Below are 144179 nucleotides of genomic sequence, written 5' to 3' on the forward strand. Positions count from 1 at the left end.
GAACTATGGCAGAGTCAACTTTTGGAGATTTGTCCCCAAAATGCTTATTCTCATCAGAAATAGGGTACTTTGTGTGAAATTTTTGTGGAACAATGTTACGCTTATCAGGCTCAGACCATTCGTCTGATATAATCTGTGTGACAGATCTGCTCGTGGGAAATACTCTGGTCTTTTTATGAGTGTTACCCAATACTTTGTCCACCTTAGAAACTGGTAATGGGGCCTCCTTAATCTCTAGAGTATCGCAAAGATACTTGAGGAGTAACTTGATCTCATCAGGTTGTTTAGGAGAGACCGCTGCATCTGATGCTGCAGAATCCGAATCGGAAAAATCACAATTACTGAGTTCCGAATCTGAGCCATTATTAGATTCTGAGTCTGACGATTCAGAAAGAATAGGTATTGGAATCTTGGATTTGATCTTAGGTCGAGTTTGAGTTTGCACGTGGCTAGTAACTGCCTGCTGGACAGAAGAATGGATCTGAGCTTGTAACCAATCTAATAAGTGTGACATCTGCTGAGTATTAGGATTGGCGGATGAGTGATCCTGGGGCACAGACTGTGAATGAGAAGTGTGGGCAGGGCTGGCTGGGCCCGGTGAAAAATGTGGAGAGTTGGGAGGATCCTGACAAGCATGTACCATAGCAATAGTAGAAATAGGTACTGGTTGTTCCAGTTCATTTTCTGAATCAGCATATTGAGTAGCCTTAGTTATCTTGTGTAAAATAGGGGGAGAAGGTGAAGTTGAGATCACTTCTCTCTTTCCCCTTTTTTTGGTATGTCTGATGGGTCTCTTAGGATTTTCAGACAATTCTTCAATGAGATCAAATAACTCTTTTGATTGTGCCATTATTTGCTTTCCTTTGTAAGGTAACTCCCAATGCTTCTGCAGAATATTGCTTAACTACACCAAAATAGCAGTATATACTTAGCTGCTTCACAGGATTCGAGTAGCGTGAATCCGCCTGTGCTGCGACTCCCCAATGACGTCACTTCCGTGCGCGGTCAATTTGGCGCGATTCTGTAGGAACAGCGTGAGCGGAAGTGACGTAGCCGATGGCGCGTCTAGGAAGCGCTCGCTAAAGTAACGGAGGAGCCGTGAGTAACATGGTGTAAACAGAGATGCCAGGGGAAAAAAACCGCCGGTCATCCTGCAAAGGTTCCCAGCCATTGGAACCGCTGGTAAATGTGAAGTGGAGCGCACAATCTAATTAATGGTAGAAGGGGCTCACACAAACCAGCAAACGCTTTCTGAAATAAGCGGAGCACACAATTCAATAGAAGGGCTCAAAGGTACTAATAGGTTAGTAATAACAAAAGGAGCACTCTAAGGAAGGGCTCACCTTGTGTAGAACAGTAGATTAGGGCTCATTCATCTGGGAGAGCACACAACCATGGCAGGGGGCTCAATAACAGATAAGAGCACACATAATGAAGTACAGGAAAAAAATAAAATAAAAAAATAATAAAAAATGCGAAGAGGATATATGAAGGTGTCCACCTCCGAGCAGGACAAACAAAAAACTGAGGGTGGAAGGAGACACAGGAAGAGGAGGAGTTTAAGAATTCATTAATGTTTGTCCTGCCTCCAGAGAGGAGAACTTAACCCCCAGACGTCCTGCACTGACAGGTAGGGCCGTATGCATAAAACAAAATTTCATATTGTTCAAAATTCCAAATTGTTTCTGAAATAACATATTACTATATGGGGGTTATTTATCAAAGTCCGATTTTATCTCAAAATTTTCTGCTACAAACGCCGATCAAATTCGCTTGGGTTTCGTTTATTTAGGGGCCGATTCATCAATAGTCGAATATCGAGGGTTAATTAACCCTCGATATTCGACTGGGAACTAAAATCGTTCGACTTCGAATAATTTTAATCCAACGATCGAAGGAAAATCCTTCGATCAAAAAATCACAGGCAAGCCTATGGGGACCTTCCCCATAGGCTAACATTGACTTCGGTAGGTTTTATCTACCGAAGTAGGTGGTCGAAGTATTTTTTAAAGAGACAGTACTTCGATTATCGAATGGTCGAATAGTCGAACGATTTTTACTTCGAATCGTTCGAATCGTTCGAATTCGATCGAATTCGATCGAATTTAACCAATTCGATGGTCGAAGTACCCAAAAAATACTTCGAAATTCGAATTTTTTTACATTCGAATTCTTCACTCGAATTTTGTAAATCTGCCCCTTAATATTATATTTTCCCAAACTTTGCGGTAAAATAATCAGATTTTCACGATTTTTTCTGATTTTTCACCCAAAAACTCTGATTTCTTATGTGTTTTTACGTGAAAACTTCGGGGTATGGCACGAAAACCAGTACACATCAAAAAATCATTGGGATTTCTCCCTTTGACTTATATGCGACCTCGACAGGTCTGAGATGACAGATTTTCTGATTCAGATTTTTTAATCATTGGGGTTTAATAAATTCCAAAAAATTTGTGATATTTAAAAGTCAGATTTTATAAAAAAAAATTCATGATTTTTGCATTCGGAGTTTAGTAAATAACCCCCTTAAAGGGCATGTAAAGTCTAAAATAGAATAAGGCTAGAAATGCTGTATTTTGTATACTAAATATAAACATGAACTTACTGCACCACAAGCCTAATCAAACAAACAATTTATGCTTTTAAATTTGGCTACAGGGGGTCACTATCTTGTAACTTTGTTAAAGATCTTTGCAAGACTAAGACTGTGCACATGCTCAGTGTGGTCTGGGCTGCTTAGGGATCGTCATAAACAAAGCTGCTTGAGTTCTGCATGGCTGGGAAGTAAGGCGGGGGTTAAGGTTAAATTGTCACTGAGCTGACAAAAACTTGTTTATACATTCAGCTTAAATCAAGAAACACGGGGATATTCCATAAAACATTCTTTTCCTCAAAAACAAACTTTTCCACCAAATGTATTTCAAAAGCAATTACAATCACTGATATTTTGTGCTCTGAACTGAATTTGAAGCTTTTTACCATGTTTAATAACAGTTTCCTGCAGGAAGACAAAAACAAATAAAAACATTGGCATTACAAAAGAAAAGATGATGAAGACTATGATCTCTGCAGGGGATACAACCTCATCCTGCAAAACCTGGATTCTATAACACCTGACAAATGTTTACTTGGGTTTTATACCCAGAAGCAACATTACATCCATCGGTGAAATGTGCAAATAAAGTCAGGGTTATGTTTGGCAATAGGAATTTCATAGAAACCACATGTTTTGCTGTAGCAAGGTATTACATGGTAACCTAATAGGTAATTTATCCTAGTTACAAACCTTTTGGCACAACAAGGATCTTGTTTGTTAAAAATGTATAAAAATTGGATGTGTGGCCTGAGGTGGTGTACAGGTATGGGATCCATTTTCTGGAAACCCAGTATCCAGAAAGCTCTGAATTATGGAAAAGCCATCTCCCGTAAGGGTAAATTTATCAAAGAGTGAAGTTCCGCCACTAGAGTGAAATTCCGCAGCTCTCCATTCATTTCTATGGGATTTTGAAAGGCGTATTTATCAATGGGTGAAAGTGAAATTTCACCCTTTGATAAATACGCCTTTAAAAACCCCATATCAATGAATGGGAAGTGGCGGAATTTCACTCTAGTGGCGGAACTTCACTATTAACTTCACTCTTTGATAAATATACCCCTTAGGCTCCATTTTCAAAATAATCCAAATTTTAAAAAACTATTTACCTCTTCTCTATAGTTTCAAAATAGTTCCTTGTACTTGATCACAACTAAGATATAAAGAATCCTTATTGGAAGCAAAATCAGCTTATTGGGTTTATTTAATGTTTACATGATTTTCTAGTAGAATTAAGGTATGAAGATCTGTGCACTGATAGGATACTGTAGGATTTGGGCCAGAGAAACAAGATGAAGAAACTGACACAAAAATAGCCCTGCGATTGAATAAAGTTAAACTGCCCATCGTCCTTTTTCAAACTGACCCTTTGTGTTTTGGCACTAGTTATTTTAGCTATTTAATCTTTTTTATGGATATTGGCACTATGGAGTTGGTTACAAATGATTAACCTATCCTGGCACTCCCTTTGAAATGATGGCAACGTGACCTGAAAGCTGTGGCCAATTTCCCCTAGGTAAGGTGTGTGGTCTCCTATTTACACATATTTTGCCTAATTATGTCAATTTGTTTGAGGTAGTGCCTTCCTGGAATCCTGTCAAGTATCCTGGAGAGCCTTCCATGCCCTGGAATCTCTGGTATGAATGCTTTTCTTTTGCCAGAAGCACTATATGAGGCACCCTCAAATTGGAAAAATTATTTTCTCTTTATCTTCGGTTTCTGAAGGATTTAAAAAAATGTCCATGCCGGTAACAGTTCAATCAGATACAACATCATATGGAACTCTCCACAACAACACTGGTGATCAAAATGACTTGAATGTTCTTACAGGTATTGTGTAAAAATACAATGTAGCAATTCTGGCTAAATGAACTACTTTGCACAATGATATGATCATCTAACTAAACCAAAAAAAGATTGTGCACCTTAGTTATTAAAAAATTATTAACTTTTCTGCTCTGTTCTCCCTTCATTCTCTAATGCACCTTGCTATTCAAATTGATAGAAGGCACAGGGAGTCGTGCCAGGAGAGAATGCTTTTTTCTACCCCTCATGATATCCCCTTAGAATTAGCACCTAAACCTGAAGTCTTAGCCCCTAGGCCTTCAGAGGAACATATGCAATTGGGCTCTACCCATTTGTCCTCTGCAGAAAAGGATCATAGATGGGCTAATGGGTTGTGTTATATTGTGGGGCATTTTGGTAATACCTGTCCCTAGAGACCAGGAACACGGCGAAACCTAACCAGCTCTGGGGAGTTCTGTTTAGGTCCGGCTGTTTCTACTCCCCAAACACTTTCCTCTAAAGCACTTTTTCCGATCATCTTAGAGTGGGATAGGTGTTACATGGGTTCCAATCACTTAGAATTAATATTCCTGTGATCTTAGTACTTCCCTCGTTACAGAAACACAATCCCCAAGTGGACTGGGTTAATAATAAGATACTTCAATGGGGAGGTGGCTGTGATGCTTCTTGTCTAAGACGTCCATCTGTAGAAGGGTTATCTTCATGCTATTCGGGCTCCCCCAAGCGGATTGTGTTATTAACCTATACGCCAGGGAAAAGGAATCTTAAGGCAGATACCCTTCCCAGGAGCTTTGTCTCTAGTCCTCAGGAGAAAATTGTGTCTGATCCCGTTGTCTCGGGTGGAGTAATGGTGCAGCACTGAGCCCAGAGTTGTCTGAAGCCCAGGTTAATTTACAATCTAATGTGCCTCCAGGCAAACTCTTTGTTCCAGGCCACAGTCATTTTTTTAAGATTTTTCAGAAGGTTCAAAGCTCCTTTCCTTCTGCAGTAGCTGCCCAAAAGAGAGCTGCTGGTAAGCATCGTAAAGTATTTCCCAAGTACCAGCCAACCAGAGCTGCTCTACAGAATTCTCCTCCTCCAATTTCTGTTGAAGGTCAGCATGTACAATGTGTTTGGTACAAAAGGTAGTGGATTCTCGCCTTTTTCAGAGGTACAGTAAATTACAATATCTGGTACAATGGAAAGGCTTTGGTTCTGTGGAGAGATCCTGGGTCCCAGCCTCTGTTATCCATGCTGACATTTCAAAACAATTTCAGGTGGGGTTTCCTGGCAAGTTTAGGGTGTACAGTGGCCCTCCTTAGAGAGGGGGGTAATGTGATAACTAGTGATGGGCAAATAAATTCTCCAGGCATGGATTCATGGTGAATTTCTGCATTTCGCCCCCGCGAATAAATTCACGAAACTGTTGTGAAAATTTACACCTCGTAAAAAAAATTGGTGCGCATAAAATTGCCGTGTGTCAAAATTATTCAGACGCCCATTGACTTTAATGAATTTGGACAAAATAGTCATGCGTAAGAAAATTGTCGATCGCATCAAAATTGTCGCGCATCAAAATCTTTGACTTCAATGCATTTCACAAATTTTTCGGTAAACTCATGAATTTTTAGTAGAAGCGAAACACCACAGATTCACCCATCAGTAGTGATAACCTACCTGGAATTGAACCAGGGACCTCATGCTCCTGTGCTGTCTGTTATAACAATGCTCTATGCAAGCAGACAACCATGGTCCTGGTTCACTCCTATGGCTATGCTTATAATTGCAAGTAGGCTTGGCTTGTTTCACAGATGACTTGTGTAAGCCATTTGACTGGCTATAAAACCCCTTACTCTGCTGTAACTCATACCCAGTATAGGTCTGTGTTCCAAAGTTCTCATCTGATCCTGTTATTGACCACTGCCTGACCTTGACCTTGCCAAGCTGTTGCCTAAACTGACCCCTGCCTGTGTTTGACTATACTTTGGATCCTGAATTGGTGCTGCACTTTTGATCTGTGTTAGACCTTGGCCTGTCTCATGACCTCGCTCCTTGCTCTCCATTCCAGTTATGTGTTACAGTTCCCTTGCCTGTTTGTAGGAGAAGAGTAGTCAGCACATCGATTCTATGTTTTCTTTGGGGATGGTCCACGTTCTACAATGGCCACTTACCATTGGCAAACTGTGTAGTAGAAGATTTGAACAGCACCACCAACTCTTCAAATGGTTAAAAAGCCTTTATTTATGCTTTTGTGGGCATCACCGCAACGTTTTAGGCCATGCGGCCTTTTATCAAGCTTACTGACCAATTCTGAGTACAACACTTTGTACTCTTTAACACCATCTAGTGGTCAATATTGTGTGTAAATTATTTTTACAAAAAACAAACAAGACCAACTGCAATAAATCATATTATAGTGTTGATTAACAATACATCAAACAAGTGATACTTATATACAGGTGAGTGCTTGGCACGATGTAAATCACATAGTGCATCTGTAAAAGATAAAGACATGGATCATAATTAAAAACACTGTACAATTAATTTAATATTAAAAAGACTATTCAAATCATCTAAAAATGGGACTTAAATCATACTCTTTATTTTTTTTTTTAAATTTGAAATTTTTATTGATTTTCTTCAACACAGTACAGACTGCAGAACGTATTGCAACAAAAAGACATCGGCTAAAGTAACGGCAAGGAAAGTAGCTACACAGCAGATCAATAAACGTGGTGTCCACATATCAACTATTAACTGAAAAAAGCTAAAGTGACTGTATCTCCAATTAAAAAGGGGGGATAGGGGGAAGAGAGAGTAAAGAAAAGAATAAGGGGATAAGAAAATAGAGAAATAAGAGAAAAGTATCAGAAACAGTATTGCGTTCAACCATATATGTAGAACTAAGTGAAGGCAACGTGTCCTACACCGCCTATGTGCAGTGCCTCACATTGCAATGTTGGTCCCCACCTGAAGCGCTTCCAAGTAACGGGTCCAGGGATGCCACTCCAGCTCCTCCTCGTAACTCCTGTCCAAAAGTCTGGCTCGAATGGACTCCATCACTCTGATCCAATTTACCTTTGTGATAAGGGTTTGTACTCCCGGGATGAGCGACTTTTTCCAATTAGCTGCCAGTAAAGATCTTGCTGCTGTAAGAATATGCGTGGCCAACTTATGTGAACTTTTCGCGTGTATTACTGGGATTCTCATGCCTAAAAGGAAAGTGTGTGGGGAGGCGTGTATGGTGAGATGGAGGACCTCGGAGAGCAGAGTGGCAACCTTCCCCCAAAATTCCTGGGCAATCGGGCACGTCCACCAAGTATGTAAAATGATCCCCGTTCTCCGCAGCCTCTGAAACAGTTAGCATGGTCGGGATTCCCGCTAAGTTTACTAATGCGTAACGGGGTATAGTACCACCGGAATATAATCTTATACGCTCTCTCAGCAGAGACAGCGCAAATGGATGTCTTTTTGGCCATGTCCCATATGCATGACCAAGTTTTGTCCGAAATCGGAAAACCAAGGTCATCTTCCCACTTTGTCATATAGGGTTGGCGAGAAGTAGTGGTGTCTGACGCAATGTTGCTATAGAGGCTGGTGATCAGGTGAGTCGGATATGACCGGTTGTGACAGATGGTTTCAAAATATGTTAGCGCGTTGTTCGTAGTGGACTTGAGGGCAGTTTCCACGTAATGTCTGATTTGTAGATACCTGAAAAATTGTGAGTGTGGTATGTCATATGTTTCTCTACATTGTTGAAATGAGAGCACTGTCTGGTCAACCAGAAGGGCAGTAAGGGTAGTCAAATTTGCCGCTATCCAGGGAGTAAAGTCAAGTGGAGTGCAACCAGGCATAAAATCCGTATTGTAAAAGATAGACCTAAATCTGGAAGTAGAGGTACTCAGACCTGCCTTTATGTATATCGCATCCCAAAGATCCAAAGCCTGTTGTGACGTGGGTAGAATATGCAGGGAGGCACTTCTGGAAGCCTTAGGTATCCAGAAAAGGTGAGCTAGCTGGAGAGGGTAGGTATAGTCATTTTCGATTTCTTTCCAGGGTTCGCTGGTTGGGGCGTGCACATGTATCATAGCCTCCAACCTGCTAGCGATATAGTAACGGTGTATGTTAGGGAAAATCATACTCTTTATTTAACCCCCACGGCTCTAGAGTTTCCAATTTTCTAATCCAAAATGCTTCTCGGTATAGTAGATCCTTCTGTCTATTACCTCCCCATTGTTTCGTTTCAACTGTCTCTAATACTTGGAATTTTAATTGGTTCACTCTATGTGAATGCTCAATAAAATGGCCTGCTACTGCTTGGTCTCTTTTTCCTGTATTAATTGCTGATTTATGCTCTCTCATGCATTCACAAACTGTTCTCTTGGTTTGGCCCACATACGCAAGCCCGCAAGGGCATTTAATTATATACAGTATATATGGCACAAGCTGAACTGCAGGAATATCGATCTTTGATCCTTATGGGATATCCTTTCCTGGGGTGAAAAACACATTATCCCTGTTGAACATGTAACGCTTTCTTGGCCTAATCTGCCAATTAGAAGTTAAGGGTGTCCAGCTAGGTAGTGAGCATGGGTTACATTGCGAATCTTCACCCAGGGCAGAGCCTTCGCCAAATGGAAGCTTCCCCTTTAAACTGTAGTTGAACTACAACTCACAGGCATATAAGTGTAAAATAGAATAATGGACGCCAGGAGGTTCTTTAAAAAGGTAAAACAGGAGCACAGATTTATTATGCCAGAGGCAAATGACCACAGGTTTACTTACAAATATACTGAGGACACAGCAGGTGGAATCACTTTGGACAGTACAAGGTTCACAGTCAAACAGGTGCGACTCCCAAAAGATATTGCAGATAGGTGTACATCAATTCCCAGTTCAACAGACGTTGCACAGTGAGGAGATCGGGATCTATCAGGTAGGGTACAGGTAGTCCTTTGCTCACCTAGATGCCTATCAACTGAGTTCCCTGCTCTAAAGGCAAACAGGCCTTTTGGGAAACTACTCCCTACTACAATCCTCGTTGGAGCGACAACTGCTCTTTCTGCTACACCTCTCTGTCTTTCACTCCTAGAGAGACTATAACAAGATCTTTCAATTTTAGCTGGTCCTCGTTCACGGGGTTACCTGGTCCCCGACTTAGCACCAAAGGTGTCAGGTCCCTCTGGGGTAAATGCTTACTGGGGCCTATGGTGATCCCAGGCTCAATGGGGATTCACCTAGCAGCAGCACCAGGAGCCAAAGAGGAAGAGGACACTCCCTGCACAGCACTATATAGCAGTGTGGCAGGGGAGTGTCATTACACTCTTTGTCCAATAGGTGTGGGTGTTACACTTTACCAGTTACAAGGGCTTGGCCCAATAACAAGGGAAAAGAGAACTACATACAAAAGGTAGGGGATTAACTCTATAGGGATAGGATATCCTATAGGTCCCTACAAACATTAGAGCAACAATTGCAATTGTAACAGGGAAAGGTCCCCACTTTTCCTTTCCTGCATCCATTGGGGATCTCGCTTTGCCTCATATCCGTATGTAATAACATGGAGCCCAAGGACCTCCCTTTCTGATAGGCTATGACTGGTGGTCTAGTGAACGCATTCATTTGGGGTAAGTTATCTTTTAAAAGCAGCCAAAGATGACGTAGAATATTAGCAACCTGTTTGCTCAATGTATTGTATTGAGTAACAAAAGTAACATTATTTTCCCTGTTTTTTGGTTTGCCCTTCTATTGTGTCCTAAGGAGGTTGTCTGGATATTCTCTTTCACGAAATTTATTGCACATCTCCTCCAACCTTTTATCCGCTATATCCTCAGAAGAAACGCTTAACGCTTAACTCTGCTTAATTGAGAGCTCTCTTTAATTGTGGCAGATGGAAGGATTTGAAATGTAACAGCAAATTTTGATCAGTCAGTTTTACGTAATCTAGTATCCAAGAAAGAAATTTCTTCAAAATGTGTATTCAAAGTGAACCTTATACAGCGTAAAACATTATTGATTTCCTGAACAAACAATTCAAGGGTCCACTGTGGCCCCGCCCATAACGCAAACACGTCATCGATATAACGCATCCATTTCTTACAATGTATTTTGAATAATTCATGTGCATAGACAAAGCACTCACCTGTATTGAAGTATCACTTGTTTGATGTATTGTTAATCAACACTATATTATGATTTATTGCAGTTGGTCTTGTGTGTTTTTTGTAAAAATAATTTATACACAATATTGACCACTAGATGGTGTTAATGAGTATAAAGTGTTGTACTCAGAATTGGTCAGTAAGCTTGATAAAAGGCCACATGGCCTGAAACGTTGCGGTGATGCCCACAAAAGCATAAATAAAGGCTTTTTAACCATTTTTAGAGTTGGTGGTGCTGTTCAAATCTTCTACTACACAGTTCCCTTGCCTACCCAGAGTTCCCCCCTTGGTCCTTTCACATTAAGTCCTGGTGGTTTCTGAGTAGCAGAGGGCTCCTCCCGAAGCCATAGGCGGCTGCTATAGGCATAAGTGCGAGCCGAGACCTGGACCTTGGAGTTTACTCTGGGTTTTAGGATACCAGATGTTACAGGTCCTCAGCGTCAGTGCATCTGTCTCACCCCTGCAAGTGCGCATATTGACAAGGGGGAACCCTGACATTATGGCCACCTTCATGATGGTGTTATTATTATTATTATACCATTTTGGGTAAAAAAAAAAAAACATGGCAAATTCCTTTAGCAATTGTAATTGAACACTTTGCATTTGTGTGTCAAGGTCTACCAAAGGGGGATAGTTTTTCTGATTGCCTTATTAAAAGGGCCCCCAAACAAGACCCCACATTTTAGAAACCCAAATGTTTGAGATAATGAACTGATTAACTAGTACAGTAGATGGGACTTTATTAGAAACATCCATAATTAGGGGATGTTGGGCAATGTCTATTCTTACCTATTACTTTACCTCCAGTTATGTAGAACAGCCCCATAACAAAGACATGTTATTGGGTCATTAATATGAAAAGAGGGGAGTACATTCAATTAAAAAGGTAGGTAAAATCTGTAGTAATATAGGGATGAAATAATAAAATAGAACAATTATTTTAAAGGAATTATAGTCAGTTGAAACCAAGCAGAGAGATTGACACAGTAAATTTGGATTATCTAATTTTCAATGTCAAATGTCTCTCAGGCAGAACGTTGTCAAATTTTTTCTCGCTACCCATTCCCTCAGTCACCCTGAGTTGACTTCTCCATTCCTTAATCCCAGTGCTTTCATCTGAAGGTATACATTTATTATGTCATATTTCTAATCCCAGTTGGTAACAGGCTTTTTAGTGCAATCATGTTTCTATTACATGGTGTTTCATTATTGATTCAGACGCACTTATATTTTACTGTAATGAGCTGGATTTCCAATAACATATTGGTAGAGGAGTATTTTATACCATGGTAATCTGCTCATGCACTGTGTGTGCCAGGATATGGTCCATCATCAGATGAGTAGGTCAAGAGAAGCCACAGCTCTTTATTACTTCCTACAGTTCTGATTGTTTGAGTCAATGGTAGAAAGCCAGAAAGGTGGTCATTGTTATGGCCCACAGACAGATCAGTTAGATATAAAACAGTACCGGACAATGAATGACCAAACTGGCAAATGTCATATTTTGCAGTAATGTTTTTTTTTCTTCATAGGGAAAATAAAGACTGTAATTGACCTCTCTCTCAAATAACTTTTGATTAACGGGAATTTTTCTGCTTATGGCACACAGATGTCACCTGAAATCATACCTGTATTTCCCAGTGAGCTTAGTTGTGCAACATAATGGAAAGTGATACAAACTCATTCCTGGACTACCACTTATGCCACCGCACTAAGAAACAAATGAATATGTGAAATATTAAATTTTAATACTAGAAGTATATCAAAGTCAAATCAAAGGATCAAAAGACAATGGAAATGGAGCATAAAAGTGGTACAGTTCTGAAGTATACATACTTTCCATTATTTTTGACTTGCTCTGTTTAATAAATGCCATATTGTCGGTCCCTACACAGACCAACGCAGATCAGCCTTGATAAACATATTCCAAATAAGCAGGATAATATGATCAAGAAAAGTTTATTATTCCAAGATATAAAGATTTTTGCATGTGCTCTGCATATTAACTCTTTGGTAGGTTGGACATAGCCTGTGCACACAGAAAGTAAAAGGGTGAAATGTATGTCAATTAGAAGTTGTTGCATACTGACCATATCCAGAATGTTATAGTACTATAATACTCTTTTGGATTTATTACAAGAGAGAGAGTAAATTAGCATTATCTATCCATGGGCATTAGGTGGTAATATAAAGATAGTACAATTTCTCTACAACAGTGGTCCCTAACCAATGGCTCACAAGCAACATGTTACTCACCAAACCTTTGGATTTTGCTCTCAGTGGCCCCAAAGTAGGTGTTTACTTTTGAATTCTTGTCTTGGAGGCAAGTTTTGGGTGCATAAAAACCAGGTCTATGGCCAAAGAGAGCCTCCTGTAGGCTGCCAAGCCATATAGGCAAAGGAATAGCCAATCATATGATTAATTTGGCACCCCCAGGTGCTTGTGTTGCTTCCCAACACTTTTTACATTTGAATGTGGCTCACAGGTAAAAAAAAGTTTCGGACCCCTGCTCTACAAATTTAAGCAGAAGGTAAGCTTATTAACATGTGGTAGGTACAGGAAAGTATAAAATGACATATGCATTTGTTGCGTTCTTTTTTTTTTTGCGCAAAGCAAAAGTGAAGCAGTTTTGCAAAAATTGTTCTTTTTGTGTGTGTAGGGACCACAGTCACTTTGTCAGACAACCTCCAAAAACACAATTTAAGCCACAGTACAGTGTAAAGACAGTGAAACATGGTGGAGCAAGCATCGAGATATAGGGATGTTTCTCATACCATGGTGTTGGGTCTATTTATCACATACAAGGGAAATATACCGAAGAGGAAATGCTCTTGAAACAAGACAACAACTCCAAACACAACAGTAAACCAGCAACATCATGATTCCAGACCAACAAGATTGAGGTTATGGAGTGGCCAGCCCAATCTCTGACCTTAATCCAATAGAAAACGTGTGGATTGTGGGGATCAAAAATGCTGTTTATGAGGCCAAACTAAGAAATGCGGAAGAATTGTGGAATGTTACAAGTGACAGAAGTTGGTGGACTCCATGTAACACAGATGTGCAGCAGTTCTCAGAAACACTGCTTATACAACTAAATATTAGTTCAGTGATTCAAAGGAAAGCGTTTTTCAGTTTGTTCAGTGAATGTTTGAGTTTGTAAAGAAGAATACAGACACTGCTATTTTTGGAACAGCCTAATATTCCATTTTCTTCACTTTCTGTAAAGGAATAACACAAATTTGAGAAAAGTTTCTTTATATCTTGATTTGGAATAGAATGTGCAGAGTTCCCAATGTATTTGTGTGTATGGAAATAAAAGCTATTATAAGGATTTTGAGCTTTATTCAATTTTTTTAAACACACTGCTATTATTCTGAACACAAGTAATATCACAGTAACACAGTTTGCACTTGAAATGTCTTCTGCGTCTACTTTGGCAAGGGATGCACTGACCCCTGAACTAAATCCAGGATTAGTTTTGTCTGAGCCTAATCCAAACCCTATTTAGCTAATTTGAATATTGCACAAACTATTCAGGGTTTGGGTATGACCAAAGCAAAGCCTTTTTTGCAGCATTGTGATTTGACCAAATCCTTAGCCCCAACCAAGCTGAATCCAAACCCCTAGATATTAAATGACAATAAATTATGTTACAACTGTAGGCAACGTTAGGGAGTTTGGTTTTAGCCAAACCTTGTGTAAAATTTTGTGTTCAACTGAATCCTAAAATTCTAGATTCAGGGGCAGATTTATTAAGGGTCGACTAGTAAATTAGAACTTTAAATTTTTTTGGTGTCAAAATTCACACAATGGAATTATAATCTCCGTATTCAAATGTAAATCCAAATGTGACACTTTAACCATGGACACAGTCCTAATTTGAATATTCGCCACCTAAAACCTACTGAGTTCATGTACAAGTCAATGGCAGAGGTCCATTGAGCCATTTGGAGATGTTAATAGTAGTGATGGGCTAATCTGTCCCTTTTAATTTGGCCATAAAATTCGCAAAACTCCTAAAAATTTGCGAAACACCGAAAAATTTGTGAAACGCATTAAAGTCAATGTGCGTCAAAATAATTTTGACGTGTGACAATTTTTACACGTGCAACTTTTTTGTCCAAATGCATTAAAGTCAATGGGTGTCAAAATTATTTAGACGCGCAACAATTTTTTCACGGGGGGACTTTTTTGTAACAGCAAATTTTTTTGTTTCGTGAAACAATTCTCAGGTGGCGAAATGCCGAAATTAGCCGCAAATCCATGCCTGGCGAATAAATTCGCCCATCACTAGTTAATAGCCTTCCTGACATTGATTATTTCTTGTTTGGTGAAAAAGTAGATTCATACGAATCAAATACGATTCGAATATGATTCGAATTTTCAGATTGGAACCATTAGATCAAATATTAGACATTAGAATTTTTTCACTTAAATATCCTCCCTGTCGAATTGTTTGAGTATTTCCGAATTTAAAAAAAATTCACATGACTTCGAACTTTAATAAATTGGCTTTCCGGTGTATCCCTAGTTACTTTGAAGACTGAATATGAGGCTAATGTAATTATGGTTGCAAAGTTTGCACCATGTGTAGTCACCCATTAACTACCTTGTTATCCTCTCACAAAAACCAAGGAGGTTTTTTTTTTTTTTTTTTTTTTTTACTAAACTGTATTTGCATTTACCACACAAGTCCTATGATTTGGACTAGGGTTGCCACCTGTCCAGATTTGACCCTGGACAACCTGGTTTTCAAAAGGACTTTTCTGGTCAAGACAATCTGCCCGGTTTTCCAAATAAAAAAAAACGGGCAGGATCTCCCCTTATTGACATGGTCATCATCCAATCACTGGCCGCCACATCATAACTCCACCCATGTGATGTTGCACGCCCCCACCACAACATCACTGACCCGCCCATGTGATGTCATGATCCCTAATTTGGACTCAGATTAAATATACAGTAGGTGTATATTTTATAATGCAAACCTGAGAATTTAGGAACATAAAAAAAAACTTTTTACACAGTAAATAAGTTTATTATGTGTAGCTTCTCAGCACTATGTACAAATAACTGATAGGCTACATGGGACAAAATACAATTACCTCTGTAGTACAGTATATTAGCTTAAACAGTTATTATACAACTGTTATAATAGGCGCTGGGAACACACATCATCTAAACAAATATTTCATGTACAATCGTGAAATGTACAGTATGTAAAACAAGAAAAATATATATATTGGATCGCTCCCTCCAACGGGTTTCTTTATTCTATTTTTTTTCCTTTCACAGAAATATACAGAGAAGTCGTGGAGTGCTTCTGCAATTCTACAACAGTTCATTTTCCAAAACATTTCTGGAAGTGCCCATCACAGGCATTACATTAAAAACCAAAGAAATAATAATTAAAAAAAAAAAAATTCTTTGTCCCAACTACAACACTGATTCAACTCAGCGTTCACTCCTTCTTGGAAGTTCCGGATTGAGAAAAAAAAAATTTAAAAAATGTATAAATAACACAAACAACTTTGTGAATCAGTTCACATGTTATTTGCAACCAATACTGTTAAAGCAGCGGTTCCGCAGTTCATTAGTGTGCAAGAGCATGTAGCAGCCATTGTGCACTTAGCAAAAAAAAAGAAAATGGAATTGTCTCTTTATTGGCTGGACTGGTCTGTAGCAAGGACAACACTGTGCTGCTCTTGGGCCCTCTCCAGTAACTTCTTTTTCTTCTTCTTGTTCCTCTTGTCCTTCTTCTTCGTAGTTCTCTTTCCTAAATAAGTAAGCAAAGAATGTGTTATTAGTGCTGTTAATATTACGACTTCTGCTTTCAGTGTATGAAAGAAAGTGATTGCACACAAAAAGTGGAGGCGATAAGAAAACAAACAGAATATTTCTTAAAATTATCAGTACAATCACTGGGTGCCTCCCCTGCTCACTTCTAGAGCATCCCCTTCCCACCCCTAGCCATCCCTCCCAATGTTGAGGAGCTACACTATTCACATCTGACTAGTGATGGGCGAATTTATTCGCCAGGCGCAAATTCGCGGCGAATTTGTGCGATACGCCACCGGCGTATGAATTTGCAAAACGCCGTTTTGCGAATTTCGCTCGAAATTCACGAATTTTTCGGCAAAGCAAAATGGCGCAAATTCACCCATCACTACATCTGACATGTATACAAAGGTTTACCGAGTTGTGCATGTGGCCCTAACCTAAAAGTACATGAAAACATAATGAAGTAAATAGATTCTAGGGCCGACATAATTTTTTATCTGAGCTAGAATGCTTTGTCCGAGCAGAAAAAATAATGGCTCAAATGTAATCCTTCATGCAGAAGGATTTGTGCAGGTGTTAATGCTATATATATTATATGCTAACATATATTAATATAGGTTTAATAATTCAGGTCTACTAAATGCTGCATTTGTTTGTTTGTAAAATGTCAATGTTGGGGGTTACAAATAATACAATGCTTTCCACCTGGATAGACTTTCTTGCATTGGTCCTCACATTATCACTTATTTTATTTCACGTATTAATGTAATACAAAAATGATATTACCAAAGAAATTAGCCCCATAATGTAAATAACCTGCTCCCAGTGGGGAAAGTCACAGATACTGGTATTCTTGGTTACATCTTCTGAACCAACATTCACATGTTGATTTAAAGGAAATACATGTTTTTTTTTCAGTCATATGGACTTTAATTAGAATTGTCCCTTCACCAGGGTAGCTGCTAAATGAGCAACTGATTGCAATCAAACTATTTTCTACTTCCAGCCTATCCACAGTCCTCACTGATAGCAAGGGAAAGTGTCTGCTTGAGAGTCAAAAGGGAAATAAGTCCAATATTTTCCCTCCAACAATATTGTAGGCAGATCATGTCCTGTGAGATTGTCCTAATTTTAATTTCTCTTGTCTTGAATACAATGACATCCATTGTTCCCAGGACACTTGGTAGCAAGAACATACCATCCCGTTAACTTCTAAATTGATATTCTTTGCAAAATAAGCACACAAACCATATAACATGACTAATGATCTAGTTGGGCACATGTTTGAGATCTTCAGTAAGTCTAGCATACCCACCAAGATATCAGAAAAATGGCATACATAAAATGAATACACCTTTCCCACCTACAAGGGGTTAGGGAGATTTCCATTCAGATCCCCCAGTGTGTGGCGCCATTGTTACACTGACACAACAAGTACTACCTAATGAAGCAAGACATGTCCATCTTGCAGCCTCACATATCTTTTTGTATGGATATTCCAGAAGCTTCAAGTAACAATTAGGAAATCCTGGGATTTAATTTAAAATAGAGAACAATAGACCATACTGCTGACAGACAGATAGACTGAGACATGACAAGAAAGACAGATGGTCAAAGATAAAAGCAGATGAATCTATACATATGTATAATAGCAAGAAGAGAGACAGGGTGGCTAATTTCATGAAGATTGAGAAACACAGGAGTAATTATGGCCTTAATTATGCAGATGATATTGATTTCACTGTGCCATGGGACATGATATTTGCACGATTGTTGCTTGGCTAAATATGGTCAGATTAGTTATTTTTAGGACTTTAATCCTACTATTTCAATTTGAATATTGGTTTTTAATTTGCATTAAAACATACGATCCAAATCTGGGCTTCGTTGTATGACGAATAAAGTCTGAACGTCAATGGCCACCTCTAGGTCAGTTATGGTGGGATCTGGTGTGAACATTTACTGACTGTCCTAGACATCTTGGTCAATGATCGTAGAAGGACAAATACAGCATTTTCAGATATCGGTACCCTTGTTATAAGGCAAAAGGGTGGAGGGCTGAACAAATGGTGAACCGCAAATGAGGGCTTAAACCCATAAGTCTGAAAGCTGCTGCCACTTATTATGAAATCATCAATATCAACAATTTTTGATTGCTATGAATTTACCTGAAACTCCACCTAGCACTATCTGCATTAAAACTCTATACACAATATTTATATAAATGAATATAGACTCTGTATATGATAGTAAAGAATTGTAGTTTAATGCATATGCATTTTTAAGTTCACTTGTTAGCAAATCATCTTTTTTGTTTAGTATGAAGCTATATGTGGGGGATTTTCCTTTCCCATCAAACCAGATATCTGGTTCTACTTATTGGTCTAATGAAAGCATGTTCTATTGCATCACCTACTAAAAAACAATAGGTAGAATGAAAAGCATCTGGAAGTCATTTGTTGTCAATAAGACTTGGATTGGTCTTCTAACCTTATCAATGTCTAACGATCATAATTAAAAACAGCACAAGGATTGATGCCACCGACCTTTAAAAAGACTTGAATGTAAGAAGTTATAGATCATCTGCACCACAGAGATTAGCGATTTGACTAAGTTTTGCTCATGTTTGTTCATCTGTAGCACACTGGTCACAGGTTTAAGGGGGCAGTTCAACTTGAATTGATCTTTGATGCAGTCTGTGGTACTCTAGTTTCATTTTGAAACTTGGTGTAGTGTAATAAGTCTACAGTTTGCCCACATCTAGTAACACATAACAACCAATAAGGAGAGCTTTCATACCAGACCGGTAAATGTTACTTGCTGATTGGTTTATACGAGTTACTGACAAGTGGCTATAGGCTGTTAATTATATGTAATATGGCTCAGAATATAACTGTCTACAAGACACGAGGGGCCTTATTTATCAAAGTCCAAATTTATCCATTTATTAAGTCTGATCAAACTAGAATCCACGATTGGACCTTATTTATTATTTAAAAAAATCCAGATTTTATCGGATCAGGGACAAACACAAAAAGTCAAGCAAAAATCCGAATTGTAAGGCTTTTTTTGGATTTTTTTCCAGAACTGAAAAGTCTGAATCTTTTGGATTGTTGTCCAAAAAGCCCAAAGTAGTCGGATTTTAGTTTTAGGACTAATTTCAGCGCAGACCACAGAAACTTCCAAATAATATAGGGACCCATTGACTTATACAAAACCTCAGGTGGTCTGAGATGCTGGATTCTCAGATTCCAACTTTTACCATCCTCGGGGTATAGTAAATCTCGAAAAATTTGAGGTTTTTTTCAACTAAAAATTTGGATCTTATAGTTAGAAAAACTCGACGTTTTTGAGTATTTTCCATTCGGACTTATAACCTAAAAAGAGAAATCTTCAGCCTCATATTTTTGTAAGAGCATTACCAGACTGACAGGAAGGTTTTGGTAGGAAATGAGGAGGTTAAACAAAAGATCTTTTGCCCTTGGTATAGTCCTTAGCAGCATATATGTTTGAAATTTTAATTTCCAAAAAAGTAAAAGAAAGTTGGAGAGTTGCAATAAAATGCAAAATTGCTACCTTTCACGCAATATTTTTTTCCATTATTGCTGCAATTGGCTCAACCTTGGGCAAAAACAAAGTCAAATTGACATTTTAATAAATTTGACTGCTGTATGTAGAGATTTATCCCAGAGTGACATCACAATTCTCTTCAAGCTTCTCTTTCAAATATTGTAGATCCTTGAACAGGCCTTGAAATATTTTAAGGAGCGGTTACAACAACTACAAGCCTTGGGTAAGGAATAGAAATAGTTAAATCGATTTTCCCCTGCAATTCAAGGGTGAGAAATATCCACTAACAAGCCCACAATACTAACACTGTTACTTGTGAATGTAACTTATTGAATGCAAACAAGACTTTTCCCCATAGTTCAGCAGCTGGGAAATGCAGCTATGAAAGAAATAGGATATGTGTATATGGAATCGCATTTTATGGATTGTTTTTCTTTTTAAAGCTATAAACATGTTCCACAAGGGGCAGTCCATTTTTAACGTAGCAATTAATAAACTATTTTTATAAAAAATTTACTTTCCTAGCAGTATATGCCATTAGGTTATCCTAAATAAAAAAAAATGCCATTTTAAATACTAAAGGCTGCCCCCTGGGATCCTATAATTCACAGTGCACACAAACAAACCAAGGGCGCACATACATGTTATGTCCCATGAGCAAATTACTGGACAAAGTTTTTTCTTTTCCTCCCACACTTATTTCTCTTACAGTTAGAGCTGCAGTATTTCTGGTCAGGTGATCTCTGAGGCAGCACACAGACCATCACGAAATAGTGGTTCAAGGCAAGAGATGTAAAAGGCCAATATTTACTGATATCTATGGGTAAGATTTTTAATAGGTCACTTTATACAATATAAACGATCAGTTGGTTAAGTATTAATTCTGGGGGTATAGGTTTCCTTTTAAGGGTCCCCATAAGGGTAAGAAATCTATGGTCTAGAAACAGAAATGTTTATTTACGGAGGAGAAGCACTATATAAGCGTCTCCAAACAAGACAAAAATGGGATATTCTTTGTCAATAACATAAAAGTTTTGAATCTTATCCCTCCATCATACCGCACAATTGCTATAGAACCATAATGCTTTAATGAACCTGATAATGAGAAAAGAGTTCACAGCATGTTACACAATTCACTTTCATAATTGAAAAGGGAGGCAGTCCATCAACTGCCGATTAACCTAAAAGAATTGTCACAAGGCAATACACAGGCACTCAAAGCTACAGCTTGTCCTATTTCATACTCTCACTCAATGCAATTTTCCAGTGCTATCACTGTCACATCACTGAGCACTTCTGGGATAATCTTCCACATCTGCACAGTCCACGTAACTAGAACTTCAGGCTGTGTTGCTCTACAAAACATAGGACTTCTACCAGTCCCAAAAGATCAAGTAATTGGCTTAGGTTAACCACTCACATATGAACAACATTGTCATCTTAATTTTCCTATAATATGCTTTCATCAATTGCACCTTAGGCTTATGTGTCAGCCTAATACCTTTGTCATTTAGAATTAATGGCAGAAAAAGTTTTTCAAGACCCTTTCTATGAGGTTTTTCTCTATACTGAGCAACTACATGCAACCAGCCACTAGTCAGCAAAAATTACCAAAGCTTATGTTCGTATATCATTGAAGAAGATCCTTGCACTCTTTAGTATTGAGGCAATAAGAGTGTATATTTCCCAAGTATCTTGATAGCACCCTCTTATGTTCTTCCATAATATTTTCCTGCTGAATTGGAAGGAGTTTATATATTAACATCATATAATGTTCTCCTATGTAAAAGGTCATGAGAAAAAGTAACGTCTTGGCTTTGCTATGGAAAGTTCTATTTCTGACTTTGTTTGATTGACTATACCCGCAGTTTATAACTTTTCGTCCCCTGGGCAATGTTAACATAATAAGAGGACTAAGGGGCAAATTTACTAAAGTGCGAAGTGGCTAATGCTAACGAAAATTCGCCAGCGTGGCGTGATTTTGCCAATTTACTCACGGGTGCTGGTGTAAATTCGCTAGCGAAGTGGACCTACTCTAGTGCTACTTCGCACCCTTACGCCAGGCGAAGTTGCGCTCTGGTGAAGGGACGTAACTACGCTAATTCACTAAGTTGCGGATTTTCGTGAACGATACCTCTTGCCCCAGACTTTACTTCACCACCTCAGACCAGGCGGAGTGCAATAGAGTAAATAGGGATGGTACAAAAAAAAAGTTGAAATTTTTTCTAAGTCCCAAAAAAACGCTGTCGTTTTTTACTTTTTATAGGGTGATGGGCTGAAAAAGATCGAAATTTTTGTTTGGGTTCCCCCGGATATTTGATAACATATGGCACCTAAACTATACTGTGGGCACATGTGTAGGGCATTAGTACACATTTATTAAAGGGATACTGTCATGGGAAAAAAACATTTTTTCAAAATGAATCAGTTAATAGTGCTACTCCAGCAGAATTCTGCACAGAAATCTGTTTCTCAAGAGCAAACTGATTTTGTTATATTCAATTTTGAAATCTGATATGGGGCTAGACATGTTGTCAATTTCCCAGCTGCCCCAAGTCATGTGACGTGCTCTGATAAACTTCAATCACTCTTTACTGCTGCACTGCAAGTTGGAGTGATATCACCCCTCCCTTCCCCCCCAGCAGCCGAACAAACGAACAATGGGAAGGTAACCAGATAACAGCTCCCTAACACAAGATAACAGCTGCCTGGTAGATATAAGAACAACACTCAATAGTAAAAACCAATGTTCCTTTTGAGACTCCTTCTGTTACATTGAGAAGGAAAAACAGCAGCCTACCAGAAAGCATTTCTCTCCTAAAGTGCAGGCACAAGTCACATGACTGGGGGCAGCTGGGAAATTGACAAAATGTCTAGCCCCATGTCAGATTTCAAAATTGAATATAAAAAAATCTGTTTGCTCTTTTGAGAAATGGATTTCAGTGCAGAATTCTGCTGGGGTAGCACTATTAACTGATGCGTTTTGGAAAAAACATGTTTTCCGATAACAGAATCCCTTTAAGTTTCCCTGGCCTTGTGCAGTGTAATGTGTTTGCTGCTGCATATAAGTCCAATGTACTTGTACTGCACGCCGTATGCAAACTTGCCTTCACTAGTGAAACTTCAAACCACTGATCCTAACATTGCTAGCGCAACTTCGCAAATGATCAGTAACTTGTGCGCAACTTCGGATCTTCTTGCGAATCTACACCTGGCGAAGTGCGGAGAAGGTGCGGTGAAGAATTTGACCATCACAATTATCATACATCTACTCTTGTATCATTGGGAATTGTTCATGAATATACACTGGGGACCTCTGTTATACATTACAGAACTAAAGGGAGCCTCATTGATGGGACACATTCCCTAAAAATGCGGTAGCTGCTCTGCTTATATTCAGTAATAGTATTTCAGTGTTATCCAAGCAAAACAATGACCATCACTCTGTTATGTGGCCCCAGAATCCTGCCAATGGGTATTGCCCAGATTAGTTTGAGCAAGAGCAGGTTTCTTGCAAGCAATTTGTGAAACTAATACGTGTACAAATGTAATGCCAGGGGATCAACCACAGTGAAAGCAAATAAAGTCCAAACATAGTTTGTGAAAGTAAGTAATGTTATATTACATTAAGACATTATACACTGCCGTGAATACAAGGCATGTGCTGTTGTTGCAGGGAGCAAGTTCCACTTGTGTTTAGAGTAGCCGAGCCACTTAAGGTAATTATAGTATTTTGTCTGAATTTGTTTTCTGTTTATTTTTAAACCTATCTGAGTCATTGAATTAAGCCCAACATATTTCGTTTCATCAAGCTGTGACCACTTAATCAGCTAGCCTTAGCCAAGTATCTAATTGTCGGCTAAAATATATCTTAAGTCTCAGACCTGTATTTTACAACAGCGGATAGAAAGAAAAAAAAAAAAACCTTTGAAATAATCATAGTAAAAATAACAGGTCATATGTAGCTCTAGGGTGCTGAACGCTTTAAGAAAAATCCCAAGAGGTGTTTAAAGGGAGTCAAATATATGTTAAATAATTACAGGCTACAAATAACTGGCTTTTACACATGCTTATCTAATGAGGCTGTGCTTTACGAAACATTTGTCTGTACGAGTGCTCTCCTGCTGTGGTGAGAATATTTTGCTATTTTGGAACTCTTTTATGGAACTTCCCACCATGAAACTTGTTGCATTACGCAGTTTATTAAAGTTTGATTCTAGAGAGGACATTGATTTTATTTTTTATTTTCAATTACTGGGGTTAAATCAGTAAAAATAAACTTTATTTGGAGGTGCTTTTAGAGCTTAACTATGCCCCTTGCAGTTGCTGGGGGGGACTCACTAATGTAGAGAGGTCTCCTATGTCTTCTCCTTTACTAAAAATATCAGAATTCCAGCAATTCAAATTCTGCATTTCATGTTACCCTGATTTGTTTCTTCTCATGGTAGAAGGACTCGACCCCCATTGTGTATGGGGCCAGAAAATGAAGTGGAAAATTCAAGAGCAAAAACAACGTTGGCTTGATTTTAAACATGGCCTAAAATTTTTAGAACTATGTTGAGTTGATATATCTTCTTGTAGGATTAGGCTTTGATGGATGGTTTTAAAGTGCAATTACAACACAAGGGGTAAACAACGATTACAAAAAAATGTTTTAAATAGTTTGGAAAATCCATAACTGTTAAAGTTTCCAAATACAAAATCAATGGCATTTGTAACCCAATATCTGAATTTAGGGTATTTATATAATTAACAACTGATTTATGGCATTATATAGAGAAAAAAAATCTTACAAGTGAAAACCTGTAGCTTTTATAAGAAATTTATACAAACACCCCTATAAGTCTTTCTAGAATAGGGAAAAGAATATGTAACAAAAACTCCCCAAATAATTCCCATCCTTCCAATATTTTCCCCCGTTTATCTACAAGCCAACTTATATATTAAAATTTATTTAAGAAAATACAAGTCCGAATGTGTTTGAATGCAGCATGTGGGGTGTTAGAGTTCAGCAAATGTACTGGGCTCTAACATCGTCCTTAAAATGCAACAAGGTATTGTACATTCCAACAGTTTTATGTATGTATGTATGTATACTTTTATTTATATATCACTGCTATTCTGTACTACTGCATTCATTGTGCCCAAATAAAAATACTAAATCCTACATGGTATTAGCAGGGCAATATGACCGGACTGTCTCTAGTCATAGGAATTAATATGACTTGCAATTAAAGAAGGCTCTGGCCCTTATATGCCTTGACCACACGTGTTGACTTTATTTACCGGAAAATAAAATGAATATAAATTTGACTTGGGACTGAAAAAAAGTACATTTCCTTGTAAGTTGTAAGCTGAAGTTACTGCTTTAATTTTCAGAAAGATTTAATATATACATTTAAGTAATGTTTACTAGCTTAACCCAATTACTGGAAAACATGCCCTTGAGTACTCTCATAGAATAAGTAATTTATGTTTCAAGATCTTGAAATTATAATCTATAGTTATACAGTATGCCAAATTAATATTTACTCCTTGGGATATGATATATAATACTGTTGTGTTCCTACAATTCCCCCAATCAGAAAAATCTTTGGCAGATCCATTTACCCATCATTGTGCTAATGGCGCGTGTTTGTAGTTTCGGATATAATAAATCATATAGCAAAATAAAACACATTTTTCATGAAGTATAAATAAGTTTTGTTCATGTTTATAGTTCTAGATGAACCAGATGAATATAGTTTTAAAATAACCTTTTGTTAGACGCGCCAGGAGATTGTTGAAATCCCCTACCTCCCGGTGCGTCTCTCCTAGACTGGTGGTGTGCAGGCATGAACTTCCTGATTGATGATGTCATTTGACGCTGAGCGTCCTGACTACTAGCGACATGACGTCACCAAGGGGCGCCAGATTTGAATTTTGGCAACAAATCCTCCTTAAAAGGCTACTCCTCCATTTTGGAAATGCCCAAGCTGGTTTCGTTTATCTGTTCCTGCTCAAGCATTTATCCTGTTTATTATTATCCTGGTTTTGACTTCTGCCTGATCTTTGACTACGATTATTGCCGCCTGCCTTGAACTCTTCGCCTGACCCTGACTACACCTTCTCTTTATCCCTGCCAGTACCTTGATTACGCTCTTGTTATGCACTTCCTTGTTGGCTTCCTCAGCAGAAAGCCCGGGGCCCCAAAAGGGAGTTAGTGAACACCGGAACCCACACAGTTCACTTGTGCATCCAAAGGTACCATTCACCACAAAAGGTTCCTATTAATGAGATTGTTACACAGTTATACAAAAATATCTCTTACTAAAAACATCACTCAATGGTTAAAAGACCAGATCTATACCATTGGCTCATTACGAAATAGAACAAAAAAATTTAAAACTATCTGAATTACTTTTCGAAAATTACTATTAGAAAATAAAGTAAATAGAGAGATAAAGATCTGTGGCGCCAACTAGATTTGATTTCAGTGCACAGAATTCGATTATGTTCCATTAGGAGCTCGTATTCATTTACGAGGTTGTAATGAAGATTATTTGTGATATTCCTGCATAATGTAGTTCAAAGAAGTAAAAATTAGAGAAAAAAAACAAAAAAAGATCTGACGGGCGGGGATAAGAGGATCTAGATTTCCTATTTCCCTAACTTCATGAATTGCACAGTGTTAATTGCCTAACATATTGGTTTAAAACTAAAAATGAGAAACAATAATACAGAAAGCAAATCCTACTAATACAGGTAGATAGTCTTGTTTTTAAATATAATTTACATGCATATTTGGTATGCACTGTCTGATCCCTCTGCTATTTTTTGAGCAGCATTGCGTTTTACAATGTATTTCATATGAAATATTTATATATTTAGTATGTTTTTGTCATGTGAAAGAAACCTAGAGTACACAGAGGAAACCTACTCAAAAAAAGGGAGAACATACAGTAGAAACTCCTTGCAGTTAGTGCCCCAGCTAGAATTGAAGCTAGAACCCTTGATCTGCTAAACACTGGGCTGACCTATTCCATTCATGTCTGACGTTATGGGTAGTGATGGGCGAATTTGTCCCGTTTCCCCGAAAAAATTTGCGAATTTCCTGGGAAAATTGTGAAACAGCACAAAATTCTCAAAACTCAAAATTTGACACCTGCGTCATTTCGCAGGCATCAAAATTGGCGCCGGCGACAATTTTATGCACACCTATTTTGTCGAATTGCATTAAATTCTATGGCCGCGCATAAATTGTCTTTGGCATCAAAATTTTTTGTGGCGGTTTTGCGAATTTATTAGCCAGCAGAATAATTTGCCCTTCACTAGTTATGGGAACTCATCTAATGGAACACAAAAATGCTAAAGCATCTGCGTCTAAAGAAAGATATACTGACTTAAACATTAAAGACTTGGGGGCAAATTGACGCCGAAGCGTCTAACGCTAGCGTGAATTCGCTAGCGTTTTCATTACTTCGCCGATTCACTAACGGACGCTGGCATAACTTCGCTAGCGTTACTTTGCACCCTTACGCCTGGCTAATTTGCGCAACGGACGTAACTACGCAAATTCACTAACGCGCGCATTGTTCTGAACGCTACCTTTTACGCCAGACTTCCTTCGCCACCTCAGACCAGGCGAAGCGCAATAGAGTAGATAGGGATTGCTTCCAAAAATGTGAAAACGCTGGCGTTTTTTCTTTATTATGGGTGATAGGCTGAAAAAGATCAAAATTTTTTTTGGGGCTCCCCTCCTTCCCTCCTACATTTCCTAACTCATGGCACCTTAACTATACAGTGGGCACATGTGTAGGGCAAAATAAATTTTTTATTTGATGTTTTGAAGGTTTCCCAGGCTTGTGTAGTGCTGCTACGAATACTTCCATTGAAATTTAAATTTGGCGCCGTATGCAAATTAACGCTAGCGTAACTTCGCTTTGCTTGGTGAATCAACGCTAGTGCAACTTCGCAACCTTACGCTACCCCTGAGCACAACTTCGGATTTTAGTGAATTTGCGTAGCGCTGGCGTAAATACGCCTGGCGAAGTGCGGCGAAGCGCAACTACGAATCTTAGTGAATGTCCCACAAGGTAACATCTGACTTAATAATCGACATTGCAACATGCTGAGAGTTGTTATTCAACAGATGGAGAGCCACAAGTTGGACATTGGTGATTACAATGCTTAAAACTAACCAGCTGACCATCTACTATTTTCCACCTGTAGGTCCCTACTTATGCTGGAGGCCAAAGATCCCTTTTTCCACAGCCTGTAATCAGCCTTGCAGTGATAAAAGCTCCATGATTTGCATATATTTGGAAAGAGTACAGAATCTAAATCTTATCATATACACCCACACACCAAAATACCATAAAAACAAATAAAACTTGGTTAAACCTTCACTTTATATCTATAACAAGAGAAAAAGAAAACTACTGGCTTGTGTGAAACGATATCTCTATGTTTTCTCGAATGCTCCAAATTCCATAATTTTAGCAATAAGTGCTTAACTTTGATTCTTTTAGCCAAGACCAGCAATTATAGTCATTGCATGAAAATTCCACTACAATACAGCTTGGGGCAAATTCATCAGAAAACATGTTTTTTTCAAAACGCATTAATAAGTTAATAGTGCTACTCCAGCAGAATTCTGCACTGAAATCCATTTCTCAAAAGAGCAAACAGATTTTTTTATATTCAATTTTGAAATCTGACATGGGGCTAGACATTTTGTCAATTTCCCAGCTACCCCTGGTCAAGTGACTTGTGCCTTCACTTTAGGAGAGAAATGCTTTCTGGCAGGCTGCTGTTTTTCCTTCTCAATGTAACTGAATGTGTCTCAGTGAGACATGGGTTTTTACTATTGAGTGTTGTTCTTACATCTACCAGGCAGCTGTTATCTTGTGTTAGGGAGCTGTTATCTGGTTACCTTCCCATTGTTCTTTTGTTAGGCTGATGGGGGAGAAAATGGAATGGGGAGATATCGCTCCAACTTGCAGTGCAGCAGTAAAGAGTGATTGAAGTTTATCAGAGCACAAGTCACATGACTTGGGGCAGCTGGGAAATTGACAATATGTCTAGCCCCATGTCAGATTTCAAAATTGAATATAAAAAAATCTGTTTGCTCTTTTGAGAAATGGATTTCAGTGCAGAATTCTGCTGGAGCAGCACTATTAACTGATTCATTTTGAAAAAAAATGTTTCTCCCATGACAGTATCCCTTTAAGGTCGAATATCGAGGGTTAATTAACCCTCGATATTTGACTGTCGAAGTTAAATCGTTCGACTTCGAATATCGAAGTCGAAGGATTAAGCGATATTCGTTCGATCGAACGATTAAATCCTAATTTTAATCCATCGATTAGCTAAAATAGCTAAGCCTATGGGGACCTTCCCCATAGGATAACATTGACTTCGGTTGCTTTTAGGTGGCAAACTAGGGGGTCAAAGTTTTTTTTTTTTTAAAGAGACAGTACTTCGACTATCGAATGGTCGAATAGTCGAACGATTTTTAGTTTGAATCGTTCGAAGTCGTAGTCGAACGTCGACGTAGCCCATTCGATGGTCGAAGTAGCCAAAAAAAAAATTCGAAGTTTTTTTCCTCTATTCCTTCACTCGAGCTAAGTAAATGGGCCCCCTTATGTGTTTGAATAGCAATAACATTGAAGGCAATGTAATAAGAAGTATAAAAGTGCTACCAGAAGCAGTCAGCAGCTTTCCTGGTTACTTGTCCTGGTTCCTGGTTTTTTGATGCTCCATCTAAATCACCCCAAATTCACCTCCAAAAAGCACAAGACAATTAACGTTCCCCCCAACCACCATTTTTCCATGACCTGTTTATCAAAGGTAAAGATTCTTTATTTAAGAGACAACTCCAGCCCAAAGCAAGACTTCTCTAGTTGCCAGAACATCCTCCAGCATTTTGAGAAGGCCTAACAAGCCTTTTTTCTCATTTGTCTAAAAATCATCCAGTACATAACCTTTTGCTCCAAAATTCACATATTTACTAAAGAACCCTACCATCCATGTTCTCCTCCTTTCTACATAAATATATCATAGAAACCAGCCCAAATCTCTTTGTCAGCTGCAAATTTATGGATAGTTTTGTAGGCCTCAAACCATGAATATTGGCATTTCTTTAGTTGCTGAATTATTTTGCTCATCACTTTATCTAGATCTAAAGCCCCTGTTTTTCTATAGCGATCCAGTGGAAGGTAGTATGTGTGATATCCCCTCATCAGGAGGACCTACATATCTAATATCCATTATGAAGGGAAAGAGAAAAGATGCACCATAGGAGTCCAACCATTCCATTCCCCTGCTGGCTTTGCTTTACAAACTGCTGAAACAGGTAACAAATCTTAAGCGCTGTGCTTAGAAACTGCTGGAAAGTAAGGGAAAGAAAACTATTTAAAAAGAATGGATGGTCTGCACGAACCCTTTCTCTGAAATCCTCATGACACATGTGAACGCCACGAGCACTAGTTAATACTTCAAGCCAGTATAAATATACATTTAGCAGAAAGGTTCCTTTCAACTAATCTTTGCTTTACTGGCTACGCTTTGAGTGATTGGTAGCTTATATTTTTTAATCCTACACCAGAGGTCTTTATACCCCCATTTTCAGTCAAGCAGTTATTTGGGGCCCCCTCAAAACATTATTGATCTATGAAGTGAAAAGTCACTTGTCTATAGCTGCAGGTATATCCAACATATTAAATAATTTACCCTCAAAGTTTGCCTATTTTGCTCAGGCTGCCCCCTTTTTTTTTACTGTTTATTGGAAGCAATCTATAAGTTTACATTCTCAAATGACATGTTCATAGATACCCAGTAACAGATAAGCATTGCCTACTGGCCTGCCCCTTCCTTCTTGTTATTATATGCCCCTGCCTAACTAGTGTCATGATTCCTGATATTGCTGCTGTAGTTCTATATACCATTACCCAATGCCCTTTAAATAGTTAAATGTGCTACAAACAGGAGAGAGTGAGTATACTTGGGAAATTTCATTGGCACCCTGACCCCAGCTTGATTGACTGGCAACAAGAAGTGAAACTGATTAAACCATACTTGGTATGCCAAGTCAGAAGATGGATAGGCCAACTTTCTAGACAACCCCAAACACCTGTTTTAAGGCTACTCTATCCATTCATATTCCACACCCACTTCACGTGGAATTGTAATCTGTTCCCTGTTAAACTGCTTTTTCTTTTTTATTTTGAGTTCAAAGTTCTAATGGTCCAGGCCCTACACCCCCATGCCGGTGCCCCTTTAAATGAGCAAGTTTGCATTTGCACAAAGCATATCCCATAGCCAAGGTTTCTTGCTGATACAACTGGTTAACAGATGTGAATACTTTTTTTCCAGACTACCGCACTAATTCAGGTATTCTGTACCTACTGGAACTTCCGCTCATGTTAATCCATCACCTCAGAAGGCTACACATGACCCTTCATGTTTCTTTATATTGTACTAATGTTTCTTCTCATGGATAGATCATATACAGACAAGACAATTTATATGGTGGAAACAATTATGTCAGAATTCTGTTTTGGTGATCTATTCTATATGCACAGCAATGCACTGTTTGATTTATGGTATGAAAAGGGAACTAGAATTTAAAAGTGAAACAATGGAATGTTCCCTACATATCTGTAACCTATCAGTGTATCACTGTTCATGAACAGCTGCTGTTAAATGCCATACAGTTCATGCAAATGCAATACAACTTGGTGACTTCTACATGTATCAGTGATGTTACACAATTACACAAACTTTTTTCCAACTAATGTTCTGTTCAAAAAGTACTTTTGCTTTCAGTAGCCCTTAGAATCTTCACTTGGAAGAGGACTTCCCTGCAAGCAAACATATTTTCTATCCTGGTTTTATTTGGGTACTTGGCTGCATACCTCCATGTACAGTTTTATTGCCATGTGAGACCTCTTGCATTAGCAGTGTTACCATATTTATAATTTGGAACTCACAAACTATTTGCCACTATGGAGTAGTGACGACCAACTCTTTTCATGTGGTGGACCAGATATTTAACATACAGTACTACATGTTCTTGGGCCAGATTTTATCAACTATATTATAAAAAGAAGATAGGCAGCCATAAAAATACCATGGATGGATATCCAGCCCGTGGGCCTCCAGTTGGACAGCCCTATTAAGAAGAACAATATAAGAACTCAGATTTACACAGTGGTGTTGAAGACCAAGCTATCCTGCACAGCTCCAATCAGCAGGCACATGGCACTTGATTATTATAGGTTATTAGACCTAGGCAAACTTTGCTCTATCCTTGATGCCTTGGCTGCTACAGTATGATCATGTTTTAGTTCTTTGCCATTGCTCTGGTTTTCAAGTTGTTAATGCTTTATTGTCCATTTACTCACTTTAATGGGCAGATTTATCCCATTTGAAGTAATGGGAGTTTTTTTTGAACTCCTATAACTTCGAAATTTGAATAAAAAAAGACCAATAAAAATGTTTTAAAAAATTCAAAGTTTTTAACTACAGGTGAATAGGCTGTATTCGAATTGTTCGAAATTGAAGTTTTAGCGCATTCGATCGAATTCGAATCGAAAAACTTTGATTTTTTAAAGTCCACCATGTGACTCCAGATAGGTTCCAGGAGGTCCCCCATAGGCTAAAACAACAATTCGGCAGGTGTTCGATTTGTGAATGGTCGAAGTTTTAAAGAGACAGCACATGATAAATTTTGATATTTCAATAGTCAAATTTTTTTCATTTTTTTGGACTGTTCGATAGTCTAAGTACACTAAAAATAGCTCGAAAATCGAATTTTTAAATTCAAATTTTCACTTCGGCCCTTGATAAATCTGCACCTAAGGTCTGTTCTGTCCCTGTATAATCATGAAAAAGGTCAGTCATGGTTGGGATCCTGAGGATTCCAAACAGCTTTCAACTAAAGCCAGCAACCCAGTTATTTTTATGCAACTGACCAGTACTCATCACAAAACCCTGTTATAATACTTTAACTACTGTGAGATTACACAAATTGCCCATTTCAGTCATAGTTTATTGGCCTGGCCAACTTGATCTATATGGCTTGTTGGGTTAAGATATTTCCAAGCTATGGAAATCCAATTAGAATTGTTCAATTAGAAACTGGTAAGGATCAAGTCATAATGCATTTATATATATGCACACAAAAGAGTTGGAGAGATCAATAAACTACATGGTTTGCATACTACCACTGGTTCCCTGTGACTATATCTTCAGCCCAAAGGCTGAGCAATTATCAGTACACTTTAGCATATACTAACTTAGACTAACTGAACAGAATATGACTGGTTGACCCTGGGGCCCAATGATCAGATTGCAGAGGGATCAGCCCAGCTTTAGAGAGCGAGAGAGAGAGAGAGAGAGAGAGAGAGAGAGAGAGAGAGAGACATTTGAGAAACCTTGCCAAGATAGATTATAATCACATAATTTTAATACAACTCAGTCTTTTTCAACGTTAAACACAGTAATTAGTAAATTTGTTCCTTGCCATCAAACTAGTTAAAGAGGCTAAATGCTTAAAACGCTGTCAGTTACGCTTCAGTTTCACTTGGATACTTTAGGAAAACTGCATACTGATATTTTTGCCACATGTCTGGTGTTTGAAACCCAAAAGGTCCTGCAAGGTCACAACCTTTTCTTGAACTTCTCAAGCCAAGTTCTCAATATATTTGACACACTATGAAGCACTGGGCACATTCGATTACAACCTCTTCAAATTTGCAACAGGATCTGTTCTTGTCCAAATGGCATCCAGCAGAGACCAACCTCATGGGACTCCAGAAAATGACTGGCCTTATGTTTCCAATAGCACACAATCCTGACAAAGTATCGCACAGAAAACAACATCTGCAACACTATACTGAAAACTGCAAAATGTTGACAAATTAACCTTTGTGAACTGACCAGTCTGAGCATGCTAGAATAGCAATTAGGGGATCTCACGATCAGGAATTTTTATTTCTCAGTTGCACCTGGAAACCATGATTAAAGGTTCTTTCATTTGACCAGTTCAGTAGATTGAAAACCACTTTGTGAAAATGATATTGAAGAGACTCATTTTGACTATGTTAAACTGCCGCTGTAGAGTAAACCTGATACCACAAATCTGAACAAAATCTCACCAGTTTACAATTTACATTCAGTACACAATACCATATTAGTTCCTTGATACTTCACAAAAGAAATTAGCAAAAACAGTTTTAAGTTAACACTTTTCTAATGTTGATTTAGAAAACCTTCTAAGTGACTTTGTTATGTGCTATAGGCCTTTATAATTCTTCCTAGATAGAAAACCAAAACATAATTTTAAAGGAGAAGGAAAGGCTAAAATTAAGTAAGCTTTATTAGAAAGGTCTATATAAATACACCAGAAACCCCTCAAAGTAATGCTGCTCCGAGTCCTCTATAAAAAGAAACACTTCATTTCTTTTCTTCTATTGTGTACTCATGGGCTTCTGTATCAGACTTCCTGTTTTCAGTTTAAACCTCCAGGGCACGGCCTTGAGCATGCTCAGTTTGCTCCTCTCCCCCTCCCTGCTGTAATCTGAGCCCATATCTATGAGCCAGCAGGGAGAGACTCAGGCAGGAAATTATGTACTGCAGTTGTAAAACAACCCACCTGCCATAAGCCTTGGCTCAAGTTTGTTTTTATCCAACTGATTGTTATGCTAATCTGCAGGTCCAAGCAGTTCCAACTTTGCCAATAACTGTAAAACCTTGAATAAGACTTGTCAGTGTAATTTGTTAAGTTAATTCAATTTAAACTAATAGTAGAAACTGGGGCACTCCTAATTACTTGTTTGAAAACCTGCACAAGGCCTGATGATGAACCTCACATCTACAATACTTTTTGTATTTGTTTGTTTTTTTATTTGTTATTTTTTTTAAGAAATTACCAAACTCCATAAAATTCTTGGCGTGTGATTGTGGTAACAGCTGACCAAGTCAACTGCTGGAGGACTCAAGGTCACTTGATCCTTTTTAAGTCTATAAAAGGTTATCTATGAAGATTCTCCTTTATCCAGGGCATAATATACAGTATCTAGTAGAATTAAGTCAAAGGCAACTGGACATATAGAGTTTTTCTTGAAAAACTCTAAACTGAAGAAGCCACGTGGAGTGGTGAAACGTTTTCAAGAAAAACCTCTAAATGTCCAGTTGCCTTTGACTTAATTCTACTAGATACTGTATATGCTATAAAGCATTTAGACAAAAAGTAAGAAGTCAGTCTCTTGAGTACCAGGATTTCACTCATGTATGCAAGTTTAAAAGTAATTACAGCTTCCATAAAAGTTTCCACATAACATAAAATGGCAGTATATCTCGTTTTCATTCACAAATAAAATGTATTTAGGCTTATGGTTTAATTATTTATGACTTCAGACTCCAGATAGATAAACTTCCAGACTTGTAGACAAATTTAAAGAGCTTTTACTCCTGTGATTTATGTCTAAGATTGCAAGCTTATTTGGTCAGCTGTATGTTGGCTGCTAGTCCCATTATAGAACATACTATATCTCTTCATGTTATGATGTTCAGCTACTGGTTCTATTTATAGAAATGGGATGCGTAGGTCTTGCATTGAGGGTTTTCTGTAACATTCCAGTACAGGATTAAACTTTGAAAGTGAAAGGCTGACTTCCAGGCTTTATTCTTTGCAGTAATGACTGGACATGGTGGCACCCTGCCAAACAACGTCCATAAGGAAAGTAGAGACATTTGAAAACTGATTCTGATTGGAGGATATGCACATTTTGTGGATGAATTGATGCTGAGTTGATCAGTGGGTTCAACTTCAGAGTGAGGCACCGCCAGGACTTCCAAATATTCACAAATAGTAGATAGCACTCTGGAGAACCGATTTCTGTAGTTAAAAAGTTACTTTATTTAGAAAATGCACAACATCTTTCAGATCTGGGTGATCCTTCATCAGGTGCGTATATGAGCACCTGATGAAGGATCACCCAGGTCCGAAACATGTGCATTTTCTAAATAAAGTAACTTTTTAACTATGGAAAACGGTTCTCCAGAGTGCTATCTACTATTTCTGATTGAAGGAACCTGTTGTGTAGAAAATTCAGTGACTCGTGTTTACAAAAAAGGCCTTCTATTATGTAACAGATTATTGTCTGGCCCATTTAAACCCACAGATAAAATAGGGAACCAATATAAGCCATCTGAAGGAAAATACTGATTTCTGAGATTCTCTAGTTAAAAAATTAGTTGTGGAAAAGGTCCTGTGTATTTCAGCTGCTCTTATAATTCAATGGTGTTTTGTTTGGATAAAAACCATGGATAGATGCCTGTTGAGGTGTATTTAAATTAAAGAAGAAGATATACATAAAGTATGTTTGAAAAGTAATAATCCAATGCAAAGGAAAGTACATCACAGCTGCAGGTAAACCATAGATATGAAATACTGCAGAGGATAAACAGGTTGGAAGGCATATCATACAGGGATCACTACTGAAATATCAACGGTTTGGTTACATTATTACTGCAGTGGAATAAATACTGTATATTCCTGCATCCAGAACACTGAAGTAGAAAAGGGTAATGTGCTTAACAAACACTTGAATACTCATAACAAACAGCTCACTGGGGTTAGGTTTCTAGGACCACAGAACAGCTGTTTTGTCTCAGAACCTACAATTATATGCAATTTCCAGTCTTATAGACAGCCTCTTATTTTAATAGTATTTACCTGTGTTTTCATGTTCCTCCTTTCAATAATGCTTAAGAACTGTTTTATTTGGTCGAGATTTCAAAATTAGTGATGGGCGAATTTATTCGCCAGGCGCGAATTCGCGGCGAATTTGCGCGTTTCGCCGGCAGCGAATAAATTCGCGAATCGCCCGCGAAAATTCGCGTCAAATAATTCGCCGGCGTCAAAAATTTTTTTTCGAAAAACGGACACCGGCGCCAAAAACGGGCGCCGGCGTCGGAAAAACGGGCGCCGGCGTCAAAAACGAGACGCCGGCGCCGTTTCGCGAATTTTTCGCCGTTTCGCGAAATTCGCGAATTTTTCGGCGAAGCGAAACGGCGCAAATTCGCCCATCACTATTCAAAATGTATTTGTTCAGAATATCGTATTTACAGAAAAGTGAGCAAGTTCTACCTTTACTGCGTCTTGGGTTTAGGTTAAGACTGAAACTGAAATCTCTATAGAGACATACAAAGTTATTAAAATAGGGACAAGAAGCCATAATTCTGGAACTTGTCAACTACTGATTGGTAAATTTTGGACCTAAATTTCCATAAGCAAATTGCCTCCATCAAGGTTTTTGGTACTAATCAGCTAACAGTCAATGTCATGAAAAAGCACATTGTTTCACAACTGCAGAAATATTGTAAATATAAGATGAGCACAGTCTGGTCCTTTTACAGATGTGGCACAGACTCGAATGACCTTCCATTCATGCCATAGATGATACAATTCACAACAATCACATCCACAAATATCTTTTGTCTTAAGCCCTTTTCTTTTGCCTCTGTAGGGAACTCTCCCTCAACCTCTCAAGCCTACATACTGCAACACAATTAAAGTACTTGATTTGTTTTTGGCATGTTTGGGCCAACACCCACTGCAAATTGCAGCACTATATGATCCCTAAAGAGTTACTGCCCCACTTAAATTGAAAGCTTTATGGCAGAGCCCTCCTTTTTCCAGGTTCTCTCCATAACTATGTAAATTATGACATAACATTTGTTATATTTATTGTTATTTATGCACTGGATACACAGATAAGAAACGAGGGAGCCTGTATGGGCGGAAAGAGGGCATGACTGTAAGGCAAGGGGGAGAGGAAGGAAACACAAGTATAGGAAGCAGTAATAGGTTAGCATAGGAGGGGGGGTTAGGGGAATAAAAGAAAGTGCGAGAAAAAGACACTTCCTTTTCCTACCAGTCAGATGAGCCACACAGATTAGAAGCAGGCCCACCCTTTCCTTCCCTTTTTTCTTTTCAGAAGAACACGGAGTCCAAATGGTAAGCGATCAGGGAATTTTTTTTTTGCCGGGGGGGGTGGGTGCTTCCAGGAAGAAGAAGTGAGTTCAGTGTCAGACTGGGACACCAAAAACCCTTAGACCAGGGGCCCACCCAAACACCTTTAGACCAGGGGCCCACTCTAAGTATTATTTTCTTCCTTTACTTAGTCAACCTCTATTCTCCTATTCTCTTTTCTTTCCATACTATAACATATAATTCCATCTATTTAGCCTCTTTATTCTGATAGAAATAGGGAATGGTCATGAAATAAGACAAATGTTTAGAAGCAAGAGGCCCACTGACACCTTGGCCCACCGGGATTTTTCCTGGTATCCCGGTGGGCCAGTCCGACACTGGGTGAGTTAAAAGTTGTAGTTACTTGTCACAGCGTTGGCAGTGGTCCTGGGAAAACAGGGAGTTAAAAGGAGAAACTATAATGGGTTCCAGAGATAAGGAGGAAGATTGTATAACTGGCCAACTCGGGCATGGGGTCCCCTGGTGGCAAAAAATTTAAAATACTATTGAGTCGGTGTACTGCAGCTGATGGGTAAACAAAAGTCATGAAGGGTGCAGAGGTACGGTGGTACAATGCATAGGATGGTAATCCAAGGACCATCTGCCCAGGGGAATCAGGACAGGTCAGAAATAATTAGGGTTACAAAACTGATATGGAATGTTCTGTATGTTAAAATGTCAATTGTGTTGCAAAAGTTTAATAATTATTACAGATTATTTGTGGTTAAATGTTTTGAGCATGAAAAGTTAATAAAGATGGTGCGGGCATTATTATCCAACAAAAGCTGGTGTTGTCTGTGTTTTTGTTGGGAGAGAGGCTTTGGAGGGCAAGGTCGCAGACAAGGGGGTGAGTTGATCGGTAAGTATAAAGTCCCCTATTTTCTCTCCACTACAGGCCTTGTGCGGGCAGGACGGGTTCGTGCCAACCTCGCACTCTTCCTCGCTGGTGGCACCGTCAAATGCCGGATTTCCGACTTCCATGTTCGTCTTTTATAGACGCTGCACCTGCTCGACCCGCCCCTTTTGTGAAATCATCGGCGAGGTGGCTCTATAAAAGCAACCCGGAAGTCAGATACAGGCACAGGTAGGACGGGTTAGGGCCGGGTAAATGCTCTGCCCCCTTTTTAGGCATGTAACAAATCTGGCAAATAGTTTGCACAGGTTCCTCCAAGTTCAGGCCACAACAGATTCATGTCACACTGTCACAGTGCACACAGACTCATGTACCTGCACAGACCGGGGGGGGCCCAGGTAAAAGAGAAATGATGACATTTTGAATGAAAATTTAGAAACCGCTTTTCATATTGCAGAAGGGTACATTGCACTATTCTGCATGGAGTGCTTTCTACCCTAAACCTTTCCCTGACAATAACAATTACAGCAGTGTAGAGAACACAATAGAAGGAATATCATTCCCAGGCCACTGTCAAGTTATACCCTGTTTTTATTACTAAAGTGGTTTCCTAATTCTAGCATATCTAAATGTAATATTATTACAATGTAATATTATTACAAGGTAGTGATGTTTCCCTCCAAGGTCTGCTCTATATACCCCTCTAATATTGCAATAGCAACTTAATACTAATAAGCAATAGCAAATTATTCTATTAATGTACAATTCTGATTAGTGATGGGCGAATGTGCCGCTGGCGAATAAATTCGCAAAACGGGCGTGAAAATTCGCCGGCGCCAAGAAAAAATGACATAAAAAAAACAGACGCCGGCGTCAAAAACGGATGCCGGAGTCAAAAACGGACGCCGACATAAAAAACAAGACGCAGTCGTCATTTCGTGAATTTTTCACCGTTTCGCAAATTTTTTGGCGAAGCCAAACGCGCAAATTCACCCATCACTACTTCTGATTCTAGACAAAGCAACAAAGCTCACAATATGGCAGGATTGTGCGTAGTAGCAATAATGTGATTCCATAAGCCAGGATGTGGATAGTAATTCATAGAGTATGCTTCCTCCTATCAGTATAGAACACAATAATTTAAAGAAGGAAGGTTCCATACACACATTCAATTAAATTAATTCACACACACATCACTGCCTAGTTATACAGGAATATACAGAACTAATAAACTAATAAATGGTGTGTATTTTCCCTTTAGCAATGCAGGAAGGCAATGGAAGCAGCCTGCACTAAACTATATAAAATGTACAAGTCATCCTGACAAAAGGAAACCTGTAATGCGACATGAAGAAGACAGACGTCAAACTAGGCACGAGCTTACATCTCTATTGTGCAATATTTTAGTGGAATGGTTTTCTTTTCCTAACCCTGCAGTGACCTGGAGTTTTTCTATAGATATTTCTAAGAATAGCACATCTGTTCTTCTTTAGCGGAGTAACATGAGATTTATACCCAATATAAATGTGTAGGCCCCCTGCAGGTCTATGGATCTTTGCCAAAGTCTTCAAATAAGAATATTTGTTTTAACGGTGGTGATCAGCCTTCCCCAAAACCAGCATACAAAACACTTCTAGGAGACGGGCGCACAGAGGCTAACATTAAGGTGTTAATTTACTGCCAATTCTTTTTAAAAAGGTCAGACTAGGTGGTTAGAAACCAGAGACTTCAGATGAAGTCCATTGCCCATCCATTTATTAGAAATTAAGGTTTTGGTAATAAATTGCATTTAGAACCTTATTTTTAAATGTACTTTCTGCACAATTCTGCTGCGGAGTAATTTTTCTGAGTGGAAGCTGTTGGGCCCATTCAGTGATGTCACTTTAATGCATGATGCCACAATGCACAAATAGAAACACTAACTTATACCCATCAATCAAAATCTGAAGAAATGCACAGTGAGAAACTTAAAAATCCATTTGCCTTTGATTTACAATTTCAAAAACAATTCAAACTGACAAAGCTTTTGTCAACTTGCATTGTACACATAAGTTTTTCATGACGGAGGCTGCGGGCCAATATAAATTTGAAAACGGGCCACAATTGGTCCACAGGCCAGACTTTGGACATGCCTGAGTTAGGAGATGTGGAGAATAGCTTGCTAAGTTGGGGAGCCTTTTATTTTATCAAACTTTAAATTAAAAAAGTCTGACCAAACTAGAATCCACGATTTGACCTTATTTATGTTAAAAAAAAGCACAAATTAATTGGTTAGGGGAAAAAACCCCAAAAAATGGCAAGAAAAACAGTTTTTTCCCGAGTGGTAAGATTTTTTAGATTTTTGCCCGGAAAGTCCAAATAGGCAGATTTTCAGTGTAGACCACAGTAACTTCCAAACAGGGTAGGGACCTCTCCCATTGACTTACCTACAACCTTGGCAGGTCTGAGATGCCGGATTTTCTAATTCAGACTCGTGGCTCTGGGTAATAAATCCCGAAAAATTTGAGTTTTTTTCCCCACTAAAAATTTGGATTTTTAAAATAATTTTTTTTTAAATTTTTTCAGTTTTTGGCATTCGGACTTTGATCTAAGTCAAAGTCAAAGTAAACTTTATTGTCATCTCAGCAGTATAGGAATACACAGTGAGACAAGAGAGATAAGAATTAAAGAATGATAGTTATATATCTTACATTTTATCTTACATTTTATTGCCCTAAGAGGATGAGACAAAGAGCAGTTTTCCTATATATATGCAGACCACCTGTGGGTCAGTTGTTATTGTGATTTATATTTCTATTTTTGATGACACCCAGGTGCCTGATCTACAGACTGCAGTGGGCCAGCATTAAATGGAGGATAGTCCACTTTACAAGCAGCCACTGTGTGGTTAGAATTCCTTCTGTGCATGAATGACGAGTGATGAAATAGGAATTTTCAGTGTCAGGACTCTCATCATATCTAGGAAATATTTAGTAATTAATGACCTAATAAAGACCTCTTAAGCTAAACTGCATAGCCCTCTTAATATGAAATGGGTAATTGTGGATGTTGCAGTTATTCCATTAATATTAGTACCACTACTTATAAAATTATAAGATTATTAGACACCCACACATTGGAGCCAGTTTAAATGTCAGTATAATCAAAGTTTTTTCCTTTGTTTTCCTGCTTTGCCAGGGGTGGTGAGTAACTTATTTCTTTAAGAGCCTGACTGTACCAATACACAGCATTTGGCCTATTTTTGGAGGAGGCTGAGCTCCCAAGCTAACATTTTGTGCAAATGAAAGCCTGTCCACTAGTATATCATATATGGAGGATCGGGTGATTCAAATAAAGAACAGAGTTCTGCACATATGCACTTGGAACGGCCCAGCTGATCTTCTGCTTAGCTTTGGGCTATTGCAAATGCAGAAGAAACAGGTGCTGCCTGCTGTGACTAAAAGCAGCAGAAGATGAGAGCACCTAGGTATGCTACAGAAGTTTTCCTGATAACAGGCCTTGCCAAAACAACCATCCCATAGTTACATAGTTACATAGTTAAATTGGGTTGAAAAAAGACAAAGTCCATCAAGTTCAACCCCTCCAAAAGAAAACCCAGCATCCATACACACACCCCTCTCTACTTTTAATTAAATTCTATATACCCATATCTATACTAACTATAGAGCTTAGTAGCACAATAGCCTTTGATATTATGTCTGTCCAAGAAATCATCCAAGTCCCTCTTATAGTCATTAACTGAATCAGCATCACAACATCACCCGGCAGTGCATTCCACAACCTCACTGTCCTGACTGTGAACGTTGCTTCAAATGAAATCCCCACAATGACCTTACTTTTAAAGCTCCTTGGCAGTACCTGCCGCCAGCCGGCACTTTATCTTCTGATCTCACGGGAAGTTCACGGATTACCTCGCATGTGCTCATCCTTGAATTATAGACGTCTAAATTATCTTGTAAAAAAACAGACCCTGAAATGGAGTGGGATTGTAATCATTTACCTTAATGGAAAAACAGGAGTCTTTAAAGACTTTAGTTAGGAATCATTATGGAATTCTGGAAGATAAATGTTTCTACACAGGATATCCTCCATCGTTCTGCTCAAGCCCAGCCTATTGCATGACACCCACTCACTCCCAAAATTTCCTTCCATTCTGGGGATCCCGATTAAAAAAAAAAGTCCACAGCCTCATCCTGCCTCTGAAATTTGGAGGTTATGGGGCCATTGCAGATTTCTGGAGTATTTACCATCTTCATTCTAGTCTTAAGTTTTATAGGGGAAAGTCATGTGTCCCCAACTAAATATTCCTGAATTAGTTTTAAGTGACAATGGTGGACATTTGTTATGGTGTTAATGGTTGATTATTAATACATAATAACTACTTTTGTTATCAGCTAAAAATATTACTCATTACAGTATCAAAAACGTAGTTAATTTGGGTAAAAAAGGAAAACTGCCCATCAAGTTCCACGTCATCCCCCAGAATCACTGACCACATTTGGAATGAAAAGAAAAACTTGCTAACAAGATGCAAAAGTGCATCATTCCTAGTCGGGTCATATATGTATTGTCCCTAAATGATGCAACGTATGTATATATTTGATTAAACAGGACATCTTTGTTATATTTAGAGGCCATAGAAAAGTTTGAACTGGGAAGTTCAGTTTGGCAGTAGTATATGTTTCCCCTCTTCAATCAACTTTTTAATCAAACTACGCTGTTCTTCTGAACAATGTATGGAACGAGCCATTTTACTCGGATTTTCAGAGAGAAATAGACTAACAACCAGCATGCACAACATTTGCTGCCTTCCTTCCTTAATCCAGAAAGCTCCAAATTACAGAAAGGCCGTTTCCCATATGGGCAAATTTACTAAAGGGAGAAGTGGCTAATGCTAGCGAAAATTCGCCAGCGTGACGTCATTTCATTACTTTGCCGATTTACTCACACCCTTACACCAGGCGAAGTTGCGCTATGGCGAAGGGACATAACTACGCTAATTCACGAACTTGCTCATTTTACTGAACGTTACCTCTTGCGCCAGACTTGCCTTCGCCACCGCAGACCAGGTGAAGTGCAAAAAAAGTCCCAAAAAACGCTGGCGTCTTTTACTTTTTTAAGGGTGATAGACTGAAAAGATTGTAATTTTTTTTGGGGTACCATGCTTCCCCCCTACATTTCCTAACATATGGCACCTAAACTACACAGTGGGCACATGTATAGGGCAAAATAACAACTCTATTTTATTTTATGAAGCTTTCCCAGGCTTGTGTAGTGTAATGTATTTGCTGCTACATATACATCCATTGTACTTTAACTTGGCACTTAAATTACGCATTGCAACTTCGCTACCTTTCGCCTCCCTGAGCGCAACTTTGGATTTTAGTAAATTAGCGGCGCCCTGGCGAAGTGCAGCGAAGTGCAGCGAAGCCAACGCTGGTGCAACTTCGAAGATAAGTAAATTTGCCCCATAGACTCCATTTTACCCAAATAATTCAGCGTTTTAAAAATTATTTATTTTTTCTCTGTAATAATAAAACAGTAGCTTGTACTTGATCCCAACTAAGATATAATTAATCCTTATTGGTAGAACCAGCCTACTGGGATTATTTACATGATTTTGAAGTATACTTAAAAGAACAGTAACATCAAAAATTTAAAGTGCTTTAAAGGAATGACAATATAATGTATTGTTGCCCTGCACTGTTACAACTTATGTGTTTGCCTCATATAGACCATTATAGTTTATATAAACAAGCTGCTGTGTAGCCATGGGGGCAGCCATTCAAGCACCGGATACACAAAAGATAAATGCTGAAGAATCCCATTGTTTTGGACAGGACTTATCTGTTATCTGCTGTGTATCCTCCTTTTTCAGCTTTAAAATGGCTGCCCCCATGGCTACACAGCAGCTTGTTCATATAAAGTATAGTAGAGTTTCTGAAGCAAAAACACCAGAGTGCAGCACAACACTACATTATATTTTCATTACTTTCAACCACTTTCATTTTTTGGTTCCTATAAAGCATGACATCCAAATTACTGAAACATCAGTAATTTCAGGAAAGCCCCAGGTCCCGAGCATACTAGTATTTTTATTTTAAATACTGCCATTATTTGGAACAAGCCTCAATGAATGATTCAGTTACAAAGAATCAGCAGCATGTCATGACTGTTGTGTCTGTTGGGATTCTACTACACCTACTAGTAAATTATTTGTCATGTAGAAATAGAACTTCTACCAAAAAAAGTGATTGATCAGGTTAGTGATGTTGGACTGCTATTATTCTGAACTGTAGTGACGTAAGTGTAGTAGTAGATACTATTACCAGTCAACCAGAGGTAATGTAAATAATCACAGACATGTTTTTAAGAAATTGGCATAATGGGAAGCTTTTTTTGTTAAATTGAAAAAGCAGTTGTAGCCTAATGGATAGGAGGTTACTTAACAATATAGGGCATGTGTGTAGTAGTATACTCAGCAGTTATTTTTAAACAAAGTAAAACATGGCAGATTCACACAGTGAACAAGACTTGAAAGTAAGGAAAATGTTTTTTATTGGTATTGTAGCCCAAAAGCAGAAAAAAGTTGCACCGAACAAGATTTCACTAATTTTCCCATTGTTTTGGAATTGTTTCAGCGGAGCAGCACAGGACAGATTTGCTTATCACTACAAACCATACTTTTTTTTGTAAACGTTCAAATAGCCTTGAATTGGGTATTAATAAATATACTATATAGTCAGCTGAGATTAATATTGATAAATGCTAGTCTATGTATCAGTGTTTGCAGAGCCAATAAATTCCATCCAGGATGTGGCATCCTTGCAACAGGATCTTGACAAACTGGCAATCTGGGCAGCTAAGTGGCAAATGAGATTCAATGTTGATAAATGTAAAGTCATGCACCTGGGATGTAAAAATATCCACTTGTATCCTTAATGGGACTGCACTAGGCAAATCCATTATGGAAAAGGACCTTGGAGTCCTTGTAGATGATAAACTTGTCTGTAGCAAGCAATGCCATTCAGCAGCATCAAGGGCAAATAAGGTCTTGAGCTGTATTAAAAGGGGCATAGAGTCACGGGAGGAGGGGGTCATTCTTCCACTGTATAGAGCACTGGTAAGGCCCCATCTAGAATATGCCGTACAGTTTTGGTCTCCATCACTCAAACAGGACATTATTGTATTAGAGAGGGTACAGAGAAGGGCAACTAAGCTGGTAAAAGGTATGGAAAATCTTAGCTATGAGGAAAGACTGGCCAAATTGGGGATGTTCATGCTGGAGAAGAGGCGTTTAAGGGGTGATATGTATAAATATATAAGAGGATCATATAATAAATTATCTAATCTCTCTCTTTATTTACCAGTAGGTCTTTCCAGTAGTGATGGGCGAATTTATTCGCCAGGCGTGAATTCACGGCGAATTTGCACGATTCGCCGCCAGCAAATAAATTCGCGAAACGCCTGCGTAAAATTCGTCGGCGTCAAAAAAAACGGCGCTGGCGTCAAAAACGAGACGCCGACGCATTTCGCGAATTTTCCGGCGAAGCGAAACAGCGCAAATTCGCCCATCACTACTTTCCAGCTGACACAAGTTCACCCATTCTGTTTAGAAGAAAAGAGGTTCCACCTAAATATTCAGAAGGGTTTTTTTACAGTGAGAGCTGTGAAGATGTGGAATTCTCTCCCTGAATCAGTGGTACAGGCTGATACATTAGATAGCTTTAAGAAGGGGTTGGATGCCTTTTTAGCAAGTGAGGGAATACAGGGTTATGGGAGATAGCTCATAGTACAAGTTGATCCAGGGAATAGTTCGGGAAGGCATTTTTTCCCCCTCTGAGGCAAATTGGAGAGGCTTCAAATGGGTTTTTTGCCTTCCTCTGGATCAACTGGCAGTTAGGCAGGTTAAAAAAAGTTAAAAGGTTAAACTTGATGGATGTCTGTCTTTTTTCAACCTAACTTACTATGTTACCATGTTTTATGAACATTCCATAAATCACTGCTGGTTTTATAATGGATTAGAGAAAAAGCTATTTTGAGTTTTCTACTTTTATCCAAAGTCAATTCATATCAAGGCGTATAGTGAAACATGATTCTGTGTGTTGCTTTTGCTTCTGCGGCCGACTCCCACTCCCCCGAGAAGCTTGTGCCAACAGAATGAAGTTTTAGAGAAAGAGCTTTGGAGAAGTTAAGATTAACGATATGGTCCCGGATGGAATGCATTGGTTAATTCATTAATTATCATTATCTACAATCTGTTTTGGCCGCATGTTCAGATTTCACATTTAAGTTTTCTTATAAAGAAAAAAAGAAAGCTTTTTATTAAAGGAAAAAAAGAGCAGGTAAAAAGAAGCATAAGATCCCAGCAAAGAATATGGTAAAGGAAAAACGTCTGTTACTGAGGAGCAACCAGATATAGGGGTGATGTTTCTAAACTGAGGTGTTGTAAAGGATAAATTGCCAGGTATATGTAGTCAACCAATTTTAAATACCAGCCTTAGAACCCAATTGTAGGTAGCTGCCCCATGTAGAAGCTCACTTGACAAGGGGCCCTCTAATAGCTAAGGGTGGCAACCACATATGTGAGGAACATGCTGCTGTTTCTCCATGATGAATCCAATGGTCCCTCTTACTCAGGAAATCATCATCTATTAGAGAAAGCCAACAACTTCCCTACTTCCAAGTTCCCATGATAACATAGGCGTGTATGCTTTCTCTTTGATAGATGTAACACCACAATCTAAATGAGTTATCCAGTATCTATTCCTTAACCAGATTTATAGCTTTTTAAAATATTCCTTGCACTGTATGTTGTTATCCCACAGCTTCTTACCTCCAGGGCAGTGCCTCATCGTCATCTTGCATCTTCTGGATTCAGCAATAGTTGGGCAGGGGATGGTGTCTTTGGCTGGTTTTTTCACAATTTGTCGCGTTCTGGTCTCCAAGCCCCATTTGAAACCACACGTTCTGTTATTTCGGCTGCATGTCCCCCATTCACTCCATGGCCCTACTTCACAGCCATCTGGGAAGGCAACAGAAAGAAAAATACTGCTTGTTGTAAGTGTGGTCTTGTGGTTTTTCCCAGCATTTAGATAACGGCTCACTGCGGCTGAGAAGATGGCTGCATGTGGGTTTTACTAAGTGCTTGTAACTGTGCGTGTGGCTTGGAACCCATCAAGTACCCGGTAGGAGCTTACAATCCAAAGTAAATACAAATAAATTAAAGTAATACAAGATTATTATATTTTACAATCATAAAAGGGTGTATTTCTGCCCAAAGCACATTACTATGCCTTACTAATGTAATGAGCTTTATGTGTTAAGGGGGAGTATAAACCTAATGAAAATAGAAGTGTTCATCAAAATAGGATGTATTTAGTGTTTCTCTTCTAATTATCCTTCTTGCTGTTGGTGTTCAGATGCTCGATCAATATGAAAATTTAAGTCTGATGGATGTTTGCTTTAGTATCTGCACCTGGGAAAGCAAAGTGGGAGTAGGGTTTCCATCTTTTGGCTCATATCATACCATCTGGGGTGGGTCCTACAGGGGGTGGGTCTATAACATAGGGGCATTACATGACGTCAATGGGCCTGGGTTATTATGTTATCTGCGTGAATATAAGGGAACTATGGTGGGTGCCCATGGGATAGATGGGGAGTTGGGAGAGGGGATCAGAGTCGTGATGGGGGTGGATCAGAGGTATGTTGGGAATGTAAGACTAGTATATTGCTGGTAAATATGAATACCACCCTTGGCTGGTAAAATACCAGCCAGGTGGCAATCCTAGGAAGAGGCCCCAAATCATTGCACAACCTACACGTTTATTTGTACAGTTTCATTTACAATAAAATATTTTCATGGAAAGGACACAATTGAAATGATGTGTGCTTGCCTCTATTCTATTGCATGTGAACTTTCACACAGTGGAAGAGCCAGGATAGGCACCCTGCAACAGCTATAGCAGATATATGCCCTATTTAGTATATTTATTTAGATTATGAAGGACCCAAGTGTTTGAGTGTATTTAAATACAGTATATTTTTTGTTCCTCAAATAAAGCTCAAATAGACAGGTTTTAGGAAGAGGAAGAGGCACTTTGACAGATGATGATGTGAGTGAATCTTAAAGCTGTTGAGAATGTAATTGAAGGTTGAGATTTTGTGTTTTCCTAGTCAGGTGATGCCAAAATTAGTAATAAGGTTAAATAACAAGGGCTACTCTGAGAGATGACAAACTTACCCACACACACCATGGTGTCATCCAGTGGTGCAAATCCTTCTGGGCATTCTTCAAAGCACTGCCCCTTGTGGGAGTAAAAGCCAGATTTGCACTTTATGCAAAAATCTCTACTAAAACAAGAGTCACAATTTTCAATTCTGCATCCTGTTAAAAAAAAAAAAACAGCAAAATTCAGTTAAGCAAATGGCTTCTGGATGGAGCTAAAAGAAGAAAAGATAATTAAGGTTTTAAAGCCACAGTGGACACACTATCTGTGTGCAAGTGCATAACATCATTAATAATATTTAGTCATGGTTTCTTTAATCAGCTGCACCCAAAAATCTTAACAAACGCATGTTTTGAGCCCAAGTATATTGCCTATTTTTTCACTGTGGTAATGGTCATATTTCTGTATAGGCAACCAAGGGCCTGTGTCTAGGGATTAACACAGAGGCCCTTGGGTGTGTCTACAGCAGGGATCCCCAACCTTTTGAACCCGTGAGCAACATTCAGAAGTAAAAGGAGTTGGGGAGCAACACTAGCATGAAAAATGTTCTTGGGGTGCTAAATAAGGGCTGTGATTGGCCATTTGGTAGCCGCTATGTGGATTGTCAATGTACATTGAGACTCGGTTTGGCGGTACACCTGGTTTTTATACAACCAAAACTTCTCTCCAAGCCTGGAATTCAAAAATAAGTACCTGCCAAGAGGCCACTGGGAGCAACATCCAAGTGGTAGGAGATCAACATGTTACTGACGAGCTACTTGTCTACAGTGTCAGATTGGGAGTTGGGGGTCTGCCGGGGCTACCACTTCATGGACCCTCACCCCAGTCAGTTAGGCTGCCAGCCTACATGCCTGCCCCCTGTTGCATCAGGCTACATTCAAATTTACTTGCAGATTTGGGGCACTTGAAATCCTGGCAGGAAGTTGGTCTTGGTCAGTGAGGGCCCACTTAGGGTTGACACCTGTCTGGTTTTGCCCTGGAAAGCCCATTTTTTGGAAGGGCTGTCTGGTTTTCCAAATTAGGAAGGATTCCCTAAGATTGATTTGTTGATCGGCCAATCACCGCCCCTCTATGTCGCCACCCCCTGCCTGGAGTTAGCAGCGGGGAAAGTGGCAACCCTAGTGCCTCTGAGTTTCTTCCCCAGTGTCCCACCAGCACTGTCCAACCTATGCTGTGGCACACTTGCGTCTAAATCCGGCTCTTTACGGCATCAGTGAATTCACAAAACAGTCTGGGCCAGTATGTGAGCGGAGGACTAGGGCATGATAGTGATCTCAATAGCTAGAAATGAAACGTAACCCGAAGCAGATTTCCTGAATGGTAAAACTATAGAATAGAATTATGTTAATATAGAAACAATTTAGTAATTCAGGAACCATTCAGCAGCAGGCATTCACTGGCCTAGTAAATTTAGAATAACGAAAGTAAAACCTGCCTGGTGGCTATGGGATAAAGGGCTCGGGCCTAACCCTTAAACTTTCAAAGCCTTATAAACACAGTAAGCTAACAGTAATCACGAAGAAGCAGAAAGAAAGAAAAGATACACAAAATAAAGTTCTATAACAGTTTTCAGGTCAGTGGAAATTCTGTTCTTATTAAACATGGAAAGAGGTTTGTAAATATTATTTAATACTTTAAAGAAGAAATAGCAGCAGCACAAATCTTCTTGCACCAAATAAATACAGTATAAAGATGCCCATATGTATAAAAGAAAGGTACTTGTGATGGTTTGGTTTCATACCTGAAAGAACAATGGCCACACACTTTATAAATCCGTTGCGTTCCAGGGAATCAGTGTTTTTTTTCCAAAACATGTTATTCAGCGCAACAGACGTATGGGGTTACAGTTACGTGCATTTGGAACTCATTTCTCGCCGCACAATACTGGCTCTCTTGGTCAGCAGAATAAATCACTCCTGTCTCACCGTCTGAGAAACATAGGACTTCTAACACAGCCATTTGCAAACTCCCAAAGGCGGTATTTAACTGTCGATTTTTTATTTCTTACAGCCGTCAAGGTCAAAGAGGCATATTTCCGTGTAAAACCTGGGCCGTAAACTAGTCCTTTGTTCTTGGGGAAAGTTGACTATAAATATATATATTCAATAAAGATATAAGAGTGACAGGTTTGTTAGAGGCTGGAAGCTCAATATGTTTCATTATATCTAGTTGAGTGGTGGCGTAATGTTGTTTTACAGGTGCATGGTATGTGGTTGGGCATCTCTAAAGAAAATACTGAAAATAAAAATTATAATGCAATGGAATCATTTTAATACATTTTTATCACTTTCACACTGCTGCATGATGAACCTTCTCCAAAAGTAAAAATTTGCCACAACAATTGCCAATTTACTAAATCATGACTACGAAAGATTTTGGCCACCCTAAAGAGTCTATTTCTTAGCATCTTTGTAATGTATATGTTTTTATTACTGAGCTTCCCAACACACCACAAAGGCTAGGGATTCTAGACACTTAGGGGTATATTTATCAAAGAGTGAAGTTAGAGATCACCAAGTCCACTAGAGTGAAATACAACCTCTTTCCATCCATTTCTATGGCATTTTTAAAGGCGTATTTATCAAAGGGTGAACTTTCACCCATTGATAAATACTCTTTTCGGACTGTGGTGATCTCGGACTTCACTCTTTGATAAATATACCCCATAGTTGGAGCAGTTGCAGGTTGCAGCAGGACAAAATTTTTAGGCTGAGGTTGGGTCCCAACATGACTCTGTTTGAGGATCTAATGGTCTATTGGTCATCAGTGGTGGCTCAGTGTGGTCTCAGTTCCACTTAGAGAACACTTTCTGCAACTTTCATTATCCCTGGTGGCAGTTGCCAATGTTGTTGCTTAAGACACAGAGAGCCCTGGAAAACATTTTTGGACACGTTCTTGTAATATCTGAGCCCATCTGGCTCCAACCTTAACCTTATCACCATATGATATCTTTGATGTTTCCAATTGACACAGGAATAGTGCCAAACAGAATGTGTGTTTTGTGTCCAAATGCAAAAGTTTTTTTTTATATAATTTCATTTACATTTTTGAGTGTACCAAGCACAATCCTGGACAAGGGACACCTGTTAAAATGTTGTTGCCAGATTAAATGCCCTCTCTGCCTTATCCAAATATCATTCCTGCCAGACAATAGAGCAGATTTTTTATCTGTGAGGAACATTCAGATTGAAGAGCAACACAAGCATGAAAGATATTCTTAGAGGTGAAAAATAAGAGCTGATAATGGCTATTTCGTAGTCCCTATGTGGACTGGCAGCCTACAGGAGGTTCTGTTTGACAGTACACCTGATTTTTATGCAACTACATCTTTCCTCCAAGCCAATAATTCAAAGATAAGAAGCAGCTTTGAGGCCACTGGGAGCAACATCTAAGTGGTTGGTGAGTAACATGTTACTCACGAGCCACTGGTTGGGGATCACTGTAATAGAGGATACCTGTATGTGTAAATCTACCCTCCTGAGTTTTATGAAGCCTCAAAGGGGCTATAGCTTTGGTATTTGAAATATGGGATTCAAGTCTGCCATTATGCTATTTGACTCTTCTATTCATTTGTTTGATAGGACATGTGTTTTGCCTTCACTTATACCAAATGTCGCAGAATATCTGTAAGTAAGTAGGATGTTGTTTGAAGAATATTTCGTATGTATTCATTCATCTGGCAACAACCTGCTGAGATTATTTTTCTCCATCACATGTTTTCATGAAACACACTTCCTGTGATGGACGTTTCACATAAAATACAGGTTTTAAGAAAACATGTACAGAACGATTGTAGCCTGTGGGTCATGTCTTAAACATGAAAACTTTCATAGACCTCTTAAACATGTCTTTCCAATTGCAAGATGACACAGAATGCCTGACAAACTGGAAGTCAAATTTATATTTATAACATACAACAGGTATCTCTCAGCGCCAACCACTTGGCCATCTTCAACTCAGAGATGTGAAGGGGCAAGGGGAGCTTAAATCTTTCATATTGTGTTTAAAAGGAATGTGGTGTGGCATATGAGGATGTTTACTACTTTTACTGCACAATGGAAGAACTTTTGGATCCTTTTAGACCTCTTCATCCTAAGCACTGTGGTCTTTCTACCAACTGTAACCTATTTCGTTCTTCTACCGATTATAACCAACTGTAAACTCTAGTTCCTCTAGAGCAGTGATCCCCAACCATTGGCTTGTGAGCAACATGTTACTCTCCAACACCTTGGATGTTGCTCCCAGTGGCCTCAAAGCAGGTGCTTATGTTTAAATTCCAAGCTGTCCAAGCTCCTGTAGGCTGCTAGTCCACATAGGGGCTATCAAATAGACAATCACAGCCCTTATTTGGCACCACCCAGGAACATTGTTCATGCTTGTGTTGCTCACCAACTCCATTTACATCTGAATGTTGGTCACTGGTAAAAAAAAGTTGGGGACCCCTGGTCTAGAGTCTATTACCAACTGTAACCCTCTGGTTCTTCTACCAGCTATTAGCAATTGTAACTGCTCTGGTTATTCTACAAAACCAGATCAAGCCCAGTGCATTATATAAACAGTGCTGGTGCCATCATTAGTTCTAATTGGTGCTCAGTGATATAATTTGAGCCACATCACTCATTAAAACATGTGCTGTAAAATATCAGTATATTAAATGTAGCCTTTTGCCTTTATATGTTAATAGAACTCCAAGATGACTGAACATATCCTTATATTTTGCAGTAGGGGGTACATTATTGCCCATTTGTCATTTCCTTAAAGAGAAGGATGTGGAATTTAGTTGATATAAAGGTGTGGATGGGAATATATAAATCATGGATGCTAAACAAGTTCCCTTGTACCCCAGATGCTATAAAATCAAAGTTATCAAGGCAAAGTCACAACTGACTAGTGGGCAATAATATAGATGGCAACAGTTTAATTGTCACTAGGACCAAGGCCTTGCTAGTGAAGATTAAGTACAATATAATGTAACCATCATTAAAATTGGAGTTTATAGTTCCATTAGACCCCATTTTCTTTCTACAAACCCCATCCTGCTGATGTACAATAACATTTAGACTACTGAATTAAGTCATGTGCTGGAGAATTGAGATAACAATTACATTAACCACTACAAATAACTGATACAAAATATGTACAATGGGCAAATTAAATCAACCTGAAAAAATTATTTTTAAAAATCCAGAATTCATAGAAAATGCTATAAATCATGCGTTAATGTACTGTATTGAATAAAAGTTGGATTAGCAAGCCATGCCAAACCTCCAGCCACATCAAAGATTATCGTTTAAGAAGATTAAACCAAAGTGACATTTTTACATTTTCTGTCTGGGAATTCTGGCAAAGCATTAGCTCATAATATCTCCCCCCCCCATTAAGACCCTTCATAATCTCTCAATTGTGGGATCACTTGTGAACTATAAATATATCCCACAATCATAATTTTAAAAAAAGATAATATGGAGAAGTTTAGCTTATCCTACATACCTACATATTTAGTGGAGTAGGTCCACCCCACCCCCTTGATTATCAATGGTCATCTGAAGTTATAGAGTCATATTCTAGATATCTTTCACATCCAATGCCACCTTGCATACCCATGAGGTTTAAATGACATGATTAAGCCAGCCATAAACTAAGTTCAAAATATCCTTTATATAGGATATACCTGTAAATGTACCACACCTAAGCCAAGCCATAAGAACCTCCTACCACTCACATAAGAAGAAAATACTATGAAAACAACCACCTTTAAAGGGGTTTTTAATGTTCAGTTAATTAGCTTTTTATTCAGCAGCTCTCCACATTGCAATTTCTGCAATCTGGTTGTTATGGTCTGATTTATCCTAACAACCATGCATTGATTTGTATAAGCAAATGGAATATGATAGGAGAGGGTCTGTGTAGAAAGATGAGCACTAACAGTACATTTGTAGCCTTACAAAAGATTTGTTTTTTAGATGGGGTCACTGAGAAAGAAGAAAGAAAGAAAGAAAGAAAGAAAGAAAGAAAGAAAGAAAGAAAGAAAGAAAGAAAGAAAGAAAGAAAGAAAGAAAGAAAGAAAGAAAGAGAGGGAGGGAGGGAAAGAAAGAAAAGAAAGAAGAAAGAAAGAAAGAAAGAAAGAAAGAAAGAAAGAAAGAAAGAAAGAAAGAAAGAAAGAAAGAAAGAAAGAAAGAAAGAAAGAAAGAAAGAAAGAAAGAAAGAAAGAAAGAGAGGGAGGGAGGGAAAGAAAGAAAAAGAAAGAAAGAAAGAAAGAAAGAAAGAAAGAAAGAAAGAAAGAAAGAAAGAAAGAAAGAAAGAAAGAAAGAAAGAAAGACATGAAGGTTTACTGAAAAGTTGCTTAGAATTAGCTATTTTATAACATACTAAAAGTTAACTTAAAGGTGAACCACCCCTTTAATGGAAAGAAAGAAAGAAAGAAAGAAAGAAAGAAAGAAAGAAAGAAAGAAAGAAAGACAGACATGAAGGCTCACTGAAAAGTTGCTTAGAATTAGCTATTTTATAACATACTAAAAGTTAACTGAAAGGTGAACCACCCCTTTAATGCAAAGAATGTGAGATTAGTGATAAAGGGGACACCACTGTTACATAACCACCCGTTTTTATAATTCCATTTCATTATAACATAAAACTTGACAGCGTGTGTTATTTTATGTCATAATGAATTTTTAAAAGATCAGTGGTTCGTTTACTCTGCCTCATTGTTAAAGTATGCCTTCGTCTTTAGGTGGGACTTGCAAGACTCACTAAAGTGCAGGCGTTGGACCAAAGACAATGTTTTTCTTTGTTCTTGAATTACATGTGACCAGACCAGTAGCTGAGCACCAGGCTGTGTCTCTTCTCACTCTTCTCAACATATGACCACACAGATATCAACATTTGTGGCACTGCTCATCGCTTATGCTGCCATCATGGTGGCTCACCAGTTGCCCAGTCATCAACATTTTGAGTTGTTCATGAATGGACTAAGATAACTCACATGTTCACAGTAACGTTCAAGTCTATCTTAGCCAAAAATGCAACACCCGACTCACATTCTAACTCCCATATGAGCCGTATGATTTTAGCTGTCCTGATATTTACATCTGGTTCTTGAAACAATGATCTACTGTTTGAATAGCCGCCCTTTTTGACAGAGGGAATTCAGCCATTAACTCAGCCATAGTGGCATTGATAGAAAGTTGATTGGTCGGTCTTTGAATCTACTTGACCTTACAGATGTGCCTTTATAAAATCAAGGTGGAAGCACGAGGCAAGAGTGACAGGAGACATCTCTCAAATATGTATTAAATTACAGGGTTGGCTGGAGATACAAGTGCTTTGGAAGTGTTGAAACAGCAGAAAGGGTTTTGAGTCTGGGCCATGACTGCTATTACCTGGGAATATGGTGAGCGATTTGAAAGCAAATCCTATGGGTTACTAGACCTGAACAAAACGGTCTCAACAGAACCAGTAACCATTTTATAAAAGGTACTATGTCATTGTAAAAATTAGGGATGTAGCGAACGTCGGAAAAAAAGTTCGCGAACATGTTCGCGAACGTCCGGACAAAAATGCGAACGGTTCGCGAACGTTGCGAACCCCATAGACTTCAATGGGAAGGCGAATTTTAAAAGCTAGAAAAGACATTTCTGGCCAGAAAAATGATTTTAAAGTTGTTTAAAGGGTGCAACGACCTGGACAGTGGCATGCCAGAGGGGGATCAAGGGCAAATATGTTTCTAAAAAATCCATTGTTGACACAGCGCTGCATTTTGTGCTGTAAAGGGCAGAAATCACACTACGTCACTCAGGTGGTGTTTCTGGAGACGGTATTATTATTGATATTTAGACAGAATGTGAAAAAACTCACACAGCTAGGTGGCAGTGGTTTGAAGAACAGATGCAGATGAGAGATCAGCAGCAGGACAGACAGCTGCCCACAGCAGCTACATACAGAGCACTGCAGTCGAAGGTAGATTACTAGCCAGCAAAGCTACCTAACCTGAAATGTCCCTCAAATCCCTGCAGAGTTCTGTCCCTACAATACAGAGCAGTATCAAGTAGATTACTAGCCAGCAAACTTACTATCAACTGTCCCTCAAATCACTAACAGCTCTCTCCCTACACTAGCTCTTAACTCAGCCATAGTGGCATTGATAGAAAGTTGATTGGTCGGTCTTTGAATCTACTTGACCTTACAGATGTGCCTTTATAAAATCAAGGTGGAAGCACGAGGCAAGAGTGACAGGAGACATCTCTCAAATATGTATTAAATTACAGGGTTGGCTGGAGATACAAGTGCTTTGGAAGTGTTGAAACAGCAGAAAGGGTTTTGAGTCTGGGCCATGACTGCTATTACCTGGGAATATTCCCGAAAAAAAAATATCAAGGCAAAGTGGTGGTGGTGGGGAATAGTGATGGGTGAATAAATTCGCCTGGCACTAGTGATAAGCAAATTTGTCCCATTTCGTCGGAAAATGTGCGAATTTCCCATGAAAATGGCAAAACGGTGAAAAATTTGCGAAATGCCAGCAGCTTATAGTTTTGGACGCCGACGCACATTCTCCAGCAAAAATGTGCCAGGGTCTAAAAAACGGACGCTGCTGTCCACTTTTTTGGACGCCGGTGAATTTTCGTAGCAGTTTTGCGCATTTATTCGCTGGTGGCGAAACACGTGTATTCACTGCAAATTCGCGCCTCGCAAATAAATTCGCCCATCACTACCTGGCACAAATTTGTTGCGAATTTCCAAGTTTCGCTGCCGGCGAATAAATATCGTAAATCTCCCACGACAATTCGCCAGCGTCAAAATTTCTTTGGACGCTCTTCCGAAAAGTCGATTGCGCCAAAATCGGCGTGCGTCAACACTATTCGGACGCCCATTGACTTTAACGCCAGCCTCAGCTTGGATGCAGGCGTCAATTTCCGATTTTCAGGATTTTTAGTGAAAATGTCCGATTTTCGTGATTTTTCCATAAATTTAGCCAATTTTGCTGGAAATTCGCAAATTTTTCGCTGAAGCAAAATGGGAGAAATTTGCTAATTTTTTGCCGAAGCGAAATAGGAGAAATTCACCCATCACTAGTGGGGAAAAAGTAGGAAGTGTATCATAAACAAACTCGCTTGACCACCACAACTGTTCCCTCTTGTGCAAATTTTGAGGACCAGGCAACAAATTGTGGTGTGCATAGAGAATTTTGTATGGTGCACCTGAGTGTCATATGTATAAATGTGTTAAAGGAGACGGAAAGGCTGTATTTACTTGGGGGGTGCCAAAAGTTAGGCACCCCATGTGATTGTAGATACTCACCTGACACCCTGGGCCGGTGCTCCTATCGGCAGAAAACTGCATGGGTCCGGGGATTCTTCCATTGTGCACCACGGAGCAATCGGCTTCTTCTTTCTTCACGCGGGTGTGCGTGCGCAGTAGTGCGAAAAGCCAAACTTTAACAAAGAAGTTTGCTATTATATTCTATTGGGCATGCATTTTCCCTGGGAAAGTTGAAGAAAGAAGAAGAAGGAAGCTGATCGTTCCGTGGTGCTCACTGGAAGAACACCCGGACCAGTGCAGTTTTCTCCTGATAGGAGCACCAGCCCAGGGTGTGTATATATAATCAATATGGGGTGCCTAACTTTTGGCACCCCTAATTAAATAGGACTTTCCTTCTCCTTTAAAGGACAAGGAAAGCTTAAGTCACCGGCGTATACCAATCTGTTAGGCACCCCCAAGTGACTAATTGCTTACCCAAAACTGTGGGCTGTCTCTCCTCTTCTTTATGAGGGTAGTTTCCCTGATGGAGGACGGCTGCTATGTCCCTCTGGTTTTCCAGACACTCCATGAGCTAGGTCATGATTGGCACATGTATGATCCTAAACTTTTAAAGGGGTGTCTAAAAATTTGGCATCCGGTGACTTTAATTTTTTTTGTCCTTTAAATGTAAGGGGTAGAATATTTTAATTGCACACCTGGAACCTATCAATATGAATGCCATTCAGGGGTGCTTCGCCAATGAGGCGAGTTGAGGCTGTCACCTCAGGCGGCAGCAACCCCACTAGGTACCAGGGGCGGCAAAAATGCTGCTCCTGGTACTTTAAGAGCGAATTTCCGGGGGAGGGGGGGCAGCAGCAAGTGGTGCTGCCTCAGGCGGCGGAGGGGCCAGGATCACCCCTGATGCATTATCACAATCAATCAACAGCATTTACTGGTGAGCGATTTGAAAGCAAATCCTATGGGTTACTAGACCTGAACAAAACGGTCTCAACAGAACCAGTAACCATTTTATAAAAGGTACTATGTCATTGTAAAAATTAGGGATGTAGCGAACGTCGGAAAAAAAGTTCGCGAACATGTTCGCGAACGTCCGGACAAAAATGCGAACGGTTCGCGAACGTTGCGAACCCCATAGACTTCAATGGGAAGGCGAATTTTAAAAGCTAGAAAAGACATTTCTGGCCAGAAAAATGATTTTAAAGTTGTTTAAAGGGTGCAACGACCTGGACAGTGGCATGCCAGAGGGGGATCAAGGGCAAATATGTTTCTAAAAAATCCATTGTTGACACAGCGCTGCATTTTGTGCTGTAAAGGGCAGAAATCACACTACGTCACTCAGGTGGTGTTTCTGGAGACGGTATTATTATTGATATTTAGACAGAATGTGAAAAAACTCACACAGCTAGGTGGCAGTGGTTTGAAGAACAGATGCAGATGAGAGATCAGCAGCAGGACAGACAGCTGCCCACAGCAGCTACATACAGAGCACTGCAGTCGAAGGTAGATTACTAGCCAGCAAAGCTACCTAACCTGAAATGTCCCTCAAATCCCTGCAGAGTTCTGTCCCTACAATACAGAGCAGTATCAAGTAGATTACTAGCCAGCAAACTTACTATCAACTGTCCCTCAAATCACTAACAGCTCTCTCCCTACACTAGCTCTTGCAAACACACACAGGCAGAATGAAAAAACGCTGCAGGGCTTCAGTTTATATATGGAAGGGGAGTGGTCCAGGGGGTGTGGGGGTGGTCCAGGAGGGAGAGCTTCCTGATTGGCTGCCATGTATCTGCTGGTCTGGGGTGAGAGGTCAAAAAAAAGCGCCAGGTAAGGCGAACCCGAAATGGCGAACGTCGCGCGACGTTCGCGAACATTCGGCGAGCGCGAACAGCCGATGTTCGCGCGAACAAGTTCGCCGGCGTACAGTCCGCGACATCCCTAGTAAAAATGCAAACCAATAAATTTAGGAAACACATTTAGCATGAAAGTATAAAATAACAAACACTTGCAAGTCAAAGAATAAATGTGCTTACTGGAACACCTGTTCATATCAGGTCCTCTGACCCCAAAGTATCCGGGAGGGCAGGACTGCAGACACTCTCCGTACTGCCTCATACCCTCTCTTCTCAGAAAGAAAAACAGTTTCGCCTGGCAGCGGAGGCACCCATTATCTTTCGAGCAGGACAGACAACCTTTGCATATCGGGTTGGTCCCATAGCTGGCTGTAAAACACACAAAAAAAAACAATTAAAATAACATTTGAAACACACACGAACTATCAATTGGCAGCACACAGTTAAAAGAGAAAAGGCACCTATCAGTTTCACAAATAAAAGTTTAGGGTGGGGTGAGAGGAACCATTAAAAAGAAGAACATTGCCAGTTTGGATACTCGTAAAGAAACTTCAATTGAAAACAGACCCACTTCAATGCTATACTGCTGACTTTGGATACTGGTCAATAAATGATTCCTTTTATATCATAAAATAAAAGTTGTAAACAAAAGCTTAATACTTTTTTTTCTTTCTTTTGCTATTGGCGAAAGCACCTATTTCATTTCACTTTCTTCAACCCATCTGTAAACGATTACGAAAGTTGGGCATACACCAAGCGAGCAGATCTCTCACCAATATTGGGACCCGCATAGAAATGAAAATCAGACTGATCCAATCATAATGGGGATCTATGCAGATCTGTGAGAAGAAAAGAGACTACATGGAGTACTTTGACAGAATATATGCAGGGGCTCTCAACATATATCCCCTGTTTCTCTGAAGGGATTTCTTTTCTCTAAAAGAGTGGTGGTTTCTTTAATAGACTACATTTTACCCTATATTCATCTAAATTTAAAGAAAGGTAACAACAAAAAAGGAAAGTGTTTAAAGTAATGACAATATAATGTACTGTTGTCCTGCACTGGTACAACTGGTGTGTTTGATTCAGAAACTCTACTATAGTTTATATAAACAAGCTGCTGTGTAGCCATGGGGGCAGCCATTCAAGCACAGGATACACAACAGATAACAGATAAGTACTACTATAGTTTATATAAACAAGCTGCTGTGTAGCCATGGGGGCAGCCATTCAAGCACAGGATACACAGTAGATAACAGATAAGTACTACTATAGTTTATAGAAACAAGCTGCTGTGTAGCCATGGGGGCAGCCATTCAAGCACAGGATACACAGTAGATAACAGATAAGTACTACTATAGTTTATATAAACAAGCTGCTGTGTAGTCATGGGGGCAGCCATTCAAGCACAGGATACACAGTAGATAACAGATAAGTACTACTACAGTTTATATAAACAAGCTGCTGTGTAGCCATGGGGGCAGTCATTCAAGCACAGGATACACAGTAGATAACAGATAAGTACTACTATAGTTTATATAAACAAGCTGCTGTGTAGCTATGGGGGCAGCCATTCAAGCACAGGATACACAGTAGATAACAGATAAGTACTACTATAGTTTATATAAACAAGCTGCTGTGTGGCCATGGGGGCAGCCATTCAAGCACAGGATACACAGTAGATAACAGATAAGTACTACTATAGTTTATATAAACAAGCTGCTGTGTGGCCATGGGGGCAGCCATTCAAGCACAGGATACACAGTAGATAACAGATAAGTACTACTATAGTTTATATAAATAAGCTGCTGTGTAGCCATGGGGACAGCCATTCAAGCACAGGATACACAGTAGATAACAGATAAGTACTACTATAGTTTATATACACAATCTACTGTGTAACCTGTTCTTGAATGGCTGCCCCCAGGCTGCACAGCAGATTGTTTATTTAAACTGTAGTTGTGTTTCTGAAGCAAACACACCAGATGTACCAGTGCAGGACAACATTACATTATATTGTGATTCTTTAAAACACAAATTTTTGGTGTTACTGTTCCTTTAAAACATTAGTACTGAAAATACAAGGGCTATCAGGACCAGCAAAAATTCCTTTTGCACAGGGCCAGATTTTGCCTGTGGGAACCCCGAGGCTGGCATCATCCACTACCTGCCCACATCCATACCCTCTCCCCCTACAGGATTGGGGGACGGAATGCGCAGGCAGGAATCCTCCACCATCCCCCCGTTGCACCATTTGTGACCTTGCCACAAATCTAGGCCTGCTTTTGCATACAGTTTTAAACATTTACTCCATAAGAGATGTTAAAACAAGGAAAACCGTAATTCGGTGTTTGGGTACTTTAGCCACAGGCTTTATATAACAGGCAGCGACTGCCAACTATGAGGAACATGGTGTGCCCTTGAACCTCACCAGACTTGTAAGTGACACAAGGCAGGTTGGACCCACAGCTTGAGAAAAACAAAGGCTCTGTTAAAAGACCTCATTCATTGATGTTTGAAAGTACATGGAAAAGAACACACAGGTAATTGTGTACAGGAATATTTATTTACAAAGTCTTCTCAGAACGGTGGCAACGTGGTTGTATAGAGGAACTTTCAAATGTATGTTGCTGTTCCATTTAGGTTGACATGGCTCTGGAAATTTTAATTTCTAATGGATATAGTGCTCTGCTTGAGTTGACTAGAGCCCTGCCCAGTTCACAGCTCATTCCAACTGATGGTTGCACCCAAATAGAAGGGATCAAAATAAAAGCTTTCCACAAAACCCTACTGACTTAAGGTGGCCATACACGGGACACTGAGTCTGCAACTTATTGGCCCGTGTATGGGGCCCCCCGAGGGGCTTCCCCGATCGAGATCTGGCCGAAAGTCGGGCAGATCTCGATCGGATGGGACTAAAAATAAAAATCCCGTCGGATCGCGGCCGCTTCTGTTCGTTGATGCGGTCCACGATCCAACCGCCCATTCCCATTCGTTAGTAACCGATCGTTGGGCCCTAGGGCCCACATTCGGATCAGCCCGATATTGCCCACCTCAAGGTGGGCATATCGGGGAGAGATCCGCTCGTTTGGCGACATCGCCAAACGAGCGGATCTCTCCGTGTATGGCCAGCTTTACTACCAAAACCAAACCCTAAACACACCACCCAAATGCATAAATACACACTTTCGTTCCCTTGCCAAGCTTGCATAATTGCATAATTGCATAATTGCATAATTGAATAAAAGTAGAAGGTCTTTGTATTTATTAAGCACACACAGTGCGGCGGCGGCTTCCTAATATTTGTTCGGCTCAGATCTCAAGAGAAACTGCTTTGTAAAAAAGGTTACAAACTCATTCATCAAAATTTGGATTTGAAGCGCAAACATCCAGAACTTCCATTCAGCCCTCGTAGGTGGTAAGAAAAATAAAACTGAATTAATGTCTTAAGGGGATGAAAGGTTAGAGGTTTCTGATGTTGATCAAAAGTTGTTTCAAGACACAGTAGGATCCAGTAACAAAGTAGGAATAGATTATCAACTCAAAAGTTAGTAAAGGAGAACCAAGCCACCTGCTCACAGTGACACCAACAGGCTCTGTTTTGCTTAGTGTCTACGTGCCAAAACCTTCAGGCAGTGCTAAATGGCCTATGGAAAGGCTAAGGACTTCAGCACTAGAGTCATTTCTAGTTAAGTTGGATTTTTTTAAGGGGTAGCTTTTATTTTGGACTGATCTAAAAATCAAACAAGGGGTATTCAGTCAACTGAAAAAATTAGATAAACGAATTATCAAAATATTAACTAACCTGTTATACTGGGATTAACAATTTAGGGGCAGGAATATGTCTCCAAGCTCTTAAAGGAATACTGTCGCGGGAAAACATGTTTTTTTTTTCAAAACCCATCAGTTAATAGTGCGGATCCAGCAGAATTCTGCACTGAAATCCATTTTACAAAAGAGCAAACACAGGAAACACAATGGATAACAGATAAGTTAAAAAATCCCATTTTATACTGCAGAGCTTATCTGTTATCAGCTGTGTATCCTGAGCCTTTTCTCCTTTTTCAGATTTGAATGGCTGCCCCCATGGCCACAAAGCAGCTTGTTTATATAAACTATAGTAAAGTTTCTAAAACAAACACACCAGTTTTAACAGTGTAGTACAACAGTACATTGTGTTTGCATTACTTTATAAGACTTTCATCTTTTGGCGTTACTGTTCCTTTAAGTTTCCATTGATTTGGAGAAGTGATGAACTACATGTTTCAGATCACTTGGATCCTTCCTCTGATACAGTGAGGACCAGAGGAAGGATCCAAGTGATCCAAAACATGAAGTGTATTACATCTCTAAACAAATGGAAACTTGACTGCACGGACACAACTCTCCAGTGGATTTGTTCTGTTTCAGAATATCTATTTTGGAAGTGGCTACTCCAAACCACTGTTTTGAAGAGTTAACAATACATTTGCTCACAGCAGTTCTTGCGGATTGTTTGAGATTAATATGATTTTAATCAGCAAGATAAAATAAAGTCTAGAAAAAATGAACAGATTTATAAAACATTGTACTTTTTCTCTGAAAGGCACTACCGTAGACATCATTTATTTTCTTTGACAATTTTCTTACATAACTAAGCGTTCTCTGGCCAAAAGGCCTCATTAATCCAGAACAGTGTCAGAAAAACATGTGATTGCATATAGCGTGTGGTATTTAATAGTGATGGGCGAATTTGGGGTGTTTCGCTTCGACGAAAAATTTGCGAATTCCTGCAAAATTCGCGAAATGGCGAAAAATTAGCAAAACGGCTCCGGCGTCTCATTTTTGACGCCGGCGTCAGTTTTTTTCACTGGCGCATTTTTGCCAGTGAAAAAAACGGACGCCGGCGTCAAAAACGGACACCAGCGTCAAAAACGAGAAGCCGGAGCCGTTTTGCAAATTGTTCGCCATTTCATTTTTTTGACACCGGCGAATTTTCACTGGCAAATTTTTGCTGCATTTTGGTGAATTTATTCGCTGCCAATTCGTGCCTGCCGAATAAATTCGCCCATCACTAGTATTTAACACTGCCATTGTACTTGCTATTAAATTCTCATAAATGCATGGCAAATTATAGTAATAAAGTCAGGTCCACTGGATTGGTTTCAGATACACATTTCCAATTAGAAAAGAGAGTTATTAACCGGACATCTCTAAAACCCATCTATTACATGCACAGTAATTAAATATCTAGAAAGGAATTTAACTTAACTGTTTCAGTATGTTGTAGCTCTTGAAATTAACGTCGGATTGCTTAGGACAACTGCTTAGGAGAACTGCATTCATAGTGCAATATGCAAGTTATGATAAAATGTGAAGATGGAGTTAAATCTTTTTTAACAGTTAAAAACATGCATACTCCTTTTTAGCCTGCCTGAACTTTCATTTTCAGAATTAAGGAACCAAGATGGCAGCCATGATGAAGACTCCAACCTCTGCAATCTCTGCCAATGGTTCCGAACAGTGATCCCCAACCAGAAACTAGAGAGCAACATGTTGATCACCACCACTTTCTGTTTTAGCATAAAAACACTGGCAAATAGACCTCCCCCCAGAAACTATATTCCTGGGGGAGGTTCTCATCCACCACTGTTGTCTTCCGTGGATGTCCAGGTCTTTTTGCGTTGCTGAGTTCACCAGTGTTTTCTTTCTTTCTCAGGATGTACCAAACTGTCGATTTTGCCACTCCTAATATTGTAGCAATTTCTCAGATGGGTAATTTTCTGTTTTTGCAGCTTAAAGGGATACTGTCATGGGTAAACATGTTTTTTTCAAAATGCATCAGTTAATAGTGCTGCTCCAGCAGAATTCTGTACTGAAATCCAATTCTCAAAAGAGCAAACAGATTTTTTTATATTCAATTTTGAAATCTGACATGGGGCTAGACATATTGTCAGTTTCCCAGCTGTCCCCAGTCATGTGACTTGTGCTCTGATAAACTTTAGTAATTCTTTACTGCTGTACAGCAAGCTGGAATGATATCACCCCTCCCTCCAGCAGCCTAACAAAAGAACAATGGGAAGGTAACCAGATAGCAGCTCCCTAACACAATATTAGAGCTAGTCCACACGAGGAGATTCAGGGAGATTTTGTCGCCTGGCGACTAATCACCTCGTCTTTTGAGCGATTATCTCCCCAAACTGCCTCTGCCTCACTGAGGCAACTTCGGGCGACTATAGAAAACGCATTGCCGCGTGTGCATTAGCGCAGGCGACTTTGCATTGTAGCCTATGGGGAAAAACGCCAAGGCAGTTCGGGGAGATAGTCGCTCAAAAGACGAGGCAATTAGTCGCCAGGCGACAATCTCCCCGAATCTCCTCGTGTGGCCTTACCCTTAACAGCTGCCTGATAGATCTAGGAACAACAGTCAATAGTAAAAGCCATGTCCCACTGAGACACATTCAGTTACATTAAGTAGGAGAAATAACAGCCCGCCAGAAAGTAGTTTCATCCTAAACTCTAGGCACAAGTTACATGACTGGGGGCAGCAGGGAAACTCACAATATGTCTAGCCCCATGTCAGATTTAATTTAATATAAAAAATCTGTTTGCTCTTTTGAGAACTGGATTTCAGTGCAGAATTCTGCTGGAGTAGCACTAGTAACTGATGTGTTTTGAAAAAAAAGAAAGTATCTCTTTAAGGATGGCTTGTTTCACCTGCATTTAGAGCTCCTTTGACCGCATGTTGTCTGTTCACAGCAAAATCTTCCACATAAAAGTGCATGGTTTTGCAACTGCTTGATAAAGCCTTATATAGGGGAAACACGTTGCAATATCTACTGTAAGTGGTGTGTCAATCCTAAAGTTGAAATTACATTTTTGGTGAATTTACCCCAAAAACGGGAAATCAGGAAAATCTGCAAGATCCTGCTCAGAGTCAGACTTCCTTTCTAAAAAAAACAGCACAACTTTTGTCCACCTTTAACACTCTCCTTTCACCTTCTCCACCCCCTCCATGCACATCTGTCTCTGCTCAAGATATTGCTGAGCACTTCAAAAACAAAATTGACACTATCAGAAGGGACATTACACTACTCAACCCCCCTAGACTTCCACCACCCTCCCTCCACACTCCCCAGTCCCTCCTGTGCTCCTTCACCCCTGTCACTGATGAGGAAGTCTCAAAGCTTCTGGCCTCTTCTCACCTTACCACCTGCCCGCTTGATCCAATTCCCTCAAAACTTCTCCGCAATACCAATCCTTGTCTAATCAAAGCCTTAACTCACCTATTTAATCTTTCGCTCTCGACTGGACTGTTTCCTTCTCAACTAAAACATGCTCTTGTCCCCCCCATTCTGAAAAAACCCTCTCTTGATTAGAGATGTCGCGAACTGTTCGCCGGCGAACTTGTTCGCGCGAACATCGGGTGTTCGCGCTCGCCGGAAGTTCGCGAACGTCGCGCGACGTTCGCCATTTTGGGTTCGCCATTGTTGGCGCTTTTTTTTGCCCTCTCACCCCAGACCAGCAGGTACATGGCAGCCAATCAGGAAGCTCTCCCCTGGACCACTCCCCTTCCCTATAAAAACCGAAGCCCTGCAGCGTTTTTTCACTCTGCCTGTGTGTGCTGAAGAGATAGTGTAGGGAGAGAGCTGCTGCCTGTTAGTGATTTCAGGGACAGTTGAAAGTTTGCTGGCTAGTAATCGTTTTGATACTGCTCTGTTATTGGAGGGACAGAAGTCTGCAGGGGTTTGAGGGACATTTAAGCTTAGGTAGCTTTGCTGGCTAGTAATCTACCTTCTACTGCAGTGCTCTGTATGTAGCTGCAGTGGGCAGCTGTCCTGCTTCTGATCTCATCTGCTGACTGCTGCAATAACAGTAGTCCTTGTAAGGACTGCTTTTATTTATTTTTTTGTTGTTTTACTACTACTACTACTACTACTACTATAAGAGCCCAGTGCTATTAGTCTAGCAGTGTTGGGGAGTGGGACTGGTGTGCTAATCTGCTGCTCCTAGTAGTTCAGCAGCACCAACTTTAATTTTTTTTTTTAATATTCATTTTTTTTTTATTTTACTTTTTTTTATTTTACTACCGCTGTAGTAGTGTATAAGTTGACCTTTTAGGCATTATTTGCCCTGTAGGCATTATTTGCACACTGTTTTCTTCAACCCGCCATCTAGCTGTGTGACCTTGTTCACATTCTGTCTAAATATCCATAATATTACCGTCTCCAGAAAAAACACCGGAGTGACTTTTTTCAAGCAGCATTCATATATTTTACGTAATCCGTATCCACCGCTGTAGTAGTGTATACGTTGACCTTATAGGCATTATTTGCCCAGTTTTTTTGGCCGCAGCCACTGAAGCACAGAGGCCAGAAAAAATATGCCATATAAATGCTGAAAATAGTCATTTTTTGCCATACGTTGACTCAACGTATATGGCAAAAAATTACTATTTTCAGCATTTATATGGCATATTTTTTCTGGCAACTGTGCTTCAGTGGCTGCGACCAAAAAAACTGGGCAAACAATGCCTACAAGGTCAACGTATGGCAAAAAATGACTATTTTCAGCATTTATATGGCATATTTTTTCTGGCAACTGTGCTTCAGTGGCTGCAACCAAAAAAAACTGGGCAAACAATGTCTACAAGGTCAACGTATGGCGAAAAATGACTATTTTCAGCATTTATATGGCATATTTTTTATGGCAACTGTGCTTCAGTGGCTGCGTCCAAAAAAACTGGGCAAACAATGCCTACAAGGTCAACGTATGGCAGTTGTTTAAAGAGAACAGTAGATTACTAGCCAGCAAAGCTACCTAAGCTAAAATGTCCCTCAAATCCCTGCAGACTTCTGTCCCTCCAATACAGAGCAGTATCAAGCAGATTACTAGCCAGCAAACTTACTATCATCTGTCCCTGAAATCACTAACAGCTCTCCCCCTACACTATCTCTTCCAAGCACACACAGGCAGATTTTTCAGATACATTTTTGCCCTTGATCCCCCTCTGGCATGCCACTGTCCAGGTCGTTGCACCCTTTAAACAACTTTAAAATCATTTTTCTGGCCAGAAATGTCTTTTCTAGATGTTAAAGTTCGCCTTCCCATTGAAGTCTATGGGGTTCGCGAACCGTTCGCGAACCGCACGCGTTTTTGCGCAAGTTCGCGAATATGTTCGCGAACTTTTTTTCCGACGTTCGCTACATCCCTACTCTTGATCCCTCCAATCTTGACAACCTCCGACCTATCTCTCTGCTACCTTTCATCTCTAAACTACTTGAGCGCCTAGTCTACAACTGACTAACCTCATTCCTCTCTGACAATAACTTGCTGGTCCCCTACAATCTGGTTTTAAGCCACAAGACTCCACTGAAACTGCCCTGACTCGACTAACTAATGACCTTTTAACCGCTAAAGCCAACAATCATTTCTCACTACTAATACTGCTTGATCTCTCAGCTGCATTTGACACTGTAGATCACCCTCTCCTCCTCCAGTCCCTCCATTGCTTGGCCTTCGTGACACAGCCCTGTCTTGGTTCTCTTCTTACATCATCAATCATTCCTTCAGTGTCTCCTACAATGGAGTAGCATCTTCTCCCCTACCTCTTTCTTTTGGGGTTCCTCATGGCTCTGTCCTGGGACCCTTACTATTCTCCCTCTATACTTCCTCCCTTGGCAAATACGGTTTCCACTACCACCTCTATGTTGACGATACTCAGATCTATCTCTCATCTCCTGATCTCAACCCAGAACTCCTAACTCGGGTCTCCTCCTGCCTGTCCGCTATCTCTACCTGGATGTTGCAACCTCTCTAAAACTGAAATGGTTCTCTTTACTCCAACTAACACCAGTAACATCCCGGAAGTATCCATCATAGCTAACAATTCCACTATCGTCCCCTCTCCCCAGGCCGGTGTCTTGGGGTTATCCTAGATTCTACCCTGTCATTCACTCCTCATATCCAGTCACTTATTAAATCATGTCACTTCCACCTGAGGAACATATCCAAAATACGATCATTTATCACCCAAGATGCTGCCAAAATTATTGACTCTCGTCATATCAAGTCTAGACTACTGTAACGCTTTTAATTGGCCTTCCCCTCCAGAGACTGTCACCTCTCCATTCCATAATGAACACTGCTGCGAGGCTCATACAACTCAGCAACCGCTCCTCCTCTGCCTCGCCATTCTGTCAATCCCTGCACTGGCTTCCACTACCTTTCAGAATCAAATTCAAATTAATGACCCTGACATTCAAAGCACTTCATTACTCTGCCCCACCCTACATCTCTGAACTCATCTCTATATACTCACCAAACCACATACTACGCTGCTCTACTGACCTGCTACTTCTCTCATTACCTCCTCACATGCTCGCATTCAAGACTTTGCAAGGGCTGCACCCCTCCTCTGGAACTCTCTCCCACGGTCTGCCCGACTTTCTCCCAACTTTTCTGCTTTCAAGAAATCTCTTAAAACGCACTTCTTTCGAGAAGCCTACCCTCACTCTGCTTAACTACCAAATGCAACACCACATACAGTACCACATTTCTCACCCACTTAATTCCATCTTGCCCACTCCCACACCTTGTGTATTACTCCCTTCCCTTTAGACTGTATGCCTATGCATAGGGTCTTCCTCACCTTTTGTACCGGTATTGATTGTGATGTATGTAACTCCATATGTTCTATGTATAGAATTCATGTGATTTAGTTGTATAATCACATTTACTATACAGTGCTATGCAATATGTTGGCGCTATATAAATACATGTTAATAATAATAAAATAATAATAGTCATCGAACGACTAAATCTCTCCAAATCTGCCTGTGTGCCCCTGCCCCAAAACACAATTGTGGGGCGAGTGCCATGACCAGCAATTGATGTGTTTCCCCCAACAATGTTATCCAAGATCATTTGTACTATTCACACTACATCTAAAAGGCTCTCTCTGGTTCAGTTATTATTCTGATGCTATTTATGACCCTAACACATCACAGCTATAAAAACACAAGCCAAAAAGGCAACAGAACATGGGAATTGTTGAAGTGAAAATGACCTAATTAAAGAGACCAGGTTATTCTGGTTCCATTTCAGTCAGCAGAGCAACGTCACGCGATGATGTAAACATCTATTAGGAACAAGACCCCAGTTTAGCCAGAGATTAAACCCACCCACCCATTCTACTGGGGAAAAAATGCTTTGAAGTAATGACCATTTCTGGCATTTGAAACTGAAAAATAATAAATCTTAACAAAATTACAGCCTAAACACACACACACTGTAGAAGCCTTGGAGAGGGGACACTTACGTGTGTTTTGAATCATGTTGAAAGCTTTCATTAACTCAACATTTTAGTGCTTCTGGGGGCAATTGCTTACACTTCAAACAAGCAGTGGTTCTTTAATGTAAATGACATGTTTAGCCTCTATTTTAGGGCTGTTAAGCTATTTAAGCAAAGTATTCACTATGGATGTGTGACTGTTGCTTGATTACCGGTAACCAAGTAATCAAAGAATGTAATGAGTCCAGTATTTACATCGGAACAAAACTGTAGCTTAAGATCTTTAACTTGTGCCTCCAGGTTAAATGATGGTATTGAGAATATATACTGTATATATATATATTTAGTTTTCCTTTATAGAACCACAACTGAAAAATAGAATTGCTGCGGTGAGCTATAGAGCAAAGTACAAACTTCATAAATAGAAAATATACAAGTGGAGGGTGTATACATTATCCCTGTTAGTTTCTCAATAAAGTGGTTCCTATTGAGAACCATAGCAGTGTTACTTAAAGGAGACATTTACCACAACTGAAATCCACCTAATTTTGTTAGCAATATTGAATATTAAGTGGTGCTGGTCACTCTGGCCTTAAAATGATGATATAAAATGACCCCATTATTGGATCTCCCCAGAGATCCTGTATGGTCCTGGTCTGTCAAATGAGGGGTGGACATGTTCTAACGGCCACTGCCAGAAGCAGAGTAGGAGGGGAATAACCAATCAAGTCGTGCAGTCTCACAGGCACAAATAGGCTTCAGTTCCCTATCAGGTCTGCCTAGCTTCTGATTTGTTCAGAACCTCCTATTCTACAGTGCAATGTGCCATTTAACCTTTTTCTCAGGGGACTCAAATTAAGTCAAAGAATCAGCTTGGTAACCAAAACAAAGTGGTTGAGAAACAGACATGAAATACTGTTTTCTACTGTAGAAAGAAACTTCACGTTAAAAGGGATAATGAGGACCTATTCTAAACAGCATGCAAACCTAGTACCAAGTCTCAACCCACAAGCTAACAATCCCTGATTATACTCATTTGATACATGAATAACCTTATATTACACAAAACTCATGAACATCTTGTAAATTATATCCTTATAAACGGTGACTAGTGATGTCATCCATTCTAAACGTTAAGCAGTGATGTCATCAGTTATAAAGTGTGAGTAGTGAGGTCATCAATTATGAATGGTGAGTAGTGATGTCATGTTTGTCACGACTCACTAAAACTTGTGTATTATAATAAATAAAGTACCCCTTGTTGGAAAATATGAGGATATTAGAAGTAACCTGAGTTCCATGACCTGTATAAAATTTTATATGGTCTTGGAACTCCTCAGTGACTTATAATATCCTTATATTTTCCAATAATATATTTCATTTATTCACTTCATACAGTATTATGTTATGTTACAGCTCATCTTTGCTGCCTGTCCTTTCCAGTGAGGTTTCTGTTCAGACTTGGACACACTGATGAGCCCTTCAGCCCACAGGGTGATACAAGAGACATATCTTTAGAGAAGTTGTACTTCAGAAGTCCTATATCCTGTTGAATTAGGTCTACTTTGGTTTAGGGCCTCACACATGCACAGCCTCCCTACCAATAAATGGCTTATTTGAAGTTTTGCTAGCATGCACACCTGTTTAGGCCTATTTTAAGTATTTTTTTAATTCCAAATTCCTCTATAAAATGTAGCATGTGATAGCTTAAAAATGTATGAGCCAAGAAAACCCAATATAGACCTTTGCCTCTTGGCTACACAAACATCTTGTCCAGCTCTATGACAAAAGTTCCTTTTAGATGATCTCACATTGGTGAATGATCATTCAATCGTCTTGTGCATTAACATATGGCAACAGGAATGGATATATACAAAAACCATGGCAAAAAAACCCCCAGATACTTAATTTAAAGGCAAGGCGATTTGTTTTTTTATAAAGGATCACTTTTTATCATAAAATGATGTTGAGTGAACCTGACCATCAGTAGAAGGTATGCGTATGGAGGGGAGTAAAACCAAAGCCCAAGGGGCAGTTAGAACTTTTTTTGCTATGATTGCCCACAGAATGTTATTGTATAACCTCAAACCTGCTGTTGTGGTGGGTGAAGCTCTCTAGTTGGAATAAAGATACTCAAAGCTCAGTTTTTATTGATACATTAACGACCTTGAAGGTGACTTCAAATGATGCAATATGTAATATGAACCATGCAGGATTTTTCATTCTTCGGTGATATATATAATTTGGCAAACAGCAGGAGATTAAATATTGATAAAGGCAATATTTTGCTTTTGGGGAGGAAAATATGCATGTTTTATACAGCCAAACAATAAATTATCAATAGTTTGTTCAACAATAAACAAATGGACTTTTGATACATACAAACTATATATATATATATATACACATATATATATATATATATATATATATATATATATATATATATATATATATATATATATATATATATATATATATATATATATATATATATATATATACACACACACACATGAATAAACTATTCTTGCAAATAATATATTAGGAAAATTACCTTTTTTTGCACTAATTTGCCATATTGTCTATTCATATTTAATTTCCTCTGTTTTTTCAGTTTTGGATCATACCAACCTAGAAACATCTACATCTGCAGAATTCCGTTTGATTCAGGCAGATTATCAATAGGGTCATATATATTTTAAAGGATGCTAAAGCCTAAAAACTATTTGGCAAGAAATGCTAAAGTTTATTTTTATTGTACCAGGCCAGAACTTCAGAATTTCAAAGATGTCTACAGCATATGCCTTCTGTCTGTCTTCTGATCTGGATAGGCCTATTTGTTGGTGGCACTGCACATGCTCAGTATGCTCCAGGTTGCTGTTGAGAAGCTATGCTTTAGGTTGTTCAGTAATAATCAAAATATTATCAGAAAGTCAGCTTGCATCTCTCATAGAAGCAGATTGATTATTGATGATTTTTTCTTCAAGTACATCAAAATCAGTTGATAGAACAGAATTACTCTGGACATCTCTGGAGGCACAGAAGGACTGTAGATGTCATACACTATGTGGAGCATTTCCAGCCAAATTCTTTATTGAGCATCAGTTATCCTATAACACAGTTGCTTATTTTTCAATTCCAGGCTTGGAGGCAAGTTTTAGTTGCATAAAAACCAAGTGTGCTGCCAAATAGAGCCTCCTGTAGGCTGCCAGTCCACATAGGGGCTAACAAATAGCCAATCACAGCCCTTATTTGGCACCTCCAGGAACATCTGTCATGCTTGTGTTGCTCCCCAACACTTTTTAGATTTGAATGTGGCTCACAGGTAAAAAAAAAAAAAAAGGTTAGGAACCCCTGCTTTAAGGCTTAGGCTGGCCTCACATGTTTGCCTCTAGCCCAGTGACCCCAACCAGTGGCACTTGAGCAATGTGTTGTTCACCAACTCCTTGGCTATTGCTCCCAGTGTCTATTTTTGAATTCCTGGCTTGAAAGCAAGTTTGGTTGCTTTAAACCAGATGCAATATCAAGCAGAGGCTCCTTTAGACTGCCTGCCCCTATAGGGGCTACCATATAGCCAATAACAGCCCTTATTTTGTACCTCCAGGAAATATTATTCTTCCATGTTTTGCTCCCCAACTATTTTTACAATGGAATGGTGCTCGCGGGTAAAATAGGGGGGGTTGGCTCTAGCCTATTAGCTCAGTAACTAAATTCAATTAGGGATGCACCCAATCCACTATTTTGGGATTCAGCTGAATCCTCAATCCATCATGAAAGATTAGCTCGAATCCCAAACCAAATCTGAAACCTAATTTGCACATACAAACTAGTAGTGATGGGTGAATTTTTCAGCAAAGCAAAACGCCCCAAATTCGCCCATCACTACAAACTAGCACTACAAAGGGATAAAAAGAACCATGCACTGCGCACGGTTATACAATGTTTTATATCCGTGTTTGTGTAAAGTAAAGTAACGGATTTGGTCCACTCCTAAATTCAAGAGAAATTTTGGTCATTCTATTAAACAAGATACTCTTAATAGTGCTAACCAAAGGGTAAGAGATCCATTATTACTCATCAGAAACCTAGAGATCATCTAGACAGGACTATTTTCCCCACTGGAATTTCGTATATAAAACTTTTTTAACACAAACCAGAAAATCTGATGTTTTCCATCACAATAGTTTAACCATTTCATGTGCAAATGTTTTCATTTAACACCCTGGCGGGATTAGTTCCATGCCTTGTACCAATCAAAGTAACACATCTGTTCCATGTTCCGACACCACAAACTCTGCACCTTATCACTAAAATACATACAATGCCGGCTTTCAAGTCTAAATAGAGGCTGCATTTCATTCCTTCAAGTCATATATAATAAGGTCACTGGAAATTAACCACAAAAAAGCACATTTTAATAAAGTGCAGCTGTAAGCCCTCAGAGGGACGGCGTTTCACACAACGGGCAAAGAAACGTTTCTGCAACATCTTTAGAGTCAGTTTTTATAGACACCGTGCGAATAAAGATTATTTGGCTAATGAATTCCTGCCAGGAGCCCTGTGGAAGGAACTGAATGGTTTGTAGTCAAGGTTTTTTGAAATGAAACCGACTTGCCCATGGTTAGTGTGCTATCTCTCAGGGCAATGTTTTACATCCAGCCCAAGCACCAACAAAGGACATCATTGATGTTTAGTAATTGTTTTCTTCCTGTTTAAACTATTCTGAAATTCGAAAATATACACTTTTTTTGCAGTAGAAAATTGAAAGCTTTGATACAATCTTCTCTCAAAAGGGGGGAAAAACCCAAAAATATAAAGTACATTCAGGAAAATAAAACACTTCTTTCTAGAATAGATCTTACATTTAGTCTATTTAAATGTAGAATTGCTGGTTAATTTAAATTTGGAAAACCAAAAAAAAGAAATTGTGACTTCTTGGTCTGTTTCTAGTGACAATGCAATGCAGCACGTTCTATTTTAAGGCTCAATCTTTCACGGGACAATTGATTGAAAAAAATAATTAAAAATGCATTTTTTATGAGTTTCATGCATGTGCTTTAATTGTAAGTCACAATTCAATTTAATAACTTTTCTCTTGGTTGTACATAACATTGTGTAAGTATCTCCCATTCACAATTTAAAAATCTGGCCCCCAGTTATGCTCAATCACACCCTTAATCTGCTCCGGGGCCCACTTAGTATCCAGGAAGACCTGTCTTTTTCAGGTCTTCAAATAGGACTTTAACACCTATACAAGAGTTAACTTGGTCATACTGTACATAGAGTGAGATGATCAGTCAAATTATCTGTCTTTGATTGACTTGGCTATCAAACCACTATTGTGGTTTGGCCTAGAGGCTGAAATGGGGAATGATCCTTAAATGATCCATAAATGGAGTTTAGCAGCCAAACGATGGGCTGACCCTCCCAGGGCCATATAGGGTGACATTTCTCAAATATACTTAGTAGCTTTCCTGTGTATTTTTAGATGTCCAGCTCAAAGGTCAGTTAAGATAAAACATGAGGTTAGCACTTATTTTTGTTCCTAGATATTCTCGGAACTGTGGCTGAATGTATGTTTTCAATGTATATGGGGCCTTGAGCTAAGGGGGTCCTGAATAAATGTTGGACCTCCAGGTGGGTCTTGAACGCAACAAGTCTACAAACCACTGCTCTAAAGGATCAGATAGCATTTCAAAGTAGAGCTGTCAAATTAATCAATGCAGTGTCAAATCCAGAAAGGTAATATCAACAAGTTGTTGAAATATTTACATAACCAGAATATCTTGCTTTTGTAACTGATGCATTTCTATTTATTTTGTTTGGTTTTGTAGTATTATTGGTATCGATTATGAATTATTATAGTTGCATGCGTTTGCAATATATCTATATGTGTACATATATATTAACATACGGTTATGTATTTATTTATATGGTTTTTGATTTATACTGATCCCCACGTTATGAACTATGTACTAGTCTGTGATAGAATATATTTTGTTATTCATAAAATGTTACAATTTAAGTATATACATTTTTACAGAATATAAGCCTATTGCAACAATGTTTTTGTAAGCTGTGTCAAATTTCTATTTCTCAGATGAGTCTGATCAGCCCAGTAGGTGGATTAACATAATTACCTGCTGCTTTGGATCGTTCTGATGTATATATTATATGCTAAATGTTCTGATTGGGTTAAATGTTTTTATGGGCTGGGCCGAGTGGTTTATTAACGGTGTTGGGGGTGGGTTTCCCTATGCTTCTGAGGAAGTGGCGAGATGCCACGAAACGCGTAATGTGTGGGGGAGGTCATGTCCACATATGTACTGCACGGATGATTTTACCATTATTTTTTCAATAAAGAAGGCGTGATTTTTCCAAACCACCTGTGTGCTCCATATCCCTAATTGCTGAAGTCATAACCAGAATACCAAAACAGCCAAATCCTTAAAAAACACAAAACAAGTATTCTATTTTTGTATTTGCCCTTAATCTCACCTAGTATAGTTTAAGCACTTCTTTTTAATTTTATTCTTATACATTGATACACATGCAGTTTTTCCTATTACTATCTACAAATGTCTATACTAATTGTAGATCTTAAGATCCCAACAGCCTTGGATATTATTCTTGCTAAAAAAATCATCTAAGCCATTCTTAAAGGCATTAACTGAATCAGCATCACAACATCACCCGGCAGTGCATTCCCCAACCTCACTGTCCTCACTGTGAAGAACCATCTTTGTTGCTTCAAATGAAAGTTCTTTTCTTCTAGTCTAAAGGGGAGGCCTCTGGTACGGTGATCCACTTTATGGGTAAAAAGGTCCCCCACTATCTGTCTATAATGTCCTCTAATGTATTTGTAAAGAGTAATGATGTCCCCTTTGCAAGCATTTTTCCCCCCGAGAAAACAACCCCAACCTGAACAATTTATCCTCATAATTTAAACCTTCCATCCCTGTAACCTCAACAGCAGGTTTATATTTAAACACTATTCGTAGTACAGACAGTACAGGGATACGGGGGTTCAGCAAACAGAAAACAGCAACAAAAGAATTGGGTTTCCAAGCAAGGCACTTATTCAAGTCAACCTGAAAGTTGTTTACAAAATGTGAAATCAAATGAAGTGTGAGCAATAGAAAGGTAGCCCAATGTGCTTATCATTTTACATGACTGTGCCAATGTATGAGTGGAATTTCTTTGTTTATTTTGCAGCTGGAGAAAGTCCTGCTTACTCCGCACAGTGCACAGCTTTGACTTGGTTTTATGTCCAAGCATTAAAGTTGTACACTTTCTAAATCAAAGTTATGTTTAGTAATAGTGTCAAACATCTAATCTTCCAGAATAAATATCTTAAAATACTGTAGGTAGGCACGTTCAACAGCTTCACCTCCATGGATTAAAATGCTGCATCGTCACTCTGGCTTGCATTAGAACAGTACTTTGGAACTCAAAGTATTTAAAAGTCCTTGGTAAAATCAAGGTGATTGGCTGGTGACCGTATAATTCTCACAACTTGGCCAAGAAGGGAAATTAAGCTTTTGGATCGAAAATAACCTATTACTGAAGGCTGCAGTTAAATACATGGGCCCTAGTGGGCAAAGCATACTTGACTAATACTTCGCCCCATGTTGACCTGTGTCTCGTTCATTAGAATGGATAGCAATGAGGAAGGGAAGAGGTTAGAGGACAGGAGCCAACTGATATTGCAGGAGTCAAGGTTGTATCTAAATGGTGAAAATGACATAAATCAGGGATATCTGATCCAGCTGTTGTTGGACTATAGCACAGAATGTTGTGCAAAATCAAGAGGTTGGACAACCCTGACACGTGCACACAATATACATTTTCTCTTTATGTTTATCTAGTCAACAACAAACAATTACAAACATATTTAATGTTTAAATATGAGCATATATACAGAAATGAGTAATTGCTTCATCCAAATATGGAATAATAGAGGTTGGGGAGCACATAAGTTAATAAAATCGCTGTGCCTGTTTGATTGCAATGCCCCAAAGCTAATTCATAAACATACCTCATAAGTTTTCACTTCCACGGTTATTTTCTTCCAAAACCAATGCAAAGGTTGGAGCTGGAAGCTGCACATTAGCCCCATGGCTTATGGGTTTTAACTTTAATTCAAATGATTTGTGAAATATCATGAAACGGCTAAATTTAAGACAGCAATGGAAAGTTTGCCCATAGAAGAAGCTTCATCTGCCATGTATTAAACGGCAGTTGAACATTCATCTGCCATGTATTGAACTTCAGGTGAACACCTGATGGACATTAAAGAAAATAGTATAAAAGGAATGCATTCTTTGTATTCACCCATTACAAATATTATTCAAAACCCTATCAAATTTCTATAAAAAAAATTTAAATTGTTAAAGAACTGATGGTGTGTATAGAGTAACATCTGAATTTAGTTATTAGAATGTAAAAACGGGTTGCACAATTTGTTTTATAAAAATGTTGTGTAGTTGAAACTGATCTCTCTGTGCTTTGTTGGTTCTTGTTCTAACTTTTACTCAGAGAAACTAGAAATCCCCATCTAAGTCACCCCTGTTTTAGGTTTATGCCGAGCAGTAAATTAGCATTTAGCACAAATCTGTTCCTTCAACTGCTTCAAGGCCCCTTTTAATGGGGGCAGCCTCTTCATTTGGGACCTTACAATGTAAGCATGTAATATTTGTTAGTACGGTCCTTGAGATAATTCTATAACATTTGATCTGCGGTATATTCATAAGTATTTTGGGGTTATTATGAGCTGCCTGAGCCAGTATTATGATCACAAAGGATCACAAGAAGCACCACAATTAGATTCGGACATGAGACCATTCTTCCTAGTGCAGGAATCCCCAACCTTTGGAACCCATGAGCAACATTCTGAATTAATAGGATTTAGGGAGCAACAATAGCATGATAAATGCTCATCGGGTGCCAAATAAGGGCTGTGATTGGTCCATTGGTAGCCCCTATGTGGAATGTCAACCTACATTGAGGCTCTGTTTGGCAGTACATCTGGTTTTTATGCAACTAAAACTTGCCTCCAAGCCTGGAATTCAAAAATAAGCACCTGCTTTGAGGCCACTGGGAGCAACATCCAAGGGGTTGGAGAGCAACATGTTGTTCATGAGCTACTGGTTGGGGGATCACAGCCCTAGGACATATTCCTATGGCCCAAGGTACAGAGCACAGTGCCATGAGGGAACTGAATTTAAACTGAACATGAAGGAACAACATCAAATTGTGCATCAATAATATTCAGGCACAAGTCTATATCACAGATGTAAAGATTTGTACCCGGCATTAATGGCTCATTTACCTAAAAGAAGGACTATGGTGTTCTGCTCCTGCTTTCACTTTGTAACTTTTTATTTAAGTAACCATATTGTTTTTAGGCCAACACACAAAAAAATGCATGATCATTGGCCCTTAGAGATGGGAACAGTAGTGGTATTGTAAAGTTTGTGGCCACAGTCTGATCGTGTCAGGTATTGCTGGGATTCGAGCCATGGACCTTTGGGTTTCTGGCTCGATACCTTAACCATTTGGCCAGGTGAGCAGCCTGAAGGGTTGCTCTCTATGTTTTGCCTGGCCTCTGCAGTCCCAGCCCAGCTGCAGCCTGATTGGCTTCTCCAGCCCCAGCTCAGCTGCAGCCTGTTTGGCATCTACAGCCCCAACCCAGCTGTTGCCTAGTTTAATCAGCCAATCAGGGCTGACTCTTCCCTATTTAAGGGCAGCACTTAGACCACTCCTCGCCAGAGCATTGCATGGTTTTCCTAGTACTGCGGCAGCGCCCCTAACTAGGTAGTTCTAGCTCTTGCCCCTTTTCCCTTATTATTCCTCCTTGCCTTTGTCTGCCTGTCCTTGTCTTGTCCTGCTTTACCTTATCTTGTACCTTCCCAGCCTTGACCTTGATCCGACCCTGCCTTGTACCTTGTACCCCTCTCTCGCTATCTTCTGCTCCAGTCCTCTCTTGCTATCCTGCTCCAGTCCTCTCTTGCTATCCAGCTCCAGTCCTCTCTTGCTATCCAGCTCCAGTCCTCTCTTGCTATCCAGCTCCAGTCCTCCCTTGCGATCCAGCTCCAGTCCTCTCTTGCGATCCAGCTCCAGTCCTCTCTTGCGATCCAGCTCCAGTCCTCTCTTGCGATCCAGCTCCAGTCCTCTCTTGCGATCCAGCTCCAGTCCTCTCTTGCGATCCAGCTCCAGTCCTCTCTTGCGATCCAGCTCCAGTCCTCTCTTGCTATCCAGCTCCAGTCCTCTCTTGCTATCCAGCTCCAGTCCTCTCTTGCTATCCTGCTCCAGTCTCCCTCTGCACTCTATCCCCAGTTTGATCTGATCTACGCCAGCACCGTCCTGTCCCATCCAGTCTGTTCCTGTTGAGTCGTCGCCCTCTTCTTCCTGCCTAGTCCAGTCTAGTCCTGATCTTCGCCCTCTCCGTCCTGTTCTGCTCCTGATCCAGACTGACTCTTCGCCCTCTCCGTCCTGTTCTGCTCCTGATCCAGACTGACTCTTCGCCCTCATCAACCTGTTCCTGCTTTCCCTTCAAGTGTTCCCTAGGCACATACAGCTCCTGCCTAAAGGACTCGCCCTTTCCCTTCAGTCTCTACAGCTCCCCCTACCTAATCCTTGACAGATCGATAGAAATGTTGCCAGGGCTTGGTCTTGTCATCTGTACTGATCAGAACACAGAATGGGTACTATTGAGCGTTATGGGTTTGCAGGCCCAATGACTTTTTTTTAAAGGGCTATTATACCATGACATTTTTTGAAAAACTGTGCCAAGACCAGAAAGACAGTATCTCTTTGAACCGGCTAAAGGTTGCCTCTTCTTGAGAGTTTAAATTACATCCCTGTTCAGCTAGCCACAAACACCTTTTGAAAAGCTAGGGGGAAAGCAAAAGAAAAATATATATATATCCCGCTCTTACTATTTCCATTAACCAAAGCTGAAGAAAAAATAATAAATGTAAGAACAGTGTTACTTTAGCTCAGGATGGCTTTTCCAATGTAATTATTTTCACAAGAAAATTTGCTTCTACAAGATTGTTCCATGCCTAAATATATACTACACAAATAGATTGTGCATATTACTAGGTATAAGAATTTATAAGTATTGCACATTTTCCAACTTGTTTTTAAAAAATTTAGCTTCTAATGAGTCGTAATTTAAAGGAAATATGTATTTACTGAAAATAAAAGTTCAGAAACAATTCCTCTGTTCATAGGTTTTCCTCCCCACGCCAATTAAGTTACAGTATTAACACCAGGCATCCTGTTTTCTAAAGTCAATCAAAGCTATTATCTTGATTACATATTGTTTCTACTTAGGTGAAGTCTTACCCAGCAGGCATAGTTCTCTGTCCCTTCAAGTTCGGTTGCCTCATGTATAGACCAATATGGATTATTTCCCAGGTCAACAGTAATGTGCAGGCCTCCCATGTGGTTTGTGGCAGGGAAAATATCCACATTACTCGACACATACCGAAGACAGAGGGGAGGGTGGCCAACTATAGCAGAAGGTAATCACCCTGGTAGCAAGAGGATAAATTACATTCTGGGGAGGAAACAAAAACATGGTTGCTCAGCAAGAATTGAGGCTAAATAAAGTCAGGCCTTTTATATAGTCTATAATTGTAGCTTTTTCTGTAGGAAATATATATCTCTGTTCATCTTGAGCCCAATAAAATGGTTTGACCATATTTGTACTGTGCATAAAAGTGATACTTAACTAGATGGGTTATGCTGGACATAAGTGTAAAACCTAGGGGCAGAGATATTTCTTCAAAGAATGATTAGTTATGGGTTGCTCTGACAAAAGCACCATTGAAATCTCATCCATAAACGCTAAATTACCCATGCCCTCAAGTCATAAAATTGTTATTAAAATGGCTTGGAGATAAAACTTGAACTAAGTATCTCTCAAACTTTTAAGTATCCAAGGTCTGCTCAGAAGCCTTAAAGTACATTGTATTGTATTGTTCTCAAAATCCCTACATTCAAAGCAGGCTCATATAATGTCCATTTAAGGAGATGACATTGCTTTAATACTTAACAACTTTTCATGTACAGAAAAAGGTTCTAAAACTAAACCCTGATCCGCATGGAAAGGACTGATAACATGGAATAAATTGGTGACCATATAAAGAACATAGTTGGTTTAGGGTGTGGTCACTTTAATAAGGGAGGAATTGTGGTTTTTTTAAATTTAGATTTTCAAGTAGAATAGGAACCGCAGTTTATTGCTTTGAAACTTTAAATGTGCTAAAATGCCCTTTTCTATACATAAAATATCACAGATTGTTGAAAGCAAACCCAGATACAGGACCCTCACAGTGATTTACAGATTACAAATAATAAAGAGTTGTATCAAGGGAGTTGGAAATGCACCAACTTAAAATAACCAAACCTCTCCCCTCCTACCTTGCTCAACTGGGCTCGTTAAGAAGGTCAATAAAAGTAAATATATGACCGATTAACAAATACGTTTTGTTTTATAGTTACTTTTATGAAAATCAGGACTACTTAACCAACAGGTCACAACCCTAAAATGGGTCACCATGCTTTTTAGGGTGGGTTGCCATGACCCTTTTAAATATTTTGTTTTACAACAATGCAATCTATTTACTATGCAGAAATAGTCATATGAAATATGTTCTTTCGTCACACAGCTTGGTGCCCTCCTTGAAGTAAAGTCAAAAAGAGAAGGAGATGCCACTCATTGGGATGGGTTTTTTTCAACGTTAACCTGAGATGCATAAGCCAAGAAAGATCAGCCGGTCATTTAACTGTAAGATTGTTATTAGTGAACAACCCGACTTGTATAAACTACTAACAACTGATATGATCACGACACAAATTCAAGCCAAAGAGCCCTTCCTCAGGTCTAGCTTTGGCAGATGCTAATCCTTCTCAGGTGATATTGCTTATATTCCACCACATTCAGTTGATCTCCTCAAATATTTTCCTTTCTATCCTCTCTAAGCCTTCCACAAAGATTTAAGTAGCACAAGCTCATATACTGTATTTTTTTAGAGTTTGAGAATGAAGTCTGTTAATACAGAATGCTGATAATAAGAATCTGAATGCTGAGAATAAGAATCTGTTTCTGCAGTAGTTATAGTATATTGGCAAAAACAAGAAATTTCACATCTCTGTGTATCATTTATTGGTGATTATTGTATTTAAGAACAGATCATTAATTATTAGAATTAACAGGTGAATGTAGACCTTGTTTTACTCCTGCTATGTTTAGCCTAGCTTCTATACAGATACTACAGACTCTTCTCAACCGTTTTACCCTCATTTAAGATGTCATTGTTTACTATCGACATCTTTACACATCTCTTCTTCCTCTCTGTCTTTTATATATAGCCAGTAGGGGGTTGAACAATAGCTGAAAAAGCATGGTTAGACAACCCTGCTGACACTAAATCAGACAGCAATGAAAATATAAAAGCACAGTTGCAACAGGAACAACGAGCTAAAGGTGGCCATATATACATATATTATTGTATGAAACGAAGTTCAGTGTGTGTTTGGTGGAAGATGAGGAGATCAATAATAGCAAAAGACTTGGATATCATGTTTAGTCAATCGGCAAAGATGGAAAATTTGGTCCGAGCATCTTTGAAGAATTGTAACGTGTATGGTCACCTTATGATTGCTCAAAACTGGTACAGCATTTACATAAAACCCAACCAGCACTGGAATTCATAGGTACTATCATGATTGTAGTATTGCTTTAAAACAGGGGTCCCCAACTTCTTTTTATTCGTGAGCCACATTTAAATGTAAAAAGAGTTGGAGAGCAACAAAAGCATGAGAAAGTCCATTGGGATGTCAAACACGAGGGTCTGTTTGGCAGTACACCTGGTTTTTATGAAACCAAAACTTGCCTCTAAGCCTGGAATTCAAAAATAAGCAGCTGCTTTGAGGCCACTGGGAGCAACATCCAAGGGGCTGGTGAGCAACATGTTACTCATGAGCTACTGGTTGGGGACCACTGCTTTAAAACCTAGGTCAGGGCCCCACTTGGTCATACCATAGTTAGACTATGACAATGCCCATATCAGCCAAAGATCCATAGTTTCAACATTATCTATGACGGTAAATAAGTATTCACCACCAATATCACCTTAAAGGACATTCATGTTGGGTTTTCAGGTGTATCTAAGAGTAAATGATAAAGTCTTGCCAAATCTCACCCAAACTGACCTTCATGCTAAGCTCTCATTGTCATTGCTCATGCTATGAGCATGATAACTCCACAATTTGAGAACCAATATCCTAGATTCTAGAGAAATCTGATCAACAACACAAAAGTATCCTCAGCCATGGAGAAATATTTTTTCTGATCACATTGATGTGAACAGCATATGATTGAATAACCACTGATAAATTTCCTCATTTCTCATTATAAGGGGTAACATTTATAGTCAAACCATACAAGTGCAATTAGACTGTTATGGAAGGTCTGATAGAGATAGAGATCACCAAAGTCTTTCAGATTCATATCTTTGTCTCATTATCTCTTGCTCTAAAAGTAACTGACTCATTTCCCAGGAATACTGGACTTTATGTATTGAGTGATTTCATTTCATTGCCTAGCTAAGCCAATAGACATACATGATTAATGTTTTATTGCCACCAATTGTTTACCGTCATTCTGTTTGTTGAACGGATTTCATTTTATTAGTAATAACAAATTACAAACATATATTGACTGAAAGCAATCCAAATCAGTTTTTCACTTATAGAACAAATGATTTTTAAGCAACAATCAACAATATAAGATATTTGTGGTATGTGTGATATTAAAGAGGAAGCAAATTTGCATTCATAGCTAAAGGAACATGGACTTTTGTTAATCGGAATTTCTATTTTGTTTTCTCAAATAGAGTAAACTTGAGGCATGAGGATATTTTGCATCTGACATACACAACGCATTACAGTACTTCGGTGGAGCACCCACTACAGCCTTGAAGGGTCTACAAGAGTCTGATGGAGGTGCATGATAGCTTAATAATTATGATATTGTTAACCGAAGCTCACAAAACCTACCTATTATGCAGTAAAGCAGCGACTTTCATACTTTTTGTGTTCAAACCCCCATTTGAAGTGATTTAACAATTGATCAAGACCCCCTTAGTTTATTTTGAGGTTTTCATATACATGAAATTGTTATATCAGGGATTAAGCAGTCATTGGAAAGACAGAAAAATAGTGTTCTTCCCATATCTAGCTTTCTAACAGACCTTCAAGAGGCTTCTCAGGGTATCGAGGAGATCAGACTCATCCTAACTGGTCTTCAAGATGGGCACCCAGGGTGTCACTCCCCACAGCATGTGAACAACTTCAGATTAAACAAATACATTTGTTTATTTGTTCAGTGGTTCAACACCAGTATCACAAACCAGATTAAACTGTATCTCAAAATGTCCATCAAAATACTGTATTCAACATCAGTACATCAATATAGCAGCAATTTCACACTTCCTCAGGGGAGGGATCATTTCCTTAAATATCAGTTAAGGTCAACACACAGGTGGTCCTTGTATTTGTACATCTTTGGGGTCTACCTACCTCAGCCTCTGTACAACACCTCCACTATCATCCATTAAGTGGAGCCAAGAGAGAGAAAAGTCAAAAATCCCACCTGATAAATGCTGGAGTGTCACGTAAAAACTCAGAGGTGCACTTAGGTCCCTACACTACTAGCTTAAGGAATAACCACCCTCGAAGTAATAAATAATAGTAATTCCATCTCCAAATGCTTAGCTAACCACAGGACAAATCTGGCACTCCATTCTGCTGCGCCTGGAGGCATCTTGTCTTGCCCAAATGCATCAACAGCTTTGGAACATGCCACAAATCACGTAGAACACACTGCCTGTGGGCATTATAGCCTTTCAGAAATATAGAAGATAAACACTACTGCTCATTGTCTAAGGACATAATACAGGGTGTACTTTAATTATACTTTAAACATAACCTGGATAGTAATAATCACATTGTCTTTCAAGAGATTTGCTTTATATTCAGGACTCAAAATGGTGACAATGATAATAAATATTAGCCACATATATTTTATGAGTTATGATAACATAAGTAAATAACTGTGAAAAAGTGAGCAATGTTGTTGCTTCTCTTAAAAGTAACTGGCTAATTTTTTTTTAATATGGTTTAACATAGGAATGTGTGGCCAGAGCATTCACCTGATCCCTCATGCAACACAATTGACCAAAAAAATCTTCTGGACATAACTTATTTATTAACATGTATTTATATAGCGCCAACATATTGCGTAGCACTCTTGCAGCCTTCAAGCATGTAGCAGTGCACCTCAATATTCTCACTGAAACCTGAGTACCTTGTGATTTTATAGTCTACAGTATGGGATATTGCTTGAGGGATATAATAAGTTATGCAAAAATGAACCAAATTCAAAGAACACTTTGAATAAGAATGTAAATGTAAAAGTGGCATGTGGACAAAAAACTGTCATCATCAGGAGTCTTAAAATAAAAGTACATTAAGGGCATGAATTTGTTTTGGCCAAACACTAAGGATGAAGGTTGAATCCCAAACCAAATGATGAATTTGGTGCATTACTACTGTTAACAAAAGAATACTGTAAGGAAGCCTCACCCTGGTGGTCTAGTGGCGTGGGAACTAGAACCTCTAAGGCGCCGCACGCACGTTCGTCTTTTAAAGGTGCAGTGCGCTGGCGTGTGGCGTCAGCATGCAATGTCGCCAAATTTAAATAGTTTAAAAGGGGAATTTATATTTCAGCACACTGCCCGTTGTTAGGTTCTACTTAGAAGTTCCTGGGTGTTAATTCCTTGTGAATCCTGACTGATCTATTGTATTTTGACCCTTGCCTGCCTGATTTACTACTCTGATCTCTCCAATCCTGATCCTGCCTGTCTGTGACTATTCTGACCTCTCCAATCCGACCTTTGCCTATCCATCGACTATTCTAAGCTCTCTAACCATTCTATCTGCTTGCGCTGGCCCGGCCTGCCTATGCCTGGTGGTGTTCTTCCTTCCAGTATCCTGGTGAGACGATTGTGCCCCTTTGCTCGTCCAGAACCGTTAGCTTTTGAAGTTAGCTTTGCTCCTCTCTTTGGTAAGACCTGGCGGCATCCAATTAGCCAAGGGCTCCTCCCGAGGTGAAAGGCAGCGGTTAAAGGCAGAAGTGAGAGCCAAGACCAGGGAGCTTAGCTTGGGTTCTGAATATAGGGTGCCAAACGTGACAAATACTACGTTTCCTGAGCAAGAGGTGGTTCCACCAGGAAAGGTGTTTAAGAATATCTAAAGATTATTTTGGATATTAGTGCAATCTGGACCCATGGTCAAATTATATTGTTCTAACCAAGCAAAACCTAACCGTGATGTTTGGTGTATAACACCAAAACATTCTCTAGTGACAGGGGCATCCAGCCTGTAATCCATTGTGAAGTTAGGCATCCAGCCTAACTTCACAATGACATAATATATTTATAGTTTAAAGTTTGGGAATACATTGCGCCTTATAGAAATCAGACCCAAACTGTGAGGTTCCAGCCCCTAGGGGATTCACAACATTGACTGGATAACCTAGACTGAGGGCCAGTTAGAAAAAGATTTGTATAGATTCACCTGGAAACCCCACATGAAGGTTACTGAAGATTGAAAACTGAAGTGCTTGAATATGCTAGAAACAATGGCTACATTACTTAAGAGGAGAACTTTCTAGATGTAAGAGGGAGGTCCAAGACGATGTATAAAACTTCAAAAGGGGAGCGTGAACCAAAAAGAGTTTATTCAGTTTTCCCTGTTGGGAAAGTTGGCCAAAAATAACTTCCAAGACTGAATTGCTATAGGATCTAAATATTTAAATCTATTACCTCCATAATTTGCAGTTCTTTTTGGAATGTGTATGATTATAATCATGCAAAGTTATCTATAAATATTAACATGAATTAAGCTGAATTAATATAAGCCTTATTAGCACAACTTATTCTCTAAGCAAACACAGTGTCACAGTTTTGTAGGATATGAAAACAAACACTGTATCCTGCACATCAATAGTGTAAAATTGTTCAACTAGATGTTCCTGTTTCAGACACTACAGTAAAACACAATTACATATTTATATCAATTTATATTTATATAAACATATAAACAAGTGCACCAAACAATTAAAGTATCATTGCCTCATGTCAAGGAGAAAGATCAATGTTCTGGACCAACCCATTGATACAGAAATAAAACCTTGATGCCTGTTAAAATTCTGGGGTGAAATGAATAGCTTGTTATGTTATTAAATGTAGAGTAACATCATGTCTATAAATGAATATATGAATGACCTGAGGCCCTAACTATAGGAAGGAAACAAATCCATGTAAGGTTGTTGAGACTTGCCTGCTTTGGAGGAGGGAAGACAAAGAATGATATAAGATACAATTACTTTACAATGAGTGTTCATAGTCTGAGTCCCCTCCATAATGACCAGAAAGTTAGATGTTCAAATGATGGGCGATCCAGTAGAATGCCTGAGAACATTCATACTATTACCTCATATTTTTAATAGTATTTGTCCCGCCTCATGAAAGTGTCGGAGAAAACACCTCAGACACGTTAGCTCAAGAAGTAACAAGTCTGTTGGTAACAAGTCTAGCCCAAGAGCATTAGTCTTAATGGTTACACACATGGCCTTACAAGCTCAGTGTACTGATCTTTACAGATCAGGAACATGGTTGGGGTCACTTAAAAAAGACATTATACTGAATACAATCGAAGTCAAGGCTTTGATGTGGCTGTTGGACCATTTGTAGTTAATTAGTGATGCTAGTCTACCACTGTCCCGCCAAGCAGAACCAGATAAATCTTCTAAACTTGCCAATATTTCCATATATAAGCCAGAAAAAATGTCACTCAGATGAGACTCACAGCACTGATATCAGCAGGACCTCAAGCTTGTTCACTGGGGAACTGAAGAAACCATGTCTCATACATGCTACCAGTTTCACTGTTGAAATGTAAACTCAGTAGAACTAACTATTGATTTTGATGGTATCACCAACCTAAAAATGCACATACTTTCATTCTGCTAAGCCAGTGAAGGCAAAAGCTAATGTTGTAAGTAAAAATTTTGGGCAGCTGGTAAGTCAGAAGACATGATTATTCTGCAATGGAAGCCAAAGATAAAATAAATTAAGAGACTACAGATTCCTTTATTCCATGATGACTGGTGGAGGCTATTAGGGTGCCTGGTCACAGTCCTTATGGACCTTCATCTCCACCCTGTTATATCATAACCTTCCCCCCAATCAAGAAGCCAGCAAAGGACATGGCCTAGTAGTCAAAAGGATTTGGTTTAATGTGACTGGAGGTATAACTAGAGCAGGAAGGGAGGAGCACTTTGCAATTAGAGAGGACTTTTTTCATAGTGTCCCTTTTTAAAGGCCCATTACTGGATCTATGATATGGATTTCGCCTCAATTCCCACAGCCTATGGGAGCACATTTCCGAAGCTCCCAGCTCAAGGCTTGCATCTGTTCTGAAAGTCCATATCAGTTGATTGCTGCATAGCAATAATGACAACATAAGGCTCTCAGTCATTTGAACTTTATTTTTTCACTAAAAAAGGCATTTCATCAGCAATTAAGGATGTGGGAGATATTAGAGCCCTGGGGAATAACAAGTCCTCAAGCAGAGCTTCATATTAAATGAGGGACTCCAGTTGCTGAAAGGAACAGGCAGGTAAAGTCCTACATACTTGCATGGGCACAAAAATAAAAAAGGCATAAAAGTTACAAATACGTCAGAGTCAAGTAAGCAACTGTAATTACACCACCAACATCACTAATCCCCTTTCAACTAAAATAATTAACCTTTAACGAAGAAAGATTGAGTCCAGTTTGGGATTGGTGAAGGCCAGAGATTTATTTGACAATCAGAACTATGTCATTAACATAAATACCGTAATAAATCCTAAAAAGTTTTTTTGGTTACAATAACAACCCAACAATACCAAAGAACCCTCCAAGGAAAGCGGTCATGTCAGCCATTCAACTAAAGGGGTTTCGATGAGCAAGTAAAGAAAGGCAACACCTTGTGCCAAATACAGAGTTTATATTGCATCCCTACTTAGCCATAATAAACCTACACATAAACCTCCAAAGGTAACATAGTAAGTTCAGTTGAAAAGAGACACAAGTCCATCAAGTTCAACCTTTTAACTTACGTAGTGACTCCACCCTGGATATAGTACAGATGAGGGACTGGTTATCCAGAATACTTGGGACTTGGGGCTTTCCAGATCTTGGATCTTTCTGTAATTTGGAACTTCATACCTTAAGTCTACTAGAAAATCATGTAAATATTAAATAAACCCAATAGGCTGGTTTTGCTTCCAATAAGGATTAATTATATCTTAGTTGGGATCAAGTACAAGCTACTGTTTTATTATTACAGAGAAAAAGGAAATAGTTTTTAAGAATTTGTATTATTTGGATAAAATGGAGTCTAGGGGAGACAGGCTTTTCATAATTTGGATCTTTCTGGGTTTCTGGAAAACAGATCCCACAAATTACTTACTCATAGGGACAGATTTATCAAGGGTCGAATTTCGAAGTAAAAAATACTTTGAAATTCGACCATCGAATTGAAATACTTTGAATTCGAATATCGAAGTTGAAGTATTTTTCACCGAACGATCGAAGTAAAATCTTTCGAACGATTTTACTTCGATGTGTGAAGACTTAGAAAATGGTTGTAGAAGGTCCCCATAGGCTAACATAGCACTTCGCCAGGTTTAATTTGGTGAAGTATTGAAGTCAAAGTTTTTATAAAGAGACAGTACTTCGATTATCGAATGCTCGAATATTCAACTGATTTTTACTTCGGATCAAAGTCGAAATAAATTCAAAGTCGTATCATCCTATTCAATGGTCGAAGTATCCAAAAAATGCCTCTTGTGTCATCACCCAACACGTTTTAGAAGAACAACGGACCAATCATACACTATTAAAGTTAAACATCAGTACATTACTGAACGTTTTTACATTATTCATTGCAGCTTTGGCTTGTGACCATTAATAACCAGTTATCCCCGTAAAAAAAAACAACTCAGATCTCAATGCGTTTCTACACCTTGTTAAATTGGTTTTAATGTACAACATTAGATGAAGTAAATAATCGATCCGATTTCCATTTGAGCCTGAATGCAATTGATTTCTTGAGTCAAACAGTTGACCCGTGCCAAGATTTTTATTTCATTAAGCAAATTCTATTCTCCCACATCTGAGATTATGTAATAGAGTGTCCTGAAAGCCGAAGATATTTCTGTGGCCAATGCCCCATGGTGATCACTTAACCATTAGCAGATGTCCTGCAGCAAGATGTTCCAATGTTCTAAACATTTTCACGGTAATCTGTAACTCACAACATTAGGACTGTACTAAAACACACAAAGGTACTTTTAGCTTCCTTGGACAAGTGTAATACAGTGCCTTGCAAAAGTATTCACCCCCTTGACATTCTTCATGTTTTGTTGCCTCACAACCTGGAATTAAAATGGATTGCTTGAGAGTTTGCACCGTTTCAGTTACAGAACATGCCTACAACTTTGAAGGTTTTTTTTTTTATTGTGAAGCAAATAACAAATAGGACAAAAAAAACAGAAATCTTCAGCGTGCATAACTGTTCACCCCCTCCCCTAAAGTCAGTACTTTGTAGAGCCACCTTTTGCGGCAATTACAGCTGCAAGTGGCTTTGGATAAAGCTGGCCATAGATGCAAAGATCTAATTGTTCGAATCGAGGATTCGTACGATTTTCGGACCGTGTGTGGAGAGTCCCGACATTTTTTGTCCAGCGAAGATCGGTCGACGGACAGGTTAAAAGATTTGTGTCGGCTGCGGGTAATATCTCTGCGTGTATTGACGATCGTATGATTTTCAGAGGGAGACTGTCACTAGCTTTGTTCGGACATAACTATCGTACGATTGCTGTCAGGGGCAGAACATCGGCTGATCTGTTCCTTTACTACTTTATTTGATCGGAATGGTTAGTGGCAGGTCGGGAGATGGGGAATCTTTATGCTCTATGCTCTATGGCCAGCTTTAGTCTTTATGAGTTTGCCACATCTTACCACTGGGATTTTTGGTCCATTCCTCAAGGCAAAACTGCTCCAGCTCCTTCATGTTGGATGGTTTTCGCTTGTGAACAACAATCTTCAAGTCTGACCACAGATTCACAATTGGATTGAGGTCTGGACTTTGACTAGGCCATTCCAACACATTTAAATATTTCCCCTTAAACCACTCGAGTGTTGCAGTTTAGCAGTATGCTTCGGCTCTTTGTCCTGCTGGAAGGTGAACCTCCATCTCTGTCTCAAATCACAGGCAGACTGACACTGGTTTTGCTCAAGAATATCCCTGTATTTAGCACCATCTTTCCCTCGACTCAGACCAGTTTCCCAGCCACTGCTCCTGAAAAACATGCCCACAGTATGATGCTGCCACCACTATGTTTCACTGTGGCTATAGTGTTCTTGGGGTGATGGGATGTGTTGGGTTTGCACCAGACATAGCATTTTACTTGGTGGCTGAAAAGTTAAATTTTAGTCTCATCTGACCAGAGCACCTTCCTCAATAGATTTGTGGAGTCGCCCAAATGCCTTTTGGCAAACTAAAAACGTGCCTTCTAATTTTTAACTTTAAGTAATGGCTTTTTTCTGGCCACTCTTCCATGAAGCCCAGCTCTATGGAGTGTATTATTGTGGTCTTATGGACAGATACTACAGTCTCTGCTGTGGAACTCCTTCAGGGTCACCTTTGGTCTCTGTGCTGCCTCTCTGATTAATGCCCTCCTTGCCCGGTCTGTGAGTTTTGGTGGACGGCCCTCTGTTGGAAGGTTTGTTGTGGTACCATTGTTGTGGAGCCATGTCAGAAAAGGTGTGTTTATATTGACAGATCATGTGATACTTAGATTACACACAGGTGGACTTGATTTCACTAATTGTGACTTTTGAAGGTTATTGATTGCACCAGGATTTTTTAGGGGCTTCATGGCAAAGGGGGCAAATACATATGCACATGCCAATTTTCAGTTTTTTATTTTCTTTTTAATTATTTTTTATATATATTTCTCTAATTTCACTTCACCAACTTAGACTATTTTGTGCAGATCCATCACACAAAATAAGATTAAGTAACATTTAAAGTAAAGCTTGGAATGTAACAAAATGGGTAAAAAGCCAAGGGGGGGGGGTGAATACTTTTGCAAGGAAGTGTAATAAGTGCCAACGTTAAGCATTTGCAGAAACATCACTAATAAAGACATCTATATGACCTATATGTACCCAAGCTATTCAAATTGACCAAAGCGTAAGTGTACTAACGAAGTTTCGCTAGTCAGAAATGAACGTTAGTGAAAGTTCATTATTAAATGCTTGCGCTGACGAATTAACGATAGCGTTCAGCTACAGAGACGTAACTTTGCATTTTAGTGAATTATCGTAGTGGTTATGAATTTACACCTGATGAACTGGCGCGAAGTGTGGCGGAGCCTTCTTTGGCGAAAATTCGCCCCTTTAGTGAATTTGCCCCATAAAGAGATATTGTCACCAACTTGCCTTTCAATATCTTCTGCCCCAAACCACTATGGGGCAAATTCACTAACCTCCAGAAATTCACGAGCGACGGCTTCGCTCACATCGCCACACTTCGCTAGGCGACAATTCGCCAGGACAACGCTAATTCACTAAAATACAAAGTTACTTCCAGGGCCCCGAACGATGGTGAAGTTCCACTAGCGTTAATTCGGCAAGCAAAGCGAAGTTGCGCTAGCGCTGTCTAATTTGCATACGGCGGGAAGTTAAATTTCAATGGATGTATATGTTGCAGCAAATACATTACACTACACAAGTCCAGGGAATCTTAATAAAATAAAATAGACTTGTTATATTGCCCTACACATGAGCCCAGTGTATAGTTTATGTGCCATATGTAAGGAAATGTAGGGGGGAAGCCGGGTACCCTAAAAAAAATTTACGATCTTTTGTAGCCTATCACCCTGAAAAACTGAAAAGTTGCCAGTGTTTTTTGGGACTTAGAAATATGTTAAAAAATGTTTTGCGGAACTCCTATCTACTCTATTGCACTTTGCCTAGTCTGAGGTGGCGAAGGCAAGTCTGACGCAAGAGGTAACGTTCAGTAAAATGCGCACCTTGGTGAATTTGCTTAGTTACGTCCATTCGCCAGGTGTTAGAGTGCGAAGTACCACTAGAGTCTATCTCCTTCGCTAGCGAATTTACGCCAGAGCCCGTTAGTAAATCGGCAAAGTGTTACGCTGGTAATTTTCGCAAGCGTTAGTCTCTTCGCCCTTTAGTAAATTTGCCCCTATAGCTCTGACTGCCAGGCCCTGGGCAACTGCCCCTCCATTAAAAACAGCTCTGCTTTTCTCTGCGACACAAATAAAGAGAATTAGCAGGGGGAATAAAAACAAACACCGCGCATCCTGGATTTGCTCAAATTCCACAGTGTTGACAATATCCGCGCATCTGCCAATATTGAGTCTTTTGCTGCTAATCAAACATTCACCCCAGAACCAATTCAAGTCATGCTCTGGGCTTAATCCAGTTGTTCAGTGTGCCGGGAGATCAATTAAAAGCAGCTTAGATTATTGTAACAGGACAATTCACACAATTGCAGCGAGATCTCTATTCATTTCTCCCGCTCACAAAACCAAATTTAAACTGCAAAGCAGAAGCACAACTATCACCCCTGCGCTGAGCTCGCTAAGCAGTTCCACATTAATTAAAGGCACAGTATATCCTTTGTTGCCACGGGGCTGGCAGGTCACTTTTAAGATTTGCAATCAAATTCGAGCTAAAGAAAAAGGGGAGGGAAAGAGAGGGGTAAAAAAAAAAGAAAAAAAAAAGTTTCAAATTCTAGAAAACATCTGTTGGAACAACTTCAAAATGAAACCCCGTTTTATAATCTAATGTTTGAGTTACTTAAAGAATTTACAAGACTTTAAATGCTGAAACTGTTTTTTTCTGGGGCATTTAATGAGGGGGTTTAAGGTTTTGTCGTTCTGCGGAAAATATAGTTTTAAACTCAGGTTCGTAACGACCTTGATAAGGATAACTGTCCGACAATTAGATGCTGTTTAGGAAACATATTGGACATGGATTGTTTTAAAAAAAAAAAGGGGGGGGGAGGGGCTTCCCAGATGTGAGTGATACCAGGGTCTATAAAATGGCATTTAGTGAACGACTCTTTAAGGAGAGAGGAATTAGTTCCCTTTCTTTTAGCTGACATGGTTTACACTGAACAATTTAATGGGAATTGTTCTTATGCTGGTTTCAAGCCCATACACCCCCTTAAAGGAGAACCAAACAATAAAAACAAATAGGGCTGAAAATGGCATATTTTATATACTGAACTTATTGCACGAGGCTAAAGTTTCAGCTTGTCAATAGCAGCAATGATCCAGGACTTCAAACTTGTCACAGGGGGTCACCATCTTGGAAAGTGTCTGTGACACTCACATGCTCAGTGGGCTCTGATTGGCTGTTGAGAAGCTAAGCTTAGGGCTCGTCACTAATTATCCAGCAGAAAATGAGCTTCCCCTGTAATATAAGCTGATGCTACAGGTTTGCTGATTATTAAATTCTGATGCTAATTGCACTGGTTCCTGTGCTGCCATGTAGTAATTATGTGTATTAATTACTAATCAGCCTTATATTGTGACATTTCTATTCTATGTGTACTGTATATTGTGAGTGGGTCCCTAAGCTCAGTAAGTGACAGCAGCACAGAGCATGTGCAGTGAATCAGCAGAAAAGAAGATGGGGAGCTACTGGGGCATCTTTGGAGACACAGATCTTTACTGCTAAAGGGCTGTGGTTGCCTTGGGCTGGTACAGAAGCACAAAACATAATGTAAAACATTTCTAGCTACTTCTTTAGTTTAACTTTCCTTGTCCTTTAAGCAGAAAACACATAAACTGTGGCTATGGCTGCCCGGCTACATAAAAGTCTGACGGCAAGAGGACAGCAGATTTCGGTGTTGATGTAGACAAGTTCTATATCACATTCATCATAACTAATTAGTAATAGGTGATTACATTCTCCAGGCACAAATTTGCAACGAAATTCTGAGTTTCGCCACCAGTGAATATATTCGTGAAACTGCGGAGACAATTTGCTGCGTCAAAAAAGTTTTTCCATTGCCAGATGGACGGATTTGGTGTAAACTGAAGAACAGTATAGTAAAGCAATGCAGATCTTGCACAAAGTAGTAAAATAGCCCAATTAAATATAAGCAACCCCCTCATCAACCCACAAAGTGGTACTGGTACAGAATCTTTATATCCTTTAACAAAAATATAACTTTAATTTGCGGTCTGCCTTTAAATTAAAGGGGAACTATCGCAAAATTGAAAATTGTATATGCTTCCTCATTCTGAAGTAAGAAACTCTCTAAATACATGCACTTAATTATTCTGTACCGTTTCTGAAATAATCAAGTTTATCTTCACTATCCCTCTCTCAGCATCTGTTTCTCTTCATTCTGTCGTCATGGGGGAATTGGGTTTTAGATATTCATTGACAGCCCCCCTATAAGATATATTGGATCTAACTGTCAGTGAATATCTGACACCCAACTGCTGCATGAAGACAGAATGAAGAGAAACAGATGCTGAGAGAGGAATAGTGAAGATAAACTTGATTATTTCACAAACAGAACAGAACATTTAATTGATTGTATTTAGTAAGGTACTAACTTCAGTATGAGGAAGCTTTTATTACATTTTCATTTTCACAATAGTTCCCCTTTAACTTTTAGTATGAAGTAGACAGTGATATTCTGAGACATTTTGCAGTTTGTCTTCATATTTTTTTTTATTTGTGGTTTTGATTGATTAAGCCATGTACTCAGCAGTTCTCCCCTTTGGCATATCAGCGGCTATTTGGTTGCTAGAGTCCAGATTACCCTAGCAACCAGGCAGTGTTTTGAATGCGAGACTGGAATAGGAGAGGTCTGAATAGAATGATAAACAATTGAAAAATAAAAGAAGACACACAGAGCAATAGTTTGTGCACTGCTGGGGTCGGTGACTCCTATTCGCATAGTAGAAAGAGTCAGAAGAAGAAGGGAAATAGTTAACTATAAATAATAAAAATTAAAAAATGAAGACCAGTTAAAAAGTTGCTCTATAACATACTAAGGGCAGAGACACACGCAAAGATCCAGTGCCTCTTCTTCGGGCGACTAATCTCCCCGAAAAGCCTTCTTGTCGGCTATAATCTGGCATTCGGAGCACTTCATTTTCTGAAGTTTCCTCGTGAGGCAAATTCGGAAAACAAAGCACTCCGAGTGCCATTCCCCCGGCGATTTAGATTCTAGCCAGTCGGAAGGCAGTTCAGGGAGATTAGTCGCCCGAAGAAGAGTTGATTTGTCGTTGGGCATCTAAATCTCCTCGAATCTTCGCGTGTCTCTGCCCTAAAACTTAACTAATAACACAAACTAGCCCTTTAATGCAGCTGTGTACTGAGCAGGGATTGAATTCCATGAAGCCAAGAACAAGTCACTTGATTACCCTGCACTCCCCGCGCCAGGTCTAGAACTACACGTACAGGACTGAGTGTACAACATCCCATTAGGACAAATGCGCAAATCACAAGCTGATCTCATTACGTTCGATCAATACATCCTTCTCCGTGAGTCAGGTCTGCTCTGCTCTCTGACAGGCCATTTATTTTCATGTAAAAATGCAACGCATCATAAAAAAATACTGCCGACTTAAAGGAACACCGAGCTCAAATACTTATTGTTTTACAGAGAAGAGACAGATTTAAGAAGGATTTCAAGACGTTATTTTCCCCAGGCTCAACTCTAGGGATTCGGCCAAGATTCGGCCTTTTTGAGCAGGATTCGGATTCGGCCGAATCCTTGGGCCTGGCCGAACCGAATCCTAATTTGCATATGCAAATTGTGGGGAGGGGGGGATTTCACATGACTTTTTGTTACAAAACAAGGTAGCAAACCAATTTTTTCCACCTTTCCCGCACCTATTTTGCATATGCAAATTAGGATTCGGATTCGGTTCGGTATTCGGCCGAATCTTCCAAGATGGATTCGGGGAATTCGGCTGAATCTTCCAAGAAGGATTCGGGGATTCGGCCGAATCCAAAATAGTGGATTCGATGCATCCCTACTCAACACTAGAGGTTTTATTTATCAAAATCCAAATTTTTCTGATTATTTTAATAAAAATGGCCGACCAAACTAGAATCCACGATTGGACCTTATTTATTATTACAAAAAGCATGATTTAATCGGATCAGGCACAAACAACAAAAAAAAAAAATCGATATGTTTTCATTTTTAGGAGAAAGCCCAAATTTTTCGGGTTTTTGCCCGAAAAGTCAGAATTAGTCGGATTTTTGGGCTAATTCCAGAGGAGACCACAGAAACTTCCAAATAGGATAGGGACCTCTCCCAGTGACTTATATACAACCTCAGTAGGTCTGAGATGCCGGATTTTTGGATTCAGACTTTTTCCATTCTCGGGGTATAATAAATCTCGAAAAATTCTAGTTTTTTTTTTCACAAAAAATTCGGATTTTATAGAAAAAATGTTGAGTTTTTGGCATTCAGACTTTAATAAATAACCTCCTAGGTGTTACGGGCCCCACAGCAAATTCATTTTAGGGCCTCCAAAATGTCCAGAGATGACCTCTTTATCAATATATGTTGAAATTGCTAACTAAAGGGGTTGTTCACCTTCGAGTTAACTTTTAGTAGGATGTAGAGAGGAGACAATATGAAAATGGTTTTAATTTTTTATCAATTTAAATTTTTTTTTTCCATGATACTTTTTGTTCAGACACTCTCCAGTTTGGAATTGTAGAATCTAGTTTAGGGTTGTCACCTTTTGAAATGGTGGAGACCGGGCAGGGGGCGGGCTGTGACATCAGGGGGTGAGACTGTGACATTGATGGGCGTGTCCATGACATCAGGGGGCGGGGCAATGACACAGCGATCAGTGATTGGCCGATTGCAGTGTCAATCAAGGGAATCCTGCCGGTTTTCCTTATTTGGAAAACCAGCAGGATTCCCTTGATTGACACTGCAATCGGCCAATCACTGACCGGACAGGTGGCAACCCTAATCCAGTTGCTAGGGTCCGAATTACCTTAGCAATCAGGGAGTCATCTGAATGAGAGACTGGAATATGAATGCAAATATAAGAAATAAAATGTAACAATAACAATAAAATTGTAGCCTAGCAGAGCAATAGTTTGTTTTTTTTGCCTGCTGGGCTCAATGACCCCCACTTGAAAGCTGGAAAGAGTCAGAAGAAGAAGGCGGCAAATGATTCAAAAATATAAAAAAAGAAATAATGAAGACCAAATGGAAAGTTGCTTAGAATTGGGCATTGTACAATATGCTAAAGGTTAACTTAAAGTATTAGCTCCTGTGGCCCCCTATTCACCCTTGAGCTGCATTGTCTGTTTCCTCTGTAGTTATTCCTCTGGTTTCTGCAAAGAGCACCTTCTTCTTGTAACAGTTTTATAAAACCATAGCATACTTCCCAACTGTCCCTCTTTTGACGGCTCAACCCGCAGTCCCTCGTTGGTACTGGAAAGTCTCGTTTTTCTCTGCACTGAACAGACAGAAAAAGAAACAAAGTTTCTAACTTGATTGGCTTTTGGCAGAGAGCCCAGAACAGCCACAACAGAAGATAAGATACATTTGTAACAATTCAAATGTATCTAGATAAGCAAATAAGTAATTGTAACAATATAATAAGATAACAGGTCCCTTGGGAAAAGTTAGACTCACAGCTTAAAGGGCAATTCACCTTCATTAGCAAAACTGTAATAACTGAAAAAACACAGAAATATGTTCAAACTTTTATAACCTGCCTGTAAAATGAACATGGTAATTAGGGGGTGTGGCCACAAAAATGGGCTTGGTCAAAACATTTTGCCACACTACGCATGGCAACTTTTTTGTCCCTCTTTTTATTTCCAAAATGTTGGGAGGTGTGCGATAGGGGGACTATGGGAGATAAGTAGATTGTGGCCAGGCAGCCCGAGATTCAATAATGCTTAGACAAGGAAGTGAATGCTAAATCAGTAATAAATATAAACTGTGCACTATATCCTTCTTTATATTTCCAAGGGGAAAATGAAGGTATAATGGCACCACTGAGACTGTTATTCAACAAAAAACTAGGGATGCACCAAATCCACTATTTTGGATTCGGCCAAATCCTTAGTGGAAGATTCGGTCGAATACTGAATTTGCATATGCAAATTAAGGGCGGGAAAGGAAAAAGTGGAAAAAAATTAGTTTACTTCCTTGTTTTGTGACAAAAAGTCACGTGAAATCCCGCCCTGCCCACAATTTACATATGCAAATTAAGATTTGGTTCGGCCAACACAAGGATTCGGCTGAATCCTGCTGAAAAAGGAAGAATGTTCATATTGTCATATACTTGTATTTTATTGAAAATCTCAATAAAAAGAATTTCAAAAGAAAAAAAAAAAAAAAAAAAAAAAAAAGGAAGAATGTTGTCCAAATCCCGAACAGAAGCCTGGATTCGGTGCATCCCTATAAAAACCAGCCACAAAATGTAGCGCTCATATTATATAAGCATATGCCATGCATGAAACTAAAAACATCATAGCCCTTAGTATGAAAGTTTATTCCTAGACTAAAACAGGGCTCTGATCAGTGTTCGCTTTCTAGGGGTGCAGTCTCACTACAGCCTGTATAGACAAGCAATATGGCAGCCCCCATTCATCAGTATAAATGCAAATACGCAGTAATTGGATGTTCTGACACTTCACCAAAGTAAACTTGCTTATCTGTCCACTAGAGGCGCTGTGTCATTAGTGTTTAGATTAGGCTCCCTGTTAATTGATATATTCCTTTCTAACAGGACCTGTTATCCAGAATGCTTGGGACCTGGGGTTTTCCAGATAATGGACCTTTCTTTAATTTGGATCTTCATACCTTAAGTCTACTAGAAAATCATGTAAACACTAAATACATTTAAGAGGCTGGTTTTGCTTCCAATAAGGATTAATTATATCTTAGTTGGTACAAGCGACTGTTTTATTATTACTAGGGATACACTGAATCCAGGAATCAGTTCGGTATTCGGTCTTTTCAGCAGGATTCAGATTCGGCTGAATCCTTTTGCCCGGTTGAACTGAATCTGAACGTTTTCCCCTTTCCATCCCTAATTTGCATATGCAAATTAGGATTCGGTTTGGTATTCGACTGAAACTTTTGCAAAGAATTCAGGGGTTCGGCCGAATCCAAAATAGTGGATTTGGTGCATCCCTAATTATTACAGAGAAAAATTAAATCAATTTCAAAAATCTGGATTATTTGATTATAATGGAGTCTATGGGAGACGATCTTTCTGTATTTTGGAGCTTTCTGTATAATAAGTTTCCAGATAATGGATCCCATTAGTGATGGGCGAATTTATTCACCAGGCGTGAATTTGCCCGTTTCGCCGCTGCCGAGTAAATTCTCAAATTTGCTGAGAAAATTCGCTGCTGGTGAAAAATGTTGCGACGGTTTCGAGTCGGCATCAAAGTTTTTTCGACGCCAGCGATGACATAAATGGACGCCCATTGACTTTAATGGGTGTCGGTGTCAACTTTGACGCCGGTGTCAAAATTGCCGTTTCACAAATTTTTCGCCAGTTTCAAGAAATTCGTGGCGAAGCGAAATGGTACAAATTCACCCATCACTAGATCCCATACCTGTAGTAGGGAAATAATGGGAACAGTTGGCACTTACTGAATAGACAGATCAGTCCACAGGCCTGAGGATATACAAGAGATTTGGGACCTTATAAAAACATCAATGTAAGTGGTGGTGAGTGAGATTTCTCTAGGGCTAAACCCCGGCCAGATGATTAGTCAGGAACGGATGACATTTGGATGTTACAAGAGACTGCTCTAGTGGTACTTACTAGAAACCACATGTACAATTACAAGATCAATAACAGGGTTATGTGATCCTCGTCCCCGGAGTATTCTCAGCTTTATGCTTTCAATTTAGCCGGGAAGCCTGTAAATATATTTATCGTCATTGTTATCGTTAGAAGCATTAACCATCCATTATTTACTGCACTAAAAACACGGCACAGAGCAGCACCCGCTATATCTGCTTGTAAATATTCATTTTAGGGAAAAACAGATACGTACACTCAGACGCTGCCATATACAAGGGGATTATTCCGAATTAGTAACCCCCACCCCATCCAGGAGCAGTTGCATTTTATTCCATACAGTATAAGAAGATTGTTTGGTTCAAGACTGATACCAGAAAATCATGTAAACATTAAATAAACCCAATGGGCTGGTTTTGCCTCCAGTAAGGATTAATTATATCTTAGTTGGGATCAAGTACAAGGTACTGTTTTATTATTACTAGGGATGCACCGAATCCAGGATTCGGTTCGGCATTTAGTTCGGGAATCGGATTCGACAGAATCCTTCTGCCTGGCAGAACCGAATCCTAATTTGCATATGCAAATTAGGGGCGGGAGGAAAATTGTGTGACTTTTTTGTCACAAAACAAGTAAAAACTGTTTTCCCCTTCCCACCCGTAATTTGCACATGATTCGGTTCGGTATTCGGGCAAATCTTTTGCGAAGGATTCGAGGGTTCGGCCAAATCCAAAATAGTGGAGTCAGTGCATCCCTAATTATTACAGAGAAAAAGGAAATCATTTTTAAAAATTTTAATTATTTGGATAAAATGGAGTCTATGGGAGACAGCCTTTCTGTAATTCTGAGCTTTCGCGATAATGGTTTTCGGGATAACCTGTATATTTAAAGGGATCCTGTCATTGGAAAACATGTTTTTTTCAAAACACATCAGTTAATAATGCTACTCCAGCAGAATTCTGCACTGAAATCCATTTCTCAAAAGAGCAAACAGATTTTTTTATATTCAATTTTGAAATCTGACATGGGGCTAGACTTTTTGTCAATTTCCCAGCTGCCCCTGGTTATGTGACTTGTGCCTGCACTTTAGGAGAGAAATGCTTTCTGGCAGGCTGCTGTTTTTCCTTCTCAATGTAACTGAATGTGTCTCATTGGGACATGGGTTTTACTATTGAGTGTTGTTCTTAGATCTACCAGGGAGCTGTTATCTTGTGTTAGGGAACTGTTATCTGGTTACCTTCCCATTGTTCTTTTGATTGGCTGCTGGGGGGGAAGGGAGGGGGTTGATATCACTCCAACTTGCAGTGCAGCAGTAAAGAATGATTGAAGTTTATCAGAGCACAAAACACATGACTTGGGGCAGCTGGGAAATTGACAATATGTCTAGCCCCATGTCAGATTTCAAAATTGAATATAAAAAAATCTGTTTGCTCTTTTGAGAAATGGTTTTCAGTGCAGAATTCTGCTGGAGCAGCACTATTAACTGATTAATTTTGAAAAAAAAAATTCCCATGGCAGTATCCCTTTATAGTAAAAAAAATGTATATTTAGCCTATACGCTTGCTTCAAGTAGTGGAGAAATTCTCGACCCGCATCCAGCCCGGCATTCCCCCTCTATTTATTGACCGACCCCCCCTACAGTGATGTCACAATAGGGGTGGGGTGGGCATGAGTCTATAAATTTAGGTGCCAGAAGCCGGCAGTACTAGGTCACAAGTGAGGAGAGACCTGAAGATTTTGTGCAGGAGCCACAGGTTTAGGGCCGGCTCATACATCACTAGCTGCAAGATTATTTATGTACAGCAGCCCCATGCAAATTATCAGTCTTAATATAGTGATGGACGAATCTGCCCCGTTTCTCTTCACCGAAATTTCATGAAACGCCAAAATTCGTCAAAATGCATTGAAGTCTATCGGCGCCAAAACTTGACGCACAACAAATCTTTTTTGGTACCCACATTCGAGTGTTGTTTCCATGGCAAAACTTCACTAAAAATTGTGCTCATCACTATATATTACCCTTTAGGTCCAGACCTTCTCATCCTAGTAACATCATGCACATGCCCAAAAGCCAACTCACTCACAACTACACGCTTCCACTACTGCCAGAGTATATCGCTTTGAATGCTCAACGCAGCAGACACAAGATGGGAGGAAGCAGGGGCGTTTCTGCCATGAGGCAAGGTGAGTACCTTGCCTCAGGCGGCATCTCCCCAGCAGTTACAAGGGGCGGCAAAAAGCCGCTCCTTGTAACTTTAAGATCCGAATTTCCGGTTTCTAAACCGGAAATTCGGCTTTTCTAGCGCAGAGAGCGCAATATCGCTCTCTGCGCTGGCAATGCGGCCCCCCCTGGACACGCGTTGGCGATTTTAAGGTAAGTACGAAGGGCAGGGGGGGCGGCATTTTAAACGCTGCCTCAGGCGGCAAAACAACCTGGAGCGCGCCTGGGAGGAAGAAAGTCAAATAGATAACACTAGTCAGTTTTAAGAAACCAATGAACCTACCAGCACGTTGGTATATTATGAGAGGCAGTTCTGTCAAAACTAGGGAAAACATACAAACTCTATACAGAAAGTGCCCAGGTGGGAACTGAACCTAGAACCTCAGCACTGAGGACCAAGGTTCAATTCCCAACAGGACAGTATCTGTAGAGATCTCTATGTTCATTTGTTCCTTGTGTGGATTTCCTAGTACCTTATATGGAAGCAAGTGTTTCCCACTGTATACTCTTATAATAAAATATTTCAGGCAAAAAATAAACAAGTATTGATTTACTCTGTCTGACATCCTTAGCCATTCTCTCTCTGCGTGAATAATATTTTGTGTGCTCTCGGTCAGGCTCCGTGTGCAGTGAAGTATATCCCAATTGTAACAGCACATGTCTGTCATCTAAACCAAATAAACCCAGCCATATGCGGAACATATACTCGCCATTGTGTGAACGCTCGCAACTATTTGGGTCTCAACTTTTTCTGGCAGTCATTAAATTATTTGCAGATATTCATATCAAATCAAATCCTGGAATTAAAGAAAATCCATTAAGAATGGCATTAATGTATACAGTAGATGGAGGGATATGTATAGCCAATGACGTTAGACGTTACCCCCATGCTACTCTAACACCGCTCCCCCAGCTCAGCAGAGCAGTAACATTTAATAGGAAACAAAATCTTATTTGAAATACTTGAACTATTACATATTTGTAAAAAAGGAAGTGTGGTTGAATGCCAAGCGTCTCCGCTAATATTCAGCAGCTGTGGTTTTCAGACTTTTTTGGGGGTCAAGACGCCATTCTTGGCACAACGTCCCCAGATTCTCCCCTAGTTCTACATAAAATGTAACCAATATAGAGAAACAATTCGACTGAATGCAACAACGTATCTGGCACGTTTCAGTCTGCGTCGTTACATCTGTTACAACTCAACGCACTCAAAGCTAGAAATCTATTTAAAGGGCTAGTTCCCTTTAATTTACCTTTTACTATGTTATAGAATATCCTTTTCTTAGCAACTTTACATTTTTTAATTTTGGATGATTTGCCTTCCTCTTCTGGCCTGTTCCAGCTTCCAGTTTTAAATGCCGTGAAGTTGTTAGAGGGGTCACTGACCCCAACAACCAAACTATTGTTCTGTATGGCTAAAATGTTATTGTCGCTCTTTATTAGTTATGTTTATATTCAGGCTGTTCTCTAGTCATCTTACAGATGGTCACTCAAGCCACTGCCTAGTTGCTAGGGTAAATCAAACCCTAGCAACCGAATAATTTACCCTAGCAACCAGACAACTGCTGAAATTGCTGACCACTTGTAAATTGTCTCAGTATATCACTAACCACATCATATCAAAGGCTGCTAATATAGAATCTTGAGGCAGGTAGGAGAATCATTCCAGCAGTTCCAAGGTTCGAATGGAACACAGAGGGGCTATAAATACATTTTGCCCGGGTTTGCACTATGAGTTCTGATTGATGTGCATCAATAATTCCAAAACTTCCTTGGGAACGAGGCCTAAAGAACACATACTTGGCATGCGCCTTGTCCTCCCGGAGCTCTAATTTCAGATATTAACGTGGGTCTATCGTTGGCCATACGGTTTGCAGGTGGAGCTCAGAAAAGTTAATTCTATGTTTTATTAGAAGCAGGGATTTTATATTGCCTTATAATCTCCGGTCATGGCATTATATTTATAAAGAAGAAGGAAAAACTCACAGTGCAGTGTTACATGTACATGGTACAGCAAAACCACTGTTACTATCTTTTTTCAGCCAAATACCAGTTAATTGAAAGCAGACGGAGCACATTTGGAAGCCCCCCGTGCACCTCAAAGTGGCGGTGAGGTCTCTCCAGAACGTGCTGCTGCCCGATGGACATTTAAGTGATCGGTGCTAACGAAGTCACCGGCTAAATTCCCCCACCGATGATCGGTCGCCTTGGGGACAGGAATGCCACTCGGGAATTAACCCTTTCCAGGGCAAGAGCTGCTGCCGTAGTGTCGAATTAAAAAAGCCCACCTTTGCCAATTCAGTATGTATTTTCCAACCAGGATTCCAGAGTCTGGAGCAGCTGAAGGAGGGCCAGAAATAAGGATAAGCTCCAGTCTATTCATAACATTGCTCTACTTCTCATAGTATTTCTGGCTTTATTCGATTTATTCAGCCAGTTATTATAAGCGGGCCGGATGGCCATAGCATTAGTGATGTGAGTTTTTCCCGACCTACCCCCGACCCGCATGCCTCCGATCCATGCCCGCCCCTTACTTCTGTCTTCCTATTATAGACCCGCGCCAGACCACCCCATGGATGACATCACAAAAGGGGCGGGACGGGCAGGCTCGCGCCTATAAAACCGGAAGCCGACAGTGTAAGGTCGCGGGCAGTGAGAGCAGCCAGAACTCGCCCTCAACCAAATGGGGTCGGCCCGAAATTGCACATGATTGTGCGAGTCTGTGTGTGTGTAAGGACAGATTATATTGTATAACAGCTCCCTCTCCTGCATCCCACCAACCACAATAGGGTTGTGGAAGAGACATGCCATACTGTTTCGCTGGAAGAATTAAAGGGGTTGTTCACCTTTGAGTTAACTTTTAGTATGATGTAGAGAGTGATATTCTGAGACCATTTGCAATTGGTTTTCATTTTTTATTATTTGTGGTCTTTAAGTTATTTAGCTTTTTATTCAGCAGCTCTGCAGTTGAATAATGCAGGGTTGCTGGGGTGCAAATTATCCTAGCAACCATGCACGGATTTGAATAAGAGACTAGGAACAGGAAAGGGGCTGAACAGAAAGAGGAGTAATAAAAAGTAGCAATAACAATAAGCGACCCCCGTGTGAAAGCTGGCAAGAGTCAGAAGAAAGCAAATAATTAAACTATATAAAAAAAAAAGACCACTTGAAAAGTTGCTTAGAATTAGCCATTCTATAACCTACTAAAAATTACCTTAAAGGGATACTGTCATGGGAAAAATTTTTTTTTTAAAATTGAATCAGTTAATAGTGCTGCTCCAGCAGAATTCTGCACTGAAATCCATTTCTCAAAAGAGCAAACAGATTTTTTTATATTCAATTTTGAAATCTGACATGGGGCTAGACATTTTGTCAATTTCCCAGCTGCCCCATGTCATGTGACTTGTGCTCTGATAAACTTCAATCACTCTTTACTGCTGTAATGCAAGTTGGAGTGATTATCACCCCCTCCCTTTTCCCCCCAGCTGCCAAACAAAAGAACAATGGGAAGGTAACCAGATAACAGCTCCCTAACACAAGATAACAGCTGCCTGGTAGATCTAAGAACAACACTCAATAGTAAAAACCCATGTCCCACTGAGACACATTCAGTTACATTGAGAAGGAGAAACAGCAGCCTGCCAAAAAGCATTACTCTCCTGAAGTGCAGGCACAAGTCACATGACATGGGGCAGCTGGGAAATTGACAAATTGTCTAGCCCCGTGTCAGATTTCAAAATTGAATATAAAAAAATCTGTTTGCTCTTTTGAGAAATGGATTTCAGTGCAGAATTCTGCTGGAGCAGCACTATTAACTGATTCATTTTGAAAAATTTTTTTTTTCCCATGACAGTATCCCTTTAAAGGTAAACCACCCCTTTAATCTTTTTTGGGATTAGTTTCCCCCTTTATGGTCGAGCATTTGCCAGGCACCCCATTCATTCATGCAACTGTCACCTTATCAGAGTGGCAGAAGTATGAAATATTAGCACAACCAATCAGCATGAATGCCCGTTCTTACCCTGGCTTCCAGGCCTCCCTATGATAAAGGAGAAGCAATGCTAAGAACAGACAGTCCCCCAAAGCAGCCCCCCAAATGTCACGGGGTGACTGTGCCTTGCACCTCGCCAATTCTTATCTCAAGTTCCAAGATGTGTTTAAGCTTTTTTGGGATTGGTTAAACCTTTTTTGGTTGAACATTTGCCAGGCACCCCCATTAATTCCCACAAAGATTCTAACTGTCACTTTATCAGAGTGTCAGAAATATGAAATATTAGGGAAGCCGATACACATGAATGCCAGTTCTTACCCTGGCCGGATCCTGAGTAACACTCTGCCTCCCTATGATAAAGGAGAAGCAATGAACAGACCGTCCCCCAAATATCACTGTGCCTTGCTCCTTGCCAATTCTTATCCCAAGTTCCAAGATGTGTTTAAGGTTTTTTAGAATTAGTTGCCCCTTTTTTGGTTGAACATTTGCCAGGCACCCCCATTAATTCCCACAAAGATTCTAACTGTCACTTTATCAAAGTGTCAGAAATATGAAACATTAGGACAGCCGATACGCATGAATGCCAGTTCTTACCCTGGCTGGATTCTGACCAATACCATGCCTCCCTATGATAAAGGAGAAGCGATGAACAGACAGTCCCCCAAAGCAGCCCCCCAAATATCACTGTGCCTTGCACCTCGCCAATTCTTATTCCAAGTTCCCTCTCCAGTTATTACAATCTCCGCAGCCAATAAGGAGCGACCCCTTTGAGCTCATCTCCAGTGCCTATACCATAACACCACCCAGTGGCGTAACTAGTTGTTACTGGGCCCCATAGCAAATTCAATTTAGGGCCCCAAAATATTTATAAGTTGCCTATTTTACCAAGATATATTAAAATTGCTAATTAATTAGGGTCTCACTGGGCCCCCTACACTCCTGGGCTCCCCTGCAACCGCAGGGTCTGCTTCCTCTATAGTTACGCCCCTGACACCACCTATTGTCCACACTGAAAGCACCACGTGAGCAGCGACTGGGAATCAGATCCCAACAACTCCCCGCGGGGCAAACACGGGGACAGTGTTACTAGCCAGACACGTGTGTATTTGGGGATCAGTTACAGGCTGAGCCGATCCTTCCCTCCCCGGGCACTGACCTCTCTTGCTCCGTCTCCAGCGATTGGCTTGGCAGTGACTGTAATCCACACAGTTCAGGGCGATCAGGGCAAATGAAAATAGTTGAAACTGCATTTGGACGGCCTTTGAAATCGCCAAGTTCCGGTGAATGAGAGAGAAATAATGATAGAAAATAGATGGTATCCTTCCTGGCGGGGAGATAAAGTAGCAGCTCTTCTGGCAAGCAGTTCAGATGATGCGCAGTCCCCAGCCTGGATACACAGAGACAAGAAAGGGGACTTTATAAACTGCCACAATTCAATTATCACCAAACTGCCCTTTGATCACAGCCCCCTGCATTCACACCACGCTATTCGTGATTTAACACTTAAAGGGGAACTCCACCCAAAACAAAACATTTTTTTTTTTTTTTTTTTGCATAATGAAGGAAAACGGGATAGTGAGCAGCTTTCCAATATACATTCATTATAAACATTCAGTAGCTTTAAAGTTACTTGCAATTGCTTATCACAGCAGTAGCTGTCTGATATTTATATTCTCTCTGCACTCCTGGCTCCGACTCCTGAGACAATGTAGCAGCATCCTGGAAAGGAGCAATGGCTGCTACATTGTTTCAAGAGGCAAAAGCGGAGGAGAGAAAGGGATAAGCAGACGCACAGCCTGCAATAGGAATTACATTTAAAATGGCCATAGACGTGCAGATTTATCTTCATATCGGACGAACGATCGTTCAATGCCATCTCCCGAGCTGCCACTAACCATTCAGATCAAATAAAGGAGTAAAAGAACAGATCAGCCGATGTTCTGCCCCTGACAGCAATCATACGAAAGTTATGTCCGACAAAAGCTGGTGAGTCTCCCACTGATATTGTCAGATCGGCAATACACGCAGAGATATTTTCGGCAGCCGACAGAAATTTTCTAACTAGTGATGGGCGAATAAATTCGCCTGGCACAAATTTGCGGCAAATTTCCCCGTTTCGCCACAGGCGAATAGATTTGCGAATCTCCCGCGAAAAGTCAATTTCCGATTTTCATGATTCTTCAAGAAAATATCTGATTTTCACAATTTTTTCGTGAAAATATTCGAATTTCACCATTTTTCCGAGAAAATGTTCGAATTTCACTATTTTTCCATGAAAATGTTTGAATTTCACGATTTTTTTGTGAAACCTTCCGATTTCACCACATATTTTTTGGCGTTTCACAATTTTTTTTCAGCGAAGCAGGAGAAATTCGCCCATCACTATTTCTAACCTGTCCAATCAACTGAACGACCGATCGCCATGGCACGAAAAATGTCAGGACACTCCACACACGGCCCGAAAATCGTACGCAACGGAGATTCGTAAGATCAAATCTTTGCGTCTATGGCCAGCTTTGCACATAACATTCAAGCCATTGGCAAGTTTTCATTGATGTTTATTGGAAAGGGACTTAGGTGGCCATAGAAGTAGAGATCTGCTCGTTTGGCGACACAGATATGCCCACATTGAAGTGGGCGATATTGGGCTGATGCGATCATGGGCCCTAGGGTTGAACGATTGGATCATAATGGATCCTATACTGGCGGGACCACATACAGGCGTCCAACTGGATTTTTCAACCTGCCCGAACAAGATCTGCCTGACTTTCGGACAGATATTGATCTAGGAAGCCCATCGGAGGGCCCCACACACGGGCCAATAATCGGTAGACTCAGTCTGTCAGCAGCTTTTATCGGCTCGTGTATGGGGCCTTTAGGGGTTACATTTTCTTTCATTATGGAAAAAAACAGCTTTTGGGTGGAGTTCCCCTTTAAAGTCAGAGCCCAAGGAATAATGGAGTTAATGAGGGAGTAGTTAGAAGTAAATGGATTAAAGTCTCACTCTTGACACCTGTTGGGATCCTCCCAGATGTAGGAGGCAGTTTAGATTCCCTCTTACCTGAGAAGTTCTTGTTCCAATAACCCACAGGGATCGATGGGGCGATGGTATCAGAACACGTGTTGGGATTTGGGGGGTCGGGAGAGACTCACAGCAGATCCCAGGCAGAGGGTTGGTGGGGTAGGGGCTCCATTGCTGGTGATTGGGGGGGTTTCAGCATCACACAAAGGTCCTGGGACTTGTCCATCAGTGAAGAGGAGGAAGAGGCAGTGAGTCGCAGTCCATAGGGAGAGAAGCAGCGAGTCGCAGGTGATGGTCGGTACAAGCGGATGGCGTGTGTTGTTGTTCCAGTCACTCGCTGTGCAACACTCTCAGCTTCTGTTCCCTCCCAGGTTAGCGTTGCTTCTTGGTCCAGGAGAAACTGAACTTGTGCGTTTATCGCTATTGTAGCCCAAGTCTTCCACTTCCACCACCTCAGCCCTGCGCTGTCTCTGCGCCTCTCGCTATTTTATTCCTGCGATGTCGCCCCCTGTCACTGTGCGTGTGTCGCAGTCGCTGGGAGAGATGAGCGGCAGCTGAGTGAGTCGGTATATATTATACATATGACTCTATCGCCTCCCAGACACGCTCTGCTGCTTCCCCCGGGCTCCTAAATAAAACAAAGTCAAACCCTGATCCTCCTCCCCTCAAGTCTGTCCCTCACTCCCAACTCCTCACCAACATCTCGTCCGACCTCTCTCATTAACCCTTTAGCAGCCGGAGCCCTCCGCTTACCCTGTGCGACTAGACGCATTTACAGCGACAGTTTATAACAATCAGGTCTTACAATGATTAGCAAACAAAGGATACGCGACGCGATGGCGCAAATCTTTATCTGATGGCCCTGCTCACAAGAGCTTGCAATCTAAAGCAATGCTGTAACTTTAAATGTTAGGGCCTTAGGGGATATCACAGCAGCAGTATATTAACATATACTGAGTCTGCCTATCAGTCTGTGCCCCACCGGGTCCCCTATATCACAAGGGGAACCCCAGAAGTCACGGGGTCTTCTTTTTTATATTTACCCCCCTGATCTAGAGCATCATTGTTGTGCCATATTCCTTGTCTAATGGAGGCTGCCAAGTACACTGCTCTCAAGAGCTTGCAATCTACTGCCCAAATGAATCCCCTAAGCCACTGGGGGTACCCCAACAGTCATAGAGTCTTCTTCTTCTATAGTTACCCTCTGATCTGAGGGCCCTGCTCACAAGAGCTTGCAGTCTAAAGCAACAGTGTAACTAGATGTTACAGGACATCACAACAGAGCCCCACTAAAGTTAGGGAATAAAACATTTTTCATTAACAAATACTGAGATTGTCTATCAATCAGTGCCCAACTGGGTCCCCTATACCACAAGGGGAACCCCATCAGCCACAGGGTCTTCTTCTATAGTTACCCCCCAAATCTGAAGATCCTGCTCACAAGAGCTTGCAATTTAAATGTTACAGGACATCACAGCATGGCCCTACTAAAGTCAGTGAATTAAACACTTTTCATTAACATATACTGAGTCTGCCTATCAGTCTGTGCCCCACTGGGTCCCCTATACATCTGGGGGTATCCTTTCTTTTATAGTTACCCCCCTGATCTAAGGCATCATTGTTGTGCCGTATTCCTTGTCTAATGGAGACTGCCAAGTACACTGCTCTCAGGAGCTTGCAATCGACTGCCAAACTGAATACCCTAAGCCACTGGGGGTACCCCAACATTCATAGGGTCTTCTTTTTCTATAGTTAACCTCTGATCCGATGGCCCTGCTCACAAGAGCTTGCAGTCTAAAGCAATAGTGTAACTAGATGTTACAGGACATCATAGCAGGGCCCCACTAAAGTTTGGGAATAAAACATATTTCATTAACATATATTCAGTCTGTGCCCCACTGGGTCTCCTATACACTTGCAGTTATTCTCCAGCAGTTCTTCTTCTTTTATAGTTACCCCGTGATCTAAGGCATCATTGTTGTGCCATATTCCTTGACTAAGGGAGCCTGCCAAGTACACATGTTTTTTCAGTGAGTGTTGCTGCCAGTATATTGCGGCCGCATTTAAATGAAATTAAGTCGAAACACAAAGCCTAATGAGAGGAGCCGAGGGGACAATACAAGAGACGACACTGCTAAGCAAAGACATTCCCGCTCCGAATAGTTTTTACAACTTTAATGCCATTTGGGGAGACTTAAAGGGACCGAGGCGAGGGAATTCGGTTTATAGTGCATGACAAAGGCTGGGTTGTGTAATAATGTCTGAGCTACTGAAACAGTCACATTGCAGACTAATGGCAACGGATCAACCGAGGACCTACCATTTGGTCAACCCAAACTGAAAACAGATTATTCCTCGGCTGGTAACGAGTTCAAATAAAATGCAAGTGCCCATCCCTGGTGCAGAATGGCACAATGTTATTTCACATGAAAATTCTGCTTCCCATTTAGATGGGCAGTGATTGCACATACAGCTGGGCCTGACAGGGTCTCACATATTGTTTTGTAAGTAGGAAGAGGGTAGGGATAGTGTAGGGCAAGATGTGCCAGCTCTGATATAAAATATATTTCTAGGGCACCCTGGTATGCCTTCAAGACATACCCTAGAAAGTCAGAGCTGGCACATGTGGGGCCCCACCAGGAGGACTAGACTGGTATGCTGGGGTATCATAGGATCTGGCCCATACCTAGAGGACCCCAAGCCTAGGGTAATTCCCATCCTTATATCCATCATGGGCATATAAAGAAAAACTGCACGATTTGGCACTCCCTCTATATAATTGCTGTGGGCTTAGGGTGTCAGGTTTTCTGGTGGGTCCTAGCAGCAGACCCAGTATTGCACTGACTGTCAGTTGTTAAAGGGCATGTAAAGGCAAAAAATTAAATTCCATTTTTACTTTCTTTTTACTTTACTTTCTTGACGATCCCTAAGCAGCCCAGACCACACTGAGCATGTGCACAGTCTTAGTCTTGCAAAGATGTTTAACAAAGTTACAAGATGGTGACCCCCTGTAGCCAACTTTGAAAGCATAAATTATTTGTTTGATTAGGCTTGTGGTGCAGTAAGTTCATGTTTATATTTAGTATACAAAATACAGCATTTCTAGCCTTATTCTATTTTAGACTTTACATGCCCTTTAAAGTATAACTCCCAACACCCTCTGCTGACAGCTAAAGGGCTATTGGTTAGAAATGAATAATGTAGCCATGAAAAAAGATCCTGGCACACAAACACAAATCCATTCATCTGCCGAGCAAGAATATGTCTTTAAAACAAGAGCCATACATAACCTGTAAAATGAATCCTGGTGCTTAGTGATGTCATCATTTATCATCACAAAAGCCATGAGTATCTTGTAAATTATATCCTTATAAATGGTGAGTTCTGATGTCATCAGTTATAAACTGTGAGTTCTGATGTCATTTCTGTCACTAGACTCATTGAAATTTGCGTATTATAATAAATAAAGTACCCCCAGTTGTAAAATATGAGGATATTAGAAGTTACTTCGGAGTTCCATGACCTATATAAATATGGTCATGAAACTCCTTGGTAACTTATAATATCCTTATATTTTACAAAAGGGGTACTTTATTCACTGTATAATCAGCGTTTAGTGATGTGACATGACTCATGTCAAAAAATGTTCTACCCCCTACAGTAAGAATGAGATTATAAGAAGTCGCTGAGCAGTTACTCTGCTCACATGACTATTCTGTCTCCCGTTCTATATAGTGTAGCCGCTATCACAGACATGCCATTGCTCCATTTAGAAATCTGGAGTCCGTTTCTGAGTTGCAGGTGGGATGGAGCTGGGATGGAGGGTAAATGGAACTCCTGCCCCTGTTGTATGGATGTATGTATAACTTTATTTGTAAAGCACTGTTAAAGGAAAACTTTACCCCCAACAATGTAGGTCTGTATAAAAAGATATTGATTAAAACAGCTCATGTGTAAAATCCTGCTGCATATAAATAAACCATTTTCATAATAATATAGTTTCTAGTAGTATGTGCCATTGGGTAATCATCCATAGAAAATTGCCATTTTAAAAATTAGGGCAGCCCCCTGGGATTGTAGGATTCACAGTGCACACAAACATACCACATATTAGGTCACATGAGCCAATTAACAAACAGAGTTGTGTCTTTTGCTTCCACACTTCTTCCTGTTACAGTTAGAGCTGCAGTATTTCTGGTCAGGTGATCTCTGAGGCAGCACACAGACCATCAAGAAATGGTGGGTCTAGACAAGAGATGTAAAAGGGCAATATTTACTTAAACATATATACTAGTTTGGTAAGATTATTTAATATGTCACTTAATATTATATAAACAATCTGTTGCTTAAGTGTTCATTTTGGGGGTATAGTTTTCCTTTAAGCTGCACAATGCATAAAAGTACAATATGTATATAAAAGTATACATGGGGGAGACAAATCATATAGAGAAGGGGCTCTGAGAAGAGCGGATAAGATGACCAGGAGACAAGAGAAGAAATATAGTGAGGAGCAGAAGAGTGAAGGCTTTGAATGTTAGTAGAAGGGGTTTATATGCTATTCTTTGCTTAACAGGCAGCCATGCTAAGGATTTTAGTTGGAGTTGAGCAGGTTCCCTTTTAGGAGAGAGCAGAAGGATCCTGGTAGCAGAGTTTAAAGGGATACTGTCATGGGAAAAAAAACATTTTTCAAAATGAATCAGTTAATAGTGCTGCTCCAGCAGAATTCTGCACTGAAATCCATTTCTCAAAACAGGTTTTTTTATATTGAATTTTGAAATCTGACATGGGGCTAGACATATTGTCAATTTCCCAGCTGCCCCAAGTCATGTGACTTGTGCTCTGATAAACTTCAGTCACTCTTTACTGCTGTACTGCAAGTTGGAGTGATATCACCCCCCTCCCTCCCCCCCCCAGCAGCCAAACAAAAGAACAATGGGAAGGTAACCAGATAACAGCTCCCTAACACAAGATAACAGCTGCCTGGTAGATCTAAGAACAACACTCAATAGTAAAAACCCATGTCCCACTGAGACTCCTTCAGTTACATTGAAAAGGAAAAACAGCAGCCTGCCAGAAAGCATTTCTCTCCTAAAGTGCAGGCACAAGTCACATGACCAGGGGCAGCTGGGAAATTGACAATATGTCTAGCCCCATGTCAGATTTCACAATTGAATATAAAAAAAAAATCTGTTTGCTCTTTTGAGAAATGGATTTCAGTGCAGAATTCTGCTGGAGCAGCACTATTAACTGATTCATTTTGAAAAAAACATTTTTTCCCATGACAGTATCCCTTTAAGATTGATTGGAGGGGAGAGAGATGTGAGACAGGAAGACCGGTTAGGAGGAGATTGCAATAGTCTAAACGGGATAAGCTAAGGCCATTGATCATCAGTGTTTTGGCTGTTGTTTGTGAAAGAAACGGGTGTATCTTGGCTATATTGCGGAGGAAGAAACAACAGGTTTTGGCAGTATTATTAAAATGATTAGAGAAGGAGAGGGACTGGTCAAAGATGACCCTTAAGCAGCGTGCTGAGTTAACCGAGTTAATAGCCATACCATCAATAGTAATGGTGAAAGGAAGAGAAGGGCTCAGTTTGGGTGGAAAGATCATGAGCTCAGTCTTGGCCAAGTTGAGCTTGAGGTGGCGTTGGTTCATCCAGGAAGAGATAGCTACTAAGCAGTCTGCTATCTGGGTTTGAACGTCAGAGGTTAGTAAGGGAGTGTCTAAATATATCTGAATGTCATCGGCATACAGGTGTTCTGTGATCCCCCCATATCTTGTAACAAGCAAATCAACAGAAAACAAGGGGCGAGAGGAAATTAAACTTCACTGGGTTTATCTCCCATGAAATTTAATGCCTGGTTTATCCAGCGACACCCACTTGTTCCAGGAGCAACATCCAACTGCCAGTCTATATTGTTGGCCATAGGGCAGCACTGAATATTGGCCAGACTTGGTCATAGGTGGCCTAGGCTCTTCATTATTTATTTTTTATAGTTTTTAAATGATTTTCTTTCTTTTCCTGCCTCTTTCCAGCTTTCAAATGGGGGATCACTGACCCATCTAAAAAAAAAGAAACAAAGGCTGTGTAAGGCCACACATTTATTGTTATTGCTAATTTTTATTACTCATATAAGTACACAAATGCCACAAATCTTTTGTATAATATGTGCTTATTGATGTCATCCCTTATAAATGGTTCTTAGTGATGTCATTTGTATCACAGGGCTCTCCGAACCTGTTCATTATAAGAAATACTGTAGCCCTTTTTAACATGTATAAAGCATTAGGGTTGCAGCCTCTGGACTTAATAAGTTCATGGAACTCTTTTGTGACTTCTAATGAATATATTGCCCCACATACCCTTAGGGGGTTATTTATCAAAATCAGATTTTTTTCTGATTTTTAATTAAAAATTTTTTTCGACCAGGACTTCTAAATTTGACCTTACTTATCATTGAAAAAACTCAATAAAATCAGTTTAAAAAAAAAACGAGAAAAATTCAGGTGTTTTTGCAAAAAAAACCCTCCCAGAATTTAACAGGTTTTATGCCCAAAAAGCAAAAATATTTCATAAAAATCCCTCAAAACCCCTGATTTTTTTGATTTTTGCCCGAAATTCAGCGCAGACCATGATATCTTCAAATGTGAAATGCGACCTTTGCCATTGGCTTCTACGGGACCCCGACAGCTTGGAAATGGAGTATTTTCAGATTCGGACTTTTAACAGCCTCGGGGTATAATAAATTATTAAAAAATGCAATTTTTGTTTCCATTACAAATTTGGATTTTATAGTAAAAAAAGGAATTTTTCAAGTTTTTGGCATTCAGGCTCTAATAAATAACCCCCTTAGTGATGTCATCAGTTAACATCATTGCTTAGTGATGTCACTTGTGTTACATAACCTACCTACATCCTGCTGTAAAATACGAGGATATTACATGTCACAGAGGAGTTCCATGACCTGTATAAACGCATGACTTTGCAACTAGGGTTGCCGCCTCATCCCTTTAATATCGGGCATATATTGAATCCACACCCTGCATGGCCAGATAGCAGTTCATTAGGTGCATGCTGCAGACTGTACTGATTCATGGACAGCCATGCAGCATGCATCTAAATGAATTGCAAACTAGCCAATAGCTAGGGCTTGAGCATGTTCAGTTTGCTCCTCTCTCCCCCTCCCTCCTCCCCTCCCTGCTGTAATCTGAACCCAGAGCTATGAGTGAGCAGGGAGAGACTCAGGCAGGAAGTGATGTCACACCAAGCTAATACGGCAGCTTCTATACTAAACAAACAGAGAGCTTCTAGAGCTATTTACTCAGGTATGGTAAAGCATTCTGCAGAATAAATATAATTTTATAGCTTGCACTATTGTGGCTAATCTATTGGCAATAAACTCCCTCGGTAGCTTTCCTTCTCCTTTAAATTCATGTCAATGGTTATCCATAAGCGTAATTGCTATTGAAAGCAGCCTCAGTCTGGCTGTCTATAGTCTCTGTACTCCTGAAACAATGTAGCAGAAGCCAACTGGTTAACAGACCTGGAGGAGAACTGACTTGTGCTGCATTGTTTCAGTAGCAATTACATGTTCAAAGCACTTTAAAACCATTGACTTTTTTTTTTCTTAATTGATGTTTTATTGGAGAGTCACTTAGAATTGCATGTTCTTCCATTAAGCAGACTGGGTGCGTCTGTGTGTCTGTGCCCTGTAACCACTAGAGGGTCTGCACATCAAGGCAGCGGCGGGAGAGAAGTGAGAATTGTGCATATGGAAACAATCTGCCTTTATCTGTCTGTTCCAGAGCGTAACTTGTGAACAAGAGAGCCGATGGAACAAGACAGGCATTACATAATAGGGATTAGAGCAAGACAACGCCGTATTTACTGTTTTTTGAATTACACTTCTTTTCAATCCCCATAAAGAAGTAATAATAACATTTGTTATTGAAAAATTCTTCTGGAGATGATGCAAAGAGGGAGCCCTCATGATGGGTAACGGGCGGTCGGATCGCGGGACCGCATCAACGAATAGATGCGGCCGCGATCCAACGGGATTTTTAGTCCCGTCCCTGGCCGACTTTCTTGTTTCAGTGTGATTGCATCCCGACGTCCTCTCTGATGTGTTTCACCTATCCGGCAAGCCGGACAGGAGAAAGTGGAAGAAGCCAGACAGGTGAAATGCATCAGCGAGGACGTCCGGACACTATCACATTGCAAACACTTGGGTGAAACTGAGCCTAGGAAGTTACACTGTTGTCACGGTCAGCACCCTAAATCCAGAACCAATGCTAAGCACCCTGTTCTCGGCTGTTGCTTCTGCCTTTAACAGTCGCCTTTCATCTTGGGAGGAGCCTCGGTTAATTGGATGCCGCCATGTCTTATTAAGAGAGGTGCCAAGCCAAGGGTTCTGGACGAGCAAAGGGGCACGACGGTAAAGCAAAAGTCTTTTGGGCAGAAGGTCACTATACAAGGCGTAGGCAGAAAGCTTAGTCAAATCAGGCAAGGTCGGGGCAGGCAGAGTACAAGCGGAGTCAAACAGGCAAGGGTCAAACAAGGAGATCAATCAGGAGGGATTCAGATACAGAAGAGTCGGTTACCAGGCAGGGTCAGGATTTCGGAAGTCAGGATAGTCATAAACAGGCAGGGGTCACAGATATCAGAAGCTTAAACAGCACAGAGGCACCAGGAACTCACAAAGAAGAAAGCTATAACTGGCAATGGTCTCAGTACCAATAGGAAGAGGCGCGCCGCCCACGCCCTGAGGAACCGGCGCACAGGAGCATTAAGTACGGCGTGGCGGGCATCCCAGCCGAAGGAGCGGCGGGCGTCCCAGACAAACCACTAGACCACAAGGGTGAGTAGTTGTTACAACTATATTTTTATCTTGTTTCTCACATGTTCTATGTTTGGAACTAACCAAGAGCACATCATTTTGGAATTGTAGTTCATTTGATGGTTGAGGAGAGCCGGAGGTGCAAATTGGATTGGGACTAGCATGAATTTGGGACTCAAAATGTATACAGATTGTTATATATCATGCTTATGACTCAGATTGGGTGGCTAAAACCAAGTGACTACCAAAAATATTTTGTAGAGTTGATATGTCTGTATTTTTAAGAGTTAAGTACTGAACCCCATTTTCCCTACAATAGATCTCACAGGGTTCCATGCAGAACATGTCAAATCCACTAACCCATAGCGGTAACCCATCTGCTGTCAAGGCCATACCATAGTGTTAGTGGGGGAGGGTGAATGGGACTGTACATGGCAGCCTTCATACTAGGTTTAAGTTCTTTGGTTTTCTCGTAGTCTCCAAAAAAGAGATACAATAAATCTGTGGCAGCTTGTTATTCCAAGCTCAGTTGTGCAGGAAAATATAAGGGTTTGATGGCCCTTTTAGAGAGCATTATACCCATTTCTTCAACATGAGTGTAATAATTAGGATTTGTGCTGAACATACTTTTTACCTATTTTTTTAATCACAAAAAAAACAATGGTTTTTGTTTGTTCTTGAGCTAAACAGGCCAAACGGGGAAACTGAAGCAACTCCATGTTTGGTCCTTGCATGGCAGATGATTAGATTATCAGGGTACAGATAATACCCCGTACTTAATGGGATAGCTTCAATATCCCTGCCTGACCTGTTTAGTATATAGAATAACAAAAAACATAAGTTTCTAGTTTCTACGTTTTTAAAACAATAGGCAAAAGTATGTTTGGCATAAGCCAGGGGCGTAACTACAGAGGAAGCAGACCCTGCGGCTGCAGGGGGGCCCAGGAGGTACAGGGGGGCCCATGAGGCTCTCATTGATGAGCAATTTGAACATATATTGGTAAAACAGGACAAACACTGGATATGTTTGGGGCCCTAAAATTAATTTGCTGTGGGGCCCAGCAACATCTAGTTACGCCACTGGCATAAGCCCTAATCACTATGCTGGGTTTTCATTTGGAGGGGTTGAACTTGATGGACTTTGTCTTTTTTTCAACCTGATTTAACTATGTAACTATGTAACTATACTCATGTTGAAGAAGGGGGTCTGCTGCCCCTTTAAGTTAAAAGTTAAAACTTGGTTTTATTTTTGAGCATTTATTCCCCTTAAATTTCTCGCTTGGATTGTTTATGTAACTTGGACACCAGTCCAGGCCAGATTATGAAATCTTGGTTTGGCATTTGTATATTTCTCATTCCTTTGATTGTCTCCTCGTGGGGGATTTGGGGCATTCGCCATAAAGTCTCGCCTGGCTTTGTGCAATTGCTTTTTGTATATTGCAATATTGCTGATTATAGAAATGATTTATCCATCTGGCAAAGGGAAAAGTTTTAGAGGGTTGGATGCTGGATAGTTGTAGAGACGTTGGTTGGATGCCGGATTGAGATATTTGGGCTCATTTATCAAAGCTGGGCAGTTTGGCAATAGTGTGGTATCCCATAGCAACCAGAGAGTTGCTTATCGTTATTCAACCTGCAGTAGGTATGTCAACGATGATTGCTGATTGGTAGAACAGCTTGTTAGTTCTACTGTGCCAGGCTGTAGGGCTCCAAATTACATATTTTTTTAATTTGAACAGAAAATGCAGCCCTATGAGAAGAGATGTTTTTGAAATCGGCAGAAAGCACCCCCTGTAGATGAATTAGAACCGCACCAACTTTTTATCATCTCAGTTTCTGCTTAGCATCGTCTCTTCCCTAAAAACGGGCACAAAATTTTTGCAGGAGTTTCACTAATTTATTCGCGGCGAAACGCCGTAGTTCTCCGCAATTCCACGCCTGCCAAATTTATTTGTACATCAGTAGTTAATACTATTTTAAGGTTCCCTGCATCTGCAGTAAACCATTGGGCTTTGGTCAAGGAATGGCATAATTCTATTGGTCATTCTCTCCACACTCAAGGGCTGTACCCGGTGCTAGCTATTAGTCCTGGTTTTTAGTGGCTTATTTTTAAATCCTGCCTTGGGATGGTGCCATAGATATCTTTTGTAACATATAGGTGGTGTCGCTAAAGATGGCTGCATATAGGTGTCATTGGTAGTTGAGGTGTCCCTCTCCCTTCTAGCCTCCCATCCACCTTTAGATGGCATACCTTTCCTGTTTTAGGGTGGGCAGAGGGAAACAAGCTGCTGTAAGTCCAACTCAACAATCTTCTCAAACACACAGTTTTTTTTTTTTATAGATTGCATGAAACATCCTTAAAACAGATTAAGATCCAGCCAGTTTCCCATGGAAAAGAAAGGCCCACTTATCTGTACAATTACAAGTACTCCCCAGAAAGCTTTTGGATGGATGAATGCCCAAACTTTACCAAGAGAGGTGCCCAATTCTATTCCTGGAAGACTGGTGCTACCTCGTACTTTTACAGGTAAGGGTGGCTGATAAACCAGATCTTCTATATTGAGTGATCATATGGCCCCATAAATGTCTGATAAGGCACAATGGTTTCCTGGCGTAACTCCCTGACAAATGGCTTCCCAATGTGGTTTAAAATTGGCAAATTAGGTAACCTGATCTCCAGCTTTATGTCCTAGGGGGATATTTACTCCAAATGCAAAAATCCCCAAAAATGTATTTTTTAAATAAAATCAGACTTTTAAAAAATCACACATTTTTCAGAATTTATTAAAGGATGGAAAAGTCAGAATTAGAAAATCCTGCATCTCAGACCTGTCGATGTTGCATATAAGTCAATGGGAGAAGTCCCAATGATTTTTTGATGTGCGCTGGATTTTTTGGATGGAGTTTTTGGTTGAAAAATCGGAAAAAAATTGTGAAAATCAGATTTTTCCCCCGCAAAGCAAATTTTCAGGGAAATTGTAATAATAAATAGGTGTAAAAAAAAGAGCGGATTTGATCAAAGTTTGTAGCAGAAAATCGGACTTTGATAAACAACCCCCTAAGAGTCTCAACATACGATGTAATCCCGAAGATGGCTGCTTTTCTCATTTCGAGAGATATGCTATACGATTAAGACGAGGACAGGACCAGGTACTCGAGGGCCAGGATGAGGGGCAGACAAGAGGTAAATGCCCAGAACCCCCGAGTGTTTTGCCCTAGACACATACCTCTTCTGTCTACCCCTAGTTCCAGCCCTGGTTGGAGTTGTGGCTCTGGGGACATGTATATGTATATTGAACACAATACAACGGGTGGGACTTTGTTCAGATTAGAGATAAAAGATGTTGGAACACAGCTGGGCTGGTAGCAAACACGCAGCAATAAAAAAAAAACATCTGCTTCAAAGAAAGGTCTTGTACATGTACAGAAGCCTAGAAATCTGCTATACATGTGCTCAGAGACAGATTTTTCAAGCATTCGCATTTATTTGACTTGTTTTTTTCCTCTTAACTTTAATTGCAAGTCTTTATCCAGTAGTTGCAGGTCAAATGTATCTATAGATGTGGCTAAGTTAAATGCATCAAATATTTATTGAACAAATATATCTATACATCTTCCTCTAATCTTTACCATCATTAGCTCTGCTTTTCTGTAGCACTATGCATTCCACAAGAGCTGAGCTGTGGTTTTCATCCTCCAAGAATAATGCATTTGCTTTATAGAGGAAGTCATAGTAAGTATCTTCTACAGTTAGGCTTTGCCTATTTGTTTTCTAAAAAGAGCAGCAACACTATAAAGTAAACATGAATCATTTGGTGGGGGTGGAAGAAGCGTGCAAGACCTGTTTTAAGGGACTGGTGGGTTCAGGGCAAAGATGTGATTGGTTGGGTTCCTCAGTCACCTTAAAAAAATTAGTAGCAGGTGAACTTAAATATAACAAGGCAGACGCTAGTGGAATCTTCTCATCTTGGGTTCATTGCTTGAAAACAAACCTCACAGTGAGACACCATACACGTTATAAGAAAACAACAAAATATAGGGATCTTTCCAATTTAAAAAAAAAAGGTCACTTGAGCGACATTTGTTCCAATACAAAGTTAATGTATGAAACATTTCCCAACCCCGCATAGGCTCACAGTGTAATGTAACCCTTCCTCACCTTGTTCCATTGACAAGTGAAGGATTCTGGGACTTGAAGTCCCTCTGCTTTCCCTAATCGGTGGTGCACAGATTCAATAGATTGTTGATGGACTTTAAGTCCCAGAATCGATCACTTCGCAATGGAACAAAGGGAGGTAGGGGTTTCTTGACCCTGTGAGCCTAAGGGGGGGGTTGAAATCCAATATGTGTGTCATAGTTTCTGTCAATTTGTGATATATAGATATATGTGTGAAAATGATTTCCTTTTTCTCTGTAGTAATATAACAGTACCTTGTTCTTGTATCCAAACAATACGGTTTTATACGATAATCCGAACATTTCGGGCTTTTCCGCAGATTTCATGAAAGATTTGGACTTTTCGGGCATCAAGTCAAAGATTCTGATTTTTCGTGCAACAACCTGAAAAAGTTGCGTTTTTTATCGATCCGATTTTTTTATTGTTAAAAATTTGAAAAATCCTGATTTTGATAAATAACCCCCTTAATATTTGCTTTTCCCTGCTGAGTCCCACATTTCCTCCATGTTTATGTGAGAGGAGATTTGTGGGATAGACAGCCGGGCTGTCAAGCAGAGTAGCCCCTTTCTTATTGACAATTACATCTCAGAAGCCTCAAAAGCGGCTCATCTTCAAAGGAGGATCACCGTTACATTTCTGAATTCTGTATTAACAAGCAAGTATCTCAGATAACATGCCTGACCCCACATCGGACTGTCGATAGAAGAATGAGCTGCCTTGCAACTGGTGGGTGTTGCACAGGGGTTCTGTGATATGGGGTTGACGTTTAGCTTTTCCAATTGCAATCACTTATTGCCCCATGGGACTAATTGTCACATGGGTTACAGTTTAGCCAACTTAAACCTTTACAGCTATGGATGACCCCTCTAGTATCCTCTGCTGCCGAGGAAAAAAGTATAAGCAACTAGTACCTTTTTTAGAACAACATAAAAAATACAACAGCTGGTAGAACTTCTCGTCAAAGGTTCAGTACACTGAATTATTTTACTCCTTTAAGGAAAATTGGACTATTATTTTTGGTAAGTTGAAACCTATAATTACACGTATAGGCATGCATCGTCTTTCAAGCTCAGCAGCTACAGGTAACTCTCATAATAGGAAACACCAGTAAATAAGAGATACAAAGTAAACTGAAAGCAGATGCTTCCCTGACAGATGTGGTTGGTTATTGAGTTAATAAAACGTTTAACCGCTCATCATGTTTAGAGCCACGTATAAAAATGCTAGACATGACCAGTGTTGCTAAGTTTTGCCTTGGATGGCAAGAAAAAGAGTCCTCAAAAACTTTGGAAGGGAGTGATTGTAGAGAGCTAAGTGAAGTGATTATTTTATGGTTGTTGACCAAGCTCTCATGACCAATTACTAACACTTTCCAGCCATATTTTAAAGCTTTTTAGGTCTTTTGCCTAATTTTCACATAACTCAAGTAATCCCTAGGTGGGTTAAAAGATTTATTTTATTGTGAGGTGTATTTACATGTGAAGAATAAAAAGCAAGATCCAAGGAGGACCACCAGAGTTCCACCACTAGCTGATTTAGGATCCAGAAGGACCACCAGAGTTATATGGCTCTCCACAACTTGTAGGCGTAGAATGTCCATAGGGGAACAAGCAAATAATTTTTTTGGCTCACAGGAATCAAGCTTAGGAACATATGAAGGAGCAAGTTTGCAAACACTAGGCTAATCTTATCATCATCATTATTATTATTATAATAATTGTGCCCCCTGGGGTCATAAACAACCCCTATTTTAGCAACAGTTCAACCACTTATATTCTGATGTTCCGTGATATTCAATCATGAAAAAAAAAATGCTAGCATATTTTTGATGAATGAATCAGAAAAACTTGATCAATGAAGGTCATTCTATTCACTCTTAAAAATTCTGACATTATGAAATATCTCGGAAATTGAAAATAAACCTCTCACTGACTTATCTAAAAGCTTGGTAGACACATTTCTTCAAATTAATTTTTAATTTTTTTTAATTAAAAAGAATCTCGAAAATTAAGTTCAGAAAACTCAAACATGGAATGATTTGCAACAATTTTTTTAAAAGAAAAATTGTAATAAATCTGCCCCTTATTTTCATTATTCTCATATTTTTATGGACTGATTAACCTAATGATCGGTTGCTATGGATCATTTCCCTCATATCCATCTACATCAGTCCTGTCTAATTTATTACATGTAGGTTGCCAATTATTTATCATATAGAATGTTCGAGGGTCGGATAAATGAAAATGATAATGTCATACAATGAAGTCTATGAAGCCTTTGAGCAGACTGGCTGGAGGGTCATATCAAGCCCATGGGTCTCCAGTTGGACAGCCATGATCTACGCTATGGAATATTTAAATGAACAAAACGTATGGCTATTTTGGATAGAATGCCACATGTATGTATTTAAGTGTCTCTATCTATGCATAACAAAAACATTTACACAGAGCTGTCCAATTAAAGATACATACATTTGAACAATATGAACATGTAATAACAAGGTTTCTTTCCAAGGAAATGTGAAGGAGTTAAGCAAAATATCTTCGATGAGAAAGCGCCTCAGGCCGTGTTTACACAACCAATTTAGTAAAATTTTCTCGGACTGAAACTGGATCAGAAGAAAATCAAAATATATGTCAAAAACGTTGGCCAATTTGAATGCAGTTGGTGGGCGGAGATGCATGCTATGTCAAATCTCTCAGCAAAATGATTTATAATTGTCGATGATAGGTACATAATGCTTGTTCCATTGTATTTATTCAATGAAAAAACTCAGAAAATAGACTTTTTAGCTCATAGTACATAAATCTCCATTAAGAAATTAAAGGAACAGTAAAAAAAATAAAAGTGTTTTAAAGTAATGAAAATATAATGCAGTGTTGCCCTGCACTGGTAAAACTGCTGTTTTTGCTTCAGAAACACTACTATTGTTTATACAAATAAGCTGCTGTGTAGCAATGGGGGCAGCCATTCAAAGGAGAAAAGGCTCAGGTTATACAGCAGATAACAGATAAGCTCTGTCTGTCTAATGGTGTTATCTTTTATCCATTAGTTAACCTGTGCCATATAGCCATTTTTCAATTTCCGCCATTGCTACACAGCAGCTTCTTTATATGAACTATAGTAGTGTTTCTGAAGCAAACAGATCAGTTTAACCAGTGCAGGGCAACAGTACGTGATATTTTCATTACTTTAAAACACTTACATTTTTTTGGTGTTACTGTTCCTTTAAAAGAGAATTAAAGATGCAATAAATATAAAATATGTCCAAAACATATTTATATTAATTGCATGGTTCCCGTAGCCTAATGTTCTTCTATAGAATATTGTTTACTAAAGGAGAATACATATACAGGTATGGGATCTGTTATCCAGAAACCCATTATCCAGAAAGTCCCAAATTACTGAAAGGCCCTCTACCAGAGTCCATGTTATCCAAATAATCACATTTTTTTAAAATTATTTTCTTTTTCTGTATAATAATAAAACAGTACATTGTACTTGATCCCATCTAAGATATAATTAATCCTTATTGGAAGGTATGAAGATCCAAATTAGGAAAAGATCCATTATACGGAAAATCCCAGGTCCCAAGCATTCTGGATAACAAGGCCCATACCTGTACTCACATAGTTCCCTATTATGTACAGTTTGTGAGCAAATGTAGGAAGTTGTTGTTGGAAATATTACATTGACCTTTGGTTAGCCGTTCCCCTTGAGATACCCTGCATTGTCCTTTATTTATTTATACATTGGTTCTTATCCATACATTGTCCTTGCCCAGAAGACCTGAAATCATACTGCCTTTTTGTCAGGTGGTTATAATAATACATAAAGATTTGTGAGAAATAATTGGGAAGGTTATAGCCAGAAAGCTTAGTGAAGTTTTAGGCAATGCTTAAACTACAACCATTTCCAGTAAAAATTGGAAAAATACATGCCTAGATCCGGTTGTGTAGTTCATTTTGAACACTGTGTCCAACCATGGGCACATGGCCACTTCTATGGAGTCTTTTGTTTTCATGGGACTCATTGAGAGCAGATATCTCCAGCCTTTTTTTTACCAGTGAGTCAAATTAAAAAGGAAAAAAAGTTGCAGAGCACACGCATGCAAAAATCACCTGGGATGCCAATAATGGGCTGATTAGCTGTTTAGTAGCCCCTTTAAGGACTGGCAGCCTACAGTAGGCTCTGTTTGGCAGTACACCTGGTTATTATACAACCAAAACTTGCCTCCAAGCCAAGAATTCAAAAATAAGCACCTGCTTTGAGGTCACTGGGAGCAACATCCAAGGGGTTGGAGAGCAACATGTTACTTACAAGCCATTCGTTGGGGGTCATAATGGATCAGCTAGTTTATGACCATGGGAAACAAGGCAAAATAAAGCTAATGATACACCCACCTCAGTATTTCATTAGATAAACACAAATTGAGAATAGACAAATGAAGAAATACTGTCATTGATCAAACATATTCCCCATCTTTTACAGAATATTAGGTCATCAAGGGAACACATCGATGACCAGCCTTGATGGGGTTCAGATCCATCGTTTCAACCTGATTTTTTAAATCATTTATCATGCGGCAAATCTCATATCCAAGACTTAGGTCCCATGAACTTGTTGATTATATCTGTGTTTGTCTAGAGTTTCTGATACTGCTTTTCTGATTTCCACACATTGACCTACTTTGGCAAAACATTTGAATGGGTGCATTGGCATGTTCCATGTAAAAGGCCAGATCTTTCTTTCTATTCAAAATGATCACCTGCAGCGCACTCCCACCAGACATTAAGGGACCTGTTTACTAACATTCTAACTTCTTTTTTAGAATTTCTAAAAATCTCTAAAAATTTATCTATACTCCTTTAAAACTCTTAAAATTTGAGATTAATTAAGTGTAAAAAAAATGCCAAGTTAAAGTTGTCGAGGTCAGTGGGATCCAATTACTTTTAGAGGTTTTTGACTTTCTTTCACTAGTAATTGTCTGACAAACTTGAATTCTTTTTTTTTTAAAGGTTAATTTTTATTGAATTTTAACAACATAAAATCAGAAAGAAGAAAAGCAAGTAAGAAGAAAAGAAGGGAAAAGTGGGGAGAAGAGGTATGGCTGAAAAAGCAACTATCAATGGTTGGTCAAGGTGGCTGGCGAGTCGAGCCAAGGGTTCCAAATATTCTCAAACTTCTTTGGGCATCCTCGTGCCAAGTACGTAAGCTTGTACAGTTCCAGTTGCGAATTAACCAGTCCAATCCATCTACTCAGAGATGGTGGCGATGGGCCCATCCAGTGCAGGGCAATGACTTTCTTTGCGTAAAAGAAGAGCAACCGCATCAGGCATCTAGTGTTTACTCTGGGTATCACGGAGTCAAGGAGACCCAGAAGACATGTAGCAGGGTTAAGTATCTGGGGAAGGTCCAGTTCGGTAGCCATGAAGCTCAAAATTGCCTTCCAATATCGGAGTATAACTGGGCAATCCCACATTAGATGTATGAAATTAGCTACAGGAGCACCACATCTCGGACAGCTGGGTGAAGCTACTTTTCCCATAGTAAATAGTTTCTGAGGGGTGAGGTACGTTTGATGAACTATCTTAAACTGTATAAGCCTGTCTCTTACACTTACTAAAGGGATATATAGATTGTCTATAATTTCTTCCCAATCATCCGGGTCGACATGAACCCCACTACTCTCCCACTTATACTTCACTCTGGGTCGGGGATCATATCTATTAGAGATTAAGTGCCTATATGCATTGGATAGAAGCTTGACCTTAGCGGGTTGAGATATCAATTTTTCCATCCCTGCGTATTGCAGGAGGAGAGGAGGGGTTGGGAATTGCGTGGAGCAAAGATGACTGATCTGGTTATAACGGAATTCGGACAAATCAGGCAGAGAGAGGACCTGGCGAAATTCAGGCAGGGTGCGAAGAGTTCCATCAGCGTATACTTGTGACAGCCGCTTTAGGCCAAATTTAGACCATGTTCCCACCTCTGTGAATGTGGCTAAGTGTGGATAATTACTATTACCCCACAAAGGTGAATCTGGAGAAAGACTGGTATCTGCTTTAGTGAGTTGCACAATTGCATCCCAGGCTCTCTTAGTGGCATCCATTACAGGTAACAAAGGGCCAAGATCCTTTCGAGTCCTATATAAAGCATTGTGCAGGCTTTCCACAGAAGTGAGATAGAGTGCCTCTATTATGGATGCCGGGTTATCAGCGTCAAACACCTTCCAACCGGCTGCATGTGAGGCCTGGGAGGCAAGATAGTATAGCTCATAATTGGGAGAGGACAGACCCAACTGATCATGAGGAGCATTAAGAATGGCTCTGGACAGAGTGGGTGTTTTATTCCCCCAAATAAATTCAGATTGCGTTCGGTCTAGATCATGTAAGGCTTTCTTGGGTATGTGGCAGGGGGTATTACTCAGTATATAGAGAAATTTAGGAAGATAAATCATTTTGCATATATTTATTCTGCCAATTAGCGTGAGAGGGAGTTTGGTCCAGTGTGCAAGTGTGTCCTTGAATTTACGGAGTAAGGAGTGTAAATTATGCTGCAAAAATAATGTTGGATCTTTGTGCACCATTATCCCTAGGTACTTAAAATTATCCGCTACTTTTAGGTTACAGTTTGCGGCCATCTCTGTTGGAAGCTGTCCGTCAAGGGGAAACAGTATGGACTTGTCCCAATTAATTTGAAGGCCTGAAAATATACCAAATCGTTTGACAATCCCAAGTACAGAGGCAAGTGATTCATGTGGGTCTGCTAAGTATAGGAGCGTATCATCTGCATACAATGAGATCTTCTCCTCTATTGTTTTGTAGATGAATCCCCGTACCCCCCGAGACTGCCGAATTGCTATGGCCATGGGTTCAATTGCCAATGCAAATATGAGCGGAGAGAGAGGGCACCCTTGACGAGTACCTCTGGACAGGCGAAATGGTACGGAAGTAATGCCATTAACCCGGATGGATGCCTTTGGTTCACTGTACATCAGCCGAAGCCACTTTGTAAAGGAAGGGCCAAAACCCATTCTAGTCACTACCTCCCATAAGTAAGGCCACTCCACCGAATCAAATGCCTTAGCCGTGTCCAATGAAACCACCAGCCTGGAACCCATATTTTCGTGTTTCAGTTGTAAATTAAGGAACAGTCTTCTCAGGTTAAAGCTAGTTGATTTAGAAGGCATAAAGCCGGTCTGATCAGGTTCCACCACCGTAGAGACAACTTTGACAAGACGTTTAGCTAAAATTTTTGCAAGAATTTTAATTTCCATATTGAGTAACGAGATTGGCCTATAAGAGGAGCACAGTGAGGGGTCCTTCCCTGGTTTGGGGATGACCACAATTGTCGCATCCGAGAACGTTTTAGGGAGAGAGAAATTTTCAAAGGCATACATCAGGGTTTCATGCAATTTGGGGACTATCTCGCGTAAATGAATACGGTACCATTCTATAACAAAGCCATCCGGGCCCGGGGATTTGCCGGATGGGAAGGATAGTATGGCTTCGGCAATCTCAAGAGGGGAAATCGGGGAATCCATGTACTTTGCTTGCTGAGGTGAGATATTCGGAATGGGAATCCCATTAAGATACTCGTGGAGGTCAGCGTTAGAGTAGTGCGCAGTAGAGGTGTAAAGAGAGGAGTAAAACTTACTGAATTCTAAGGCTATCTCAGACGGAGAGGTCAACACGTCCCCTGTTGAGGAGAGTATCCTGGGGACAGCAGAAGTACCATTAGGAGGATTGGCCAGGAAAGCTAGGGGCTTGCCATTTTTATCACCATATGCAAACGTAGTGCTGGTGGCGTGTAGAAGTTGCTTTTTAGTCAGCTCTATCCTATGCAAACTGAGGTGCCTAAGAGCAGCAGTAAATCCCCCATGCGTCTGTGGCGTGGGATTGGCAATATATTCCGTTTCAGATTGGGTAACTGCCATTTCTAGGTGGTGTAGGGTTTCTTTAGAGGTGTTTCTAGCCCTGGTCACTGCAGCCATTAGGGTACCTCGGGAGACCGCCTTAAAAGCCTCCCAAGTAGTCGAGGGATCCGCAGAGCCATAATTCACACTCCAATATTGTGCGACAGAATCAGCAGATTCCCCGACCACACTAGGGACCTTCAACCAGTATGGGCTCAGCCGCCAAGTTCTATGTGCGGGGTCGGAGAGGAGGTCTAACGAAAGAAGCAAAGGGGCATGATCTGAAATTCCCCGTGGCAAATATCCAACCTCTCGGACTTTAGGGAGGAGATCTGAAGAAACCAGTGCAAGATCTATTCGAGATAATGACTGATAGGTAGTAGAATAGCAGGAGAATTGTCTGCGCTCAGGATACTTCCAGCGCCACACATCCACCAAATTATAGGCCCGGGCCCAATCAGCAAGTTTAGAGGTAGTCACTGTAGGAGCGGACAGCCTATCCAACAGAGGGTTACAACAATTGTTAAAGTCACCCATGATACACACCGGGGCGGGGGGCAGTTGCAGCAGTGCTTGATACAGGTCATGAAGTATTGTTTCTGCGAAGGGGGGAGGGATGTAAATGTTAACTATGAGGATGGGAAATCCAGCTATAGCACACGCCAAAATTTGATATCTGCCTGATCTGTCCAAACGCACCTCCATAAGGACAAATGGGAAGCCTTTCCTAACCAAGACCGAGGTGCCCCTAGCATATGTGGAATATGTAGTATGATGAATATACGCAACCCACGGTTTCCGGAGAGCCAAGACCCGACTCCCAACTAAGTGGGTCTCCTGAAGCAAGAGAATGTGGGGGGTATAAGACTTAAGATAATTGAAAACTAATGCCCGCTTTACCTTATCGTTAAGGCCCCGAACATTCCAAGATATCAACTTAACAGCTGCCATTTGGTGTTGTGTAAAAGAGATGGGTACTCACACTAAGATGAATATAATTCAGGTTTCCGGACACCCTGCGACACATCAGCCCGCCATATACATACATTGTTATCCAGCCAGGGAGGGAAAGAGAAGAAGGAAAGAAAGACTGAAAAGAGGCAGAAAAGACATAGTTAAAACAACATACATAAAAATAAAACCCCCACCCAACTGCCCCCACCCTGCCCAACCCTCACAGTCTGGTGGGCTTAGTATCCCAAACATAATAACAACTGGGGAGTTTGGTTGCCCTCAACAAGCTCGTTCCAAATCTTGTTGTGGCCAAAGAGCATCCGTGGTGATAGGTCAACGGTTCACAGGAGAATGAAGTAACCAATCTTCAGAACTAAAAGCGAACATGCAGTCCCAAGAAAAATATAACACGTTGTGTATACGAAGCATAAGACGCCCAGTGCACAGTAAAGTTTAAGGCAGGCGTTAGTGACTAAGGAGAATTGATGGTAACACCTACACAAGTCCAGGAGTTCCAGAGAAGGCACCGTGTCTGCCACTGAAATAGTCTCAGGACTGTAATGCACCCGTCCACATGGCACTGCCGAGACATACAGAGGTATTAAAACTAACAAGCAACATGAGATGGATACTTGCACTGAGAGGTACATCTCGCAATAGTGAGTACAACGAAAATTCTGAGTATCCGCTTTCCCTCTTCTACTAGCAGTGGAAGGATATTGAAACCATTAATAACAGGTCAACAAACTGTCAAATAAGAGGCACAGTAAAGAACAATCATGGCCTGGGACCTCGGCTGGACCGTGCTTCAATCCAGCTCAATGCCTCTTCAGGAGTGGTGAAAAAGTGAGATTTATTTGCGTCAACGACCTTGAGTTTAGCCGGGTATAACATGGCATAAACCAACTTCAGGTCACGTAGCTGCCGTTTTACGCCGGTAAAGGTGCTGCGCTGCTTCTGCAGAGAAGTAGAGTAATCAGGATACAATGATATATTGGCTCCTTCATGGACAAGCTGGCCCTTTGCTCTTGCTTCGGAGAGAGCCGCATCCCTATCCCGAAAGTGAAGCAATCTTATAAGAAAGGAGCGCGGGGGAGCACCCGGGGGTCTAGGACGACCTGGGACGCGATGTGCCCGTTCCACCGTATAGTGTGTGGTAAAGGGTGCATTAGGCAGAAGTTGCTTAAGCCAGCTTTCAGCAAAATCAGTAGGTGAGTTGCCCTCTGCGCCCTCCGGAAGCCCCACCACCCGCACATTGTTGCGGCGTTGACGATTTTCGTAGTCATCTAAGAGAGAGGCCTGCTGCTTTAGCTGCTGCTGCAATTCAGTGAGTTGTGCTGGAACTGGTGTACACATATCTTCCAGATCACTAACCCTAGCTTCCACAGCTGCCGTTCGCTCTCTCACAGCCTGCAAATCCACTTTAATCAGAGAAAGGTCAATTTTCACCTCCTCAATGTGTGTGGTGAGCGTGGTTTGGCAAGTCGCTATCGCAGCAAGAATAGGTGCAAATGCCGTCTCCGAGGTATCCTCGGTTGGTACTGAAGAAGGGGAGGAGGGCGCAGTGCCATCTTGGCCAGACCGCCTCACAAACTGGTCCATCTTCTGTGACGTGTCACCAGGCTTCTTTGGCGCTCTGCTACTACGCATAATAAGCGTGAAGAGGAAAGTTCAGCACGAGGGGAAGTACAGATCGTTAGTAGAGTAGTACAATATCAGGATCAATAACACCACGGAGCTCACAAAAGCATATCCTGTTAATTCAGCATGGAGACAGTAAAGCCAACAGTTCTGTCACATCAGCGCCATGTAAAAGTGGTACATTTAACTTGCAGCAGTAGAAATCCACTACTTTGTAGTATAGAGAGAGCAATAGGGATGACAGAAACGGCCTGTAGCTATGGCACACTTTATTCCCCAGCCACACCACTCAGGCACCAAGGGTAGCAATACAATGTCCCAGAGGAGCATATGGGGTACCTCAGCTGTGGGGTCTAGATGGTACTGCCAGCACTCGAGAGCAGTACAGGATCCAGCAATATGCAGCACCAATTCACTATGGCGACCTGCGCTCTCAGTAATGGCTGCGCAGCTCCTCGTGGCACATGCGTTCCAGCTTGGAACGCTTCAACAGCGCGACTGTGAGAGGCACTATCGGCTCCAGGGAACAGGCAATGGAACCGCACGGCTCATCGGATTAGCCGCAGCTCAGTCAGCCTACCGTCGGCGCCTTGTGCACGTTACAGCGCCTTGGATGGACGGCGCGATGTGAAGGGAGCAGAGGCGCACCTCCAGACTGTGCGCAACTACAGGCCGCAAGGAACACTGGCCCTGATCAGCAAGGCGGCTCCGTTGGTGGCTGAGAACCGGATTCAACCTCCTGTTGCAGCGGGTAGCTTCCCAAGGCGTGAGTACAGAGGCAGATGTTAGCAGGAGCTTTTTAGCTATAGAAACGGGGCAAAATCGTGTGTGGAAGCCACAGAGCTCTAATGGAACACGTCTGCTCCGCTGGATAGCTAGCCACGCCCCCCGACAAACTTGAATTCTTAGAGGTTTTCGAGTTATTCTTATTTTTTATAGCATCTTTCAGCGATTTTTGCTTTTTAAATTCTGATCTTTTCATAAATTCCATGGCATTCGTGGTTTTAGAGAAATTTTTAAAAATTATGGTTTCAAAAACCTCTAAAATCACAAAAATTTTACTAAAATTTGATAAATGGGTCTCTAATTCTGGTGATTAGGGATGGGCGAATTTGTGAAAAATTCGCGAAACGGCGCCGGCGTCTCGTTTTTGACGCTGACGCCTGTTTTTTTTGATGCCGGCGAATTTTTGCGGGCGTTTCGCGAATTTATTCGCTGGCGGGCGAAACTTCTTAAATTTTAATTTTCAGCTATTTTTAGGGGCATATTTACTAAGGGTCGAAGTGAATTTTCATAGTTAAAAACTTTGAATTTCAAACAATTTTTTGGGTACTTCGACCATCGAATAGGCCTAAATTCAACTTCGTTTAGAAGTGAAAATACTTTGACTATTCGACCATTTGATTATCTAAGTACTGTCTCTTTAAAAAAACTTCGACTTCGACACTTCACCACCTTAAACCTGCCGAATTGCTATGTTAGCCAATGGGGACCTCCTAGAACATATGGCCAACATTTGGCTACGTTTTTAGAAGTCAAAGTGAACGATTAAATTGTTCGAATCGTTTGATTCGAAGCACGATCGGAGTACGATCGGACAATGTGAAAAATACTTCGACTTTGACTTCAAATGTCGAAGTAACCTATTCGATGGTCGAATTTCGAAGTTTTTTGTACTTCGAAATGTGACCCTTGATAAATCTGCCCCTTAGTGTACTTCGACTAGGGAATAGTTCAGATTCAAATTGAATTTGAAAAAAATCGAAATGTATCATGTACTGTCACTTTAAAAATTCAATTTTGGCTATTTGCAATCTAAAACCTGCGGAAATGCTGTTTTAGCCTACGGGGGACCTCCTAGAACACATTTGGAGTCATTTGGTTGACTTTGAAAAAAATAGTTTTTTTTTGGAAAATACTTTGCTTCGAACTCGTTCGAATACGATCCGAATTCGAATTGTGCGATCGACTACAGCCAAGTAACCCGAAGTAAAAAAAAAAAAATTTTTTTAAATAAATTTTGGTTGGTGTTTTTTATTCTAATTTTGAGGCGATAGGAGTTTTAAAAAACTCCCATCACCTCAAAATTCGACCCTCAGATTTTATTTATTTGATCTGAATAGAAAGTGAGGTATATAACAATAAAGTAATAATTAGTAATTGTATGGTGATACTTTCCTGTTTCTTCAGTTTATTTTTATTTCTTAACACGACCATGTTTCTGCACCTCTCAGCCCGGCGTAGAGACATCTGGGGAAGGCAGTTTATCCTACAGTGCCAGTGTCAGATGTTTCCATGATAAGGAAGTATCAAGGCTCTATCTGACCTGCATTAGTCCTTTCCCACGTTACTTTGTTAAATAAATCTGACAGCTCTTCTCTGTCATTTCTTACCAGTCATAAACATTGTTATCATCCCAGCCTTCATCTTCTCTGAACTTGTTGTACTAATTCAGAGCAACTGATCTCTGCTAATATCCTTCCACTGATAACTTCCATTTCAAGGTTTTTTTGATGTCCCTCTAACAGTTTCTCAATCATTTTTATTTTTTAAAGAAGACAAAAGCTTTTAAATTACCAGTTGAAAGGGGAACTGTTAAGTAAACAAATAAATATCTAAAACTATAGAGCCCTTGACAAAATTTGAGAGTGAAATTGTCAGCTGTGTTTATAAATGAAGGGGATAATTTATCTCGGTCCAACGGAACCATTGTGAAACATAGCATTTAGTGATGGGCAAATTTATTCTCCAGGCGCAAATTCGCGGCGAATTTGCGTGATTCACCGCCGGCGAATAAATTCGCTAAACGGCTGTGAAAATTCGCTGGTGAAAATTCGCCACCATCAGAAAAAAATGGATGCCAGCGTCCGTTTTTTGGACACCAGCACAGTTTCGCCAACAAAAAAAAGCACGCCGGCATCAGACACTGGCGCTGTTTCGCGAATTTTCCGTCGTTTCGCAAATTCGTGCAAAAATATCAAGTAGTAAAATGCAATTATCTAAAACACAAAAAAAATTGTAGTTTCAGGAAACCATCTGCAATCTTTGCAAGTTTCATATTTTGTGCAGTTTATTTACCCTTGGACAAGCTCTGATAAACGATATCATCAGCGCCACAGTTCATTTCGTAAAAGTATAGAAGAATATACGTATACATAAATAACAACTTTGTAAGTGATTTAACTATTTCATATGATCAAGTGGAAGCAGTTTGGCATTTATTGTAAAACAGTTCAAGCGCTCACAAATTTTATTAGCATTTATTCTTGCTAATGAAATTTGTGAGCGATTGAACTGTTTTACAGTAAATGCCAAACTGCTTCCACTTGTTTTCTGCTGTGGATTTATTGATGAAAAATCAATCTTAAAATGCAATATTGTGTTTCCAGGAGAAATGTTAAACAGTTCAATTAGAAATCAAATTGAGCAAAATCTTTTTAAATTTTTTGCATATACTCTTCATACACATGATATCATCGGCACTGCGGATAATTTTTAAACTGATAAAAGAATATATACACTAAAAACAACTTTGTAATTGATTGAACTGTTTCATATGATCAAGTGGAAGCAGTTTGGCATTTAAAAAAATTAAATCGCTAACAAATTTCACTAGCAAGAATTAATGCTTTCAAGATGCAGCTCTTGTTTACTGCTGTGGATTTATTCATAAAGAACCAATTTTAAACTGCAATAAGTTGTGTCCCGGAGAAATGTAAAACAGTTCAATTAGACTTCAAATCGAAAAACAAAATAGAATTTTATGCATATGCTCTTCATGCAAACGATATCATCAGCACTGCGGTTAATTTTAAAATGATAAAAGAATATATACACTAAAAACAACTTTGCAAGTAATTGAACTGTTTCAAATGATCGAGTGGAAGCAGTTTAGTACAAATTTCATTAGCAGGAATCCATAGTTTGTCCTTAACACATTTTTATTGTGTTTTACATAACAAACAATATTATAGCAGAAGTTCTGCAGTGGACTGATATACAATTAAAAATTCATAGTTTTGAAGCTGTGTGTAAATTGACTAAAAGTGGCACATTTCCCACAAAAGTGAGATAAAAAGGAAAAAAACTGTATTGTGCATCAATGATATGCCATCAGGTTAAAAATCAGTTTAAATGTATCCATTTACAACCCTTTGCTCACACAACTGTACCCAGCTCACTTAAAAATGCCAATCATCATTGGCCAAGAAGCATGTAAAGTCTAAAATAGAATAAGGCTAGAAATGCTGTATTTTATATACTAAATATAAACATGAACTTACTGCACCACAAGCCTAATCAAACAAATAATTTATGCTTTCAAAGTTGGCTACAGGGGGTCACCATCTTGTAACTTTGTTAAACATCTTTGCAAGACTAAGACTGTGCACATGCTCAGTGTGGTCTGGGCTGCTTAGGGATCATCATAAACAAAGCTGCTTGAGTTCTGCATGGCTGGGAAGTAAGGCGGGGGCTCCCCCTGCTGTTCATAAGTATGATTGTTTCCCTGCTCAGCAGTTAGGGACCATCTGACAATTCCTATCCACAGCAGTAAATGAAGGGAGAATTTCACTGCATACAGTCAGGTTTCTTATAAAAACGGTGCACATTTTTAATTAAAGTGTATTGGAGATAGGTTTCTTTTTCATTAAAGAAAGTAAAAATGGCATTTTATTTTTTTTGCCTTTACATGCCCTTTAAGTATATGAGTAAGCAGATCATATACAGGTCAAGGATACCCTTCAATAAAGCTCATGCCAAAGAGTGATTGCAGGCTGGATTAGTCATAGTTGACTCCAGACGAGGGTCTTTAAGGTTCTTTATTGATCTTTGGTGGAACTGCACTTCTATATAATTATATGTTGGGCTTTCCACCACTTGGAAATTAAAGGGACACAGCAAATCTTCTACAACAATTATATTTAAAGGACATATTTTATTATGTAGAGCTAATGAACAGCATCGAGACTTTCCAAATGTGATTTGTAAAAACAAAATAAAAATATGAATTATGATATTTCTTTCTTTTTCTTACTCTTGTTTTCTGACTTTATTAACCTTTAAGCTTGCCAGACCACCATCATCTCTGGCTCAAGTCTGGGTTTGATTCCAGAGTCAGCTACTTGTTACTATGGAGGGTGATCATTTGAAGATCTTTTTATGAATGTCATTAATGTTTAAACTATGGAGCTCCAGTATCTGGCTAAACTAAACAAATTATGGGTCAGATGGGCATCAGCTGGGTGATCATACACTAAGGGGGTTATTTATCAAAGTCCGATATTATCTCAACATTTTCTGCTACAAACTCTGATCAAACCTGCTCAGGTTTTTACGCTTATTTATTACATTTTCCCGACAATTTGCGGGGAAAAATACGATTTCAACAGATTCTTTCAGATTTTTCACCTGAAAACTCTGATTTATTATGCTTTTTTGCACGAAACCCAGAGCACATCAAAAAAATTATTGACTTATATGAAACCTCAACAGATCCGAGATGCCAGATTTTCTAATTTGGACTTTTCCATCCTCGTGGTTTAATAAATTCCAAAAAATTTGTGATTTTTTTATTAAAAAAAAAAATCACAATTTTTTTAGTATTCTTGCATTCAGAGTTTAGTAAATAGCCCCCTAAGGGGCATATTTATCAAAATCTAAATTTTTCGGAGTATTTTAATAGAAAAAGTCCAACTAAACTAGAATCCATGATTGGAACTTATTTATTATTAAAAAAGCCAGATTTAATAGTATCAGGGACAAACACAAAAAAATCTAGTTGAGTTTTTTTCTCAAAACGACAGAAATTTTCAGATTTTTGCCCGAAAAGTCAGAAAATAGTTGGATTATTGGGCTAATTCCAGCGCAGACCACAGAAACTTCCAATAGAATTGGGACATCTCCCATTGACTTATATACAACCTTATTAGGTCTGAGATGCCGGATTTTATTATTTGGACTTTTTCCATCCTCGGGGTTTAATAAATCTCGAAAAATTCTAGGTTTTTTTCCCACTAAAAATTCGGATTTTATATTTAAAAGAAAACTTTTTGTCATTTGGACTTATAAATAAACCCCTAACAGTAGAGGTGGTATTGTTGCTTTGATGCACACGTTGTAGGAATTCTTGATAGTAACAACTGATACAAAAGATACAGGATAGGAACATGTAGTATATAGTATATATTTATTACCTGCATATTTCTACCATTGACAAAGATCATGATGTGCATCTGCTTGCAGTATAATATACATTTTAAAGCCTAGCTCAGCACAGATGAGAAGCACACAGCCATAAAGTGACCCATGTGCAAGTGTTTAAGTCCTTCTGGAACTGATCAGTACAGAGCTGGGTTGTTGTATTAATGATGTTGGCGGCAGTCCAGCCACTCTGTTGTGTACCATATAGTCAAGTAGGTCTTTGTTTGGGAAATAGTGATACAACTCATGTTCAGTAGTAAGAGTCACGGGGATGCAGAACGCTCCAGAGGAAATGTCTATGCCTTTGAGACATTGGAGATACATGGATCAAGGATACTCATTCAACTATCAGGGTTGTATTTCTATGTATTATAGGACATACTACTAAAAAACAGGTGCACTTCAGGTTGAACTTGACTGTGAAGGCCAAGTCATACATCTTCTGCCTCTCGGCTGCCTCTTAACTGCATATAGGCCTAGGGCAGAGAGCCACTGAGATTTTTATTAGTAATGGGCGAATAAATTCGGCAGGCGCGAATTTGCATCGAATTTACGCGTTTTGCCGCTGGTGAATACATTTGCGAAACAGCCTAGAAAATTCGCCGGTTAAAATTTTTGGATGCGCGTCCCAAGAGTCGATCACGTCATTGACTTTAACGCCGGCATCAAAATTGATGCGAGCGGGCAGAATTGACGCAAACATCAAAAATTCGCGTTTCGCACATTTCGTGGCAAATTCCCAACATTTTTCGGTGAAGCAAATCAGGACAAATTCGCCCATCACTCATTTTTATATGTGTTTTATTTTGTCCTGAATCTCAGTTTTCATCCTATTAATCTTTGTACTTATTTTTGGAGCTATTGCTATTGTTTCCCTTGACAAGTGTAATGAATGCTGATCCATAAACTCCACTGGAACAGCCTCTTCTACTGGCTAACTAGTATGAACAAAAATACTTGCAAGTCTTGAGCACCTGGGGCACCCCTTAAAAAAGCTAACTAAATTTGTTTAATCTTCTGATCATTTAAAGGGGCGGTTCCATTAACTTTTAGTATATTATAGAATGGCTAATTCCAAGAACTTCTAAGATAAGTATTACTTATCTTCCAATTCAGCCCCTCTTCTATTTATATTCCAGTCTTTTATTCAAATCAGTGCATGGTTGCTAGGGTAATTTGGACCCTAGCAACCACATTGCTGAAACTGCAAACGGAAGAGCTGCTGAAGAAAAAGCGAAATAACCCCAAAACCAAAAATAATAAAGGAATGAAAACCAATCACTAATTGTCCCAGCGTATTAAAGGGCAGATTTATCAAGGGTCGAATTGAAAAATCGAATTTTTAAATTCGAATTTCGAGCTAATTTTAGTGTACTTCAAATCGAATTTGAAAATAATTAGAAAATTTAAATATCAAAATTCTCTTTAAAAATTTGACTTCCACTATTCGCCATCTAAAATCTGCCGCATTGCTGTTTTAGCTTAAGGGGGACCTCCTAGAACCTATTTGGAGTCAATTGGTGGATTTTGAAAAATCTAAGTTTTTTTTTTTTTTTTTAAATACTTCGAATCGAATTCGATTGAATACAATCCGAATTCAATTCAAACAATCGAATACAGCCTATTCACTCGAATTTAAGAAATTACATTTTTTTTTAATACATTTCAGATGGTCTTTTTTTATTCAAATTACGGGTTGATGGGAGTTTAGAAAAACTCCCATCACCTCGAAATTCGATCTTTGATAAATCTGCCCCTTAAAGTGAAGTCAGAGTATGTTATTTAATTTAAGTAAAGGGGTTGTTCAACTTTAAATTAACTTTTAGTATGATGTAGAGAGTGATAT

General features: G+C 39.8%; 1 protein-coding gene across 1 annotated transcript; it reads right to left on the minus strand.

Moving 5' to 3' along the window:
* Nucleotides 1-15561: 15561 nt before the first annotated feature.
* Nucleotides 15562-113368, minus strand: rspo2.S (R-spondin 2 S homeolog). The gene is made up of 6 exons (XM_041567997.1): nucleotides 112644-113368; nucleotides 110739-110969; nucleotides 60286-60474; nucleotides 49015-49158; nucleotides 47608-47796; nucleotides 15562-16321 (listed from the first exon to the last, which is right to left on the minus strand). Exons 2-6 carry the CDS (start codon nucleotides 110830-110832, stop codon nucleotides 16206-16208), a joined length of 732 nt encoding a protein of 243 aa, XP_041423931.1. The 5' UTR covers nucleotides 110833-110969; nucleotides 112644-113368; the 3' UTR covers nucleotides 15562-16205.
* Between the last annotated feature and the right edge of the window lie 30811 nt (nucleotides 113369-144179).

The sequence above is a fragment of the Xenopus laevis genome, chromosome 6S, assembly GCF_017654675.1.
Source record: "Xenopus laevis strain J_2021 chromosome 6S, Xenopus_laevis_v10.1, whole genome shotgun sequence".
Classification (NCBI taxonomy): Eukaryota; Metazoa; Chordata; class Amphibia; order Anura; family Pipidae; genus Xenopus; species Xenopus laevis.

Excerpts from the sequence above, each read along its gene's own strand:
- rspo2.S (XM_041567997.1), bottom strand. The coding sequence starts at position 110,832 with ATGCAGTTTCAACTATTTTCATTTGCCCTGATCGCCCTGAACTGTGTG. Across the intron at positions 47,797-49,014 it reads TGACACCATGGTGTGTGTGG|ATGGCTGTGAAGTAGGGCCA; the intron begins GTAAGTTTGTCA and ends TTGCCTTCCCAG. Across the intron at positions 16,322-47,607 it reads GATGAGGCACTGCCCTGGAG|GAAAGAGAACTACGAAGAAG; the intron begins GTAAGAAGCTGT and ends TTACTTATTTAG.